Source organism: Watersipora subatra, chromosome 6, assembly GCF_963576615.1.
Source record: "Watersipora subatra chromosome 6, tzWatSuba1.1, whole genome shotgun sequence".
NCBI lineage: Eukaryota > Metazoa > Bryozoa > Gymnolaemata > Cheilostomatida > Watersiporidae > Watersipora > Watersipora subatra.
In genome coordinates this window covers 10,607,535-10,751,713 of record NC_088713.1, presented here as the reverse complement: position 1 = coordinate 10,751,713, position 144,179 = coordinate 10,607,535, and the positions used below count along the sequence as shown (strand labels likewise).

The 144,179-nt window shown below is 33.2% G+C and overlaps 2 protein-coding genes across 2 annotated transcripts; both read right to left on the bottom strand.

The window, feature by feature from the left end:
• Nucleotides 1–2,017: 2,017 nt before the first annotated feature.
• LOC137398024 (uncharacterized) lies at nucleotides 2,018–4,810 on the bottom strand. Its single transcript, XM_068084124.1, has one exon. The coding sequence runs from the start codon at nucleotides 4,808–4,810 to the stop codon at nucleotides 2,018–2,020; it is 2,793 nt and encodes a 930-aa protein (XP_067940225.1).
• A 27,581-nt stretch (nucleotides 4,811–32,391) lies between these two features.
• Nucleotides 32,392–142,689, bottom strand: LOC137398023 (uncharacterized). The gene is made up of 25 exons (XM_068084123.1): nucleotides 142,632–142,689; nucleotides 141,291–141,377; nucleotides 139,392–139,475; nucleotides 136,603–136,701; nucleotides 135,827–135,923; nucleotides 133,927–134,676; nucleotides 132,214–132,437; nucleotides 129,041–129,116; nucleotides 126,196–126,330; nucleotides 123,328–123,423; nucleotides 122,090–122,227; nucleotides 111,911–112,051; nucleotides 106,903–107,043; nucleotides 104,006–104,146; nucleotides 97,737–97,877; nucleotides 95,392–95,532; nucleotides 69,217–69,357; nucleotides 62,931–63,071; nucleotides 54,481–54,623; nucleotides 47,803–47,886; nucleotides 46,854–47,060; nucleotides 45,010–45,096; nucleotides 43,234–43,313; nucleotides 41,670–41,738; nucleotides 32,392–32,730 (listed from the first exon to the last, which is right to left on the bottom strand). The coding sequence occupies exons 1-25, from the start codon at nucleotides 142,687–142,689 to the stop codon at nucleotides 32,392–32,394; spliced, it is 3,840 nt and encodes a 1,279-aa protein (XP_067940224.1).
• Between the last annotated feature and the right edge of the window lie 1,490 nt (nucleotides 142,690–144,179).

The following is a 144,179-nucleotide window of genomic DNA, read 5'->3' as shown; positions in this document are numbered from 1 at the left end:
GCATCAGTACTAACCTTTAAAGTGTTTTGATGAACTTTAAATGAGCCTGGTAATTTGGAAAGGAGCTGCTCGTACGTGTAATACCCCGGCTGAATAGTAGTCGTTCTACCGTTGTACGTGTAACTGGTCACCTCGGTCAAATTGTAAAAAGATAAATATAACGTAATTGTCTTAAGGCTAATACCAGTTGCCTTCACCGATCGATCGAGCTCAATGCGACCGGTTTTGTTTATTGTCAAAGAGGTCATTTATTAATAAATGACTGGACAACTATCTAGCGGTTATCCCATAGATTTTTACAACTTAACTGTCGTCGTAGCGATAGACGAACATAACAAAATATCGTATAGCTTTGTCAAAAAGTTTGTCAATATCTCACCAGCACCGGTAGTGATAAAAAGCTTTGATGATGTCAATCGATGGTATGAGGACCCCATGTTATATTATTTTCAGCAATATAAGTTTGCCTTATACTGCGCGACTGCTTTGTGCGGTGTGAGTAAAGATCAGCTGACGCGAGGTCTACCTCTTACAAAAGCTATTTTAAACTTTTACGTTATGTACCAAACTAAAAAGATGTTGGCGCCAATGGAGATTAGAAATCCCGGCGATCGAGATTTTGATCCGTACAATGATCCTTACAACAAAACCGAGTACTGCAAATTGCTCGATGAGTTCAGAGTAACCGCTAAAGATATTCCTGAGATTGATCAACCAGCCAGAGGTCTCGGATTTATCATACAAGACGGTGGTAGTAAAGTAGGTTCTTTAGAAAAACAGATGGCTGATCTAGGCAGGCATTACAAACCGTATCCAAAATATCCATCAAGCAGTAAAGATAAGACGGATATGGATGTGCATCGGAGTGGTGCCAATGGTTGGGGTACTTATTACCAGTTTCCGGAGTGGAATTCGAGTGTGGGTACTAAAATGGTTTCGGTAACTCAAGACCCATTTGACTACAAAAGGGTAGTGCCCGATCATAGTAAGTCATTAACATCCCCCGGAATAGTTAGACTTAATAATAGTATTAGAGCTTACGTCTACTGTTTACTGGGAGCTCAGGTGCAAGCTAGACAAGCGGGTTCTTCCCTCGAGTCTCAACAAGAATTGTTAGTTCTGGTCAATGACTTGATCATGAAAAAGCAATCTCTCCAAGATTCTATATCAAACTTTGAACACGCCCTCACTAAAACTCGCGGGCAAACAAATTATGTGATAGCCAAAGGTCTGTACATGATACCGTCAGACTTGAACTTGAACGCTTTAGGACAAAGCGTTAAAGGATTTAACGATAAAATTAAAATAGCCCAAGCGTTTGACAGCGTAGGAATAAAACCTCCACCACCGAAACCAAAACCCACACCGCTAAAGCCTTCACCAAAACCCACACCGCTAAAGCCTTCACCAAAACCCGCTCAACCTGCACCCACACTGAAACAACCAAAACCTGCGCCACTACAACACCCACCGAAACCCAAACCTGCACCACTAAAGCAGCCTCCAGCACCGACACTAAAATCAACTCCTTCTGTAAAGCCATTTATATTTCCTACAGAATTATTTTCACCAAAACCTGCCCCTTCTGTAAAGCCATCAACAGAATTTTCACCGCCCGAGGGCAACGTTCACGAAGGAAATAAATTGTTAATCGGCCGCTCTATAGTCATCGCGGGTATAGCTTATTCCATGATGTAATTTTTTACGACCGTATAAAATTATGACAATGCGGCTTGTAGAGCCGCCTTTTTCATCGTTTTGTACCCGGGTATACCTTGTGCCTTGGCCAGCTTTTTGAGTTCGGGTACCTTGACACGCCTATTCTCACACTTAGGTATGGGTCTACCTCAAAGTGTATATCTCTCAGTACACTCCTTATATTCGTCATACACAGGGGGTCTGACGAGATCAAACAACTCCATCGCATTGATCCAGCTCTGAGTCAACTCATCTAAACTTTCTTTTGCTTTCCTATTTAAGTGCGGCATTGTTAATGTAATTTATTCTGCAATGCCATTTATTCTGTAATGTCAATTATTCTGTAATGTCCGTGTGCCAAGCTATTTATTGAATCTAGATAATAGCGTTTGTCGTCAAAGGCCGACAGAGTCTTTTTGCTGAATGTCCAATTTTTTATCTCGTGTAGCTTGGACTGGAGTGTCGTCATGGTGGCATTCGGAGCCGGATCTCCACTATCCAGGCATTGTTTGTAGTTATCAAACTTTAGATTTTTGGTTATACACTTTTTCACTCCTTTGCATTTTGTCAGTCCCCAACCCTCACCCTCTACGCAGTATGACTTGGCTCGCAAAGCCACAAACTCCGATATCACCTTACCACCACCCTTATCTTTCATGAGGCCTGGCACCTTTTTGTATTTGTCACTATAGCACGAGTGATCTTTTGGATAATTGCTCGTGTCGTACAGGTGTAGTGGCATCTCTTTATAAAAATCTTCAGTCTCGATCATGAGCACAAGACTGTCCGTGTCAGTGTACATCATTCGGGCATTGGGATACAGTTTTCTGATGACATCATAAAATAAATCGTACATGTGCATCTTTGATAGATCCAAGATGGCTTGACCAACGTAGATTGGCTTGTTTAATGTTACTGTCGTTTTGTTCATTGACACGGCTGACAGTTCATCATTAAACTCTTTCTTACACTTAAACCGTGGTCTGTTGATGAGCTTCTGTTGGCGTTTCGTGTTAGTAGTCAGTTCAACCTCGATCCGTTTGCGAACTTCCTCCATCGTCTTGCCAAATAGCGCATTCATCATAAGCTTGAAAAAGTCTTTACTAAAATCTGTCTTAGCCTCCTTTCGAAGCTCGGCATTTAGTCGAATGTACGGCTCCATCCAAGCTCTCTCTTTAAACTTGAGAGCGCGGTGCACTTTGGTCACACACAGACCTTTATTGATATAATACTCTAGAGTTTTGTGATGTACAACGTAATTGCACTTATCTTTAAGATTGGGCACTAGCTTGGGCACTTTTGCGTAGCAAGGCTCTCCGAGCTTCACGTCACCAACGGATCGCATATATTCCGACCAATGATCGGGTTTTTTTGACTCGGGTGCGAATGGATAGTCGTTGTGCTCATCATGCAACTCGGTTGGATTCTCAAAATCCACATCCGCGACATACCCTTCATCCTCGCTAACATCGGGCAGTTTGCCATCTTCTATCCACTCAAAACCACCAGTCGGTAGTTTTTTCAACATTGTCAAAGGGTACAGACTGTTGGCATCCAAGTACATAATGTAGGTAGTTGGCTTACTCGGATCGTAGTCCTTTACATACGGATTGTTTGCCTTGGCATACCGCAAACCACCGCAGGTAGACATGCCACTTCTCATGCCTCTCTCAAAGAAATTGTACATATCTACATCGGTGATGAGCTCCAGTTCTTGCTTCGTTATTTTTAAGCAAGCATCCAATGTCAATGAGGGTGCAGAGATGTAATGGCATGGATCGAGGCCATAATTCACCATGGCTAATTCTCTATAACTCTCAAAGAAAACCGTCAAGAGTAGCACATCGCTCTTTAGATATAGGTCATGGTAGTCACCCAAATTTCTACATCCGAGCTCTCTCCACACTTTTTGAGAATGCCGATAGTCCTTATCACTTATACCGGCATAATTGTCAAGTGATGAGCTAAAGTACTTTTTATCCGGGAGTCGTCGTTCTTTAAACCACTCGTGAGAATCCATATACTCGTACGGATACACGCCCTTTCTCGCCAACAAGCCGTAGTGTTCCGGAAACTCCTGTTTCAAGTGCAGGAGATCGTCTAGTCCTTTCACTAGTTTGGCCAGTGAACTGTTGAGGTGTTGCATGCTGTCGATAAACTTAAAGCGATCTATTCTCATTGACATGTACTTTTCATCCGTGTTCACTATAACATCGATGCCCTTGTACCCCTCGTAAGCCTTGACAATTAAATGAGAGTCGTACCCCTTGAGGTTGTGAAATATCACGTTAATCTTTTTTGTCTGTCTGTGCTTGAGATTGCAGCTATTGTGCGCGGGGCCTCTGTACGACCCAGAGACATGATCATGATCTCTAACTAGCCAATCTTCTTCTTCCGTAGCCTCGCGCCCACGCATGTAGCACTCTGTCGCAGTTTTAAATGCTTGCTCTTGCTCCGGAGTGATTATTATTTTCGCGATTGGAATGCTATCTATCAACTCTTTTATTCTATCAAGCTCTGCAAAGAATCTCTCCATGCAATCCTCACCCCTGTAAGTCTCAAACCTCAATGGCTTTTCTAAGCTGTTCACCAGGTTTACGCCGTAGCCACACACTGTATGGACTTTGGTATCTTTGTCTATAATAGACTCAAAGTCCGCGTAGACGGTGTAAGGCACCTTTTCCATATTTTTAATGTTCTTAAACTTCATGACCGAGCCAGGTTTGGGCATCTTGATGATGCAAGTACCATCGTGAGCGGCTAGGCACCCTTTGATGTGGTCCTTAAATGTTCTCTCACACGTTAAGTGGTGGAGACATCGTAGGCAGTTATAGTTGCTATGTCCTCTGTGATCAGTTTGCTTCCTCATTAACGCTGACATACTCTTGATCCACATGTAATGATCCTTGTAGAGAAGCAGGTTAACCTCGGGGAGACCTTCCGCCTCCTCAGTATACAACCGGTTATCCGTGTGGACAATCTCCAACCCGCTCCTGCTCTCGCCGCCTTCTCCCTTAGATTCGATCCACTCAAACACATTCACGACCATATTGTTTTTGTAGGCAAACCTTTGTATTTGATCTTCCGCAACCGTCACCGGATAGTTTAACATTTTAGTTTTTAAGGCATTTTTATACGGGATGTACTTTGATAGCCTGTCAGCATTGTCATTCGGTGGATGTAAGCATGATAGCACCGCCCACAAAAAGCACTTGTTGTCATCTACCGCTTCCGGATTTATCTCTTTTACTTTTTAACTAACGCTGATTTCTTGGTTTTGGTAGTAAAAGCAATGTCCAGAGATTTTGCAATCCGTTTTATCTCTGCCATTGTTTTGCCACCTACATTGTTGACGTTTATGATGGCATTTTTTTTCGCTAAAGCTTTAGGGGTTGGTTTGTACGTTCCACCTCTTAGAGGTTTCCATCGATAAATTTACAAATAAAATCTAGATACTCGCTCCAAAATTCACCCCGAACCGTTGTTCGTAAATTCATCAATTTTTCTGATTCTATTCGCTAGCTGTCTGTTTAATTCTTCATCCAGATTGGTTGATGATAGGATTGGTATGGCGCCTTCTTTAGGGGTACCCCAGAATCAAGTGATTATAGTACCACGCTCCAGATGGGAGAATGCAACTTCAGCGCTTACGCGAAGTTTTTTAGTTCGGTTAAACGCATCATTAATCCTACCTATAATGACGGGTTTGGCGTGATTCCATACAAAGTCTATGTCGGCTGACTGATAACTGGATACATCTATAGTAGATTTGTTGGTGACCTCGTCTACAAAAGTGGTTCTTATCTCCACCCGCGGCGCTCTGTCAACACCTCTCAATGCGTCCACCAAGTCCGCTTTTTTTACATGCGGCCCAACTGTTATATCTCTGTCTCGAGCTAAAGATTTTAGATCTTTCATACTCAAGCCGTCCACTGTAAGACGTTTCTTGCCATCGACAATATCCTTTAACTCGGCTCTTCTCAGCTTCGCTGTATTCCCAAACCCCATACGCTTCGCCTCCTCCCTCATCTGACTGGAGGTAGAGTCTCCATACAGGTTTCTCACATTGCGGAGGGCATCATCCGGGTGTGGCTTTTTGTAAGTACCGTCTACCACTATTGGTATACCCTTACTAGTTTTACCAATCACTTTGGATCGATCGCCTGCACGATACGCTAGCTCCGCTTTGCTCATTTTGCTGTATCCTTTAATACCGCTTTGCTTGGCATCCTGTCGAAGCCAGCTCGTATTCCCCTCTCTGTAGAGGTTTCTAATGTCAGACACTGCCTCAGGTGGTGCCCGCTTTCTAACTCTCTTTTCCATTTTATTTATTATTACAAAGCTTTAAACCTTAGTCAAATCGATTGATGTAGGCTTAAAGAATTTTGTATAATAAATAGGCGCAAAAAGCAAGCGTGACCAGCACCGAAAGGTCCTGCAGTCGCGTGTCACCTAGGTGACAGCCGTGCCTGTTTCTAACTCTCTTTTCCATTTTATTTTTGAATTTTTTGAAATTCCTCCATTTTTTTAAATCCCAAGGATTTTGAAAACTTTGTAAAATTCTAGATTTTTTAGACAAAAAATGCCAGGGCGAAAATTCTGAGCCAGAATCTCCATTATTGCATTCTACTTGGGCTTTATGGCATTGTTATGTATGGAAAAGCTCCCTACTCCCCCATGGCTGGTTGCTTTTCATAGTGCCGTTAACGCTGGACGGGTTGTTTATTGGCCGGGTCAGTTCCATCTCTTCTTGCTCCAGTGCAGCCAAGCTATTTACTTTGAACTTGTTGGTGCGGAGCCATCTCTTCTCTGGTTGATTAAGGCAGAAGCAAACCAATCTGCCAGGTGTTCAGCTTATGGAATAAGCCAGCTGCTATGCTCTTTACTTGAAAATATCATAAAAATTAAAGCAATAAAAAACATGAAAACGAAACTGATGCCCTTTAAATCTTCTTTGGGGGAGTGTTTTTGAAAACAGCCTTTTGCTTCTTGGCTCTTGCTTTTGGCCTGATTAGCACTGGTTTGCTTCCTTTTTATATTCAGAAAAAGATGTGGATTCCACTTGGTACGAGAGCTGTTATTTTTAGTACTCGAGATAAGAAAGAGTATGATGTGATGTTAGTATTGTTTCGAGGTGGGTTTGTTTTTAGCTGAACAAGAGTTTCACTCTGATGGAGTTGAAACTATTTGAAGTTTAACTGTTGCTACCTTCCGAAAATGTAATAGAGAAAGGTTCCTTATGAGTTCCTTACGCAGAAATGAACCTCAACTCAATCGTGATATCTGCGCTCTCTTACAAGAAGATGAAGGCAATAGAAAATTAAATAGATTCGTTAGAAGTCAGTATTGCCGTTCTGTAGATACAATGGTAATGATGGTAGTGTGAATAAGGTGTGAAAGTGGTGTGAAAGTGGTGTGAAAGTGGTGTGAAAGTGGTGTGAAAGTGGTGTGAAAGTTGATGTGAATAGTTTCTAATGCCAACACTGCCACTGCAACAGTTGTAACAATATTACAAGCTGTTTCGTATCTTGTTTGGTGTCCTAGATATTAATAGGTTAAAACCTGTAGTTGGTAGGTTCATTTTTAGTTCCCCTTCTGTGTGCACAACAATTTCAATGAAGCGGTAATTTTTTACTCTTGCTATTTTAGTCATGACTCAAAAACGGTCAGTTTTTAGTCTAGATTATCTGTTTGAACTTTATCAACAATACTTATAAATTATTCAGCTTGATATTCTATTAAACCTAGCCACATAATTTTTTGGGAATCCATTGGCTGCATACGATATTATGAAGACTTATGTAAATTGTATGCAGAAAACCAACTTTGACCAACTGGCTTTATAGAGAAATTTATTGCATTAAAAATTGAGTTCTTTTTTAAACTATATCGTGTGTGAGACTCACTTTACTTTACCTAGAAATACCCATAAGAATTTTATAAATCACAATTGGAACTACACACAATTAAGAAAAAGATAATGATATACTGTATAAATGGTAATATTTGTGTGTGTGCGTGCGCACGTGCGCTAGCCCCTGCGTGTGTTTGTGTGGGTGCGTGGAGGTGTTTGTATTTGTTCATTTTATAGAGCGCTCTTTTCTTTTTTTGATTCGGTCGTACAAAGCAAAAATATTTAATTACCTTAACTTTTTGGCAGGGGAAACGACCAAAAGGTCGTTTACCGGTTGCGTGGGGAAACAAAATTTTTGTCTATTTTGGATAACGTTTATAAAGCTGTCGCCTAGTAACGTTAAACAAAGAATATGAACACTAGTAAGTTTTAAATATCATCAACAAGATATCGGTTGATGATTTACAGTATGAAACAATAACCTGAAAGGCGTTTCTTTGTGCTAAAAGCTAAACAAATCCTGCCTCCTTGGAAAAGAATAAAAGTAAGAAAAACCAGTCAACATCGGCTCGACTTTCAAAATAGTAAAATAAAATATTATTTGATCATGCAATCATTAGTGATATTTTGTCTGATCAGACAAAATAATTCAAATGATAGAAGTGATGTAAACTGTTTGGACTTTTAATATACTTGGAATATACAAAGAAAACGATTGTTATGGTGGCTCGCACGGCTACGTTATAGCGTTGGAATCTACCGAAAAAAAAATGCTTCCAAGCATTTCATAGAGGGACAATTGCACATGGTTGTATTTTTTGAGTAGTACATATGTGAATGAATGTTTATGTACAAAAATTTTTGTTCATAGAAATAAATTTAAGATTTGAGCTATGCATGTTCGTAAAATATTGAATTTATTGAATTTTTGAAAATAAATTACTCGAGGTTCGGTTGTTTTTGGATGGCTTATACCTGGTCAAACGGCATAAGCCACCCAAAAAAGAAAATATCAAATGAAATTACTTTTGGACTAGCCGATACTCTTTTCCATGTTTTGAGCCTGTGGCTATTTTGTGTCTATTTCTTTCCCTGCCAGAGAGCATTAACCTCTAGCGGTGAAACAAAAAATGAAACGATGCCTAACTGTACCATTCCGTTAGGCACTGGGTTAAAAAGCATTGCTTCTGTAGTGAATTAAGTAAAGTTTGCTACTCAATAAATAAATTAATGAGTAGTACATTACATGTAATTAATGTATACTGCTCACATGTACCTTCGTCACGTAAACGGTTTTTTCTTGTCTCCACTGAAAATCAAATTATTCTTGCTTACTAAAATTCTACTTCAAAAAGGTAATTATCTACTAACTTTTATTAACTTTTTATTCAATGTGGTATTGTTTATGAATTGCGACACCTCTACCACATAAACCTTTCACTTCCGCTCATTAACAAATTTAAATATTGGCCTTTTGCCAGCCATTTTGCCGATAATGCTTTATGATGTGTATACAATATGCTTCAATTTCAAACTCCATCTAAAACGTTAGTTTGATTTATATTTTTTATTTTGCTAACATGTTAACAAACACTGCCATGCAAAAAATTTATGGTATCTATAATTTGTGCATTGATAAGGCGATGTAAAGCTATGATGCAAAAATGATCCTTATTGATGCTCCTTATATTTACAAAATCGTTACTTTCACCACCATCAGACTCAGTGCTGCTATTGCTATTTTAATTATCTGTGTAATCACAAAAATCTGAACAGACTATAGTGTCATCAAAATAAGTAGTTATTTTTTTTCTAACTCGGAGGCTTCTACCAAACATACACAAAATATGTTCACTTTTAAGTTGTAAGTTCCCTAACAAAGATTTGAAATTAAATTTAGGCTAGTTTTATAGAGAAGTCTTAGGACAACACTGTCACTACTATAAAAGTCCTAAAGGTCGTTGGTTATGTAGCCAACAAAAAAAAAATTTGGTTGCTAGCAATTGCTAGGAAAGTGGCAAAAATGCTTTGACTGCAGGCGACCATAGAAAATGCATAAATGAGTCTACTTCAGTAAAACAGTTGAAAACGTTGGATTTGCCACTGTTCGTGATATTTAACATGTTCTTTACTTTCCGCAGCGGAGTTAATTTTTTCCATCTACGAGCACAACAGCAATTACAGAACTTGCACTGGTACTGCTACCACATTTTAACTACTAAATTTCTACTTCAAAAAGGTAAGTACTTTTTATTCAATGGTGTATTGTATATTATTTGTTGCACTTTCACTACTTAAAATGTTGAATTTGTCAATGTTTGTGATAGTAAACATTTTCATTTCTTTCCGCAGCTGAGTTACTACTTTTTTAAGCTATGAGTACTTACTCTAACTTACTCCTACGACACATTTCTTCATATAAATTGTTATTGACTCATTTTAGATGACCTTCACTGCTCTGAAGCTGGAGTCGGGCAGTAAACATGGTATCTTGGATATTGACCGCATCGCTTTTTTTATATACTGTAGAGGTGGTATTTTCTCTACACTCTTGAAAAAAACTATACTATATCTATTTTTACCTGCGTGATTCTAGCTTGAGTAGGGCTAGAGTTTCTTTTGCATTTTAATGGTTTAGAGGTGATCAAAGAATAGAAAAATTATTACTTCATTAAAATATAGTTACACAAATTAATTCTGTGGTGGCACCCATTAGTTTTAACTTGGAGAGGCACACTTTACCAATTTTTTATTAAACTTGCTCATCAGGCAAGCATTAACTGCATCAAATATTATACATGTATATATATAATATATAAATTATACATATATTATATGTATATATATATAATTTTGGCTGCATTGGCACTAGAAACCAACGAGTGACTTTGCATCTATTTATCAAGCCATAATGACTCCTAAATAATAATCTAATTTGAATTTCTAATTTCAAGATTTCATGAAAAAAGCATCAAATCTTTTCAAGTTTTAACTCTGAGACCTGTGATTCAGGGATACTTCTAATTTTGAAAGCTAGAGCATGGCTCTCCCGCATCTACCTGTAGGTATATTTTTATAGCATGAAATTCTTTGGCATGTTCCTGTTGACAGCACATGTTCATCTTAAAACTAATTGATGTCTCTACCATAATTTATGTCATTTATTTAGATGCAGAAAACGACACATGTAATCCAATGATAACACCGTTTTCAAAGGTGGCTGAAGCAATTGGTAGCCATACAACAAAGGATGCATCTATTATCACTCATGTTCAGTCTACAACACTGTACCCTGCTATCTCAATGCTTCCAGTGAAGGGATCTACAGATAAAGCTAGGATAAATTAGATAATTTGGACGGATTTACTCTTGAATTACAATTGAAACGCTCACCTCTTCTAATGGTATTGAAGCAGTACAATGACGCCCAAAGAGCCTACTGCGTAAACACAAGAACAGATTGTTTCCCGTAGAGAAAGAAACATAATTCCAAAAGCAGCAGCTGGACACGCCAAGACTGCTGAGCAAACAAGGCTATGGCTAGAACAGAACAGGACCGCTACTGCAGCTGCTAGAAAAACAGAAACTGCAGAGCAAACACAGCTACACCTACAGCGAAACAGAAAAGCTACTGCAGTGGCTAGACGAGCAAAAACTGCTAAACAGACACAGCTATGCTGAGAGCGGGCCATAATAGATGCTGGAGCTGCTAGAAGTGCAGAGAATGTTGAGCCAACCCAGCAGCAACTCAAACAACTCAGAGCAGCTACTACAGCTGCCAGATGTGCAGAAAATGCTGAGCAGATGCAGTGTGACAAGAGCATGATTGAACAGAACAGAACAGCTACCGTGCACTAACTACAGTAGCTGCTTGGCGAGCTGAATTTCCAGAGCAGAAGCAACGGCGATAGCAGCAATATCCACTAACTACAGCAGCTTTTGCAACAAACCAGGCCCTGTGCATGAGCAAAAAATTCCGCACTTGTTCACAATCTTGCAACACAGTATAGGGTCGAGTTTTTCACAGAACGAATGTCTAAAAAATACTCAAAATCTAATGACTTACGTCGGTAGGCATATAAGTTGTTTATATAATAGATTTTTAATGATAATAATATTTACTAACACAACCACATTAATGAGCACTGTTTGTATAAACCGTGTCAAAACACAGGCTATAGCTGAAGAACTGGTGTGTCATGATTAGTGTTTTAAGCATGTAGAAGAATCCATTCAATAAATGCTGGCTACAGCTTAGCAGTTCAATAGCAAAATATTTTGTAGAGTTTTTTAAATATATCAATTTTTTGAATACTGCCAGTTTGAAGAATTTCAGTTTGTCTAGTAATGTCAATTTATTGTATGTGTATGTACAAAAACAGGACAACTCCGATTTGAGTGGTTGGAGACTGAAGCATTGTAGACTATGTGTCAAAGACGTTGCACATCTTCATACTTCTCCCCAACATTATTGACCCGTATGACTGCATTTGTGTATGCAGCCTGCTCAGCACAAATTATTCAGTAGATTGAATATTTGGATTTTTTACAGTATGAAAGAAAACCCCACATAAACATATTGCTTTAAGTGAATCTGTTCCCAAATACGGGTAATGCAGCTTGTTTAGTTATATAGCTTACTTTCCACATATGAAAAAGGCGGGATCAAGTTAACTGTATAGTTTTCAGTAATTGAGGGCAAGAAATTGGACAACATTTGTCGTAGAAAAAGATATTCTTGAAAATGTCAGTTTTTCTCTATACAGCTCATACAATATTTTAAGCTCAAATTACTGATTTCATTTGTTATAAAAACATTTTGTGTATACGCTATACATACGACAGTGTCCATTTTTGCATAAGTGGTAGCTGTCATTGATAGTTGACGAGCCGTTGATTATTTCATTTTATTCTCCATACTACTTATCCGTATTAGAACTGCTTGCATAGTTCATCAATTATTGTCACACATTTATAAGTGTGATGAGTATATGTTGTTTGACTATCTTTTCAACTACTAAGTGATTCTTTGTATTTTTAGGTTGGCTATCCATGAGAACTTTGTTGTTAGACTGGTCACCTCTAGTCAAACTCAGTACTGACACAATACTATCTTCTGCCAACCGTTGGGAGTTTCAGACATTTTTCCCTCTCAGATCTTCATCAGTATCCCTATCAGGTGAGTCACCATAATGATTCTCATTTAGTCCTCAAACTAGTAGTGAAAAATTTCTAAAACTCCCAACGGTTGGCAGAAGATAGTATTGTGTCAGTACTAAGTTTGAGTATAGGTGACCAGTCTAACAACAAAGTTATCACAGATAGCCAACCTGAAAATACAAAGAAGCACTTAGTAGTTAGATAGCTAGTCAAACAACATATACACAGCATACTTATAGGTGTATGGCAACAATTGATAAATTATGCAAGCAATTCTACTACAGATAAGAAGTATGAGGACCGAAATGTAATAATCAAAGGCTCGTTCACTATCAATGACCACAGAATGAAACTAAACGGAGTATCCAGAAGAGGTAGAAGCAAAAATGAGAAAATTGTTTTCTCAAAATAATTCATTAAAAACTGGTCTGCAAAATGGTTATTTTATAACTGAATTTAGCCTTGAGAATTACAAACAATTATTTACAGTGTTTATAACCTTTGCACCAAATGTGCTTGCAGGCCAAATCCTAAACCAGAAGGTAATAGCAGGAAACAATGCTAAATAGGTGTACAAATTTACTTGCAAAAATTTGGACATTATCGTACAACAGCAATAATATTGTGCTAAGTTTGACAAAATGGGATCATGTTTAGTTTATTTAAATACCAATGTTCAAAGGTAACTGGAATGTAGTCTAGTTTTGATAGAGATTTGGGGTACATCTGAATGCTTTGAAAATGTTTCGATCTTTATATTTTTCCTCTAACATTTGCATTTATTGGTACATTGACAAAAAAAGAAGAAAATCGTCACTCCCAACACTTTTTATATTTGCTGGCAAATGAGGGGATTTATGTTTTATATACATGTATAGTAACAGCAATTACTTTAGCTAATGGGTTTGAATAATGGGACACATTAACCCTTACAATGCTAGACACTAATCAAACTGTAAAAGTTAAATATTCTCAATGACCAAAAATGTCCTCAATTACTAACAAAGATCTTAAAGACTGTCAAATTAGAAAACAATTGGAATCTGTAGTTTTGAAAAAAATGTCAAGGAACCTCCCTTTTAAATGTAAAACCAAGTCAAATATTTGCTATCAGATAGATATATTGTTCAGGATAAAAGAGGTTAATTGAACAATTGTTAATTAAACAAGTGTTATTTTTGTGTCAATGATTGATTAAATTCCTTGCAAATATTTTAATAAATATGTATATTAATCTATGTTGCAAATAAATTTAAAAACTAATTTTATGTGTAGTAATTAGCCATATGTTGTCTTCAGTGTCTAAAATATTTGAGAACCGATAACAGCACATTAGTGCAGCAGATGATTGCCATATTCCACATGAGCCACAAGGCAAGAATACATGAAATTTTACTATGCTTTCTGAATAAGCCAACACTGATGGTTTCCAATACTAGCAACACATCAAACAACACCTATTTGAACATCAGCTAATTATGTGAGCCATGAAAACGTATTAGATAAAACATACAAATGTAAAATAGCACAGAAACTAACTAAATATTAATCAGTGTTGATCATCTGCACTACACAAACCTTGCGAAACCATCCTTTTAACTCATTCGCAATCATCGCAACTCATTAGTAATTTAAATCACCTCTGAATTTCACCTACTCTTTGCATCGCTATTTTTAAATTGTGGAAAAAACTTTTACTTAGTCATAAAGAATATTTTTGGCTAACGGGACCATTGTACAAATATGCCTCAATGATGTCTTCGGCAAAAATGGTTTCCAAAATACTATATTCATATTCACACCTACCTGAACCAAAAATCGTCACGGTGACTTTTAATTTTATTATTCGCGATCAATGTTTTTCAACTCCAGAAGTAAATATGCAGATTTAGAAGTGATAAGATAGTGAAATAATGCATAAATCAAATTAAAACATTATTTTTATCGTTTCAAAGTTTTTATTAACTTTTAACTTAGCCAATTTGAATTTTCATACTTGAACAAAAATGTGCTTTTCAGGCTGTCAACCGTAGTCAGACCAACTTATTCATTTGATTTCAATAAAATCATATTGATTCTCAAAGCTGTCAAGAAATCTGAAAAGTCAAAAAAAAATTATTGAGCATATTCATATTTTTAGAAAAATGTTTATGATATTTTATTTGAGTTTCAGTTGCATATGGATTTGCTACGGTTTGGTTTGAAGGATGATACTCGTGAAGAAAAGTTTGAAACTGGCGCTTCTAGACTTTCGTGTTTATGACTAACTGTATATGTACAAATATTATACATGAATGTGTATTTTTTGTGATGAACAAATAATTTTTGGTAAACTTTCTATATTTTGCAATTTTAATGGTGCAAGTCTAATCTTGTTTCACTAAGTAACAAGTCTTTAAATTTGGAACCTTTCTGAAACTACCTTCTTTGAGACACGGAAATACATAAAAGGATATGAGTTGTTTATATGAATGTAATATAATTCGGAAGAAGAAACTTGGCTGGTTCTTGTGAAACTTGAATGAGTAGGTGACAGTATATTATACTAAGCACCAAAATGATTTAAATTGTAGCACACGTAAGTTATGTCACGGAACACTAGTTTAATGATAAAATGAGATTAATCCTGATTACTCTCTGGATAGGTACACTGATGAAGATTTGAAATATAAATAGGTCTAAAACTTCAATTAGTTGGCTGTAAATAGCATTGTGTCAGTACTGAGCTTGAAGATGGGTGACAATTTTAACAACTGGATTATCACCGAAAGCCAACCTGAACCTACCAAGTATCAGTTATTAGGTAGACAGTTATTCAAACAATCTATACACAGTGTAAGTGGGTGGCAACCATTGATCGATTATGCAAATTATTCTACAACCAATAAGAAGTTTGCAGACATAAGTAGATAATCGATGGCCAGTTCGCTATAAAAATAAATAGTCTGCACTGAACGTTGAAACAAAAATAAAAAAATATTTGTCTACATCACTCATTAAATAACTGACATAAAAATGTTACTATATAACTGGGTTTAGCCGTGATAACTATGAACAAGTATATCAATACTGCCCATGTCTGACAAAACACTGTATCTGATAAATTGCAAACTTTCGGTAAATGAGCAAAACGTGTTTAGCATCAGCCACGGCCTACCGTAACGGTTGCTCGAGCCTAGTAAAGTTATATACTATTCTATCCAGAAGAGTGCACTCTACTCACTGAGAATTCTTAAAATTTTGTCCTAACTCTTTTCTTGCAAAAAAATAATGATAAAGTGTTTTGCCCGACAATCAATAATTGCTGTACTTTATCCCCATTGTTTGACATAACAACGCATCACTCTGATGCAGTGTTTCTCCAGACAAATAGCTATTTATTAGATGATGAACATAACAGACACAACATTTTATATTTACATTTAATGGTTTGATGCAGCTTACTACAGACCAAATTCATGTACAACTATTTATTTTCAATAATTGCGGTGTAACATGAAATAACTTGTAATAAAAATGATAATAAAACACAAAAATAACTTGCAATTCTAGTTCTGCAGTTTGTCGTACAATGTGGTACAAAATCTAGTTTGTCATGCCATGTTGTGCACTTTTTTAAACTATGTTTTCAACAATCATTTAATGCATGTAGATCACGGTGTGTCAGCACTTAGTCATCCCGTGAGATAAGATCGGGTACATCTGAAGCATTAAGGTTGGACCAAAATCTATGTCTATTCGTCGGCATCAGCAGGCAGAGTTTTGCAACAATATCAGTTTTCTTCTCAGCAGTAATGCCCTTGGCCTCTCTCTCATCATTAGTGGTTCGTCAGTTAGACTGTGCTTTTTTTCAAGAAATCCAACTCTTGAAACTGAGATTGATCGTGTGATTTCTTGAGCCAAACTGATGAGCTGTTCTTTCGAAACTGAATCATTCTGCATTCAGCTAGGCGGGGGCGATCTTTACTTGACTTTGTCCTCCGACAAAGCGACGAAAATCTTCATTGACAGGGACCAGCACTGATGTTTTCGAAACCCTGCTCACACCCTCTATGAAGTCATTAAAGTCGTATACATTTTTCACTGCCTTCATTTCTTTTTCTGCACCAGCATGCACTGTGTCTGCTGACATGAAGGTGTGTCCAGCCTCAAGGTACTTGAAGGTGACTGTGTCAGCTTGCATCTTTTCAGAATTCATAAGAATTACCATCGCAGTTATTAAATTCCACTTTTTGTTCTGCGCAGCACAATTGTCCATAAAATGAACAATAGAATCATAATCACCATGTGATTGACGGTAGAGCGATATGCAAGGATTGTATGACCGTATATGTGATTTTATGCGCTCAACATCGCTATCAGTCAAAGCATGGTGAGGAGTGGTCTTGCCTTGCTTGTCCGGTATTAGGGCCAACAGGTATGGATCTGATTTTAGGAGCTCTTGTATGACAGAGCTGGATGTAGGATAACCGAATGTAGCTAAAAAAAAAGCTTTGCAAACTTGGACTTTACTTCCATCGTCGGCTATTAGGTTGTACTTCACATACCAAGATCTGGAGGTACCTGAACCTTTTGTAGGTTGACGATCTAGCAAGCTCCACAACACTCCTTTTCAGTCATTGTGGCATTTTTTCCCAAAATTCCATCCACACTGCAATGCGTCGCCGCTGATTTAGTTTTTTACCACATTTGTCTTTACAAGCACAGGGAGGTCGGAGTGGGTATTTTCGGATGTTTCGATCATATTTGTCTCGCTCAGAACGGATTTTCTTAGTTGAATTTGCATCTTGAGATTTGGCTGCTGTAACACAAGCCAACATATAATCAGCTAAAGTAAAGAAGATTCAACTTAATTGTATGTATGGTAGACTTTATATAATAGAAAGAAAAATCCTCGCCGTGTAATTGGAGTAAACTTACCATCAGCGGAAGAGACACCACTTTGGGCTGTATCACTCAAAGATCGTTTGTGGTTTACAGATATATTTGAATATACCATGTTCATGAAGCTGTGTAATTGACTACTCGAGCCACATTTACCAGCTGACGTGGTAGAGGAAAACATAAAATATTAGTATTGCGTGTTTCTAACAAGCTTCAAATTGACACCTAAAAGTCTCGTCATCACCAGAATCGGTGTCTGGAATCTTGTATCGAACCAGTACAGGTAATCTTATTAGTCCCTAACATGATAGTTCTAACTGAAAGCAGTTAACACAATCATAGTGAGTGCGTTAAGATGCATTGTTTTGTCAGACAACGTCTTGACGCAACAGTGATGCATTGTTTCACCAGGGTTGAAACTACCCTAATGAATGATTTTTGAGCCAAAATTTTTTAGGACAAGATAGGGAACAGTATTTAGATGTGAAATATGTAAAAGAAGATTGAAAATTTTTGAGATACAGTGTTTTGCCAGACATGGGCAGAATAATTGTAACCATTGTCGCAAATGTGGTTACAAGCCTAATCACAAACCGGAATGCTACAGCATGAAACAATCTCGAATAGATATGCAAATTTACTGGCAAATAATGATCAAAATGATCCAACAACCTTCACATAGTGTAAAGTTTAACCAGTATTGATATCATGCTAATTTTAGTTTATTACGGATGATCAGCGGTACCTTTGCAAGTGGTCAGTAGTTTGGCCTTGGTTTTAAGTGGAGGCACATCTGAATATTTGGAAAATGTTTGGAACATTATATTTTGCCTCCATCATTTGCATCCCTTTGTTCTCTGATAAAAAAAAAATTAGTCACTCATAACTCCTCTCTATTTGCGACTGGATAATAGGTTCTATGTTTTTTCTATGGGAACCACAATGGTTTTAGTTTAGTAGTTTAAATAATGGAGATGTAGAAACACTAACACTTCCTGAAGCTAATCTAACTGTGAAAGTTTGAAACTTACAATGATAAACAAGTTATCAATTACTGACAAAGATCTTAACGACTGTCAAATTAGAAAACAATTACCAAACTGAAGACATGAAATAATTGTTAAAGAAACTGTCTACTCTTTGAATAAAATGCAGAGTCAATAATATTCTATCAGATAACTCAATTATTCAGGTTAAAATAGGCTAACAATATACTAAGTTTTATTGTTTTATCAATGATTTAGTAAATGCCTTGCATATATCTTCTTTACAATTTTATATTTATTCATGTTTCCAAGTGATTTAAACATGGATATTGTGTGTAGTTATTAATCAGACGTTGTTTTCAGACTAAAAAACATACGAGAACAGATAACAGCACATTAGTGGAACAGATGCCAGCCACATGCCACATGAGCAGCAAGGAAAAAATACATGACATTTTTGAACTAATGAACATAAAAAGCACTTATGCTTTCAATTATTTGCAACACATCAAACAGCGACTATACAAACATTGGCCAAACATGTGAGCTGCCATAAATATATTAGATAAAACATAAAAATGTAAAATAGCACGAAATGCTGATTGAATACTGATCACTATCAATCATCTGCAGTACACAAACTTTGCAAAATCAACATCTTAATAATGCAGCCGGTACAAAACCAAAACCGTTTCGATGACAATAACCAACATCGCAGAAACCAGCTAGATTTACAAGTTGCTAAAACCCTTGCAGCAGTAATTCAACTTGAAATCATCCATCAACCTCAACAAGATCTCAATACGATCAGCATTGCCGCGCACTACAAAATATTTTAGTTATATTCAGAACACCGTTTTTTTAAGTATAATATCACATTGCATAAACAATAGACCTGGTTGTAATCATCTTGTATCAATATACATTCTATTAACAAATATACATCTAGCTATTAAATACCTATTCATTCTATTATTTTGACAAATTACTCTATCAGTACTATGGTTGCTCATAAAAACTTTAAAACTTTTCCTAGTTTTTTAAAGTTCATTTTGCTATTATATAAATATATAATTTTACATTAAGACAAAGTATAAGTTTTATTGGGAGTATTTTGGATTATTGTAGTTCAAAACCTGATCTATTGGAAATGCTGAAATTGTAGAATTACATTCATCTTATATTGCTTTAAATGCAAAATTTTTTTACGTTTAACAATCAAATGAAGAAAGCTTGCTACATTTATTACTACTGATTGTTCAAAGAAAAACCTTTCCAATGTATTATAACTTTTTACCATTATCAGACAGATGAAAACTTATGTACTCGGTTGCCATAAATAAATGTTAAATAACTAGAAAAAGCCATTACTATTACAGAAAAAATACATGTAGGATGTACTTTTCTTACATCTACAGAAATAATAAGATTCGTTATTGTTTGCAGAAATAAATTATCAGCGGGTTCTGGTTTTAGTTATTTGCTATTTTCTATTTTCCTATTTGAGGAAAATTAGAAAAAAATATCGAGAAATTTTGGCAAAAAGCATATCGGCATCTTCGTTATTTCAACATATTTAACACACCAACTGCCGAGCTATAATTTTAAGGTTAGTTTTCGTTGAAATTGTATGGCAAAAAAAATGGAATTCAACATCATGAGGCAAATAAATTGTATAACAGGGTAATCATAACCTGGAGTGCACTGTACCGCTACAGAAAACTTACCACATCAAATGAAAAGAAGACGAACAACTTTGTGCAACAATCAACTAAGGCAATGCAAAGTTGCATGGTAAAGCACATGTAGGGTAAAAATAAAAATCAGCGAGATGAAACTTCCCAGCAGCGAGACAGAAAACCAGAGTAGCAGATGATGGTCAGCTCCAATAGGGTTTTTTGTAACTATGGAAATTATGATTAGTGAAACAATCCAAATCTCCTGGCCTTCATAATGCCAGGTTCAAAAGTACGTTGTGCAGGAGCACCTAAAAGAGAAGCCAGCTATAATGTTGGGCAAGGTAAACAAATAATGATGCTAGTGCTGCTATTCAAACAGGCAAATGGTGCTGAAGCCTTGAATAAAGCAAAGCATTAAGCAGAGCACCATGACTGATCTTAAAGACTAAGTCATGATACTAATAGTAATGAAGACCTACAAGCTAAACATCATGAGCAAACACCATTGAATTCAGAGTAGTTTAACAACACAAGTTTTGGACAGTTATTCTACACAAGCTGAAAAAGACTACAGGACTACGACAGAGAAACACTTTTTTAAATCAATAAACGAGCAGGTAATTATAATTAATGAATAAAGTTTTGATGGAGAGAGCTACATATGGAAAATGATAAGGCACAGAAATGTTAAACACACTGGAAAATTTTGCCTTTAAGTTGTTGATACAAAGAAAAAATTCTCAAGGGTGCCTTCTCATATCGCAAAATGAGTGGCTATAAATCAAACTAGCATTACAGATAGAAGAGAGGCGGTAAAAATTAAGAGTACTATATTTGACAAAAACGGGTAGCTCTATCGGAAACTAAAATAACACAACACGAAAAGGAAATAGATTACCAACTAGAATATGCAAGGCCTACTGATCTGAAACTAACAAAAGAAGGCGATATACAAACAAAAATAAGGATAGGCAACTTGAAAGTGCAACATGACATCGACCAAAGAAAATCTAATTAAAAACCGAAACGGCAAAATGCACAAAAATATTAGGATGACTATAAAAAACCACTATCTCACCACCAAAATACAACTACAAAAATGGTTATAAAGAAACTCATAAAGAGAGAAAAAGAAAGCAAATCAAACAAATTGCTTATTCATGGAACAGACTACAATTTAAATTACTAAGTCGATCTTAGTATTATTTACCAAGTTCGTAGATTGTTTAGGCCTAATTTCAAAGTACACAATCGTGAAAGAAACTGCCTGGAAAATGAAATCAAAATTGGCAAAATGGCAAAAAAATTGAACAAGATGACAGTGTCGGAGATGGTTTAAACTTTTTTACAAAGCAAAGAAAGGTAAACAAAATTGCAGAAAAACAAGGATCAAAGATTTTTAGCATGACGAGGCAAGAATTAATTTGACAAATTAACTAGTCTTGTTATAAATATAACAACAATGCCAACCGAAATATAAAACTGCTCCGACTGTTCTTCATGAGAAACCGCTTTTAGCAACTGGATAGAAAACTCACTGAGAATTAAATCGCCAAGCTTTAAACACTTGTCATATGTATTTAAAGAATATTATTATATGCATTTTAGGACACACCCGTCACAACTTGTAATATTATAGTAAGGAAGCCAAGTAGTAAAGAAATAAGTATATTTTACTTGCTGCTGAATCATTCAATGCTTCTTCACATGCTTCTAAATCATACCAGTACTTAATACCGGGCTTACCTGGTGAGATAATTTTATCAACACCCAACTAAAATACACAAAATGTAACACCTTTGTGCCTGCAAATATGCAATACATCTACATTGATACCAAACAATATGCGTATTTGTGTACAAAAAGAATAACAAATATAAAGAGAAACATTCAAATAGGTCTTCAATGATGGAAAAGACAACCTTGGATCTACAACTTTATGCTGCGACAGGATAGGAGCATACAAAATAGATGAACAAAACCTTAATGAAATGCACAGAGTACTATCAACACACTCAATGAAGCCCGAACATAAGAGGTGTTGAACTTGGTAACCAAAGCAATGGTTCGCTATGAAATCAGCTTAGGGACGGCTATTTTTTTACAAACCTGGTTGCAAACATGTATAATTTAAGTAAATGGTATTTTTTTTCTGTCTGTCTGTAAGTCTATTTGTCAAGTTATAGCGATATTGTTTTAAGAATGAGAAATCTGCTGTAAACTGAATATGAACTCACAACTTTCATTTCTGCTCGCAAGCTTTTGTCTCATACACTACCCCCTTAGGATGCAATTATCATGGAATGCAATTTTTTCACTTTTTTAGAAGAACATGATGACTTTTTAATTTCATCATCTGAATTTTTTCCAGCATTTAAATTTTTGCTTGAGTTCAATAATTGCAGTTGGTGTGCTTTTTAGGGACATCAAAAAACAAAGGTACCAACGTTTCGTTTGCTAAAAATATTTCACAACCCCTGAAAAAGACACGATGATGGATGGTTTTCAGTTATGCAATGTTTTGTGTAAACTAATAATATTTCCCTTTAAAAAAACTATTATCAAAGTTGGAATTGCTCTCGTTTTATACATAAGTACTGGTGGTCAAACAATTTCCCTTAACCTGCTAAGAATCCACTCATTAAGGAAAACAAACTGTTTGGGTCTCTTTGCTGAACTAGATTGAAAAAGCTTTAAATGGATTTTTTAAAACTCACAGTAAAAGCAAAAACCCAAACCGGTAAGTAATTACATTTCAGTGATAAATAGTTGAAATTTGGTAAAATAGTTAAAAATACATACTAAAACATAATTTTTTTGTGTGCGTGTGTGTTTAGTTGGGTAAACTTATCTGAAGTTAATTCTAAGTCTTTGGTATACGTACATCTGTCTTGCATGTAACAACTATCTATGGTACCTAGTACTGCTCGTGGACGTGTTAGCGCTATAATTTAATGCACATCAAAACGAATAAATTCACTAATGATAAAAAGTTACTGAAACCAACTGTATTTACTAAAGTTAACATACTATTTTGTAACCATTTTTCCATATGTACAGCGCTTTTATAAAACTTTCAGAGCTTTTACTAAGGATGCTTGCATTATACTATTACTATGAATTTTATACCAGTACATACAATCTTTTCACTATACGATGCCAACCTTGGAATGGATAAAAATAATATCTAGATATTGCACGATGCGCTACGTTGTTTAGTTTGCTGAACTATAGAATGAATTGAGCACGTACTTGTTGTACTTACCAATCTTACATGGCTCATGCTCAACACTAAAGCTAAAAATTGGGCGAATCCATATCAGAAGAAAGATGTGTTTCCGTATGTGAAGAAATGTTGTTAAAATCCGATGGCCAACTAGACTGTTGTAATCAATATGAAGCTGTTATAAACACAGCAGCAAGTGCAGTATGAATTACAATGACATAAAAACAGTACATAAAAGAAACTTAACATCTTCATTGAAAAGTTATATATAAAATGATAAACTATAATTATATATTAGTCAAAAAAAGATTTTTTTGGTGAAAACTTTTTCATTACCTATGCAATGATGGGCATTCAGTTGTACATTACAATTTTTAAGCCGACAATATCTCGAGGCATGTAGGCCTACACACTGCAATGCAATATGTTTAAATTGCTCTCTCTATTATTAGTCAAAGACTGGGTGCAGCGTAGATGAATGGAATCACCCAGGCAACGCCTACATGTTGACTGCAGAATGCTTGATCTACATTCCATCCCATGATTGTTGCTGCTGTGTCGGTATACCAAAGTTTAAACAACCTCATTGTATAAAAAATTGCAACGCCGCACACTATTTGCTGATGCAAATGCAGATAAGCTTATGATTGTGTCACGCATGTTTTCATAGCTCATCACTATTGTAGTGTATGATTATTTTCGATATACTTCAATGAAGGTAATTTTTTATAAATAAAAAGTAATTATAACAGACATCCACTTATTTCTAGTATGAGAAAAAAATTAAAAAATGATTGCATTGAGCAGCCTAAAGCACAAGAAAAAGCAGATGAATAATATTTTGTCCGTTTAAAATTTCAGAATGTGATCATTCTCAATGAAATGCAGCATCATTCAAAGGTGTGCAAAAAGCCAAGTGGCATCAGAAAATACAAGCATATGTGTAACATGGTGGAACACCTAAACACTACATGAGACAGCTCTAGAAGTCACATCAACCATCCCATATGCAACACTTGACAGGAAATAACCAGCATATATGTACATTCGACAACTACATACAAGGAGTAGCAACAAAAATAAAAAGATTATGCTGCAGCATCCCATAAAAGTTAAGAACAAAACATTCAACAAGGTTCTCAGAACATAAATTAATCAATAATTTGTCATAACACCATCTCCCTAACCAATACACCTGTATGAAACAAACTTTTCAAAAATCACGAAATACACAAGTCAAAATTTGCTATGTTTCCATAACACCTATTTTGGAAAGATAGCAAATATCTCGCTTTATCTTGGTTTTGATGCCAAAATACTTCTAATGCCATAATAATATTGATAAAAATGTTTACTTTCAAAAATATATTTGCAATTCTAGTAGCAAATACCCTAGAGCATAGTGTTCTCAATTTTTTTGCAAAGAAACTTTTTTAGAGATTATAGAAGTGTTTGTTACTGTATGACCCCAGGTGGTAGAATTAAAAGCACACGTTATTTTGTAATGACTTGTCTTTAACTGTTTTTTGAATAATGGAAACAATAATTTACATTTAATTAGGTTATATACATTAGGATATTTGTGATAAATATTTTAAAGAACTGTCATACAAGCTCTGTCTCAAAACTGAATGGATTGGGGTTGTATGTATGTGTATCATGGCGGTATGCAAGTCACCGATGAGATTTATCATAACCCAAAGTGAATGAAGATCTAAAGGGACCAAATAAGAAGCAAAATTGAATCTGCAGCCCTTTAAATGTTGACTTGCATCAAAATTCACATTACAGTTTTGTGGTGCCAATAGGTCCAACGTGTCCTACTGTGTTGGGTTGTAGGTGCAAAATATGTAGATCTCTAAAACCATCAGTTCCTTGCAGCCATCACAAAAACGCTGTATGTTGCAATCCCTTTGTTCTGGTTCTGTACTCAACTCAATGTAGTTATTGTTTTGACGTGTGATGTTATCATATAAAATGAAATGCCAATAAAAGGCTCGATGTAAATCGTCTCACAGCACGAGCTTACGACAAACACTTCGGGTTCTACCGGTAAGCCTGTATCGAATATAGGGGTTCGCTACTTTACAGTTTGATTCAAGTCTGGTCTAATCGTCTAGTTACATATGATCATGTGACCGATACTTCTTGCCCAATAGTGCACACAATTTCTGCAGTACTATTTTACTACCACAGGTGACCAACAGGCCCCTTCTGTTCAGCAAATAATGATATACACTACTTTGAATTAAGGTTAAAAAATTTAACAACTTTTCACGATAGGTTTTGAGATACCGGTGCTCAAAGTGACAGCATTATCATTATGAGGAAATAGATGCGTAAAGACAATAGACACGGTTTTATTGAATGCATTAAGTATGTTTGTGAAAAGAAGAGGTTGCATGAAAGAGTAAACAGAAGGCATCTTAGTCATTTATGTCCTATTTGAGCCGTTTTGAGAATTGATTAAAATCTAAAGCATTTTCATGGTGGCTGTGACAAGCTGTTCACTGCTTTTACCTTTCAACAGCTTGTAATCACATTTCCACGTATTTTTTGTTTACAAACCAACAGAATGAGACACAGAGATCTTTTTGATATCAAATAACTGTAATGTGAATTTGATTGCAAATCAACATTTAACTATTTTATTGAATTAACAATGAGAAGAGATAATTACATTGGTAAAGAGTTGTGCAACTATGATAAAATCACTCCAACAATATTACTATGGTAATGTTTGAACAGTCCACAGCAAGAATTAAATGCTTACTAAGAGACAATTACATAATAGCTAAAGCATTCACATCACACAATGGTGGTTTATGAATGTCACAAACTGAACCATGAGCAATATGCTATTATAATTTTAGAAGCGGATAACAAAAATATGGCCTATTGCTACATATCACAGTTTGTCATAGATTTTGGAAACAAATACAAATGTTTACAAACATTTTTTTTGTAAAATTTCTAACTTCTTAGTAATAGTCTGCACCAATTTTGGCAGATGAAACATTGACAATCCAATAAACTCTATTTAATGCAAAATCAAACACTACACATTTTTAACTCGAAAACAACACAAACTGAGACTGAACCAAACTAACAACTATACAATCGAAACCCTCTACACAACATAATAACATACACGGCCAACAAATATTTTCAGGAAAACTCTCAAAATAGTTGTAAAGATAAATTGAAGTAGACAAACAAGTTTGCATGTAGTCAGTATAACCAGGACCATCGGAAATTCAACACTATCCTGGTCGCCTACAGAAAAATATTGAGATTTGATCATAATTATTTTCTGATGTGTGAGCTTGTCCGTCAATTATCTGAAACTAAAATAAGTTTTTTCCTATACAAAACAACTAAATCCGAAGTAATACAGTTTCACGGTCAAAAAAACTCCCTTGCAATAAAATGTTAAAATAAAAAAAACATTGTTTTTATTGGTCTAATTTAAAAAAATTGTGCTTACAAAGTAAAAAATATCCATATGAAGGTAACAATATGCAATAAAATGTAACTACATTATGAAAATTCTAGTTTTTATAATGCTCACTTTTTAAACAGAAAGGAGTCGTTAGCAGCTATGAGTCATAAAGAAGGGTGAGCTCACAATACAGACATTTAAAAATAAATTTTAATGTTACGTAACGGTGAACTAACTTTAAACTTGCATTCAGTTTCATTTTATACTTTTTTTTCTTCAGCCCTATACGTTTTTGCATCAATGACACACTTTTGTTTTTACATACGGCCAGCTTTTTTCATTCATATATGACCCGACCAAAATGAAAAAAACATGTTGTTTTCTTGTCAACATGTTGTTGCATATTCAACCACCTATCCGCTACATCAGAAACTTTTTTGCAACTTTTTTTGTGTATTTCAGACCGAAAACTTAGTCAGGTTTTTCCTTAAGTATCAATTTTCTGATATGTTGGGGCACTCAAATAAATAGCTTATGTAATGTAGATTTGATTCAAATCAGATTCATGAGAGCTTGCTACATTATATGAATTTTGGCATTAACTATCATATTTATTAATATCTATGCTAGTAACAACATTTGTATGAAACCTTACAACAAGTGTAGAGTTAAATATTAAAATACTTGTCATACACCATGTGGTTCAAAGATTATGACGACTTAATGAGCCCCTGTCAGATGTTCGTTTTTACTAAACACGCCGGTTATGTATTTGCTAAAAGATTTAAAAGGATTAAAAACAATAAAGCTGTTTCCACTGGTATTAAACACAAATTTAAGTAATGTACCAAAATAAGTTAATTTATAAAAGCTGAAAAACAATACGAAAGCAAAATCAAAGAGTGAGATCAAAAGCACTTGAGCAATTTTTTATAATTCACATTTGTTTTTTTTAGACCAAATTGAAAAAATAAAAAACAAAATGGAATAGACAAAACAGTAAGAATAAAAGAATGAAAAGGAAATCAGATCTTATGCGGATGGCAAAGCTTTAAACACAGCTCAAAATGCACCTGATGACTTACGGTTGATCAATAATCACATTTTTGGGAGCGTAATGTTCTACTTCTGAGCTGCCGCATCTGAATTTTATGCATTGCAAAAGCATACTATAAATGAAACGACATGTACCATAATAAAAAAACTCACAATAACTTTTTAGAATTAATCCCAACCAATTTTTTTATTTTCCCTTTTTTGTGTATCTGCATATCACCAAAATTGTCAGAACACAATTACTTCTAAAGAGCTGTCAGTGCTATGTAGACTACCAAATTGTTGCACCTCTGAATGGCTTTCAGAATCATAGAAAAATATTATATGCTGTCCAAGAGAGTTTAAATCTTAGTTGACCGACAAAGAACTTTTTTACCAAGAAGCTAAGAAAACAGAAAACTCTAGTCATCCAGGGGATCAAGTAAAATTACTGAAAAGATGGCGGTGTACTAGTAATCAGTTACTAACGGCATTGCAAATGACTAGCAAAAAAGGATATAAATGTAATTAGATAGGATTGTAATTTATTTTGAAATTTGAATTAAGAAATTAGCACATAAATCAAAGATAGGAGTTGGCTGACCAACATAAAGTAAAAACCTTTTAATGCCAGCGATATAGATACTACTCAGAACAGTACGAGACAAACAAAAAAAAATATAAAAACACAGAAAGAAATGACAATGCTAATGCAAACTTTATTTTATGGGTCGCTTAGTGAAATCCAGGCATTCAAAAATCATAGGAGTTGTCCGACCAATACAAAAAAATGTTTGGAATGATAAGCAGCATGAAAGCTAACAAAATGAGGATTACTTAGAATAATCTATTTCAATCAAGTTTCATGCATGAATAAAACAGCATACCCCTTCAGTTATTAGAAAAAAATATCTCAACCACCGTAAATACAACAAATTAATAGATTTTGATCATGATCACCAACCTAGCAGGATGCAAAACAATTTTCGGCATACTGAACTTTTACACTAGTCCATTTACATGAAATCATTTATCAACCATGAGCAAGAAAAATTTGCATAACTTTGTATTCTATGAAGTTTTGGTATATTTAGAAAATATTCAAATCTTGTCCAATCAAATTTTCCACAAAACTTGGTGCATTTTCCAAATTTGGAATTTTTTTTTCAATTTTTGAATGTTTTAACAAAATATCTTTACTATTTATTTCTGCGCAACAAAAATAAATAGTAAATATTTAAACTTTTTAGGTACATAAGTGATGTCTGAATCATTGTGAATATGGCTTTTTGAGTAATCTTTTCTGTTGATTAAATGTGGACATGAAGGTTAGGCAACTCTATTACTATTCTTTCATACCGAATCATGGTTTATATACTCACTCGGTTGGTCACTAATGCTTTGTAGCCAAGCTCTCTTGTTTTAAAGATAACTTAAAGATGAAGATATTACATCTAGTCATCATGCGTACACAAGTACATGCATACATACTTACAGATGTACGTACCAACATATATTCATGCATTTGTATGTATATATCCATGAATGTATGCGAGTTCTTTTGTTCGTAAGTATTTTTGCTTGTATGTGTTTGTGTATGTACATATTTACACAGGTACATACACATATGTGTAGATACCTACATATTTTAGATAAATTTGCCAGCCTTGACTTAGGCCCAATCTAGAATACTGCATCAAGAAGAAAGATTAAGTATGTTTTTCGTTATCTTTTGTTTATGAAAGAAAATCCATTAGGCAAGGAGCTTGTGACTACTGCTCAGCTATCTTATTGACCGCGCTCCTTTTATATACATTAATTTTACCCGTTCCGAATAATTCAACTGTGTACAATAAAGACAAACAGAATCGTTTGTGCGTTAGCATGGTTATAATAATACAATAGCGATACGGTATGAACCAATAATGTATTAGCAATAGGATATGCTGTCCATTAAAAAGAGCAAAGACAACATGCAATATATATGGAAGTGTTTATAAGATTAACAAATTCTTGGCTCAGCATTCATTACACCCTCCCCTCAATTAGAGACTGTGTCTAATTTAAACCAAAGGGTGAAGTAACCAGCCGGGCCCACGTCTCAGCTGCTCAACATAATGCTCAATGTAGATTATTTCTTAACTAATCAGTTATCTATTGTCTAGATAACCAATGATCCAATGGTCTATTGACTAGGGTTTTGGGCTGTCTCGTCTGTGACTTATATTTTTTCTAAGTGAGTGCGTACGATTATTGCTAAACCTCTGTATCCTATTGCGTCTTTTGTTGTTTAATGTATCAAATCACCATATCATTCCAGTTTTCATCTAATATGGAATGAACGGTGGTTTGGCTTTTTTGTAGTAGTGATGGGATTATTTAAGGCCTGGACCGACATCGGTAGGTGTCCAGAGTTCTCGTCTGTATCTGATTTACTGGGGCTTTTTAGAGACAATAGTTTATTTTTTCTCTAGTTTTGCTTCAGGGGTGTGTTGCAGGAGGTTTGGAGTTTGAATCTTTACGCAAGTATTCTTTTTCGACCTTATCTTGCACAGTTGATTTCCAATCTTGTGGTGCTTACTAGCTGGACTCTTTCTAGAAGGAAACTCTATTATTCCCTCGTCAGTTTTTGTGTGTTTTCTTTCTTAGGGCTAAGCTCTCTTGGTTTCTTTTATATTTGGCCCTCCAGAAGCTTGAGCATTGCCAGAGCATGTGTAATCTTTCTCGGACATGCATGATAGGGTTTTCATCTGAACTTGTGTTGGGTAGAGGTTTGGACCTGTTTTTTCACCACATAGGGGTGGTTGGGCCAGTCGATTCTGACTTGACGGGGCCAACGAGCTTAGCTTGTACCTTTGCCGATGACTGTTCACTAACCACACCATATCACCAGGTGAGAACGATGATGGTTTGTCTGGATTTGCCAGTCTACTTCCCATCTGAGCCTTCCTGAGAGCCTCGTGCGCCTTTTCCAACCTTTGCGGTTTCGGCAGCACATATTCGCTGGTAGATTGCATCTTTGTGAGAAGAGGTTAGCTTATAAACTGATCACGCCGGCACAATTTCATTCTTATCATGAAGTTTGCCATCTTGCTTGTCACTGTGGTGTGGGGTTTGTGGTGCCTCGGTACATCCACCAGAGTTGGGCAGAAATTCATTCTATTTTTCCGTTCCTAGTGCCAACAACATGGCTCTCAGACTGTCTTCCAGACCTCGATGGTTTTTTCCACGATACCATTTGCTTGTTGATGGTATAGAGCAGTTTGTGTTATGCTCATCTTTCAGAGCTAGCAGAACTCCTCCATCAGTTCGCTCTGAAATTGAGCGCTTTAGTCTTTATAGATTTTCTCTGAAAGCCCCAAGTAGCAAAGCGCTCTTTCATCAAGGGCCTGGCCCTGGTTAGTTGCAGCACCTTTGAGTGTCAACCATAGGAAGAGTGGAGCGAGTTCCGCTTAATGCTGGTCTGACAAAAAGCTGTCAGGAAGCTTTCAAGACTAAATTTATGGGTCCTTCGGATCTAGACCATAACTTGGAGGTCCCTTGTTTCCCACAAAAAACGTTAGTGGGTTAAATATCCATATCTGTTCTTCACACATTGTACAAGTGAAATGTCCATCTAGATTTGTCAGACAAGATGTGTTGCAAAATGCATCCTTCGGATTAATCTGGCAGTTTCAGAAAAAAGCCCTTGACAAGTGTTTGGACCATTCAACGTAGCTTATAAAAAACTAATCCTGGTGGCGTGTTTCTCAACTAGAGCACCTAAAAACACTACCAAGCCTTGTCACTACAGGACAGAATTATGGCACTACTTTGTGGCTACCACTGGAGCCATAGCCTCTGGGATGGCAATATAATCGTGCCATCTGATAAAGATCTGATCTGCCCCAAGTATTCCTTATTGTCCTTTGAAGTGATGGAAAGGGGGGCACACCAAGTCGACGGCAACCTTCTGCTAGGTTCGGCCAGGGTATAACCGTTGCTGGCCTTCTGTAGGTTTAGTCATTCTGTGTTTGCCGGCATGGCAAACCTAACAGCTTGGTACAAAACAGTGAACACACAGCTGTCAGCCCAGGCCAGTACAATGCAAACTGGAGGCAGCATGCCATATTCCCCACCCCGGAGTAGGTCATGAAGTGTGTCTGCCTGGTAACTGACTTGCTCAGCTAGTGGGAATGCGCCACACCAATGGGCTAGGCAATGAAAAGCCACTCTGGCGTCTATTATGCTGTCCTGCCTGATTTTCAGAGATTTTTTCCTGCTATGCGGAATCTTGGGCATCTGGCTCCCCAACTTAGTTGTTGCTAAAGCACTTTGCTGTGCCTCCGAATTGCTTGGTACATTTTGGCCCCGTTGCTCTTGCACTCAATCTGCAGCAGAAGCAACTGATTGGTCAGCTGAGTCAATTTTTCAGGTCCCAGAGTGCCCTAAACCGACTTCGGACCAATCTGTATCCTGTGGGACGGGGCGTTGCCTGTATGACTGATCATCTGGCACACGGTTTTGGCAACCTTTTCCCAGCTCTTACATTGTTCCCTTTGGCGACCAGTAGGGCTTCGAATCATCGTCAGTCTGATGTCAGAAAATTTCAGGATGGCCTTGACCGGTTCCGGATAGACGTTAGCTGTCTCAGTTAAGATAGGGGGTCTCGCCCGTTGATTGGACACCTTCCGCGCCCGCCTGGTGATCCCTGACAGAGCATGGTTTTGCCCAACAGCTCTAGTCTCCTCCTGGTCTTCTTGGCTCTCCTGGCTCTCATCATGATGCTATAGTTATGCACACTGCCAGCAGTCTTTGCAGACCTGTCTACTTAAGCCATTTGCCTTTTCGTGCTTTAATCTCACACGGTGTCCCAGCATGCATTTAAACTCTGCAAGCGCCTCTAGTCGATGTACCACAGTGTGGAAAGGCTTATTCCCGCAGCAGAGTTATCATAAGGGGGTATGGTCTGTGCAAAGTCAATGCGCTTATATAAGCATGTTCATATAAGTAGGGTGAAAGTGCTTTTCAGATTTACCGCATCCAAGATCTCTCTTAAGCCATAAATTTAAAAGGGAATCGTTGGACAAAATTATTGAAATGCAGCCTCTTGACCAGTAGTGCATATTTTTAGGAAGCTGTGAGCATTCAGTGCTGAACACTACTCTGTGATAATTTCTGGTATTATTTCAGATGTAGGCTGTGCTAAATAGACTACTTTATTGAGCTATTGGAAACGGCCTGATTGATGAGCCAGTGAATTAATTTTAACTGTCAAATTATTTGGAACTTTTTCACTTTTAGTCTTACTTTTCATAGTTTTTCCTTTTAAATTTTTTGCTCAATTTTTACATCATCAACGATCGTTTATAGTGCCCTAGTAACAGTTTTTAAAATCATGTCTTACAAGTTTTTTCCAGAATGCAAACTACAAACCTATTTTAACTGCTTTCTGGTTTGCTTTGAGTAACTAAAAGTTAACATTAGGATAACATTGATAAGCCACATTAACATATCTAACTTAATTCGACTCTACCACTACCAATTTTTTACTGCGCAATTAATTACGCTAATATCAATATCAATATTGATAATAGTGATAATTTATCCACTAAATTATCAATATCAATATTGTTAACAGTGATAATTTTTCCACAAAATTATCAATATCAATATTGATAATTGAGTGGATAAAAATATCATAGAATTAAAAGATAATATAACAATAGCCTACCACATTATTGTTAATGCTAAAAGTAAATTAATAGATTTCAATAGTACGGTTGTTCACTAAAAAATTGCAGATTTTTTTATCTACAATTGTTAAAAAAAGGGTTGGTCATTTGGAACAGGAAAGTGCTATAATAATAACACCTTTGTAAAATAAAACCGAGCTCAGTGTGATCTGTTAACATATTTCTTATTGGCTCAACTCAAGCAGATAGTTTTTTCTTCTCTTATTAAGTACAGACCTAGTGAGCTCATTAATTTACTAACAACTAATTAGAAACGTTTTGTATACAGACTTTTTCATCATAAAGATATTGGTTGTATGCAAGCAGGATGCTGAGCAACTTGATTTGTAGTACACAAACAGTTACTAGGCCTGAATATTTATCATCTAGAAAGTTGGAATTTTGTAAAATTAACCTGGCACGGTTAGGACGGGCAACATAACTACATGTGGAAGCTTCTTTAAGCAATAAGTTGCAAAGAGGTGTTTAATTTTCCAAATTAAATTAGATGTTAATTAAGCCGTCAATATGCATTTAGATAGATTAAAGTTAAACAAAAACTTTGATAAAACATGGAAACCAAAGCCTATTAATTATTTCATACATACTGTAAGATATGAGCAGTGACCTTTACTGTTTTACTTAGAATCAGCTACTTTGTTGTAGTTCATAAAAATAAATTTAATGGATATATTTGACCCCTCAAAGTATGCTCATATACACAACTGTTCTCCTTGAGGCTTTCTCTTACTCTGCCTGCTTGAAATTAGTAGCATATTTTATATGGAGAAGCTCTGCTTCAGTCAAACCGCTGGCCAGTCCTTCAAGCATCATACGTAATAAGCATCATAGGCTACTAATGCTATTGCATTCATAAATGAAATATCACATCAAATTAATTTTAATGAATAAGCATAATGAATATAATGACTAAACTTCGAATTTCATAAAATATACTTAGCCCTATACCTACATACAGCATTTGGTATTGCCTGCAAATTTTTAGTATATAATTAACAGGAAACATATTAGACAAGATAAATTGCTAGAAAAAAAATCTTTTATTTGCATTAGTCCCTCTCACGCTCACAATTTTGCATCAAAATGTAACCATTAACAATGATCTCTTGTAACTGCATTATGTTTGGAGCAGCTCTAGTTTAGCTATAAGTTTCTAATTTTAATTCGAATGGTAGTTAATTAATTTGAGTGTTTTCACAACTTGTTGCTTCTATTTAGTTTCTTCCTTTGATGTACTTTGTTCTTATTTTCAACATTAATTTTATACGCCCAGTTAAATATTGCTGATCAGCTCTCTTGTAAAGATATAGTCAAATTCATGTTACTGTGGTTGTTGTGTTATTGTTACTATCACAATACTAATGCAAATGAAAACTTGCAGTCAAGTCTAATGCAACTATTCATCAGGTAAAAAAAAGTAAATATATGTTTTTACCAGTTTTTTAAATTTATAAAGGCACCATCAATCATTTTACCAATTTAATAATCATTTGTTCTGAATTTTACATTCTAGCAGTAGTTAAATTTTATATTACCATTGTGGTAAATATTTTTTTATATACTGCGATTTTAGGGTCTCATCTTCAAAGCACATTGTTTAAAAGGTTCATTTTGTAATTTGTTCAAATTTTGGCGTGTCTTATTCTGAATGTTTGTCAACTATAATTCCAAAATTTGGGCACTTAGTTGAGAAACATATCCAAGGTTAATAAAAGTAAATTATTGAAATAAATCTGCCACTGAATAAAATTGCTGGTTTCTAATGTAATGTTTTATCAGTGTTGTTTGACGAAACTTCAATTTTAATAATTTAACATTTTTGTTGACCTAGATAATATTTCTATTCCATTATGCGTCACACAAACAATTTTTACTTGTTTAATCTCTGAATATTGAACCAAGCAAGTACCATTTTAGTATATTGAAACATTGATGACTTGTTTAAATGAACTTCAAAAATGAATTAACTATTATTAAACTGTGAATCATCCAAATTATCAATGTATTAGTAACTTTTGAATAATATATTAGCATTGAAATGAGTTAATGGTTATAAATCACTGCAAAAAAGACAAAGTACTGAATCTGTAATCTTAAAAAAGAATTCAATTCAACTAGAGCATTAGTTGAAACACTCCATGGTGCAGTTTACTAACATTGAAATCTCTGCAATATTGTTTTATATTACTATAATATTAATTGTACAAAAATGGCCAATAAAATAATATATCAATGAAATCTTTTAACAATTTATTGATTATTGATATTATTGATTATTCATAATGAATAACTATTAAATTTGATGAAATAATCAGAGGTTTTTTAAGACAAGTTATCTAAGTTATAATGTAGTAAATCACACAAAAGGTTCCCACAGAATCAGGTAGGTCACAGGAAACTGCGCATTGGGCTAGAAATTGAACAGGTTAATAGGGAAACAGCAAACAATGATAAAGCCTTATGAAAGTCCAGTGTTTGCTTGAAATAAAGCAACAACTATATTAGAACAAACTAGTCTAAACATTCCCATGACCAATACCAAAAGTTACAATTACTTATCTCAATAAATAGACCCCCTACGGAATAAAAATATTTTAGTAATATAGTTGTACTTCTAAATGTGTGGCTTGTTCAATCATCACAGTAAAAATCACCTGAAAATATGGAGTATTAGCATGACAGATTTCAAATCTTTACACATGTAGCTCTAAAGCCTTTTATCATTTGATTCAGCCGTCTAATGCTAGGTATTGTTAGAGTTAGAAATAATTGTAGTTTAAAACATACTTTTTCTTAATCTCCAATAGTTTTACTTTCATGATTTATTTCAAAAACCATAAAGTACAGAGGAACCGAGTTTGTTTAATAGTATGCGGTAAGTGCTGCCCTTTGTGTCTGGCATTTAAACATTTCAAAAATGTGTATGACAAATAAGTATTCTTTGTCAAAGAAATCGTTATGGCAAAAGCTGACAAAAATTGTAGTTTGAGTTGTCTGTTTATACATGCTTTTCCAAAGAAACTATTTGCTGTAAAAAAACAATTTAATTCAGTTTTTTGACTGAAGCATACTATTTAAGTAAGTATTTTCACTACCCGCCGTTAAAAACACTTTCTTCAACTTTCTATACGGCTCACTGAATATATTTTATTCTATCTTCTACAACTCAATCAGCAAACACTTGTCTCCATTTTTAATATTACACCAGACACAATTACTGTGAAAGAAACTTCATAATGCAAGTAAGAACGACAGAGAGTCAAAAAAGCTGCAACGTGGCTCGCTAGCCTACTACCAGCTCCTGCTTACATTCGAAGTATAGGAAGCATTTTTTTTATTTAGGGCGGCAGTAAGAACAACATTGTTATATAATTTTTACAGAGACACTGCATAATTTTGCGGTGGAAAGTTTCTTAATAGATTTATTTTTATATTGCCAGAAAGGGCTAAAAGAGTATTCCACATTGGGGTCTCTTTTCAAAACTTTGCTGAGTCTCTTTTTAGAATCATTCAGCGATTAAACAGGTTTGCAAACTTTTATTTTTTGTGGTGTTTTCTTTTAGATTACAGAATTTTGAATAGAGTGCTTTTTCATTACTTTTGCAATGATGCAGGTTATACCTTTTTAGTTTAAATTTGGTACCGTTCTGCTTGGCTTACCAACAACAGTTTTGCAAGGGTCGTCTTGGAAAAATCCTGAATCTGTGACTGCAACTCACTTACAGGAGTACACTAAAGTAATTTTAAGGAATCACAACAGAAGATAAGACATTTATATTGACTTTGCAAGCATTATAGCTTAGGTTTCTTACTAAATTAACATTTTTAGAGTTTTTGCTCAAGCAAGATTCCAGTTTGACTCCAGTTGTTACCAGTAATTCTGATTTTATTTTTTTTGCATTACAACTTTTTTTCCATATTTTGTCTCAATCTCTTTATTTTGTTTTTTTTCTGTCATCCCGCAATAATGATTAAAAAATCATTGCCCATTCATTTTAGTTTTTTACGCTGTGCATTTTATAACATTCAAAAACTTTTACCTTCTTTTTTAAATTCGGACAGCCATTTTATAAAGTTTTTATTTGAGAGCATATGTTAGTTGTGCAAGTAGCACATTGTACCAGGCAACCTACATAAATTTTATGGTACTTTGATTCAAAACTGAACTGGAATAAGAATTTTTTAGTTAGTAATACATTGGATTTCCTAGAATCCCCCTCAATAAAAAATTAATTTAACCTGAAATTGCATCAAAGAACGTATTTTGCTGTCAAAAAGTTTTTTTAATGATATTGATGATATTTAAAATATTTTTTTTATGATCTCCACTGACTAAAAATTAGTAAATTTTTTTGTGACTAGTTGTATTATTGTTATTAATGTTTAAACCACTAATAATAAACAATTGATAGAATGTGAACCATGAATATTCACTAGTAGAATTTTTAAGTCTGAGCTGAAGAGGGGATGCTTGTAGGGTTATTTGTGTGATGTTGTATTGTTCAACGTCTATGAATCAAAAATAGTTGCTACCATTACTTCTTCTACATCATAATTACAAGTAACATGACGGTTAATATTTACGTAACAAATGTATGCAGTAAATTAGATTTTGAATAAACAGCAAATATGTCGGAGCACATAATAAAATTATACATGAAATGCTTTTTAGCTATCATACCTAAAGTACCATCCAATTTCATGTAAAAAACATGTGTGATTCAATACAAAAAGCAATATATTATTTAAATTGATGACTACTGTACTACGAATCAATTTAAGTAAGTATGCTAAAGTTTGCTTCGCTGTATTGTTATTCATCAAGAGAATAACAAATCACAAGAGCATCTCAAAGGCACATTCACTTACATATTAGGTGTACAAGTAAGGGAATCACTTAGCCAACAATGTATTATACAAAAAAATTTTGAACAAAAATTGACTTCCTGTCCTCGTTTTTGTTCTCATCCAAAAACACTCACAGAGTCGTACTTTAGTCGTAAGCTAAATAGTGTTGGCTGTAAAATGGACGATTTTGACACTCATTCTAATCAGTGTCATTATATTTTGAAAAATATGAAATCAGTGTACATTATTGAAACCAAGAAGAAGCAACTCGAAATGATCTATTTTGTCATTTTTTTAGTACATTTTATTTTGATAGTATATAAAAATCTTCCTGGTTGATGATGGAGACTGAGATAAATTGGTTATTTTTGGGTGATAAGCATAGTTAAATAAGGGATCATGTTTGCAGGTTACATTGTTTTGAAATGATAATGTCTCCAGACCACTGATTTGTTAAGAAATTCTACAAGTTTCAAATGTCTTTATTGTACCAATGTTAGTTTAGTTGAACTATGAAAATAATTATCACAATTTTTACAATTGAGACTATTGACATTGCAAGAAATTACAAAGATCAGCACGATTCTGCTTTATATAGATATGTTTTGTAGGTAAGTTATCTGTGTGCTGGTATTGTAGCAAACGCCAGTGCATATCAAGAAAACAAGGACTTTCTGGCAAGGAGTGTACTAACAGTTAGATGTGTTTACAATCTAAAGCTGAAAGTAGCAGCTTTTTAAGTTGGTCCACATTAAAATTTCAAAAAAAGAATCAAGATCTAAATTAAGACTAATCTATCAGGTGTCTCTTGGCCTGCATCGAGATTACTTATTGTTACGTTATAATGCACTAATTAATACTATTTTAGATTATTGTTTAGAAGCTTATGCTGGTAAAACCAGAACAAATCTAACCAAAATTTTCAAATCCAATTTTTTTTTTTTTAAAACCATTTACGTTTAAAAAGGAACATCTTTATCAGTTTCATAATTTTAAAATTTATAACTCTTCTTTAAACTGCTTTACAAATTTTGCATTTTTCTTAAGTCTTATGTTCTTCTAAAAAGCACTATCTCATCTACAACATATCACTCAGATCATCCTTGAGGTCTTTACCACTTTCATCAGCTTTCCAAGCATAAAAAAGTAGGCCTTATTGATTCAGTTGAACAATTGCCAGGTAGTTTATCTATGTAAGTGTTTCAACTAATTCATATGCAGGGCTCGCACCGTGACAAGCTATTCTACTGCGCATGTCCGACCTCATTGCACCTACTTTTTCTGATTTCCTACTGTATTGTTTGTTTTCCAAAGAAGTTTTGTAAAACAAACACCCATAAACAAATCACCCTAAAACTGACAGTGATGTAGATACTACCCAATGAGCCGAGTTTAGAATGCGAATATACTGCTTATGCCTAATGAGCCAAAGGCAGGTGCAAAATTTCAATTTACTCAAACGAAAATACTTTATGCCAGCCAAATTCTACAAATTACATTGTGAGGCATTTTAGTCATGTTAAGTAGCCTCTGATAATCAGTATTTGAATTCTTTTCTCCCGTCACAAGTTAGGGCTATTTTAAGTCAGAGGGGACGGCATTACTATTATCGCTTATAAAATAATTTTTACTGATGAAAATAAATAATTCTTTTTTTTGGTACCAATATTCAATAAACAATAGTCAGAATTTTATTCATCTACAATTAGTGAAAAATCACAAACTATGAAAAGGCTTGTCACGGCTAGTATTTGCTAATAAAAACTACAAAAGTAAACTGTAAAAGTAAACTGAACCGTAAGAGTGCTTTTCATTGACCCTCTGCAGAATAATTATTGTTTCCCTGATGTTTAATTACAGCTGTGATAGGTGAATTAGGAAATTACTCAGTAATCATAAACATATTGTGCAAACTCTACAGAAGCCGTACTAAGCAGATCTTAGCCATGCTCATACACTGAGTCAATATGCACTACACAGCCGGTGGTACACAATGAGCGATTTAATCATGCGAATTCTTGTCATGATAGGTGGTACAGACTGTTACAGCTTTTATGGCCAGCTAGTAAATAAATTTTTGTTTTGTCTTCATTTTTGTTCTGAAAAGCACGATCTCATCTACTATTGCCAATTTTTTGCTGTTTTTCTAAAGATGGCTTATATGCGAGAGAGGCTTATGTTCGAGAGTCTTCAGTCTTTCCATAGTTTAGTGAAGCAGTTGTCTGAAAAAAAACTAGTGTGTTAGCAATCAAATCTTAGTTGGTACTTGGTATTAAATACAGATGAATACAAGGATGTCTGTGAGTTGTTTTTATTTGTGATTTTTTCTTGGCATAAAATACCTAATTCAAATAGGATCTTTTATAATATAAATCTGGTTCATATCAAACTTTACGACAGGACTTTTTGCTTCCATTTGCTATTGCTTTGCTAAATTGTTGACTTCAAAAACATAAAAGCTTTCACATATTACACTATACGTGTTACTACAAGTCAAAAAGCTTTCAAAAATTGTTTTGTGGATACGCAATGGCATGATTCATGTATCTATCAACAAGTGTCATTGTCGTTTCATTCCTGCTCTTAGCGAAACTGCTACAACCTTTCAACAGAATTCTCGTACCAAGTTGACTAATTCAAACCTTCAATACCTTATCAGTAGATAGCTGCTTTAGCTAAACTAAAGGTAATATCATGTATATATTTTATGATGTTGAGGCCCCTTTTGATGTTTGTTAAAGTGTATTGCCTGTTTCACGCATAACCAAACAATGATATAGGTAAACACAGACTGTAAAGAAATACATGAACTTTGTTTATTGTGCACAATTTGTGAATTAGTCGAAAATATTCAACAGATAATAACACTCAAGATTATCACTTATAAGCAACACGTTTGAAGCGATCAAGGAAGGAATGTTTGCATAACAGTATTTTAAACAACAATAAAATATGTGTTATTGAATAACATAAGAAAGTTTGCGTAGTCAACCTATTTCATCCTGGAACAACCATTCTAAATATGTGACATGTCTGATGTTAGATTACTACATGCTTTATATATTTGGTTTTTGAGGTTATATAATATGAGGGGGCCGCGTGAATAACTTATGTGTCTTTACCGGAGGTGTTGCTTTACCCATTCGCTGCTTCAGAAGTTGGACTAGCAAGTACTTCTTCAAACATTTGTTCTAAAATAGCGAAAATTCCAGAAAATGGTTACAGTTTATGAAAATGTACTGTGGAAAAAAGCTACTTTGAAAAGAAAAAAAAATCGAAAATGACCAATCAACTAATTTTATATTAACCTTAAAGAGCGAAGTTCATTTGAAAAAACTTAAAAATAACATATATATATACCGTATAGGTCTATATACCGTTACACATTATTAAATTTTGATGAATTCTAAAGAGCCCATGATGAAATATGGAGCAGAAACACACGTCTCCGATGTCACAAAAGAAGCCAACTTATTAGGACTGAGCAGATACCATGTATGTATTAACAACTATCAGCTTATAGCAAAAATTATCACAGCAACTAAATGTAATAATTAGAACTTTCTGTGTATAAAGGTATGTAACCTTCATCAATAATAAAAAGTATAGACCTTTGTTAGTGTATAGACCTTCTGGAAGATTGAACAGCACCACTCTAGAAACCCGATTATTAACATTTTGGAATTGCTTTTAAAAAAAGGATATTTTCACTAGAATATTGTTGGCAAAATATACAAAAATGACATTGGCTTAGTTGAACTACTCGTTTTTGGTCAGGCATATCTTACAGCGTTTTTAAATTATTCCAGTTTTTCTAAATAACATGAGTCCTTGTATTTAAGCCTGTGAACTTAATTTTTTGTTTATTGTTTGGGGTCTGCCTATTAAACAGTCTCAAATTATATGTGCAATACTCACTGCCTTCAGTAAAGAATTACTGTTTGAATTTCCAAAATTCTAAAAGTATGTTTTAAACATAAGGCGCCAGGAAATATTAGGTACTTGTACTGTAACAACAAGGTATTTGGACATGGTCAATGTTGGGTAACCACTCCAGCACCTGATTTCATTTGTTTAGTTCATTTTCCTTGATACAAAAATTGAAGGAACATTTTGCTTGGTAATTTCCAAAGCTACATTCAAGACAACAAAGTTAAACAAAGCATCATAATTTGCCCCAGTTTGATGACATGCATTTCACAAATCACTTTTTGATCTGGTACTTGTTTACTATGCACCAAATTTCTTGAGGCATAATGCATCACCATCAAAGGCAAGAACAGCTAATCGATTGCAACCTCGGGAGTCAACGCGCACACACGCCAAGACAAAAGGAGATGGTCAACTTGGCAATTGAATCGCATGGCTAGTGTAAATTAGGTTTGTAAAACCAATAGAGAAATAGAGAGTGCGGCTTCTACACATGTTATACCTACAACTAAAAAGAGCATTCAAAACTTGTGGTAAGACCTAGACATGGTGGGAGCATATCAACAATGGTTTATGGTACGTAACTGAATTTGTGTAGTTTGACTATTGTGCAGTACATAGTATACACATAGAATAACTATTTTCTAATGCTTTACAAACATTATTAGTGCATCAGAAGAATTAACTGTTGTGTGCGACAATGGATTCAGTAAAAGCGTTTCTACCGCACATTTCCCATACACTCTACATACGCACACCTGTTTTATTTAAAAGTCGTCCTGGCAGAGCATATTCCAGATGGTTGTCTGTTGAAAACTCTTCGGAGTAGAAATAATCTAAAAATAAACAGTGTACAAAGTCAGAGGTTAAAGCTTTTGTGATTCAATTCAATTTTGTTAAATACAGTCAGCTACAATACTATGACCTCTGATTTTAATCAATTTCTCAAAGCAGTTTAAAAACTGATTTATTATAATTGAAATATTATTTTTCTAGCCCTGATAATATAAACAACTTTAATCTGTTTTACTTCTACAGAGGCACTAATCATAGTATTACTGTGCTAAAAAGTGTGGAAAAAAAAGTGTTTATAATTTAATAAAATATTTACATCTTGTCATAAATCAAAATAATATGCTTTGTAAAAATGTGTTGTATTTTTTAAATTTAACAGAAAAATTGAAGTAGCTAAAGCCAGCATAGGCTAAGTTTACAGCAGGGAATACGTGTATGTCACAATTTCCATTTCCATAACATTTCCATAATTCATTTTCATATTATTTCCAATTCCATAACATTTCCATAATTTATTTTTATATTATCTCCATTTCTATAGCATTTCCATAGCAATTTCATAATTTATTTCCATATTATTTCCATTTCCATATTGATTCCCATTCAAGTTTAATAACATTTCTATAATTCATTTCCATATTATTTTCATTTCAATAACATTGCCATAATTCATTTCCATATTATTTCCATTACCATAACATTTCCATAATTAATTTTCAAATTATTTCTAGTTCCATAAAATTTCAATTATTCATTTCCCTATTATTTCCATTTCCATAGCATTTTTCTAATTCATTTTCATACTATTTTCATTTCCATAACATAACCATAATTCATTTTTATAGTAATTCCATTTCAATAGCATTTCCATAACATTACATAATTAATTTCCATATTATTTGCATTTCCCTACCAATTCCATACTTCAAAAAAAACTTTTATAACAATTTCCATAACATTATGGAAATACTTATGTTTATGGAAAAGGATAAGGAAAAGTAAACATTTCCAAAATATGTTTAGCGATTTCTGGTTTACAGTCTGAAAAGACTAAAGAAGCAGTATTTCAATTATCCTTACAAAAGTCAGGTAGAATTAAATAGTGCTGCAGAGAATTTGTAAGGCTGTGATTTTTATTAGTTGTTACATAAAAAATAGTTACATCAGTTTATAATCAAAAACTGACTTCCACAAAAATTTATTCTTTGGTCGAAACCAAACTTGGCCTAAAACAGAACCATTTGCAAACTGAGGTCACTCGCTACTTGCTTTTGCTATATGCACACACACTCACACACACGTTTGCGCGCACACATACATATTTCTATAGGTATATAGATTTAAACAATCATAATTATATCTATAAATACACATATACATTTATATATAGATATCAATATATACATAAATTTATACCCCAATTTATAACCTAATTTTTAAATATATGATTATATATATAAATATATATATACATATATAGTAACTAAAAACAGGTGCAAAAGCATACAAAAAGAAAAATCTACATTAAAAACCTAAAAGATAATTAGTGGAGTATGAAATATTCAAAAAAAAATTAGGAAAAAAGTAAACTTTTAGTAATTGCGCTACAAATTTGTTTCGTGTGATGCACTCTTTGGACCCGGTTGTACTAAAAATTTTAGTACAACCGGGACTATTTTCTATATACCATACTTATAGAATATATTGTATACGTATCTTTGTATATTATCTAGTCACCTTGTGAAGAAGTAAGCTTCTTTCTCAGCGAATATTTCTGAATTGGGAATCTAGATGAAGCAAGCAAAGGTTTGCTAGAAGAATGCCCTAGAAATAGAAATGCATAGTCAGTGTTTTCTCTGCAAACTTTTAAAAATCATTTTTATTCCAAATATAGTTCAAAGCATATTTGAGAACATAATATAATCTGTTGGTATTTTTTGAAACTTGTAATAATTGGCCTTGACAAAAAGGAGTTCGGAAAAACAATCAGGCAACAAATGTTTCGAAATGATTTTTCTGTCAAAAAATGTATGACGCAATTTGTACATAATAATTGTACAGATGTTATATTTTAATTAAATCAACAATATTTTTTGATTGATTATTTTTACAACAGTGACGCGAGTTTAAATAATGAAATGGTATGCATATTAAGTAAGACAACAGTAATCAAAGCTAAATCCTTTAATACTACTTGGGTTTGCGTGTTTGTTAATAATTTAATTTGCATAATACCTAAACAGAAACCTTCAATATAAAGTTTGGTGAAAAAAGTATTATTTTTAAACAAATATATATATATTAATGCAGTGATACATCCAGATATATTTTTACTTGAGACAATTGAAAAATTCCATGCAAAAATTTACTTTGCGCTATGACAAAAATTTATCTTTGAGTGCCGGTTATTAATGCAACTCCAAGGTGGCCCATTCTGCAAAATTTTGTTTTAAAACTACATTTTTTTCATCTTTTTCATATAATCAAATGCCTCCAATTACAAAGGCTGACTATTAATTGGCAAAATTGAAGCGAGTCAAAAATGAGACATAAGATGCCAAGGCAGAAAAAAAAGGTACAAAGCTATATTCGTGTGTAGTATAGGATAAAAACGTTATAAACTATGTGCATAGTAAGAAAAATTTATAAGCCTACCAAAAAATTGTATGTTACATTGTGCATCACAAAAGTGAGCGTATCAGACATGAAGCCATCAACTTTTTTTACACCTCCACCAGCCGCTGCTGTCTGGTTTGAAAATAACCACTCTGTGCAATTCTGGACTAATTCTGTTACATTACTTCATTGTATTTTATTGTTAATTTATTAATTGCAAACCATAAGTAGGTATTGGTTAACTCATTCGCAGCCGGCTAATTCCCAAATGATTAACCTCAAATACTGCTAATTTTTTCAGAAAGTTGCCATAATTCAAATTACTACTACAAAAAACAAACATGAGATAATTCACTCATTCATGTTGCACAAAAACTAGCCCATTCTCCTCATTTAAAAGATATTACAATCATATAAACAACACATATGTATTCCGTGTAGATCTGTGTCTCAAAGGAGGTAGTTTCAGTTAATTTTCGATTTTGAAAGAATTGTAATTTGCTGAAACAAAGTTGGACTGGCACCATAAAAATTGCAAGATAAACAATGTTTGACTAAAATTACTTATCTATTTAATATAATACACATCTATGAATATTATTTTGTACATATACACTTATTCATGAACCTGAAAATCATGAAACTTTAATTTGAACCATTATTTGCCAATATAATTCTTCAAACCAAAACATAACTAATCTTCATGCAAATATAACTCCAACTGTCACAAACATGTTTTCGTTAATAAAAACATGTTCAATAACTCGGTTTTTGACTTTTTGAGACTTCATATACAGCTCTGAGAATCAATATGATGCTATCGAAAGTGAATGATATTTTTAGGCCGACTACGGCTGACAGCCTAAAAAGTCTACGTTTATTTGAGAAGAACGATTCCAATTGCCAAAATTTGAAGTTAATAAGAACTTTGAAATTTCGGTACATTATTGCTATGGCACTTTTGCCTTTGCCCTGTAGTTGAGCAAGTTGGTTAGTTTGCTGAGCCGATGCTTTGGGTCCAAGGGTGGCCTCCACCAACTTCGAGCCGGCCCGTGCCTCCGTGAAAACAGGGTGCCGACCCGTGTTGCCAGTCGTCTCACACGTAGTCTTGGCGACTTCTGTCCAGCTCTTACATGATTCTTGGTGGCGACTAGTAGTGCCTCGGTTCATCACTTCTCAAAGTCAGGGAATACCAGATTGATTTTGACTGGTATCGGGTTGAGTTTGACTGTTTCATTGGGAACAGGGGGTCACACTCATTGACCGGTCACCTCCAGCGCAGGCCTGATGATTCCTGACATAGCATGGCTTCTCCCGATCACCTTATCCTCCTTCCAACCAATTTTTTTGCACAACAATATCTTTTGTCACTAATTTTATGATGATGATTTTGATGATTTGTACCAGGAGGTGTTTGCATTAGATATTTGCTACGAGTTTGTTTACTTCTCTATACAATCTTCAATGCCAACGCTGTAACCCTTTAAAATTATACAGTTGTATACCAGTTATTTATAATTTTTTATTGTAATGATAGCAAAACAAACTATATTCAGCCAATACTTGCTAATGATTTTACATTCACATTTAAACACATCTACATTTATATCTTGCTCCTAATTTTGTTTCAACAAAATGTTTCGTTCATTATGTGAAATTTAAAACTTACAGTATTTTAAAGAATTTGATGACCGTTACAGTAGTTTTTTCTCCTAATATATTTTAACCACAAAACCCTTTTTTCATAATATTAAGTTTACAAGTTGGAATTTGAAACATTGTGAAAGCTGAAAAAAACTAAATTTTCTGTCAAACGGCCTTTTCACTACAAAAGCAACAAAGGCTAGTCATTTTGTATGTATATAAATATATATTTTTCAATCTATGTCTTATATTTTTACAGGATCCAGTCACCTTTTGTAGAGCCAAACTTCTTTGTCAGCGCTTTCTTCCAACTGCGAAGCCTAGATGTGCGAGATCCAGATTTGTTAGCTGGTTCTAAAATAGATAGTGCACAATTCCATTGTAGTGATTTGTAAAAATGTGTTTATATTAGAAGAAAATTTAAAGCATAATTGAGACCATACTAGAATATAGACCATTTTGTGGAAAATGTTTTTGATTACTGTGAAACCTGCATTTGAGAGTCATTTTTATTTGAAGGCCATTTTTATTTGAGCAACACTTTGACATTAATCACGCCTGTTGGTTATAAAAGAACCTAACTAGGCATATTGTACTTAACGGACAGTGCAATGTCAAGCTTGGTGGGCCAATATTAATTGCATTGAACTCACAGCAAACATGTGATCAAATGCACCTAGATCATGGTGTCTGAAGATTGAGCCTACAGTCATTGAAACCTAACTACATCAATGCCTTGGCATTCAGAGAAAACCCTCCAACCACTTGAGTTGATTTTTTAACTTCCTTAGAATGCTGCAAAACTGTCCGTAATAATTTTGATGGTCATGTCAAGCAGTCACAAATCTGAAAATGCTAATCGTCAAGTCATTCAAAAGATGTTGGCTGATCAACACTATAGGCAGATCTGAAGGAAAGAATATTCATTGTTTCATGCAAGACGGACTAATTAAGACTGGGCCAGAACTTTTTCAGCAAGAGCAAGCTAATGCAAGAATTATCAATAAAATGACAGTCAACTACTCAATGCCGATGAGCAAGTTTTAGAAAATGACAAAGACTGTTGTAACTGCAATGTATTATTTCATTTTCAACAGTAAACCTTTTATTACTCACCAACTACCATGATTATATTTCTATTATAGTTCTCACATCATATTTGTTGTATTAAAGTTGTATTTTGGTTACTATTTCATTGTTCGTTGTTCAATTAACAATTTTATATTATAACTTCATACAGGATGTTTTATTATCATTAATTGTTTGTTAAATAAATTATAACTTCTTAAAATCTTGAGCAGCTAGTTGAAAAATTTAACATCACACTTTTATTTAGCATCACCTTTAATTAAAGGCCATCATAAAATAAGGGTTAAAATAGAACCCAGACTCTGAAATAAAGGTTTCACAGTCCATACATTAAGTTGGTGACTGAGATTTAATTCTTATTAACAATGAGAATTGTTTTTTAGCTATCACCAAGCTGCACTGATGCCCGTAAATAGTGGGAAAAGCATGTGGCGTGTACGTAGCGTATATGATGGTGTATGCGTGTATGCGTACATGTATATGCATATATATATATTGTAATCATACACAGAAATATATGAATATTTACAAACATACATTACATGCATACAATTGTTTATATAACAGAACTGTTCATTTTCAAAAATAATTGCTGCCTTACATTTTGTGTTTTTCCTCTGGAAATTAAATTTTCAATTTTAAATCTTTAATCAGGTTTTTTAAATTGAAAGTAGGTTATGCAAATGTTTCAATGTATTTGAAAAAGTTAATCTTCTTGGTAGTATTTTATTTTCTTTTATGAAACAAAATCAAAATAAAATTATTTTGTTTCCTTTGTTTGAGCCAAAAAACGCACACCTATTTTTCTATCAAACATACAGTTATCCAAAAACATTTGAGCCTTGCTGTTGATAAGTTTTACTCCTGACATTTAAGTCGCCGATTACCACTTTTCTTTTAATTCATCCTGAATCACAATTTAAAAATTCTGAAGCCACGATACTATGGCGCAAACTATGTATAAAAGGCAATTTCGAAATTTTAGCGTTTTTAGCAAAATCATCACCTAATAGATTAAGTTTCTTGTAGCAAACTTTAGAGCCGATCAATTCTCTATATCTCTGGTCCGTGTTCCATGTTTCTGTGCAATTGCCAGTTTTAGCTTTTATAAAGACTATCTCGTAGAATGAACAAGAAGAGCGAGTGAAGGTAGTGAAAGAGTGTAACCATCTTCCAGTAGCTAGAATTTCTCAGACAGACCAGGAGGAAGCTATATCCTCAACATGAGAAATAACAAACACACACCTTTTATTTAGAAAAGACATTTGTGATTAGATTAATTGATGAAAATTATTGGATGGAGTCAAAGCTGAAGCTGTGTACGTAATTAATCTTTTTAATTTTAAAACAAAATCTATTGTTCTGAAAACTTGGAGCATTGTGCAGTAACAGTGAAATTACAGTAAAAACATAAGAAAAAACCAGCACTGTCAGTTAATCAACATTATCAACTTATTACCGAAGTGCATTTGTAGTACTCATGTAGAATCAATGGTTGAAAATTGCAAATTCAAAGTATGTATGTCTTGTCGAGATTGTAATTTAATGGAATATTTGAGGCAAATGTACAGCACATATCAGTAAACTACATGCATTAGGAGCAGTTGCCATAGAAGTGAATAGGTAATGAACAGCTAAATTATTTCATACTGAAAAGCTAATACCATAAACCTTTTATGGAAATTCCATTGTTCTCTAGTTTTTAAACCTTGCCTTAAAACTACAGTTTGTTAGAGGTTTTTGCATACACTCACATGAGCTTCAGATCATTTTAAATTTACCTAATGAATGGTAACAACCATGAAACTTTAAGTAGTAAACAGTTTTAAAAGTTTGTAGTTCTTAATATTTCATATATATATATATATATATATATTTCTTTTTATACCGACGGTATAAAAAGACTTGGTAATATATTTAAATAGGCTTATATGTGTTTTGTATCATTACTATACTTTAACGACTTTATATATTTTCCTAAATTGATCTATAGTATTTTCCAGAATGATATATATATATATATGTATATATATACTTGATATGTATATACTTGATATATATACACATACATATATATATTGATATATATATATATTTATATATATATATACATGTATATATATATATCTATATATATATACATGTATATATATATATATATGTACTATATGAACAGACTGATATATATATATATATATATATATATCATATATATAAGATATATATCATATATATAAGATATATATATATATATATATATCAGTCTGTTCATATAGTTTTTGTATGATCTAGCCACCTTCTGTAGAAGTATGCATCATTGTCAAGGAACCTCTCTGAATGGGAAGTTGGGTTGAAGTAGAAGATTCGCTGGAAGGATACTCTAGAAATAGAAATGCATAAAGTCGGTCTTTTCTATGGAAACTTTAATGGAAGATTTTTAATCAGAATTTGATTTATGTCATACTTTAAAGTGTAACTGAGTATCGATTATAATAAAATATTTCTGGTCTTGGTTACATGTGTAATTATTGGCCTATATAAAAGTGAAAAAAGTTAGAGGTTACCATTATTTACGAAAAAATTTGAGTATTGATATACATAATTTTTTTTCTTAACGTGAAATATATAAAAGTATTTGCATACACACCATTTTATATTAATATATATATGTATATATGTATACACGTACATATATACACTAGAAACTCCACTGTCATACTGCCCACGACCAAATAGATGAAAACCTTTCATGAAATGAAATGAAAGCTTTTGGACACAAGTGATATTGAAAGAAAGAAAGGGTACTGATGGTTGAAAAATGCAATATTAGCAGTAAAATGGTACTGCAGTGAAATAGGATAACCTCAATGGTAGCTGTAATGTACTGGGTGTGGGTGTTATTATATACAACAAACAGCAATAATGAGAGAAAAATATGAGATGTTATATCTCTCTCCCTGAAATAGGAAAAATGCAATATTGGCCTATATTAGAAGTAAAATGCACTGACATTACTAGAATAACCAATATTATTAATATAGTAATACATCAATAATAGAAAACCAATGCACAATTTTGTTTACATTTACAAATGTTTACTTTTAAAAACTTTCAACTAACTTTCATAAAATGAAATGAAATTATTTCAGCACTCCTACGTTAATTACAGAAACCTTCAGCAATTCGAAAATGCTATAGACTGGTGAAATGTGCACAGTATTTTTCTGTGAAATGCGCATGATTTAATCGTTCTATTTTCTGTCGCTCGGCGTTTCAATTTCCGGTCTTAACTTTTATTAAACCAAGATGGTCAAGTGTTTTGTGAAGAATTTCAGCCAAATTAATATGTGTATTTGTGTATAATCCGATCAGATGGGTAAGTTTTAAGGTAATACCGATGGTATAAAAAGACTTGGTAATATATTTAAATAGGCTTACAGGGGTTTCGTATCGTTATTATACTTGAACGACTCTACAAAACAATGGTTAAATTTGTTGATGAGATTTTGAGACAAGGCTTTGTCTCATTGTTGATGAATAATTTTGTTAAGTTGTGTGCACATGCATTTATCATAAAAACTCTCAAACATCGCATCCGCTTGTTGGGTCGTGGGACTACAAAAATAACTATATGGAAACAAATATATAATATAACGCTTATATCTATGTGTAGCACAAAACTTATATGGCTTTTTTGCACATAGTTTTATATGACCTATCAACCTTCTCGAGAAGTATGCATCATTGCCAGAGCACCTCTCGAAATGGGAAGTCTGGTCAAAGTAGAGGAAGATTTGCTGGATGGATATTTCAGAAATGAAGACGTATAAAGTAGGTGTTTGCCATAAAAAACTTTTGTGAAATATTTCGACTCAAAGTATATTTTAAGAAATACATGTATTGGAGAACATAAAATACTATTTTCGGTATTTTTGGTCAACTTTCAATAAATAGCCTCTAGATGTAGAGTTTGAGAAAAGTGATAAGTTAAAATTTTATACAACAGGTACTGTTTTGTCAGAATATGGTCAACTACATTTAATACAATGCATTAAATTGCATTGCAGTTCTTCACGACTACACAATTATTTAGTGTACATGCAGTGCGCTAAAAACCTTTTTCTTTTGCACAGTAAGCAGTATCGGGGCAAACAGAGTTTTGCTAGTGTATATTTCGCATTAATCTGTACATTTAAGCGCAGCAATTTTCATGAAAACCCCATGCAGAATCAAGTGTTGTGTTATCCTTCATTCAACCCTTACACAATTGCAAGAATTGAGTGCTGCTCAAACTTAAATATAAGGGGACAAACAACACAGAGTGTGGAGGTATTGGCTCTTGCAGTGGCAAATGAGTTTATTTGATGCTTTCATTTAAATTTATGCGCAGTGGAATTTATCAGGATTTCGATTTATTTTGAAATCTGTATTTAAAAGAGGTCTAGAATATTTATCCATATTTATATAAGATTCATATATTTTCAAATAAATTTCAATTGCAAAAAAAAGGTTTTACTTTTAACTGTCGCGGTAGGACTATTAAAAGCTGAATCAATAACTAACTGCCGATTATAAACGAACGACTTATATTGGAGTTTCAACTATATGTATGCTTATAATTAGCGCCATGTAGAACATAGCATACACAAAAATAATTTTTCATTTTTTTATAGACTCGGTTAGTGTTAAAAACATTTGCTGTAATCTCTTCAGTCATTTTGGTTCAAAAGCTTAAAGCTTTGGTTTTGAAGCAATAATACAGCTTTTTCAATTGACATATTATGCACAAAAATAAACAAAATCAAAAGACAACATCGATGTTTTGCTTTACATTGTTTTCTGTTTAGCGAAACCAGGTTAAAAAAAACCACAATTGTTTGTGTGGTTTAACTAAAACGCCTAACTCTATTATTTAAGATAACATATAGTAATTTTAAATAACATGTTGTAATCAATAATTTTCGAGCTTAAATGTTAATCACTTTCACTTGAGCAAGACGTTTTGACTCTTCTATTGTAAGCTAAAGTTCATGAATGTTGAAAACTATGCTATTACGCTTTGAATTGTGAGTGAAAACAAAACTTTCTGGTTCATAATTTTAGCAAAATGATGACACAATAATCAAAAACTATTCTTGAAAATTTTGGGGGTTTATCTGCTTAATCTGCAGTTTGTGATCTACGTCGTTGTACAAGTGCTAAGGCAAGACATTATCAAGGCTGTCTAGCAGCGTGAACGGAGGGGCAAGTGACAGTAGTGAATTTGTTCAACCTTTTCCAGCAGCTAATATGTCTCAAACAGACCAGGAAGGCAGCTGATTCTCTAAAGTTTATTTCTATGAATACAATCGTTCTATTAAGACAAGACATTTGTGATTACATTATTTAATAGTAAATATTGGTGCAGTCTAAGCTGATGGTGGGCACCTAATAACTTCTTTTTTTATAATTTTCAAACTACAGCTTTTGTAGTGAAAACCTAGAGCAATGTGTACTAACAGGTAAATAACAGCACATATAATTTGAAAACCATAAATTTCCGTTGATTCGCATTAATTACTCTTTACTAGTGTGCAGCAGCAGTAAACCTGTAGGTTCAATGGCTGATTATGGCAAATTCACAGTGTGCATAAGTAGTTTTGTTTTTTGATATAATAGAAATAAATGTGTGGTAGATGGTAAGAAAATCGTGTTTGGAGCACAGCTGAACAATAATTAAATGCCTAACATGCATAAAAGATATGTAGGGCACTAAAAATTACTGTGTACTGCACAGTAATGGTGTAGTACATTTATAACGTGTAACAACTTTGTTTAATAGAGCAGCAAGAAGTGGTTGATAAGTAAGCAGAGCCCTACCTCTTGTGATGCGCTTCGTTGAAAAGTCAAATTCGCTGATGTCAACTTTGGTTTCACTTGGCAAACTCCTGAGCACCGAGGGATATTCCTCAAAGTTGTTTCCGTTCAGACACAGATGTTCCAGTTTCTTCAACCTCTCAAAACTGCATATAAATGTTCGATACGCAGTTACTGCAGTCATTGCATAGATAACTTCACTAGTGTGTTCAGCTCATCCATTCTAGTAAACTTTATGAGCTGGTGATACTAGTGGAACTGGATACCAAGACACTTTCTCTTAGTCAAACTCTCTTGCTTATAGTCATTATACCATTTATTTGCTGTTTTGGTGTCATTTATGAGTCGGTTTAATTTCTTTGGGACAAGTTTTTGTTCTTTTAAATTGAGTTTTTACTTTTTTGGTTTACTGCCAACCACCAACAGCAATGCCTGAAAAACCATTTGCTTTTTTGGCGAAATATTACAAAATAAGAGTTTCAGGCAGCCTAACTTTTCCAAATTATTGTGAGAATGCATGTGGATTACTTTTATAAAATTAAACCGTATAAAAGCTAGTAAGATGTTTTTTATTAGCGTTCTCATAAACTTTTTTATCATTTACAAGTGCCCTTGGCCTATGAAGAGTTTAAGAAGTAAACTGCCAAAACTTTACAAAACGTAAAAACCTGTGATGAATTTTTTTTTTAAACTTGCAAAATTCATAAAACCCAAATACAGAGCAAAATTCAAAACAATGCAATCTACAGGGAAACGAGTAAAAAATCATAAAAAACAAAGTTGGTTGGATAATTTTTAATTAAAAGAAGACTAATCGAAATAAAAGTATTTTTTCTTGTGAATAATAAATTCAGCCCTGATAAAAAATGATTTCACTAGAGAAAGAGTTTGAACTACATGTCTATGAGTTAGATTTAGTCAAACTTGTTGTGTTCCGTTTGCTCATTAGTCAACAATGCTACTTTTTCTCAAAAAACGTATTTATATGTAGGTGTTGATAGAATTTTGGGCATTGGCAGAAAGAGTTTTTGAATTGTTGAACAACCAAGTATAGATAGTTTAATTTACGGGAGGAGAAAGAAGACTACACAGAAACGGAGTTACGTGCCTGGATGTTTTGATAAAAACAGTAACTGGAATGTGATTGTAGGAAAGTTTAATAAATCTTCAGATGTGATTTTTCATTTGAGAGAGATTATAGCTACAAACTACTTTTAATGAAAAAAAAATTTGGGGAAAAAATCTCCAAAAATTAGGTTTACTTCACCAAATGCTTTATTGTTAACTTATAAGTCTTGCAAAGCACCGAGACGAATCAACTGAAATAAGAGTCATCCAAGTTTTTTAATTAAAGATTATTACAGTTAACAAAATAATTGTACTCAAGCTGTGGAAATTATAAAATCTTATCTTAGAACATTAGCAAACTTTTATCTTTACTAAGAGCTTCACAGAAATTTATTAGCATTTGCCTTCAGCGGTGGACTGTGAACTACTAATGCTAACTGCGATAATCAAGTGTGCCAACAAAGTACTGAAAGAAAGAAAATTCTTCAGAAAAGCCACAAAGAGGTTGATTACCGCAGGTAAGACGGTAAGCTGAATTTCACGATTTAAAATCTGGCAGACATATATATTTTATTTAAACCTCTAGTTTTCCTTATAAACAGACCGACAGAGACAATCCTTATTATAGTAGCAAATGAAAGAAAAAATTAAGTGGTTCAAGTTGCAAATTATATTTTATAGTAAAATCAGCCAATGCAATTACACCAACCTTAATAAAAGCCCATGTTTTGGTGTATAGTAGATAATTTCTTGAAAAAAAGTCTTGGAACCTATTGACTAGTAACAGCAAACAAACACAGCTCTTTTTAAAGGTTAGTAAACTTTAGGATGTGGTTATCTGTAATTTGTACTAGCTATTATGAATCTTTATTGAGTCTCCAAGCAAAAGTGAGTCTCAAAACTTAGAGTTTTGGTTATTGAGTTATTAAAGTGTGACAACGGGTTATAGAAAACAAGTTTATGTGCCAGGTTCAACCTGATTAATTTGAGTAAACAAAATTATTGTTTTAGACAGATATAACTTTTTGCTGAGTTGCTATGATGTGGTGAACATGATATCAGAGAGGGTTACAAATATTTGCTGAAATAACATAAGACGAAACTCAGAATATTCTAACTCAAACATTTCAGTCAAAGTAATAGGCAGCAAACAATAAAATGTTTCCGTAACTCTTTGCTGACAAGTGGAAGAAAAATGTTCATTTTTACAACTTTTTAGATCAATAAAAATGCTCCACTTCCATTTTTATGCAAGTTACATAAAGTTAAGGCTGACCAAAAAAAATTGACAGTTAAACTTAATGACAAAAGATAGCTGTATTGGATGAAACTACTCAATTATTACTCGCACTTTGTCAATGTTTTGCTGATCACTCTGTACAATCGGTTCATAAAAAAACAAATGTAATGAATTTCAAAAAGGTTTATCAGAGGAGGTGTCAGACCAAATGATGCTTTTTTTAATTTTAATGCTGTCTGTCTACCATCAGTCTGTCTTTTTAGGCTTTTTGGTTTGGCCTCTTATACTTGACTTGCAAAATTTATTTTTTGTAAAATGATAGGTACATTTATTCATGTGTGTTGTAACAGTTAAAATAAGCAAAAACAACATGAAATTTTTCAATAAAAGTAATTGATTTCAAAACATTACATTTTCAGTTCCTTATTTATAATTATTTCCAGTTCACATATATGCCTGTGATATTTTGGGAAACTACATGTAGGATAAGAAAACTCAAATTGGGATTATTCTCACGACCAAACACAAGCGGAGCAAATGTTTGAGAGTTTTATGATAAATGCATGTGCAACCAACTCACGAAAATTATTCATCAACAATGTCGCAAACCCTGGTACAGGATTCTCATCAACAAATTAAACCACTTTTTAATAGAGTTGTTTAAGTATAATAATGATACAAAACACATATAAACCTATTTAGATATGTTACCAAATCTTTGTAAATTGTCGACAACATCTTAACACATCCCCATGTGATCGGATTATACACAAACAGACAGATTAATTTGGCCGAAAATCGTCATTAAAACTTGCCAAGCCTTATTTTTATCAAAATTAAGACCGGCAACTGAAACGCCGAGCGACAGCGAATAGAACCATTAAGTTCTGTGCATTTCACAAAAACAATGTGCACATTTCACTAGTCTATAGCATTGTCGAATCGCCGAAAGCTTCTGTAATTAACGTAGAAGTTCTGAAATATAATCATTTATTTTTTTGCCGATTTCATAGTAACTGACATTTTTGACACTTTTGAGTACTTTGGTATTCTAACTGATGTTCAAAGCAGTAAAAGTAAAAGAAATGACGATGATATTTTTTCTATCACTTTTTGTGCGATTATTACAATATTTATTTACAATTTTGAATTACTATTGAAGTGTTATAATCACACTAACAACATCGACGATGGGCAATATGTTACTGTTATTATTTTTTCTAAATAGTTTTTTGTTAAATAGATCTTCTAAAAATCTATATAAATATCCCAACTTATTAATATTGTTAGCTATGACGTTTTGAAATGTAAACACAATTTTGCATTGGCTTTCTATTATTACCGTACTGCTATATTAATAATATTGCTGATTATAATGATATCAGTGCATTTTACATCTAATATTGCAATTCTCCTATGGCAAGAGAGAGATATATATAAACATATAATCTTTACCTTTCACTACTGCTGTTTGTTGTGCATAATAACATCAACACCCAGTACATTACAGCTACCATTGCTGTTATCATATTGCACTGTAGTGCTCTTTGACTGCTAATATTGCATTTCTCAACCATCAGTATCCTTTTTTTCCCAATATCACTTTGATCATGGGCTGTATGACAGCGGTTTTTCTAGTATAGAATATTGTTTTTAGGTGTTAGCTTTGAATACTTAGGCTAATTACAGTGTGTACTCTGCAAAACATTTCTTTTAACCGGATTGCATTATATTTTCAGCCCTTCCCTTATTGAGGCATTTTGCTAGGATGCCAAATTAAAATATAGAAGCTGTTTCTTTTTTTAACTTGCTTCGTACATTTTTGAAAAGATAAAATTAACGCTTTTACATGTGAAGAGATGATAGTTGTACACATATTTTGACTATCCGTTCGATGAAGCAAGATGTATGCCATTGCCCTCATCAGTTGTGCCAAATTCTATTTCGTATGTGTAGTAATATTAGACTGAGATGAAAAAAGAACTACATGAATTAAAACATTAAACAAACACATTTATTAACTATTTCCACTGCTTTCAACTTTTCAAAGAAAACCATAGAGCTTTGCAAAGCTTAAAAGTGTCTTCAATATGCTGTAAAAATTATCGAAACTCGATCATGTGGTGTTTTCAAAGAAAATTTTTATCGTTCACCAAAAGGCTTCAATTTTTCAGATAAGCTGTTCAACCAATTCATGGAATAATCTAAAGACAATGAATATGATTCAAATTTTGTCGATTGAATCAGAGTGCACAGTAGCTCTGGCGATTGTGAAGATCAATCTATCTACGTACGTACACTGCAACAAACCCCAATGCAACACTACAGCGATGACAAAATAATGAACTGTCGTTGATACAACCAAGGTGTTATTAATGCTAGTTTGTGGACAATTTGCTGTGGTTCTCATTGTATTATTGGTTCAGAAAAACCAAACAATGAATTTCAACATGGTGGTCAATTAGTGGGGCTGTTTGATAGAAGGTTGGTGCTGTGTTTTTCAACCTTTCCCCATAGGCCCTTTTTATTAACTGTAGTGATAATTTAAAAGTAGCATTCAACTACGGGTTTAACAGTAAAACAACATTTCATAACTTGTAGCTTGTATGTTATGTATGTTCAAATGAGTTTAATAAGATGATATTAAAGTAGGCAACACAATTGAATACAATCTAACAATACAATTTACCTACTGTTACAGCATGCACTCTTTTGATAGACTTTGAATAAGCAGAAGTGGTCATTAAACCAAAACTATTATTGTATTATCTTATACTAACATTTTACTATTTCGATAAAACTAATTGTATTCAAAACCAAGCTTTCTTGAAAAAAATCACATAGTATTTCTTTTAAAAAAATCCTTGCCTGCTACTTGCCACAAGCAGAAAGCCATTGACCACAGTGGTTCCTCATCAAAAATGAATCATCTGAATGACAATAATTATTGCTGCAGACCAAAACTTGATAAATATTCTTTTTCGTAAATAGAACTGGATAACTTAGACACAACAAAGTTTTGAGCTTGTGATAACTTAAAAAATTATGTTTAATTTTTAGAAAGTAATTGCAGTTTATGCTGCTAACATGGACAAGCTGGTTGCAAAATTCAAAATAACACATCAACAAAGAACTGACTGCCTTAATTGTAAAGCTAAAACTAAAAGCGATTTGTATTCATACCAACACAAAACACTGTGGAAATACAACGTGAAAAAACGTTTGAAAAGCTATTTCTACATGTATCTACCAGCAGCCTGATGTCTACCAAAAGGTTTTTTCATTAATGACAAGTAGGTCGCGATCTCGGTAAGTGGGGTCAAGTCACACTGATTAAATTTGCGTAGTAGCGTTAGCAAGTTAGGGAACTCGATACCACGTGCATTTGTTGTGCTTTTAAAGCTATCTTTATTTAGGCTAATCAAGAATGCTGTTTCAAAATCTAGACTCTGCCTCAATAATAAATGCTCAAAATAACCCAAACTTGCTTCGCGGAATCGTTGCAATGCAAACGAGAGATAATAAAGCGTGACGTCGCCTAAATCAAACAAGCGTTTTTTTCATTGTCTCTATTGATAATAAAGATATACATGTATATGATACTTTCAAATAAAAGTTTGTCAGTTTTATTGATGCAGAATTATCTAATAAAAACAAAGTTTTGATATGGATGAATTTCCATGTTCAATCGATGCCAAAGATGATTATGAAAACATTATTTCAAAGTTCGAAGCCGTTAAAGTTTACACCGTTTTAATAAACTTCATTCACGAAAGTAAACATAATGCTAATAAGGAAAAATGCAACCTTCTTTAGCACATTCTATTTAAATGTTTCTGTAACTTAGTTCCAAAAGGCTCCAAGTGTATAACTCAATTCGAGAACAATAAAATTCATTTCTGCAGAAATGCTGGCTCTGAACAATCCATTTCTGAGTTGGACATTGCTATCATAGTAAAGATTAGCTGTTTCAACCTGGCATCGCCTAGGCAATAAAAAGGTCTTTGAACAGAAAATTTGTTTGTACTTAACATATAAAAACCTTTGCCATTCTAAATTTCAAACTACATCTCATGAAAAAAGCGCTTTGTTTAATTGAAATAAATATTGGAAAAAAATAAACAGAACTGTGAAAGTTTTCAAAGTTTGTCAAACCACTTTTGAATTTCATATCATGAGCAAAATGTTTTGTGGTCAAACAAACTATAAAAGTAAAAAGACTTGAAAAGGTTTAGATAAATATGTGAAAAATTTATCAAGTAATAGGTAAAATAAGTTAGCTTTGTTACAATTACAGCAAAATATAATTTGTTGATTACTTAAGTAATACGAACTGAGAAAATCACATAGAAAATCTTCAAAATGTAGAATTAATAATAACAATTCTTACATAGAAGTTTGTGCATGAATGAGTGCATGAGTGTGTGTCTAGAAAAGGTTAAATTTCCACCAGAACCAGCCATCGAAACTTTTATTATGACAATACTTGCACCTTTTGATACTGATAACAATGTAAACATGAGATATTGTCGTGTATTTGTCTGACCGAGTGGAAAGATAATGTCGAAACTCTACCTATGGAGACAATTCAATTGTTCGTGTGAGAAGAATTGGCCTTGATCTCAGATATAGTACATGTAATTGCACCTTACAAAAATAATTCTTAATAGGGACATTTTAATACATCGCCTCATTGGTAAAATTATCAGCGTGTGCTGTAGTTATAGCCAGACTGTCCTGTATGCATAAATTAAGAAAAAAAAATATATATATATGTATATATAAATATACATATATATGTATATATACATATATATGAGCTCTAAAAAGAGCTAATAATCCACTTAAAGATAGAGCTATAACTGAGTATAAACACCCAAACAAGCCAATATGAGTCAACACAGTGAACGAGATTGTAAATTACTTTGAGACAGTTCAGTCAAGTGCTCAATACTCTGGATAAGACAGTAAATCACCAAAAAGTAAGTCGGGTCAATTATTCCAAGGACACTTAATCATGAAAGCAAAAAAATTACATATGAACAGTTTGTATGCTTTCAAACCTTCTTGAAAAAAGTTTTCAACAGCACAGTTTAGTGCTACCTGGTAAATTGAATAGAACATTTTGAAAAGCAACAGAAGTGTCGCCTTCTTTCATGAATAAAAATATTTCTGCAGCTAATATTGTGAGGCATGTTCTAATGCTTAGTCATTGAAAGTCAGAACATTTTGCTTTGAATGACTGTAGAAGTTGCTGTCCTGGAAGTTGCTGTAAACCTATGTAAGATATGTTCTAGACCAAAGACTGAAGAAAAAGTAACAATGAAGTAGCCATAATCAGCAACATGTTTTATTCAGTGATTTTGACTTGGTATGTGTTAACATAAATATGGAGCATTACTCATGAAAAACCTTTTATTTTAACTCTTTGAATTTAGAATTAAGTTTCATTGTGTTGCATAAAAGGTGAAAGGTATTTTTTATATTAAATGTTACCATATCCGTGTGCAATGACCAATCAAGTCTTTTGTGGTCAAAATAATTTGGTCATCAACTGGTAGCAAAAATTCTCTATAGACATGAAATAGTTAAAACTTTTTAATTTAAATATTCAGATCCGGCATAAAAGTTGGTCCTAGATCCTGGGTATTTGTGGAACTATGGTTGAATTTGATAGTGGTTGCAAAGGTGATTCTAATTGTAAACAAAGAGTTGCGCCACTCAAAACTTTAAACACAACTATCTTGTATTACCATTTGAACAGTTTTAAAATAGATATATGTAGACTCTTGACTATAAAATCAGTTCTGAATAGCATGCAAACGAAAAAACACATGCAATGAAAATTGAAGCATTTTTTTGTTACGCTGAGCCCTTATCTCAGTTTTGATAATTTCCTATCTAACCTCACTTTCAGATATCATGACCAAAATATTTTTTCTCAAAAACTGCCAAACTAATTTGGATGGAGAACTAACAATGATTTAGTTTTCTATACACAATTTAATTTTTTTAAAGATAATATAAATTTTTAAATAGGATTTATAAAAATCAACATTTTCTAAATGTGGATTTTAATAAAAAGGCAACTGACAACTTGCTACTAAAAGTAGAGTGATTATCGATGATAAGGCTTTAGGCTAACCGGTTTGGTAGCTTAGTCAGCCAGCAGCAAGCCAAGTTGAGACGCTCAAGTGACTCAAGCTTTACTATTTCATCAAGTGTATCAGGATCTAACGGATTCCAGCGAAGGCTTAAATCTCTCAGCTTGGACAATGATGAAAGTCTGTAAAAGAGGGTAATTTTTTTATGAACACTAAATCAACTAATTGATAATATATGTTCACTTGCACATTCACGAATATTATGAGAGCATTATTCTCAAGATAGCCTATAAAATGTAAAAGGTTTTCATTTTCATAGCTAAACATACATACACAATGACGATCATTGCAGCTAAATAGTTCAACATTCCTTCTTTCTGATATTATATAAAATTGATCCACCAGAGGTGTAAAACTTCTGCTCAAAGTAACATAATTAACATTAGGCTATTGTTACTTTAAAATGCAGAAAAAAACAGTTACACTGCAATAAATCAATTAAGTTAATTTTTGCACAGAATATTAAATCAAAGAATTTCCGGTCTTTTTTTAAATTTTTGCCACTATTTTAACTCACTTGTTTTGCTATTGTAACAAAAATTAGTGGTACGATATCGGTAAACAATTGATGTGACTCATCCATTGGTAGGTCATGATGGATGATTGAGGTACAAATAAAGAATTTTATGATACTAAATATGAACTTCCTGTTTGTTCTGAGTCATTAGTTTTGATAAATGTGTGTTCAATAGTTAGGATGCTACTCTAAATATTTAAGTTAGTTGGTAAAACTGCACAATTTTTGACAATTTTGTCCTAACTGTAAAATTTCATTTTCAGTCCAATTAAATTTTCTGTGGGTACTCATTTTTGTTTGTGTTTACCTAAATATCATCATACTACGAGCACACTTAGATATAATTAATAAAATTTCACAGATTTCAGATCAATGGACCAGTTTGAAACCCAACACCAGAAAGCAGAAAAATTTAGAAAATTGAGAACAAAAACAATTGAATAAAATTCCCACAATTAATATGATCAGTTTTAATGTGAACAGACTACTTGGATAAAAAGGTTTTTTCTTGTGGATAATAAAATTTAATGTGAACTTGAAAAAAAAGTTCTTGAAAGAAACAGTTCAAAGTAAATTACTATGATTTGTTTTGGTTATTTTGCTGTGTTTATGGTGCCTATTGTTGCTTTTTTTCCTTAAAAAAGTCATTTATAGATAATAGATGTTGAGACAGTTTTTGGCATCAACCCAATTTTTGAGGTGTTTAAACATCAAACATAATTAGGTTTTTAAAAAAAATTATAAGAATAACCATGCGTAAATGGTATTGCGCGCATTAAAATGATAGCAAAAATAAACACTTGGGTGTTTAGGTAAAAAAATAAAAAAACCAATGATGCTGCTTTTAAATTTTAGGATGACAATATTATTTGAAGAAGGAATATGTTTTGGTGAAAATGTTCCACAAATTTATGTGTACCTCTAAAAAAATATTTTCTTATAAAGTTAAAGACATTGAATAGAACCAATGATATACAACCTCCCAAGGATAGCCGACGGCTACCATGTGGGTGGGGTTTAATGATGGAACTCTGTTAGGATTGTGCTAGCTTGGGTTTCGGAGCAAACACAACTCTCGCGGGGCGGTTGCGTTGCCTTGTTAGGTTCTGGAAAACACGACTCGTTGTTATCGTTTCATTAGCTCATTCAGTCAGTAGCCCCCACGGTTCCCAATAGCAAATCTTAAATTTCTACAATGTAGGGGTGATACCTAACCAAAATGATGGATCCATGCAAAATAAAACATTTCAAAGTACATACTTTTAGTAATTTTAAAATTGTAAAGGTCGTAGTATTTGCTTAAAGTTGAATATAATTTACCCGAACCATGGCCTTTTTTTTCCTAGTTTTCGATCAATATTTTACCACCCCTAATATATAATGACAAAGTATTTTATCGTTTTCACATTGTTTTACATGGCTAATAAGATGGGACAGTAGGCAAAAGCTGTGCTGTGTAGTTTTCATACTCAACATCTAAATACAAAACCGAATTTTGGCTATTTTACGATTGTGACTATTAATACCACAAATGCTTGCGAATGGCAACTGACTGATAATAATGACAATATTGGGATACTATATTTATTTGAAAACGAAATGAATTCAACAGATGAATAAACTAACCACTATAGTTCAAATATTTGAAAATTTACAAGGGGCTTTATTCAGCATATTTGTTTGCTCGAGTGCAGTGTTCGGATTCATCCCAACAGAGCTCCATCATTAAACCCCGCCCATATGAGACCCGTCGGCTATCCTTGGGGGGCTGTATATTATTGATAGAACTGAGGAAAATAGGGACAAAAATGAGCCACTATATTTCAATCCTTCTCTTGTAGTGACATTCTTTCCGATGTAATGCTCAAATAAAATTACTATTCAAATATAGGTTTTACTGTAATGAGTTTTTTAAAACTTAGGTTTTTGCTTCACTTCATTTCATATATTGAGATAACCAAGAATTAATACTATACACTACAATGAATTAACACAGTTTACCTACTATCACAGCTTTTATTGTTTTGACTGACCATGAATGAGCAGAATTTTTAATCAAAGCATGCAAACTGCTATTGTAATGACTCATGGGAAGATTTTATTATCAACATTCAATATTATTTCTAATATTGGCCAAAATTGCATTTATCCTATTGCAGGAGGAGAGATATAAACATATAATATTTTCCTTTCATTATTGCTATTTGTTGTATACATCAGTACCCTTTTCTTTTTTCCAATATCGCTTTGGTGATGGGCTGTATGACAGTGGAGTTTCTAGTATTATCCCGGTAAAACTATTTGTATTTTGAACAAAACTAAGCTCCGTAGAAATACAGTGCAAATCAATTGTTTGAACAAGTTTAAACCCGCTTCTGTTAACAAGCAGCAGCTTGTTTTTATACTGTGTCAAAGTACCAAACTGAAGTAAACAAGGAGCTGATTCGAGCAAAATATTCGATGGATACAGTCTTTAATTATTTCAATTGCACTGTTTTCAACGTTTAAAAAACACCGAAGTTTTGGCAAAAGCAATGTTTTGCAAAAACTTCAGTAAATTCGAGTTATATGCATCATCAAACTTGATGGAAGATAAAAAAACATAGGAAAATGTTTAATAAAAATTGAAAAGGATTGTTATTTAAATAGATAACTTCAATGTTTTACATTTATAAAATGTAAATAAACGCCACCTCTATTTGAACGCAACTTACAATTGCCCGCTAGCCCAAGAGAAGGGTTAAAAAACATACATGTAGCATCACTTTCTAAGTAACATCAACCTCCAGTTGACTAATACTTTGACATTATTTGATCTTTAAGAGCCCACAATAACAATCAACCAGTAGATAAGTGTTCCCAAAACGGTATTAGTAAAGAATTGTTTACATTAATAACAATTAATATTTTTGTTGTCCAATTTTAAAGGTCTTTGGTTTTTTCATTTACTTTTTGAAAATATCTCCATGGGAATAATTAGTAACCGCCTCAGGCTAGTAGTAGTTCTTTGTTTAACATAGTCTTGATACTTTGAAGGACTGACTGTGTATATAAAAAACGGTTTTAATTTATGCTGGTAGATGAATTGCTAGTTTTAGGGTCAAGGTTGCGTTTAATGAGCAAAACATTTACTCTTAGCATGTGTGCTAAATGCATTGCATAAAATATTAAAACATTCTCTGCTAAAAAGTATTTGCCCAATAATATCGATTTAGCTAGCAAAACAGACAAAAGTTGAGGTCACAAGACATTGTCAGCAACAATCAGAAAGCAACTACCCGAGCAAATGATGTAAATATTTGTTTTCGAATATTAATTTTTTGTTTGTGCATGCTATAAAATTATGGTTCGTTTGTGTCACTTGTTCATACATATATATATTGTATATATATTTATATATATAAGTGTATATATATAGATATACGTATTGTATATATATTGTATATGTATATGTATATATACATGTATATATGTATATATGTATTGCGGCTATCTTAACATGCGCTACCATGTATCTACGTTCCTAACTCTTGTTCTATTGCACATAAAATGCAAGTTTTGGCAGAAAACTGTAGCAATCGTACTACTGAGCCGAATGAGCTTTTATTCAACATTGGTAACAATAGATAAACAATAATATGCATTCTAATGTGTAGTTAAATAAAAGTCTGGACGTTCTAACAATTTGCAAAACTAGGCCCAGGCTATTATATTTTGCAGATGTTTTGCAAGCAATAGATAACAACTGATAGGATTAGATTTTTAATTAACGCCACTTCCAGCTAATTGTTACAAAATTGTTGATTTATTAAATACAGCACCAATGATAGTCATTTTTTAGAAGTTCTGCAAAAAGGCACGTTTACCTGAATACACGTTTCAGGTACACACAGCCATGTGCTGATACAGAGAGTAAAAACTTTTTTTAAATCGTTTAGTTCTGCATCAGTAGTTATTGGAAAAAGATAAATAGATTGGGAGTAGTACATGTTTGATGTAACAAAGATTATAAAAGCATCGGACATTTAGTAAACGCTTGTGTTGACTTTCAATACATTCATGATTATAATCAAATCATGTAAAAATAATCTGATTTTTTATCAAGTTCACTGTATTTTTGTATTATGATAAAAAGAAAACAAGTATTTGGACCGTGAAACCCACTTCAATGACTCTAACCAAATATATTTAAGTACATGAAGCATTATGCGTTAAATCTTTTTTGAAGCAAATAGTGGGAACTTGCTACAGAAGTATTTCCGTCAGGTCTAAAATTTCCTGGCTCTTCCACTTAACCATTCAAATGGCTATGTATTACTTGGAAAAACGTTTTGTGAATTTTCGAGCACTTAAAAAACCACTTCGAGCAGTCTTCAGTTTTCCTTTTGCTACATTGAGCAAATGTGGCTGAACAAAGCTTAGTATTTGTGTTGCTGCCTTTTGTGGCAATGGCCAATTTTTGATATCATGCTTTGTGAGCACTACAGAAAGCTGTGTTATACTCGGACAAAAGCTACAGAGGTGTAATTTTAATACACTCGCAAGTTCTTTTTTTAAATTTTAGGTTAAGATAAAACAAGTCGGGAGTTTTAGAGATCTGTTTCCATTTGAGAGTTAATATTAGGCATTGATTTATCAGTAAACGTATTTTATTGCTGGTTTTAGGATTAATGTTCCTATTGGCTAATCACCTATTTAGTTTGATGCACCCTGATGCAACAAAAAATAGTAATTTTAAAATTTACTATTTTAAAACCAACAATTAATAAACAAGCATCATCATACCAGAGCATAAAAAATACATATTAAAGTAAGAATGTAAAACTGAAAAGTTCACATGTAAATTCATTCATATTGTAAATGATTTACAATATGAATTGATTATCTGAGAGACGTTTCTTTGTGCTAAAAGCTAAACAAATCGCGCCTCCTTTGAAAATAATAAAAGTTGAAAAAGCCAGTCAACATCAGCTCAACTTTCAAAATGGTAAAATAAAAGATTATTTGATCCTGCGATCGTTAGTAATTTTTGTCTGATCAGAATAAATAATTCAATGCTAGAAGTGATGTAAACCTTTTAGACTTTTAATATATTTGGATAATACAGAGAGAAATATCGTTTTGGTAGCTCGCACGGCAATGTTACAGGGTTTGACTCTACAGAAATAAAGCTTGCAAGCATTTCATACAGGGTCAATGCACATGGTTGTATTTTCTTCAGTACTAGATATGTAAATGAATGATTTTGTAAAAAAGAATTGGCTCATTGAACTAAATTTAAGATTTGAGCTATGCATGTCAAAAAATATCGATTTTATTGAACTTTGAAAAGTAAATTATACGGCTTTCGAGTGTTTTTACCGGAATTTTACCAAGCCAAAGGGTTAAAAAATAGTTAAAACGGTTTTCCGAAAGTGGTTGCTAACATAAATCGGCTTGTATTTCAGTTGTTTTAAAAACCACAAATATTTGTTGAAGTGTTATATTTCTGTGAGAAAGCCTTCTTTTCAATGTCTTTGAGTTTACCTTTCTATATTTAACTCGTGAAATAGTTTTTGTGAACTGATCACTTAATGTTTGCAATAAACATATACCTTGATACCAGAAAATCAGAAATAATATTTAGAGGCAACAATATAATGACCTGTAGTTAAAATTTTATTTTTTGGATATTAAAAAATTAGCACAGAAATACTTTTTTTTTTCTGCCATGGTCTAATTATGTTGATTGAGTGTGTATAGATACTGACCTAAACGGAAGTTCTTTCAGGTCACAAGAACTCAAGTTAAGCTTCTCTAGTAACACCAGTTTTTCCATACCGACAAGTGACTCAGAATCGAGTTTATTCGAGTTGAGATAAAGTTCTTTCAGATTGGTCAGTGAATCAAATCTGGAACAAACAATCATAAACAACCACAAAATTGAGAGTATTATTCAATGAAAAAAAGTATTCTATGGTTGTTTGTAATATAAAGTGACACCAACTTTTTAGTGTGTATAGTGTAAAAAGGTGCAGTTTATTGCAACAGATTTTTAGCTCAGAAATTTTGGGCAGTCATTCAAATTTGTAACATTATGTGACATATTTACCAAGTATGGTTATACCTACAATTTACATTTTTGTTCACAGAAAATAGATGTGAATCTGCCTAATATACTATGTTTTTTAATTTTCTAAAGCTTTCAGTGTGTCATGCTTGTTTTGTTTAGAAGATGAAATATCAGGTGGTGACTATTTCATTCTAACATTAAATATCAGCAGTTGTGAGCTGTCTTGTGACTTTATATTCAATTTATATTTTTCAAAAATAATGTTATTCAAGTGTCTGATAAAATAATAAATACAAACTTCAAAATGTGTATTGTTATCATAATTAAAACTAATTATGTGCTGAGCTTAAGTGAAGCATAATATCATTGCCTGTTTTCACTAAGTAGAAGAAGTTCTTAACTAATTTTACTGAACAAGATATTAAGTTGCTTGATTCATAAAAACAAGTAGAAACTGCTGATGGTAGTTGAAATAATACAGTTTAGTATTTTCATAATGCATCAAAGTTTAGTAAATATGAAATATTATGGAAATTACATCTAGTGTTAGATTGTAAATTTGATTTTTATTAGTACTTATAATGCTGTTTACTTGAAAGAAAATTCAACGTAAGAACAGTCCCTTATGTTTTGGGCTAAATGTTAGGATTGTCTGCATCTGTTTAAGTTGGTCTCACACGAGCTAATCCATTCTTTGTTAATGCTAACATTTAATGCTTGTAATTTGATATGTCAAAGCGAAGGTTTTACTAAAAAGCAATAATTTTTTTCAAACAATTAAAAACTCATGATACGGTCTCAAAACATATTTTTAAAAATTAAGTTTTATAGATCAAAGAGCAGGCGAACCATCTGGTTAAAATTCATTTTACAGCCACAAGCTGTTTATTAATCTGACTGCCATAAAGATTGTTTCTTACCTCTCATCACCTAAGTATTACTGTTTGTCACATAATCTAGTATGACTCGACTCGAAACTTATAAAATATTATGACTTGAAAACAGAAACAGCCAATCATTCTTTGAATTATTGTCATATTTTCTTATTAGTAAGGACTTCAGTAGTGAGGACATATTTTCTTAAGAAATGTGTCCTCAGTACTGAAAACTAATGAAATACCATGCAGCAGGAAATCAGAGTTTATATGGGACAGTATGAAGCTATAAAAAATGGCAATGCTGACTTGTTAAAGTTTAACCAATTCATTAACCTTTTTAGTGTCTAAAGTTTAATAATGTCCAAATATAGCAAATCTTTAAAAATGATATTTTTATTCAAAATGAGTTGTATATCTCATCAAGCCCAAACAAATGGGTAAAACTTTAGTATTTGCTTAAATGTCTGACAAGTATGAAGCTAGAGAGCATTAATTAATAAGGGGTTTTTATCTACATGTAGCTATGATTGAGAGAAAAAGTTTCAATTTTATTATTTAACATACAGTGGTGTGAAAAATAAACGGACCACCTTATAAAACTTGATCATTGCTAGCGCTCAGCACTCAATGTGATTAAATCCCTCATTAAGCTCTTGTTATTGAGTTGAACCTATACATAGTATACATCAAAAGAAAGCTTAGAATGAGTAGAACGTGATAAAACTAATTTTAGCTTGAATCAACAATGTTAGATAAGTTTTAGAGAAAGTCAAAGCTAGCAATTATTTTTTGGCATTTTCACTCATTTTGAATAAAATTAAACCTCTATTGTATTTATGTTCAAACTTAAAGCAGTGATGCTACTCAGATCAAAGACGTTGTGTGAAACAATCCTCATGTCGTCACGTTTTGCACAACAGAATAATTCGTCTTTGAAGTTGCTAACTTGCTATAAAAGTGAACTTCTAGCGTTGGTAGATTCATTCAGTCAAACATCGACATCATGCCTCGTCATCTTACAGAAGCAAAGCGAGCAGTTATCGTACACCTTTACCAGGAAGGCAAATCACAGCGGGAGATTGCCAAAGAAGTAAAGGTTGCTAAAAGTACTGTTTGTAACAACATCAAACGGTTCCTGGTAAAGGTGTACGATGACTGCTCGCTTTGCTTCTGTAAGATGACAAGGCATGATGTCGATGTTTGACTGAATGAATCTACCAACGCTAGAAGTTCACTTTTATAGCAAGTTAGTCACTTCAACGATGAATTATTCTGTTGTGCAAAACATAACGACATGAGGATTGTTTCACACAACGTCTTTGATCTGAGTAACATCACTGCTTTAAGTTTGAACATCAATAAAATAGAGGTTTAATTTTATTCAAAATGAGTGAGAATGCCAAAAATAACTGCTAACTTTGACTTTCTCTAAACTTTATCTAACTTTGTTGTTTTAAGCTAAAATTAATTTCATCAAGTTCTACTCATTCTAAGCTTTCTTTTGATGTATACTATGTATAGGTTCTACTCAATAACAAGAGCTTAATGAAGGATTTAATCACATTGAGTGCTGAGCGCTAGCAATGATCAAGTTTTATAAGGTGGTCCGTTTATTTTTCACACCACTGTATGTAAAGCTATACTAGGGAATTGAAGTAACTAACAAGCAGTCATAAGTATCCACGATATTGCTATAGTATTACAACAAGACCAGAGGAATTTAGATTAAAACTACATGTATTTACTAAAGATGATGCACTTGGCTAGTTCTGTGCAACAGGTGGGCCTGGCATGAAGTGTGGCCCTCAGACATTTTTAATGTGGCTCAATTCCACTTTCTTAATTATTTTTGGATTATGTGAAACATGCACTGCTCAATCAATAAACATGATTGTCACAAGATATCAACGAAGTAAATGTACCATCTATATCACTATTGAGACCAATACTTTTTGCAAGCTATAACTGTATGAGCAATTAAAACGTTTCAATGATTACTAGTAGATGAAGTTTGGAGTCTGGAATTAGAAAATTATACAAGCCCAAAAAATGTAAAGGCTTTATTGATAATTAAAAATGAAAGATTAGTCTATTTGTTAAATTATATTTTAATTAAAAATTTTTTATTGTAACAAAATAAATTATGCGTAGAGAGACATATGTAACTTGTTGTGGCTTCTAGTACTAACAATTTCAACATCAATTAAAATTTAAATACAATATCTCTTCTGATGGTATACAATCCAAACAAAGGCAAGTACAATCGCAAAAAACCTAAAAATTGTTTGTACCAATTTCAATTAAAACATCAGAAGCATGCAACTATTACAGGGTTTTTTGTGCCTTAATATATATGGTATATCATGCAATTAAACGAAAACACTTGTCGGTAATTACCGCTGAATAACCGATCATAAAAAAGAAAAATCAATTTCTTTTAACTAATAATGAGCCGAAAGTTATAGAAAAATGTGCAATGTTTGGTTATGTTGTGGTACATTTCAACACACCGTACCGAGGTGTCACAGAAAAACAATTTTTAAGAAAATAAAATTGATTTCAAGTTCTAGCCATGCAAAGAAAAGTTACTGAGATGATAGATTTTTATGTATCAATATAGATGTAAACTATTCTACTGCTTGCCGATATATTATGCTATTGGACTTCAACATTTTAAGGAATAATGAAAAAATATGTTGCGATGTTGTCATACTAAGTTCAGCAGATGTAAAATTTCTCACAAGTTTACATACATCTAATACTTTTAGAAACAATACAAAGTTTTGTGTGAGGTGAAACGTAAAATTTATATTTTGCTTTATGCTTCCTTATTTTGGAGGCAAACCCCTTAGGAGCTTTACTTAAGGTAGCGAAAAAGGCAACCAAGTAGGTAAATGATATTATAAATACTGTACAAGTTCGTGTTTAAACTCCTTGCACAACACTGAATGCTCGAATTCTATACCTGTGAATAGGAAATTAGATTGCTGAATAAGTAATTAACTTGTACCGCACTGTAACTGACTATATTGCAGTGAAAGACTTGTAACAGCATAACAAACCTATGTGAAGGGGTTTGGTTTTCCTTTGTGATGCGCATTTTACAATCAGTTACACTGGTTAGTTTGGTAAACTTTGTTTCGGCAACTTTTTAATTGGCAACCGTAGCTGTGATATACTCTGTTCTACTGTTTCAGGGCTACAATCAGTGCTTAGCATGCATTTGCAAGCTATGAATGTGGCTGTTTGTCTTCATAGACAGTTAAAGCGTGCACTCTCAATGGCAACGCATGAAAGTTTTTTTTTACTTAAAAACCTGTTTTGAATGTTAATTTGAACTAGCCCAGCGATGCAAAAGAAATATGCGGTCAAAAAAATGTATGTGGTATTAAAACAAAAGCAACAGTCAGATTACAACTTGCCGATCAAATTATGGAATACTTTTGTCAAAAATTGTTAATTTTTCTTTTGTCATACATTACAAGTACTCTTGCTATGGCATTTGTTGTTAATATAAATTTTGATCACAGTTTGAGTTATTATTGTTACATAGCTTATCTATTGTTTTTAGAAATTAATTCATAAACAACTCATTTTTATTGCACAAAGAAGGCAAGTTTAGGCTCAAAACCTTGGAAACTTATCAATCAGTGCAATGATCTTTTACGCAATAGTATTAAACACATTTATCGAGGTAAAATACGCTTACAAAATGGAAATGTTTTTCAGTTTTAGTTTTAGTTTAGTTTAGCCAGCTTTTCAGTTTGGTCATTTTATATCGTAGTTAAAAGCCTCATGTAATATCCTTATTATCTACAGGTTTAACCTTTTATCTGCCAGCCGTGTCCAAATTTACATGTAGCATTCGGCCTTGGCCAGCCATTTTACTGCAAATTCTCGAATTTGTTTTATGAAATGAACACATTTTTTCTCAACTTCAAACTCTATAAAAACATGTTGAAATTATGAGTTTTTTTGCCACCATTTAAAAAAAACAGTATTGTGCAAAAAATTGAATGTATCTATGCTTTTTGCATTGCTATCTATATGTGAAGATACGATTGCTATGAAGCTAAAATTACCATCAACAATGTTTCTTATTAATCAACTACTTTACCCTCCATCAGAATTACGGCGGCTATTTTTATTACCTGTGCAATTTTCAAACTCCAATTATGAATCAGCTATAAGTTCGTCAATATAAATGTCAGTAATCTTTTGTCTTCTCACACGACAGCTCCTTCCGAAGCCATTACAACATTGAATAGTTCAAATATCGTTAACAAAAGGTGTTTGTTTTTGAGTTACAAGTTCCCAAGCAAAGATTTAAATTTGGTTCTCAAATTTATGCTAGTTTATAGAAAAAATTTTAGCATCACTGGCTTGACCATAAAAGTGCTAAAGAGTGTTGGTTACATTGTCAAAGAATAATTAAACAAATTTACTTCGCACTTGCTCGAACATTCACAAAATATGTCAACCAATAGTTTCGCATGAATATGCATTCGCCACCAAAAGGCATCATAATTTCATTTGCCATAGGATACTAATTACTATGTACAGTAACACAGCCTGATGTGACATTGTTTGGGTACTGATTATCATAAATTTATTTAACTGCTATGGTGTATTGCATACTTCACATCTCTAAGTTCCACTCCTCTCAGTCGTATTGTAATAACAAATACACATTACAGAATGCTAATTTGGTATTTTCTTCTGTCTCTTTAACTTTTACCCAACAGTCATAACTTAGGGATTGCAGTAACGTTTAAATTTTGAGTTACCTAATCACTTAGATAAAAACACTGCTTTTTTACGCACATTGACAATGCTTCAATATTTCAACAACTGCACAAGTCATATATTTACAATGAATCTTTTCATAGAATGTAGCAGCTAGACCCGAATAATGGATTTTTATGACTGCCTCAACTCTTCCTCTATAAAGTTCATTTTTTTAGTGAGACAATTAAATATTTGTTAAAATGTAATACAGTCAAACATGGATAACTCCAACTTCAAGGGACCGAGCAAAAGTGTTCGAATTATCAGAGCGTTCAAGTTATCAGAGTACGGTCACAAGTCCATATATTTACTTATTTATTAGTAGATACATGTACATAAACAAACTATAATATAAATCAAAAGCACAAATGGCTTGTTTCAAATTAAATGCTTCTAAGGTAAAGTTTAAAATGTTTTCATGAAAAAGTATAGAGATTTTTCTATCACTTGAGATTGGTTTGTTGTTTGAGGTGATGTTATTGCCAGGACGTTTTTCAGATTGACATTGGCAAAACTTGATCGTTGTTGAAATGCTCAAAAGAAAAGACATTTTTTTCTTTTGGGGTTTTACCCATGATCAATTTTGCCATTTTTTTTTGAATTTTATGCAGATTACCTTACTTTACTTGGGATTCGTTAAGAGCAACACTCCGAGGCAGTTCAATTAGAAGTTTTACGAGGTTTTACGGTACATTCTATATCACTAACACTTTTTTAATAGATACTTATTGAATGTACACACGTATTCTGTGTTTAGGTCAAACGATGAATAGTTTTTTTGTAGCTCAGACAACGTATATGTTTAATTACAACAACTTTTAAGACGTTTTAAACATTCAACATTCCGACGTTGATTCAACACGGAATCAACAGCGGAAAACTATTCATCACGGGCTAGCCGGGTCACGCACTTAAGGATTTTCGCCACGCACATACAAAACAAAAACAACATGCGATTTTTGTTTTGTATGTGCGTGGCGAAAATCCTTGCGCCCGTGACCCGGCTAGCCCGTGCTATTCATCGTATCGCAGTATAAATCAAATTTCACCAAACTTTTAGAAAAGTCGTTGACAAAAATATTTTGCCGATGGTGGTAATAACGACGCTTATGAATTACGAAAAAATTAAGTTTACCTCTATGACTTTGAATAAAGTGATTTTCTAAAGCGATAACAACCGTTTCGGTAGCCGTTGGGCAAAAAAACAGTTCGAATTAACATCGTTGAGTTCGATTTATCTATAGCAATTTATCATTACGTGAGAACGAACCAAAGGAAATGTTCAAATTAACCATGTGTTCGAGCTATCCGTGGACGAGTTATCCATGTTTGACTGTATTTGAAAATGAAGTACAAAATGTCAAATCATAACGCTGTTGCCATGAAAATGCGGCGGCTGTGTTACAGATTGAGCTCGGAAAGTTTTCCGTCATTTTTGCTATAACCATGAGCATGTCCAACGCAAATGATTTATCAAGATTATTACAACAAAAAACAAAATGACCACTCTTTTGTAGTCCTTTGAATCAATAAAGTTCAAAAGATTTGATATTCTAAACATTAGTGAAACGGCTGTAGTTGAAATACCTCTGACATAGCAAGTCCCTGCAGACAAGATAAAGTACTAAAACAATTTGCCCTGCAAAAACATGATAGACTATAGAACATTTTAGTAATTGCTCAACACACAGAGGTAAATACTTCATTTTGTCGTTTAAGTACAGAATATAATTTATTTGCTACATTATGATTAATCTATTTTACTAGTAGTTCAGAAATATTTCTCTATCAGAAATTGTTTGTCTATGAGTTCGTGAGAAACAACATAGTCAAGTGTCAGTGTCGTGGTAATCAATTATGGTAAGACAAAATTTGACACTTCTTCTATTGTAGTATTTATATTTAACCTGGCATTAAAATGAAGGCAGTGTTCAAACCGAGGTTGCAAGGTTATTAAAAGTACTTGTTAAATATTCTTCATTAGCCTGCAAGTGAGACAAGAAGTCAAATAGTCTGTTAAGGAAATTAATTAAATACATATTTCTGTGGTTGATCTAGACGAAGCATTGCTTCTATTGCATTATAAGTAACGATTTTTGAATTAATACAAATTGTTCACTCCATAAACTAGTACAAGCCATATAATTTTAGCTTTTAATGCAGAGAAAGCGCATAAAAAAGATTAAATAAATTCATTTGTGTTAAATAATCTCCAAGCTTCTATCATGGACTTTACCAAAAGAATTTTAATAAAGTTAATTGCTGCGTTCAACTGACATGAATTTATTCACAGTCACTACATCAGGATAACATCATAAAAGCAGTTTTGATGCAAAAGTTTTTTACTTTAGCAAACCATAAAAATAGTTAAAAATAATAATGAACTATTTTCTATGACTTCTGTTGACCTTCGCAGTAATTTACAACCAGCATAAAAATTACTGAGGTATCTTGTTATTCTTTCATCTATACACTGTTTGTGTTTAAAATGAAACTCTGCATATAAGATACAATCGTAACTTAGTTGATACGAAAACCAGAATAAAAATAAAATTATTCCCGACTAAAATAGTCAGAAATGTATTTTTGAAATCCAGAACTATCATCTAGAAAACTAATTTTATTTTGGTTCTATCTCTCCAAATGTAGGCTGATATAAACATATGTAAAACAACAACATTACATAATTCTATTGCCGATAAAAAGTTTTATACTTATTGATGTGGTTCACACTGATACAGATTTCTTTTCAAATTCAGTCTAAAAAGTGCAAGCAAATGTTTGCCGAGTCTATTATGAAAAAGCTTGCTAAACCGAGAGCTATGTTATAATAACCCGATCGTCAATCGACTTTCAACCTGGTGCAATAGCCGAGGAAATAGGCTCAGTCTTTGCTAATATGTTGACATGACTCTAACTAGTCTACTGCTGGGTTTGCATAAGCCAAGTGTATGTTCGAGTGAACCTTTTTAGAAAAAGACATTGGAACCAAAAAAAAACATTCACCAATTACAGTTTATAAAAAATGTTATACTTAATAACAAAGATAACCACAAATATTCAAAAGTATTACATAAAGATTTAAAGAACTCATTCAAATGTTTGCTAAGTTTTATAGGCACAAATTTTTTAATATTTTTTCATTCGGTCTAAAAAAGTCGCTCCTCTAATTGTGCCAATTTTGTTTAGTACCTTTATTGTTTTTGTCAAATTGGTATAAGCTGCTCACAATTATCGAATGATGCTGAATTGTGGCTTTCTAGCAATCTTGATTAAAATATGCAAATCATTTTTTTTAATTTTTGCCAATTTGGTATAAAACGCTTGAAATTATCTAATTATGCTGAAGTGAGGCAGTTAAGCAAGCTTAGTGCAATTTGGAAGGAGACTTTTTTGTTTTAGCTAATATGGCAAAAAGTCTTCGAAAGCATCCAATTACACCAATGTAAGGCTTTTTGGCTAGTTTGTTAGAACTCAGGCATGACTTTTTTTTCGTCAAGTGGGTATAAATAGAATGCTCAAAACTGTCATATTATGCACAACTCAAACTTTTTAAAAGTTTATTAGAAATTGGAAGGTCACCTTTTTGTTTGTGGCAATTGACTCAGAATAACTCAAAATCATATATTTTTGTGGAATTTATAATTTTTTGCAAGTTTGGTCAAAAGTGGAATGTAACTTTTCTAGTTTTTTTAAATTCTGCCGTCTTTCTGTGCAATCGAAAATATATTAGATATTCGGTCTTATATAAAGTAAGGTATATTATAGTTGCAATTTTTAAGATATATAGTTACATTGTATAGCACATAGAGAAAAAAAAATCAACAATCCTTGAACAAAAAAGTTAAATAATTGCTTGGATAGTTTGAATTTGATATTTTCTTATTTAAACTAAATCCATACCTTCTGATATTCGCATTTATTGCAATGATCAACTGAATGATATTTGGATACAAACCATTTTTTTCATAATTAAAATTTCATAAATTTCTCAACTTTTTCACCACTCTAAACCTTTCTTATATCATTATATATTATCTTATTTATTTAAAATGTGAAAAAATGTAAAATGGGATATATAGGCTCATGATATATTCAAAATATTGTCATACGTCATTAGAATGTAAACTTCTGCAACAAATTGACACCATCCTAGCCATAAGATACTCATGAACCCATACTGTAGCGCAGCATGACGTGACATCCTATGGTTGCAGATATACAAAATTATATTAAACTGAGTTGGCATTATGCATACTTTATATCTTCCAGTTTGTCTCTTCTCAGCTATGTTGTAATAATAAGTAATACACCAAAGACTTTTTTTTAGCTTATAATTTTTCCTCTTGAAGCCTCACCCAACTACCATAACATAAGATTTACGATAATCTTTACCTATTAAAGTTGGGAGCTTTTTTTTAAACAATTTGAAATGACATATGTTAACATCATTTGTTGCGTATGGTATCAGGTACGCTGCATATATATTGTAACACTTCATTCCTAAACCATTATAAATAAAAATATGGTTGTTCAGTTGATGTGTAAAAATTAAAACCTTCTTCATTTTACCATTTTAACTCTGACCCTCTTCGTCAACATCACTAATCTTGGTATTCATAATAATTTTCTCCAACAGTGAAAGATTTTTTAAGATTTTAATAAAAATGTTTCAAAAGACTCATAAGTCAATGAAATTTATTAAAACACTTGTGAAAAAGCAAAAAAAAAACATGGAGCAAAGGTCAAACAATATAAAAAAATAGTTGAACTTTAAAAATTCTTCTGATTTTAAAATTCTCTAAAAAGGATTTTGGTAACATTGTATTCTATGAGCAAGTGTTCATTTTACTTTGTTGACTAAAATGACATGAACAGTTATAGTAAGCATCATTTACTTTTTTATCGACATCACGATCATCTATCACGTACTAACAAACACGTTGAGATAGTTTTTGTCATGACAACATCCCAGTAAGTTGTTCTTTTATTGCAAAAAGTAGATAAAAATATTTGATGCAAACAACTCAAAGCGGGAGTAAAACTTCTGGTCTAATATCATGTGCAAGAATCAATTTGATTGGTCTACGCCATTACTTGGAAACTATTTTTGGAATTAGTGTCATGTGAAGGCAGGTAAATAGTCCGTCAAGGTTTCTGACACGCTTTATGCTATGCCAAGATACTGGCAACTAAGATTCTCAAGAAAAAGTAGATGGAAATTTAGTCCAAGTAAAACGGCACCAATTTACATTTGATGCATTCAAAAAACATATCAATGTTTATTCAATAACAATTAATTTCTATCTTTTACCAATTCAATAGTCAAAAATTGTAGCTTTTTATATGAATAGTTAAGCCCATCACAATTCAAACGTTAATATTAAATATTTGATAGGATCTGAGAAATAGGTTTTACTAGCAACAGCTGTTATCTTAATCTAATAAATGATATTTTAATGTAGCCGCATACAATTTTTTAAATAAAAACCTGCAAATCTCGGTAATATGATTATATTATATTTATAATCATTTCTATAAAAAGAGCGGTAATCTTTTATTCATCTGTTTAAAACCATGCTAAGAGCGTTTGGTAAAAAGAGTGCCACGCACAGAAGTGGAACCCAGAGCATCAGGATACAGAGCAACTGCACTACCACTACATCATTCAGTTACTTCTTGAATACTTTTTGCATTAACTGATTAGCCATGAAGACCTCTTTCAGTGCCCAGAGCTGAAAAATGTACTAGTTACAGAGTGTGGCCTGTGACAATAATCTGAGTTCCTAAACTATTTTTTTCAGTTTGCTATATTTAAACAAATACAAACACACATGCTAATTGAACCAATAGGGAGCAATTTATAAAGATGACTAAAACAAATATTTGTATGTTTTAATTTGCCAAAGAAGTATATCACTATTTGATTGTTGAAAATAACCAGCGGAATAATTCTAAATTAAAGTTACTAGTCCAATAGTCAAAATTGAATAAAAATACGATATTCACCCTTAAAAAATTATTTAGCAACATTGATGTTTCAGGACCAGTCGTTATAGTAGAACATTGCAAGAAATGTTGAGTTTCAAATATTAGTTATGCTGTTTGGATGGCGTAGTGAGGTAACCACAGCGCGTCTCGGGTTGCGATGACCTGCCATACCATTTTTTCCTTTACGTTATAGAACAAGGTGACTTTCTTTAACATGCGACGCGGTTTTTTGTACCAAACTGTATCAACACAGATTTGTTTCGCATTTCGATTTTGGTAGTTGATGCACTAATTTTTTCTGAATAATGAAGAAGTCAATTGTCAAATTGCCAACATCTTCTTTACCACATACAAAAGAGAAATGATGCCTGCTCTTTCTCAGTTTAACGTTAATTGTGATTAGTTGAAGCGAAAACCAACCAAAATGTAAAGGGTGATAAAATTTAGCATATGACAAGGTTGAAGTTTAGTAAACTACATACTAAAACATAGCTGTAAGTAAGTGATTGGTAAGCTAAAATTAGTTTAGATCAATTCTATTTTTATGTTATGCATCTGCCTAAAAAGAAACAAATCACTATGACACGTTCTGCACATAGTACATTGAGATGTTACATTTTATTACAGCTCATTATCGCTAAACAAACTGAATAAACAAGAGTTACTGTAGCTAACCACAGTTACTAAGGTCAACATTATATTTTGTTACTAACTTTTAATATGTATGGTACACAAAATTTTGATGGTTTTTTACTTGGTAGTGTTTGCATCAGATAATTACTATTGGTTTCTACATCCCTTAATACAACAGTTTTGCCTTATGATCACAACACTGTGATTAAAGTATATAGCTACAATCGACTGTATTAAAATTTTCACAAGTGAGTTTCTCACTACGGTGACAACTTTCAATGACCAGCATCAAACTGTATCAGTTATTAGTTATGATGAAACTGATATTTCTAGATTAAAATGCTAGTGAATCATATTTAAATTGTAACAAAAGTTGTTTACTGTACTCAAAAGTATTTTCGATTTCATATTTTATCTTTTTAAAAGAAAAATAATGATAAAAGTAAAATATACTTCCAAACACGTTACCATTGCAACCACAATAACCAAAATAAGATTTTAACTTTAACTTCATATTTAAGTTAATATTTACTATATTGTACATATTAGGATTAAAAAAAATGTGGTATCATAAAAATAAAAAATCTTTTTGCTGAATTACCGATAAAAGATAATGTCTCTTAGGTTTTCATAGCTTGCAAAATCTGGTGACTCTAATGATAAAAATCATACCCATATGTATGCATTGGGTGGTTGCATCAATATCTGTAGGCATAGCTGCTAATAAATCGCAACAAATTCTTTCATGACCAACTAACCAATCTTCACCTTTTATTACTGTTTTCCTAACAACTACATGATATAATAAGTAAAATTATATCTCTTTATAGGAAACACACTTGCCCAATTGATTACTTTTAGCAATTTCATTGTTATCTATGAATGTTTGTTACAGCTTTGATTCATTGACAAATCTGAAAGAACTGGATATCAGCTCGAATCAACTGGATTTGGATTCACTTGTCGGTTTTGAAAAGCTGAAGTCATTGGAAAAACTGGATTTGCACTCTTGTTATTTGACAAAATTTAATTTCAGGTCAGTTTTTATCTGAATGTTGTCGACTGACTTGCTAAAGTTTCACGCAGACGAATTTTTGCTTCCGCATTAGTGCGATCTTTTTTTATGAAGTTCATTGTAAAGTTTAAATAAATTATCTATACTTTTTCAAGGCTCCAAAAATTTGGGATGTCATATGTCATTATATATCATCCTATGTTTCTAAAACATTAAAAAAACTTTAAAATGAGATATTGATGGCTCATGATATATTACAACTTGGTGTTATTAATAAATGTATCATTTGGATGTAAACTTCTGCTACAAAATGACCACATTATAGGTATAAGATACTAATGAGCATATGCGGTAATACAACGTGGTGTGACATCTTATGGTTACTGAGTTGTAACCATATATTAAACTGTGTTAGTGTTTTGTATATTTCATATAGCTCAGTTTGTCTCTTTTTGGTCATGTAATAAAAAATACGAAGCCGTGGATTGTTAATTCAGCTAATTTTTCTTTTCATGAATTTTTGCCCAAATACATTAACTTATGATTTTCATTCTAGTTACATTTGGAATTTGCGTAGTATTTGTCTTGAAGGCCAATTTGAAATGGCATATGTTAGTAGCAGCAGTTGCGCATGAGACTAGGAAGCCTGCATATCTAGGTTAGTACTTCTCTCACAATCCACTCTAAATGAACAAATGATTATCTTTCAGTGGATGTGCAGGTATTAATACTAATTCTTTCTAGAAGGTAAAAACTTGCTAATTTACATTTTGCACATAGTATATTTTTTCTTAAATTATATTGCAGTTCATGAATATTAAAGAAACTGAATACACAAGAATTACTTTAGCTAACCATAATTTCTAAGGTCAAAATTATGATGAACAGTGATAATATTCTTCAGGAACAGTGTACAACAGTACAACAATGTACAACGTACAATGTACAACATAAAATTTTTTTCATGTAAAATTTCACTAAAATTTACATGGAGTCTCATACAAAAAATTTTTCCCAACAAGATAAGTAATTGAGCTTTCTGTCAGCAACTTCCTACTATTTTGCTCTACAGAGTTCATATAGAAACTAACCTGAATGGAAGTCTCGTCAGGCCACAAGAACTCAAGTTGAGCTTCTCTAATAACACCAGCTCTCCCATACGGGCAAGCGCAACGAAATCCAGTTTATTCCCGCTGATATCGAGCTCTTTCAGGTTGGTCAGTGAATAAAACCTGTAAAAAACACTCATAGGCAACCATAATATCTGCAACAGTGGTCAATCATGCCAGATTAATTCCTTTAAAGATATACTATTTTACTTATCGTATCAAGTAGTTGTTAGAAAAGCAGTTATAAAAAATTGAGTATGGGTTATTCATTCATAAAGGAATTTGGCACAATTTATTTGCTGCTATGCCTCAAAATATTGATGGAAATATGCAACGTATACATATAGGTAAAAAAATTTGTGTTAAAACTACCAGATTTGGAAATTATTAAAGTATGAATCACATTATTCTTACATCTGTAATTTAGCAAAGAGTTATTTTTAATTTTCATGGTCCCACATTTTATTTGATTCTAATTTAAGCGATATAATTAAAATTAACTTAAAAATGAAGTTTAAACAGAAACCTTCTTTTGCTCATTGCTGGTGCCATGGTAATCTGTTTTGAAATATATTTTGTTTTTATTGTTTGTGTTCTCTGTATGAAAATAAAACATATAATTCCAAACATGTTAAAGTAAATTGAACCACTTTTGTTACATTACAGTTTAAATATAATTAACAAGCATTTCAATTTATAAAATCAAGTTATGGCATAATTTACAGCTCTGATACAGTTTGATACTGTTCATTAAAATTTGCCACCGTAGTGATAGGATTACTTGTAAAAATCTCAAAGCAGTGGACCTTTGCCAAACTAATTTAATTCCAGTGTTGAGTTCTTGAGGCAAAAATTTTGTATCGACAAATATTGAATTCCATAGTGATTATCAAATGCAAGAGAACCCTGATGGAAATCATCAATGTTTAATATAAGTACTATACATATTAAAAATTAGTAACAAAATATTATGCTGACTTTAGTAGCTATGTTTAGCTACATTATCTGTAATGTATTTAGTTTATTTAGTGTTTATGATGTGCCATAAAATGTAACACTACAACGTACTCTGTGCAAAAAATGCAATAGTGAGTTCTTACCATTCAAACAGACAGATAACATAAATTTTGAATTTAACTAAAATGAAATTAGCTTACTAAACCCTTACTTGAAGCTAAGTTTAATTTCAATAGTATAAACTATCTTTGCACTTATTTAAATATAGTAATACTCATGATGGTAGGTACAAACTCAAATGAATGTCACAGACAGCACTCTGTAACTGGTGTGCTTGTCATTCCAAAATACTGTAAGAAAACGTCATGAGTAATCAGTACAAGTATAATTATCCCATAAGGTGACAAGCTGACTGAAAAATATAATGGTGGTGTGCTTTCTTTGGCACCTGATGCCCAAGGTCCCACTCATTTGTGTAGCAATCTTTTTTTTAACGGTCTCTGCATGGCTTTGAACAGACGAATGAATGATAATCACTCTTATAATAAAAAAAATAATAAGTATAGTGTAATCCTATTATTGAGAGTTGTGTTTTTAATTAAAAAAATTATATGAAACGACATCACAATATCACTTTTTGGATTTTGAAAAACAACTATCATCAGTCAAAAACTATTTATCACATTTCATTACATTCATACATGTCATTAACATTTCAGATGTGATGGATTTAACAAGTCATAAAAAAGTTACAAAACTTTGACTAGTGAAATGATAGAAATAAAATATAAATATCATTAAATAAATATCAATATACTAATTGACCACAGCAAAGGTATATTGATGCAATTTGTTTAAGATAAATTACTTTAACTTCCCCTTAGAATACTGATTGCCAGTATACTGGCCTTGTGTAGAGCGCGTCAGAAACCCTGACCGACAGTACGCCTGCACCAACATGGCACTGTTTTCAAAGGATGTTTTTAAGTAACAGCATTGACCAACAAAATTCATTCTTGCACACAATATGAGACCATTGATTTTACTCCCATTCAGAATTTCTTTCATCAAACATTTTTATCAATTTTCTTTGATAAAAGAAAAAGTTTACTGGAATGATGCCACAAAAAATTGATACTACTCGATTGTTGGTGTGTGATAGATGGTCGTGATGCATATAAAGATTTAAATGATAGTGACTAGAATCTTGCAAGCCATTTTTAATCATAAAAAATTATGAACATGTGCTCAATGGCTGCGATGCTATAAAAAAAACTCTGAGAGGATTGTAGAATCATTAAATTTTAAGGCTTTAGCAGAGAAACTGTGAAAACATACTTTTATATTTTGAGACTTTTCAGTTCCTTTTTAGCTTTTTACAAGGGTTTTATTAAATATTTTGGAATTATGAATAGTTTTTAAACAATTATATTAAAATTTTCAAAAACTTCTGTTGTTAGACAAAGTTCACCAAGGTGACTGATGTTTATAAGCATAGCCAGGGTTAAATCGGTAACCATGGATATGGTTTCAATATCTGCACATGAACTAGACAAATATACTTTAACTTTTGGTTGTTTAGGAATGAAGTATTACAATATATAAGTAGTCTACCGGATGTGATCCACTGATGGTGCTACTAATATACATGTATGCCATTTCAAATTGGTTTTTTAGATTACAACCCAGATTTAATAGTTAAAGGTTATTGTAAATCTTAATTTTATGCCTTTGGGTAAAATTTCAGGAGAGAAGGATAAAGCCAAAAAGACAGCCAGTTGTTTCGTATTTATTATTATGGCTTGACTGAGAAAAGACAAACTGAGTAGGGACAAACTGAGATAAATTAAGTATGCAACATACATGTATCAAAGCTTTTTAATATATTCTAGCGGATGAGTAACCCCAGGATGTCACATCATGCTGTGTTTCTGTAATTGTTCATGAGCATCTCAAGGCTGCAGTTACATTGCCGTAGAATTTTGCATCCCAACAATATGTAACAGAATTATAAATATATCATTGGCCAATATATTTTGTTTGAGGGTTTATATGCTCTAATTAGAACAAATGATATATAAGGGTGTACAATTTTGAGCACTGAAACAGTTTAGAAAAAAATGTTTATAGAATCTATGCTAGAATTTGTTTACTCAAAAGTAAGGCAATTTGCATCAGCATGAAAACCTACCATGTCGATCTAATAGTCTAGTGCCTGTGATACTGAATTGCAAAATAGCAGAAAACGGCCAGCAGAAGTTTTTTTGATTATTTCAAAATGATTAATCTACTAAATAAACAGCAATCATTGTCTGTCTATCTGTCTATCTGTCTATCTGTCTATCTGTCTATCTGTCTATCTGTCTATCTGTCTATCTGTCTATCTGTCTATCTGTCTATCTGTCTATCTGTCTATCTGTCTATCTGTCTATCTGTTTATCTGTCTATCTATCTGTCTGTCCGCTTTATAGAGTACAGTACTTTATGGACTATTAGTTGCTACTAGGTATCTAGGGCGCATTAACAAGAATCTCCGGTTAGTGCGCCTCTATACATACCTATTCATCGTTTGCCGTTTTCAAACAAAAATGACGTAATAATTGCAACTCTATGGCTTTCTTTTAGTTCATGACGCGCGATGTTTTTTTGTCCTCGACGTAATAAGGCTAAATTGTTTTCGGCAAAACGATATCGACAATAGACTCTCTCGATATTAGAATTTGGTGATTAAGTTTTATTAACTCTATGAAACCTCTATTTCTGGCTTTTCTTAAGGTTCATTTGCTAAATCACTGATAAGGTCACTACTGTTCTCGCGGACAATTGTATTATCTTGAGTAGCAATAGCATCTACAATGTAGATTCTCTCCCCTTCGATCAGACAAAGACACTACAATATTATATTTCTACATAACATCTCGTCGTACCAGTATCGTCATATTCAGAGTTTTAATGGATAGCTGTTGGTGGAACAGTAAATTTTTCTACACACACTTTTATGCAAGAATTGTTAATATTAATTCAACATTTTCAAAAATTTTATTTAGTTTTCTCAATTTGTATTAATTGTATCGTTACCGTATTATAATTTATTGTAATAGTTGCAAAACCGTCTTAATTTAGCTATTACTTGCTAATCATTTGAAATTTACATCTAATACGTTTTACAATTGTTTTATTTTTTTAATTTATTAGACTGGCTGAAAACCTTTTCCTCATGGTATGAAGTTAGAAAGTTACAGCTGTTTGACAATGTTTGATAAACTATATAATTGTTTTTATTTTCTCTCAAATTATTTCAACTACACAAAACACTTTTTTCATGATAGGTTACCTTCATGTTTTCTCATGTAACCTATGTAGTTTGAATGTTAGAATGGCAAATGGTGCTATATATGTTAAATACAAATAGATTTTCTGTGCAAAGACTTTATTATTACCTGGGTACCCGCACAGCTTATGGTGTAAAATGTGGAAAAAATACTTTACCCAAGTGGCTTTCTCGCCTTGGAACGGGTTAAAATTTAAATTATTAATTTTCATTTTAATGAGAAAAACTGTGTTGGATATCGAACCACTCGGTTTTCGAACTACATTTTGGAACTGTTTATGTTCAAGAACTGAGGTTCCACTATACGACATCAAAATATATAGGTCGCTGAAAGTTATGAAATATTAAATTTACATTTGCTTAAAAACCTTTACAGTTGTTTGATTTATTTTTAAATCAGTTGTCCTGCACAAAACCTTTTCCTTGTGATATAAAGTTTGAAAGTTGTAGTGGTTTTAAAAAGTTTTAAAACCTTTACAGTTGTTTCCTTTCCTCTCTTAATTTATTTCAACTACACACAACACTTATATCATGATATGTAGTTTGAAAGTTAGAATGGCAAATGATGTTATATGTTAAATACAAATCAATTTGCTGTGCAAAGACTTTTTGTAATATCCGGGCAACGCCGGGTAGCCTAGCTAGGCTTGGGGCCGTGGCATCACTCAGGGATGTGCAGGAGACCTTTTTTGCCCCAAGTACAGCAAGAGTCTCTAGGCACGGCTTTCCAGATGAATGAGTTGGCGAGTGTGTGGCGATTGAGTGCTAGGCAACTGATTGCGAGTGCGAGGCGATTGGTTGCGAGACGATAGGTTGCCAGTGCAAGGTGATTGATTGCAAGGCGAGTGCGAGGTGATTGATTGCAAAGCGAGAGTGAGGCAATTGATTGCGAGGCAAGTGCGAGGCGGCTGCGTGGCGATTGAGTGCGAGGCATTTGAGTGCGAGGAGAGAGCAAGGGGATTGATAACGAGGTGGGTTCAGGCCGATTGATTGCAAGGCGATTGATTGCGAGAGTGAAGCCATTGATCGCAAAGTGAGTGCAAAAACGCAATTGTCAATTGCTCGGCAGGTAAAGACTGGTCAGCCGAAGCAGAGGCTCAGCAGCAAAAGGGCGCGATCGTCAACAGCAAATATAGACGGGTATGAACGGATGCATGGGTCTAGACACATGAATCTAAAATATTTACTAGATTTTACACGCATCTAGCTGTGAGACACATTGCAGATTTTCATTGTTCTCCCCAACATTGACGTGTATCTGTGCATGCATACTCTGATCTGGACAACAATTTCAGTAGACTGCATATTTGGGGTTGTTTTACAATATGAAAGACAACTCTCAATAAACCTTATGCTGCTTGTGAATCTGTTCCTGTAGGCAGGTAATGCAGCTAGTGTAGCATAAATTAACTAAACTAAAGCTCTTGGAAACTGAAAACTTGCCATTTCTAGTAAAAAATATTAAAAATACAGTTGTACTTTTTTGCAACGCGCAGTCATGATTTCGTAAATACTAAGCCTTGTTACACTATGAGTGCTCCGGTTTGCCGAGATTAAAGAAAGTAGTGCGTACATGCCCGTATTCCCTGGAGCAACTGGGCACTTGAGTCGCCCTCACGTTTTAGCAATTTTTGATGGCTAAATACTAATAATTGCAGTTTAAGCTCATTCACTTGAAATTTCCAACTACTAATTCCGAGCACTAGTTGCAACTTGCTGCAACTATGTTAATTTATTTCAATTACACAGAACACTTTTCTCATGATATGTAGTTTAAAAGTTAGAGTGGCAGATGTTGTTATATTTTAAATACAAATAATTTTCTGTCCAAAGGATCTTTTAATGTAACCATTTAATGGTATTAATTTTTCATAGCTAAACAGATTATATTTAGCTATTACTTGCTTATGATTTCACATTTACATTTAAACACTTTTACAGTTTTGTTTTTCTTCCTAATTTATTTCAACATAACACGGATTTCATTATATGAAATTTAAAAAGTGTAGTTCTTTGAAAAATCTGGAAAATTTTTACAGTGGTTTTTTTTCCTCTTCATTTCTATGGACTGCGTACAGTTTTTTCTCATGATATGAAGTTTAAAAGTTAGAATGGTAAATGTTGTATACGGTATGTTAAATAAAAATAAATTTTCTGTCAAAAGACTTTTTTATTACCTAGGAAACGACGGTAGTACAGCTTGATAAATAAATCCTATAACCAAGTTATCAATATTTATGCATTTTTATTTATCAATTCTCAATAAAAACCACCTTTATTTGTTGAAGTTGTCTCCCTTGCGTTTGTAGGAAATAAATTTAATAGCGTAATGCATCTATTCGAATGTGTCATAGTTCAGTGACTAGGTATGAAGTACATTGATATAATCAACTTGTATATAAAACAAAGGTAAATAATTGTTTAAAAGCCTTTAGGTCACCTTAGACTGCCACGCACACAATACAGGTGTAAATGGCAAATGCCGCCGCAAATAAATTTGACGCTTATTGTGTATTGGCAAGGTTAGCCATCCCTACAAAATGAATTTCAAAGACATACAATACAGCTATCTTTTTGAACAGTTTAACCCTGTTCTGCATTTGGTTTTCTAGACTGAAAAAATTCAACAATTCAGCATCACAGGCACTGGACTATACAGATTTTCTACACATTCTGACCTGAATGGAAGTTTATTAAGGTCACAAGAATGCAAGTTTAGCTTTTCTAATGACATCAGCTTATTCATTCCAGCCAGTGAATGCATATCCAGTTTATTCGAACTGGCATCCAATTCTTTCAGATTGGTCAGGGAACTAAAGCTGTAACAAACAGGCATAGATAACCATAATATACATGTATGTAACAATTAAAGTCGAATATATTCCTGTAAAGACCACTACAAAGATTCCTAGGAAGATATATTATTCTACTGCTCATATCATGTAGTTTAGTTTTTAGTAAAGCAGCTATAAAAAGGTAAAAGAAGGGTTCGTCGGTCATAAATAGATCCAGTACAAGGTACTAGCAGCCACACCTCAAAACAATGTAACCATTCAATTTGTAGCAGTGCAATGTAACAGTGGCTAGGTGTCTGAATGATATAGTGACTGGTGAATCAATAAAAGTAAAATTTAAATATCACTCAATAAATTTTGATGAATTTATTGAATGCAACAAAGTATGTCAATGCAACTACTTTGGATTAAAACTTCTGCATCTACATGGCAATGTTACTAAAGGCAGTTTCCAAGTAAAAACATAGAAAAATGAAATTAATTCCTACACACAGTATTAGAAAAAATATTTCAGTCTCATTTAGATTTTTTTCATCCAACATCATTATCAAGTTCCTTTGATAAAAAAAAAACATTTTACAGGGGTGTTGTAAGGACAAAAAAATTGACTCGGCAAAAAATGATATGTACCTTGAAACCTCTGATTGAATGTCATAGGACTTTATTTTTAAACCCTTTTGCTATGGTCGCAGTCAATTGGAGGGAGGGTTCAAATAGAGGCTGGTGGTCTATTTTTCAAATAACGTGTCAGAGTTTTTGGAAGATAAATTGAGCCATATTACGGGGAAAGCGTATGTTGCCAATCCTTTGCCTTATTTTTTCGGCGGACCGATATTAAACATTTTGGATGCAATAAATATGCCTTCTTACATTTAACTTGTCAAAGATCTTTTAACAAATATGCATCAAGAAACCAATGTATAGATCTACCAGTTGACATCTATTGCTTGCAATTGACGTACGACGATATTATAGCCTGTGTCCTTCTCTGCAATTTGTTTTGTATTTTCATTTTTTATTTAGTTCAAAATTGAAGGAACATTTTTTATGTCAAAACATAACAATCTTGCATAAAAACTCAATGCACTCATTGATATATTTGCTGCATTTCACAGATAAAACTAGCTTTTTATGTGCAATAGAAGTGGAGTTGTGAGCATCAATCAATTTTAAGCCATGCTAAGATAGCCGCAAAATGCTATTAAATAACATGCAATAAATTTGCATATTTAGCAGTTATACAACAATAATCAATCGAAAGAAACAGATATATGTTCATGAGGGAGTGACATAAATGAAAAACACTTATATTACATGCAGAAACAAAAATCCACGTTTTAAAACAAAATGAATATTTCTATTGTTTACTCAGGTAGCTGCATTCTGATTGTTGTTTTCAATGGAGTAAACATTTTTAGATGTTCAATACCTTCAACAATAACTTCTGGCTTCAATTCTTTTTTTGCACTGCTGAAGCAGTCGGGATTAGCATCCAAATACTTTTCCGGCAAAGCAAAAATTTCAGATGCGGCAATTAGCACTGAGGCATTAGTGAAAGTTTGGTCACTAAACGTATAACCTTAGGTCCAAAACTTTTGAACCATTTTTATATGCATGTCCTTCGAAGTATTAGGACTGCGTTAAAGAGGGAACTACTATTAGTCTGAAATAGTTATTAGTTATATGATGTTGCTATCCATGTCCCATTTAACTTTGTAGATTTAAATGGTTTTTTAAACATGGGGATAGCATCAGGACCACGTTAAACAAAAACCACTATTAGCCTGAAAAAGTAATTATTTCTATAGCGCTGCTTTGAAAGTTAATCTACTATCGTAAAATTAAGTCGTTTTTTAATATGTATAGGCTACTTTGAAGCAGAGACAGCACTGAGCAGAGAGCTACTACTAGTGCGAGACTGTTATTGGTCATTGCTGCGATATTGCTTTCAAAGTATTAACAAAAACTGTTAAATTTGGACAACGAGGAAATTAACTGATATTGATATAAACAATACGTTATTAATACAATAATGCGTACAAGTTTGTACTGATCAGTTGAAAATATGGGCTCGGGAAGATCAAATAATGTCAAAATGGTGGTTAAATGGAAGTGGCGTTCAACTGAAGAGTGGCGGCCTATTCTTCAAACCTTTTCTGAGAATGGCGGTCAATTGGAGGTAGCATTGAAATATAGGTGGTGTTCAATTAAATGTTTTACGCTATATATGTATGTCTACATATACATGTATATATATATAAATATATATATATACATATATATATATATATATATATACAGTCAAACATGGATAACTCGAACTTCACGGGACCGAGCAAAAGTGTTCGAATTATCAGAGCGTTCAAGTTATCAGAGCACTGTCACAAGTCCATGTATTTACTTATTTATTAGTAGATACATGTACATATACAAACTATAATATAAATCAAAAGCACAAATGGCTTGTTTCAAATTAAATGCTTCTAATGTAAAGTTTAAAACGTTTTTATCAAAAAGTATAGATATTTTTCTATCACTTGAGATTGGTTCATTGTTTGAGGTGATGTTATTGCCAGGACGTTTTTTTAGATTGACATTGGCAAAACTTGATCGTTGTTGAAATGTTCAAAAGAAAAGACTTTTTTTTTGGGGGTTTACCCACGATCAATTTTGCCATTTTTTCTTGAAGTTTATGCAAAGATTACCTTACTTTACCTGGGATTCGTTAAGAGCAACACTCCGAGGCAGTTCAATTAGAAGTTTTACGAGGTTTTACGTACATTCTATATCACTCACGCTTTTTTAATAGATACTTATTGAATGTACACACGTATTCTGTGTTTAGGTCAAACGATGAATAGTGTTTTGTAGCTAAGACAACGTATACGTTTAATTACAACAATTTTTAGGACGTTTTAAACATTCAATATTCCAACGTTGATTCAACATGGAATCAACGTCGGAAAACTATTCATCACGGGCTAGCTGGGTTACGCCACGCACTCAAGGATTTTTGCCACGCACATACAAAACAAAAACATCATGCGATTTTTGTTTTGTATGTGCGTGGCGAAAATCCTTGCAAGCTTGACCCGGCTAGCCTGTGCTATTCCTCGTATAGCAGTATAAATCAAATTTGACCAAACCTTTAGAAAAGTCATTGACAAAAATATTTTGCCGTTGGTGGTAATAACGACGATTATGAATTACGAAAAGATGAGGTTTAGCTCTATGGCTTTGAATTAAGTCATTTTCTAAAGCGATAACAACCGTTTCGGTAGCCGTTGGGCAAAAAAACAGTTCAAATTAACAGTGTTGAGTTTGAGTTATATATAGCAATTTATCATTACGTGGGAACGGACCAAAGAAACCGTTCGAATTAACCATGTGTTCGAGCTATCCGTGGGAGAGTTATCCATGTTTGTCTGTATATATATATATATATATATATATATATATATATATATGTATACATATACATATATATATTTCTCAAAGTCCGTCTGTATGTCGTCATATATCTGTATATCTGTTGGTTTTCCGGCTATACCTATTATTAGAACAATGGAGCTGGACAACAATGCAGACAACAATGCAGAATGGTAAGTCATGGCTTACCGTCATTGGAAGCCTAACCTTATTAATTAGCTTAGTGGAGTTATCCATTGGCAATATGCAAGGCTACTTGCTTGAAAGGTACAGTTGTTTGACAAAGTTTTAAAACCTTTACAGTTGTTTTTATTTTTCTCTTAATTTATTTAACTACACGACACACTTCTCTCATGATATGTAGTTTGAAAGTTTGAATGGCAAATGTCGTTATATGTTAAATACAAACGAATTTTCTTTCCAAAGACTCTTCTATTACACAGGCAATGCTGGCTGGCGCAGTTAGTATATATATATATATATATATACATATATATATATATATATATTCTTTTTATATGATACATATATTCTTTTTTTACATGATAGGCTTTTCAGATGTAGCTGTAAGATTTTCATTGGTTAATTGCACCCCATAAATTTTGATTGTCTATTTTGCTTTAAAAAAACTAATGTCATCAAAGAAGCTTTACTTGTGGTATCGTGAATTAAGAAAAGTTTTGTTCAAGTTAACCTGAATGGAATAAAGTAGTATAATGTAAATGAATTATAGAGTAGCAAATATTTTTATAACTTACAGTGTAGTCAGGCCTGATTAAGGCTAGTAATAATATATATGCATTTGAAGTTTAAATTATCAAATATATATACACATTAAATATTTCAATCAGATAGAACGATGTGCATGAAATACACCAAAACAAAAGCAGGTTTCATCACCATAAAATAGTGGCAAAAAGTTGCCTTGAGCTTATTTATAGACTGACCTGAATGGAAGTTTCGTCAGGTCACAATTGTATAAGCCAAGCTTTTCTAATGATACCAAAGCGTCTATGCCGACCAGAAACACGGAATCCAGTTGTCTGCCACCAATGTCTAATTGTTTCAGAGTGGTCATTGAAGCAAATCTAAAAGAAAAGGCAACATTGTGAGTTTTGCTGGTTATTGATGCCAAGACCCAATAAATACGAAATAAGATTATTTGATTGCTTTTATTGCAGTTTTTTCAAACATTATAGTCATGGTTTATTTCAATAAAATTTCTTTGTGTTCACTTTCAATATTTGTATGGTTAATAAAATTATTCTTATTGTGAAACCAATAAATATTGGGCATTTGTGATATAGAATTATAATCTGAGGGTGCATCGACTGTTGTTTAATAAACAGTGGCTGTTATCTGAACTGAACTTGCTATTAATAGACCTTGCTAACAAAGTTGATATTGTAAATAAAAAGCCAATTTAGGTGCATATTGTATCCGACATATCAATGAGTGCAATGAGTCTTTATCCACTATTGTTAAACTTACTCAAAAGGTTTTATCATTTCGTAAGTCAAAAAGTATGGCTCTAACCAACTGCAAAACCGATTATAGAATCTCATATGTTAACTGCAAGGAAAATATTTCAGCTTGAACAAAGTCTTTTTAGCTACCCAACACATATTTATTAATTGTGCCAGTAAAATTGGAAAAAAAGTATAGCTACTTGCTCACATCATTGTCATTAGTTGAAGTTGTCCTGCTAAGCAGGTTTGCAATTAGGGGAAGTCACAGCTATGTGTGGCCAGTCAAAAAAGGCTAAGACAATTTATGATCTTGTTTGCTACCTAAAATCGTTAGCAAAAAGTAGATTATTTTATAACATATTTTTTGTGTAGGAGATACTACAATTTCTTATAATCACTACAGGAGATATATTCATAAAACTAATATTATATGAAATCAACCATATGGTTTATTGAAACTGCACAAGTAAAACAAATGTTTTAGATGAACCATATCATAATCAGTTTGCCCCTCCACTGCAAAACACTGTCATGAGCATGTCGATATTTTAGTAACAATCTAATAATGTGAAAAGTCTGAATCATTGGTAACTACATATCAAAACCTCCTCTGTAGATGGAAAAAATAATTGTGTGGAAATTGATAACGTGTATTTATTTTTGTTTTTAGTCGTTGAAAATAATAAATGTGAATAAAACTTATAATTAAGCATTTTTGACTTCCTATTGGGAGCTCTTTTCATTTTCTGCGGTGAACCAAAAACAACAGAGCAAACTTTTCGACCCAGCTTCAAGAAAGATGGTATGGTGCAATCTTTGGAATCAACCACAGGCCAAAGAATATCCGGGATTCATCTGGGATGATCGAGCTAGAAAACTGCTGCCTGGTGTAAAGAGGAAGAATATTTTTAATTTAGCGATAACAACTGCAAAACTAGACCATTGACTAGCTTGTTCAGTCCTGGTGTCTCAGCTAAAGAAACAGGTTCAGCAGTTCCAGAAAGGGTGACATAGCCACATCAAACCATTTCAGCCAAATCGTTCAGGTATGGGGAATGCAGAGGCAAGGAGCATGTCTGGGAGAATTATGATAACAGTGACGACCAAACCAGATTTTTTTTTAATTTTAGATTTGAAAGCAAGTATTCATTTAATAACTATTTTTAAACATAATATATCATTGCAAGCATTAAAATGTTTCCTAAATGTTGCAGCTAAAACAGGCTTTTTGTGCAATATATTTGAGTTCTAAATTTCAATAATTGGAAAACCAAGTTCAAATAACAGTAGCTGTCTTACTTAATTTATACCTGTAAGCCTGATGAATTTTTTTGCATGGCTGAACTTATTAATAGTAGTATCAAAACAATTTTTTTAGTCTAGCAAAACTTTCATGCATAACCGAGTAGAATTCATTATTTTGGCAATATCAAGAGTAACTCTGAACCACATTTACAGCTTTCGCGTCTGCTTTAAGTGGAGCTCTTACTCCTAAAACAAGCGTATAAAGTCTGTTGTAATTATTGAAGTCAATAATTGGTTGTTGTAACACAAACTAAAAAAAGCTAGAAACTAATTTAAAAAAGAAGTCTATCACAGAGTGAAATGGGTTTGTTGTGCTGGGACAAGTCTTTTCCTAAGATATAGTTGATAACGAAGCAGTACCAGCTCATTGTTGTTAAAGCAACCTGATTTCCTATTTACAGGTCTTGAGTTTAAACATTCAGGGCAATACATAGAGGGTAAAAGAGGAACCTCAGGCAGTCATATTCATCAAAATTACAGTCTTGCAAAAGTTTTATGTGATACTATATCAGACCTACCTGATTGGCAATTCAGAAAATTGGCAAAGACGCATGTTCAGTTTCTCTAGTGAATCCAAATTTTCAATGACAACAGGACTAGCCGTATCAATTTTACTGTAAGATAGGTTGAGTTCTTTCAAGCTTGGCAACGAAGAAAGTCTATAACAAAAGGTTCAAAATAATCCAATGACTTGAACTTCTGCATTCAAAGTTATTTGGTGCATGTTGAAGCAAACATTTCTATGAGAATATGACATGATTTTATTTGATTATACAATTCAATCAGGTGTGTATTGAGCAAAAATCAAAGTTTAATTTAATGTAAATAAATAATCATGTCATATTGAGCATTTTAAATATAGAAAGACTAAAATGAATAAAAGACATGCTAAAAGTATCGAAGAAAATGAGTTTTATTGCTAAACTACAGAAGAGATGAAACAGCGTAAATACCGCATTTACAAAAGGCAGAATCAGTGACAAGAACTTGCGAATGGATTTAATTTTACAAAAACTGCATATAATTAGAGTTTAATAAAAATGATTTGCTGATTTTTACACTTCATTATTACAGCTTCTTTCACGTACAATGACAAAGATTTACAATTTATTAAAAACTGCACATGTCGCATATTAACTCTTTCTCTAATGCACAAAACTTGCTCTTCTGATCAAATTAATTTGAAGAATTAATTCAAATTAATTAATTCAAATTTATTCAACCCGATTTTTAAAAAAATCAGTGTTTTTCTAGTTGTTATGCGATATCTAGAGAAGCAGTGCAAATATTGTTTAACTGTTAAACGCATATTATTTAAAAAAAAATTCTATAGATATTTGCAAAGTGTGGGATGCCTCCGAATCTTCGCAAAATAATAATAACGATCTGTTTTTTCTGTTTGAAGACTGATAATATTGGAATTGCTAAACAAAAAAGCTTTCAATTACTTGCCTTGATTGGCAACAAAGTTATTTGGTTGGAGACAAAATTTGATTAGTTTAGCTAATTCGTAAGTTCTTTAATAAAACAATAAAAACCCACTAATTAGCCAATTCGTCGGCTCAGAGTCTGTACTTATATTACCGCGATTGCCAATACACGATATTGGCTCACTGTAGACAAGAGTTAACAATGAGTTTTAGCCTGGCATGAAACAAGCTGGACCAGACTAGAAGTTTCTAATGATTGCATTAACTGTTTATTTACTAAATTATTTTTAATGGGATTTAATTACATAATAATTATATTTTAGAATCTGATATTTATAAAGGGTGCGTTTAAGCTGTCTTTTCATAAAGCCGATGCCAAAAAACATAATGAGTTTGTTGCATATTGAACTCATACTGCGTTTTATATCATCTTCGTTCTAGCCAAGAGCATGTTTGAGAAAAAAAAAATTTATCAAAGTGGTTAAAGCTACCAATAAATATATCACATCATAGATATAGACATTAAATTTAGAATATGTGAATTTCGTTATTTAGGGTGAGTTTTTTATGTTTTTGTCACCCCCCTGGCAAAGCCCTGCTTGTCGAATTCAACAAATACATTGTCACATTATAAAACATGTGATACATGAAACTAATAAAATGATTTCAATTAACTGTTAGCAGGCTAATTCTGACGAGCGTCAACATAATAGCATGGTCTCAGCATTTTGATGCCATAAATTTCTGACAGAATTTAGTTTTCGATAAACCTTTTTAATTTGATTTATTTGAAAAATAGCATTAACATTAATATTTAAAAACTTGAGCGATTTTGGTAGGCTTTGTAGTACTATTTTAAAACTATAAAAACTCCTATTACACATGTTTGAAAAATGTGCCAAACATTTGATCTTTCTTTGTGAAAAGCTATTCATAATGATTACAGAAGATTTTTTAGCTCTGCTAAAAAGAATTTTTAGATAAAGACATCAACAGGTTTAGAAGTGAAAAAAAGATCTCCGGTCAGAAAAAGTTGGGAAGATGATGGTACTGAAAAATAAGACAAAAAAGTGAATCAGATTGAGAAAGTGAAAATGAAACGACTGGCGTTGAAACAGGAAGTAATGACAGATTTTCAAGAGGAGCTGATTTAAAACAAAAATAGTTGCATTTTGATGACAGCTTGGAAGAGGAAAAAATTCTAATTCCTGGACATAAATGTTTTTTTTATTATTTAAAGCTTTTTTAACATTGGCAACATAAATGTTATAGCTAATGAAACAAATATTTATGGCATTCAAAAAGATGGTGATACCTGGTATGCCTGTCAATGGCAAAGATATTTGGCGGGTTTTTGGTTTAGTTTTGCTTATGGGTATTGTCAAGAAGCCTACTTGGTTGTCTTACTAGTCTACCAAACATTTACTAATTACGACATTATATACTAAAATGATTTCAAGAAACAGGTTTTAATGTTTTAGAACAGTTTGTATTTTACAGACTATTCTAAAAACCCTGCTGGCAAGGACTTGTTAAAGTTAAAGAATGTTTTTCTAGTATATGTGGCTAGTTATCTTCTGTTTTGCTGCCTGTTAACTTTACATCTATGGATAAAAGCTTGCAGGCTTGGAAATGACTGCTCAGCATCAGGCAGTATTTTCCATCTGAAAGTTCTAGATTCTGAATAAAGTTATTTGCTCTCTGCAATGGTGTATTTGGCTATTTGTACAAGTTGTCTGTGAACATTGGTGATGAGCAACAGTATGCTGAAAGCACTGGAAAAAGAGTCACCCACAACATAATCATGAAAGTAAGGATGGTTTCTTAAATTTAGGCCATTTTTTATTTATGGAAGAATTTTGTAATTCGCTAGAGCTAGCAGTGAACCTTTAAAAAATAACAGTCATGTTTGCAGAACTGCAAGTTCAAACAGAATAGGTCCCTAAAAACTTTTCAAGCGTGTCACGGAAACGCTAGGGAAAACAAGAAACTAGCTTTTCTACTGGTGAAAGTAACTTTGGCGAATGGAAAGATAAAAAGTATGTCTGTAATTTCAACTATGCATAAAAACTTGGAAGTCCTAAAGACAGGCAAAGTAAAATAAAAAGGGTATACAATATTCAAACCAACTGCCATTTTGGAAAAAAAAATGTTAGGAGTTGTCCAATCTTATCAAAGTTTACAATATCATAACGCTGGGCGTAAAACCATGAAATAGTACAAAAGTTTTTTTTTTATTTACTAGAGATCTGTGTATGCAATGCAACCACAGATTATATAATCCATAGCAGTTGTAAAATAACTAACCTAGAGTTTCGACATAATTTAATCGATCAGATATGGGAGTACACTGGATTAGCCATAAGAACACTATAACCAATGCTTCAACTTTTTCTATTTATTACAATTGCCAAATAGTCCAAGGAAAGGTGGGTCAGGGCAATATAGAATTTTTAAGTACTGACAACAGAGAGATGATGGCAATACCAATGAGCAAATCAAGATTAACATTAATTATCTAGTATGTTTAGTTTCTTCGTGCAAGTCATGTTCTGATCTTTACCATTCTAAATAAAAAAAGTTTCAAATTGCATTTCATTTAGTTTCTGCAAATGCTTCATTGCTTCAATGTCATTATCTAATCTATTGTTTTCAGTGCACATTGGTATGAGGTATCTGTTATGTACAGTCAAACATGGATAACTCGAACTTCACGGGACCGAGCGAGAGTGTTCGAGTTATCATAGCGCTCAAGTTATCAGAGCAATGTCACACGTCCATGAATTTATTTATTTATTAGTAGATACATGTACATATACAAACTATAATATAATTCAAAAGCATAAATGGCTTGTTTCAAATTAATTGTATTTAATGTAAAGTTTAAAACTTTTTTATCAAAAATAATAGAAATCTTTCTATCACTTGGGATCAGTTTGTTGTTTGAGGTGATGTTATTGCCAGGACGTTTTTATATTAAAATTGGCAAAACCTGATCGTCGTTGAAATTCTTAGAAGAAAATGCATCCTTTTCTTTTGAGCATTTTAACCAAGATCAATTTTGCTGATTTTTCTTGAAGTTTATGCGAAAGTTACCTCACTTTTCCTTGCTTCCGATGGGCCATCGCTAAGTGAATGTTTGGTCAAATCAAATTCCACCAAACCTTTAGAAAAGTTGTTGACAAAAATATTTTGCCGATGGTAGTAATAACGACGCTTATGAATTACGAAAAGTTGAGGTTTACCTCTATGGGTTGGGATAAAGTGATTTTTTAAAGCGATAGCAACCATCTCGGTAGGTGTTGGGCAAAAAACTGTTTGAGTTAACAGAGTTGAGGTCGAGATATCTAAAGCAATTTATCATTACGTGGGAATGGATCGAAGAAACCGTTCGAGTTAACCATGTGTTCGAGCTATCCGAGGGCGAGTTATCCATGTTTGACTGCATTTGTTATCTGTATATTTGTTTGTTGCCCCCCATTATTTTCAGGGCACATATCTAGTCAAAAGGTTCGGTTCTCATATTGTTCTGCAATCTAGCAGTCCATAATTTGCTGTTTCTGATCATAATAAATGTTCCTTCCTGTTTTTGGTCGCTTCACCAAATATGTGAATACAGGCTCACAACTCAATTATTTGGATACAAAACCGATTATTTTTTGCTGAAGCACACATTCATTTGTGCAATGAGTTGATATGCAAAATTGTTACATCAATATTTTGTTTCAAAAAACGAATAAGAATCTGATGGCGCAAATTCATAACCCCGAAAAAATAGATCTCAGGTGGTAAAGTCTTAACAAGCTGTCTGACGGAAATAATCCAAGTATTTAGGATAATATTTTTGCGTTCAGATGCATTTTCATTTTCAGCTTCATGCCATTTTGCCCAAAAGTTATGGCAGAGTTTCAGCAGCTATGTCGAGTAATTGTCTTGCCCTGTTTATCGACACGGCATCAAGAAAATTTCTAAGCTTGTTTTATGCAGGCGGTAAACCTTTTTCTTGACATAACCTTGCAAACATATGAAACTGTGCATTTATTTTGCATAAGCCATTTGCACAAAGTTATTGGTTCTAAAAATGTGTTTAGTTTTCATATTTTGTGGTTGAAAGGTATTACCTTCGACATATCAGAATTTTGACTGAAACGTTCACAGATGATTTACGAAGTAGAAATTGCTGCCTGTAGAACCATTTTCAAGCTCTCTAATGGGTAATTATTTATAGCTGCATGCCAATATGCATGTGAGTTATAGTGAAGTTTAAGTGACTATGTACACGTGTACATAAACTCATAACTCCACTTTCAATGATCGTCGACAACGAACTTATTTTCATAATTTTTGTGAACCTATAAATTTATGCTGGTACTATTTAAGCAATGTTGAAAATTACATTTATCCATTAAAGAAATTTAATGAAAAAAGGCCTACAAAACAAAAATAAATCATAGCTACAACAAATTGAGATTTGTGATGTAAAGTATTTGCAAACTGTCTACATAGAAAAAATATCAGCTTGTAAAAAAATCTGTTAGCTTTCTCATGCATATTATTTTATGTAATCACTACATTTAGATGAAAGTTACTGCAGCTTTGATGCAGTCATGTCAAAGGCTCCAATCAACCTATCAGAAATATTCTATCAATTGCTTGGCTAGTCGATTTTTGATTGATGCTTTTATTTGAGTGCAATCCATTTTTTCTGACTTCAACTTGTTTTCACACTTCTGAACTAGTTTTTACATGTATATGTATATTATAAACCTATATATATATACATACATACACATATATACATACATGTATTATGAGCCAATTAATTTTTTTCTTGATCAGATTTTCTACGCGTAGCCTTGGGTAATAAAAATGTTTTGCGGGGACCAATAGACACTTTCAGCCAAATGCACAATTTGCAAATGTGTGCTAACTACATATTTCAATTATTACGTAAATAAAAAAACTTTTAGTGACATCTAAGGCTGGAATGTGGTGCTAAGATGTATTTTACCGTAAAACATTAGTATAGAGTCTATCTTAATTAATTAAGTCAACAATCAGTTGCTCTAACACATATTTAAAAACCGATAAACTGATTTTAAGAACTTCCATCACAAGTGAAATTGTATGAGCTGACATGAGTTAGGAAATATGGAACAAGTCTCTTACTACAGAATAGTGGATTTCGGTGTGGTACAGATAAATTATTTCTCCAGCATTCCAACTTTCTGTTTACGGGTGGCAACTTTAAAACCTGAGACTGTGCAAGGAGGTTCAAAGCAGAAACTTAGATGATAGATTTCAAGAACGCGGCCGAAATCTGCAAAAGTTTTTTTGTGAAACTGTTTCACACCTACCTAAGTGGTGATTTAGAGAAATTGCAATTGCGCATGTCAAGTTTCTCTAGTGAGTCCAGATTTTCGATGACAACAGGACTAGCAGAGTCCATTTTACTGTCAGAGAGGTTCAGCTCTTTTAAACTTGGCAGTGAAGAAATTCTGTAAAAAAAGGATCAAAAGGTGTCAAATAACTTCAACTTCTGCACTCAAAGCTATTTATTCTGTATTTAAGCTAACATTTCTACATAAAATGCTAAATATTTTGTAATTTAGTTCAACAGGTCTACCATTGAACAGGCGTATATGGAGTAATCACTCAATGGAAACCAATAATCACATCATTTTAAGCATTGTATATCTGGAATAGAAAAGCTTAATAATTGAATGCTGCAAAATAAATAAAAATGACTTTTCTTGAAAAATTACAATAGAGTCATAGTACCGTAAATGCAAAATTAGCAGGGGGCAGAAATTGTGACAAAAATATGAGATGAAGTTTAAATTTACAAAGGATACATATAATCGGAACTTCATAACTATGCTTGCTTTGTTGATTTTCTCTTTTCTGATACATGTAAAAAATCTACACAGAAGTGTTTGACTTTCAAACGAATATTTTTTTACAGCTTCTTAGCCGTGATAAAGCTTTGATTGCTATAAATATATCTTGAAAAACTTAAGTAATTTTTTTGTATTTTGTAGCTCATCTAACAAATTTTCAAAGTTTTGCTAAACTGCCCAATTCGCTTATTAACACTCATTTTCAGCATGGAGTCAAGTATGTCCTATAGTTTTATTTCATACGCCGTTCAATGTTTTGCCAAGTTGGTCAAAATTGAAGGTTTTGTTATCGAGTCCCCTAATTTCTGCGCTATCAAACTAATTATATTAGCCAGACTAAATTACATATTTTTAATATCTAATGTTTGAAAGAGTCGCGTATAATTTGTTTTATTACAAAGCTGATGCCAACAAGACGCCAAAACTATGACACAGATTGAGCTTACACAGGTTTTTGGTCAATTTCACTACAACCGTGATTGTGGCCAAGATGAACGATTCATTAAAATTACTACATCTAAAAACAAAATAAACATTTCTAAATGGTCTCAATAATTAATAGAAAACAACCAAAGTTTACATATCTAACAGTAATGAAAAACTTGCAACTGTTAATATTGTGGTAAAATCCCTTGAAGAAATAAAGTTATATAAATCAAGTAGGACTGTAAACATAATTTATACCGCCTAAATGTATGCAGATAATTGTAACTGTATGAAGCCTACTAGGGTCGCACTATCCTGCTGTGGGTGAACAAATACTTTGCTGAGCTCTATTATATGGTTTGTGGTAGCGAACAAGCTAACATACTTGTTTGCTAAACAAAACATTTAAATTACCATTATTATACTCATAAATTGTGGCATAAGTTTGTTGCTGGGTTTGTTTTCTTTCTTTCTAGTGAAACTCTGCTTGTCAAATTGGACAAGTTCACTGTCAAAATTATAAAATATGTGATACATAAAACTTGTGAAACGTCTATTATCTGATTTAAATTTAATATTTACTATTGTGCTAGTTGTACCGTTTAGAACTTCTCTTATATATATATTTTTTTTTAATTATTATCAGTAGTACAACTCTCATATGCTATCTTTTATTTTAATCCTTCTAAAGATCGTATTGCTAAAAGTTAATACCCTTTTTTATCATAATCTATTATATTTTATAGGTGTCCCTCTCTTTTTATTTTTCACCAACAAAATCGGTGGGTTAGCTAAAGCAGGTCATTTCTTAGACATTCCTTTTTGAAAAAATACAAATTTATATAGCGCAAACAACACACAAACTAAGCTATCTAATGGTACTAAGGACATTCAAATTAGACCGGTAGATGCCAAGTTACGGCGTTCGAAGATCGCCATTATAAATATATATATACATTAGTAACTCATGGGTAGCCACGTTGTGTACTCGTTATTAACCAAATGTCCACCTATATTTCCGGTTCAAGTACTAACTGTATACTGTTATGAGTATTATCCTGATTGGCTGTTTTGGAAATACTGAATTCTAATTAGTCAATACTGCATCTGTTTTCTTGTTTTCTAATTGGCTATCGTTTGAGGATGCAGCTGAGCCAATCAAAGTAAAATATGATGCATATATGCAGCTGCTCTAGTAAAATCGAAGCTGATTATGTGTGAACCTCATAAAATTCCTGACTCTCTCTGTACATAGTAGGTTAGATTGAATTGGCTTTGCACTGCTTTATGTACATGATCTAGAGTTGGACCAAACGTAGACACTAAAGTATTTTATGATTAGGTTAGTAAAAGTACTGGCTGGGATCTAGGCTGTACTCCTGCAGTAGAAATAACCAGACGAGCAGTAAACGGGTTGTCCTCTTCATCCCCAACACTAGTTTTATTGAGCCGTGGGCAGGCTCTCCCCACTCAATAATTGGCAAACCATGGCTGGAGAGGCACGATTTTGCACTTGGTGCTAGACTGTGGCTGCAGTAGCCCCTCTGGTAACAAGTATAGTAAGCAGGATCTAGCCTCTTGCTTGTAGACAAAACTCTTGGAAGACTGGATTAGGTCTACCAAGAGATTGCGGTTAAGTAAACGAGACTTAAAGTTACATAGACTATAAATTATACATACATTATAATTCTTACTAAAATGTTTCATTGGTAATGTCCTAGACTAACAGCAAGTGGCGTGCAGCTCTCATTACTTTTTATTGTTTATAAGCTGATTTTAAATAAAGCAACCTAATTTCCTATTTACACATATTAAATGTAAACATTCAGAACCGTACAAAGACGTTAAAAAAGAATTTCATGTAGTGTTGTTTATCATCAAGGCATAATCTTGCATAAGTTTTCTGTGAGATATTATTTCAGTCTTACATGAGTTGGGATTTATCGAACTTGCAAGACATCATGTTAAGTTTCTCTAGTGAATCCATATGTTCGATGACAACTGGACTAGCAGAATCCATTTTACTGTAAGAGAGGTTCAGCTCTTTCAAACTGGGCAGTGAGGCCACTCTGTAACATAAGGTCAAAATATTGTCCAATACCTTCAATCCCTGCATCCAAACTTACTTTTCCCCGTGAAAGCGATTAGTTCTTCAAGCATCTAACCTATTCTGTTATTTGGTTCTAAATGTCAACAGTCTAACCACACATACAATGAGTAATCGCTAATCAACAATGATGTAGTATTGAACATTTTTAACCTAGAATGACTAAATTGAATAAAGGAGGTGGTAAACATAAAAAAATAGTTTTATTACTAAAGTACAATATAGGCAAGGCAGCATAAATGCAGAGTTGGCAGTTTGCAGAAACTGTGAGAAAAAATGTATTAAAATCTAATTCACAAAGACAATACACGTAGAACATAATAAAAATGATTTGCTAAATTTCTAGTGTTAATCTTTGCTGCTTCTTTCATGTACATTGGCAAAGCTTCAACTATTGAGCTAGGTTTGCATGTGCTTATGCTCTCCTTCACTACTTTGCTGAGGCTATGCTTGTGTGTGCAAAAGTTGTCATATTGTAAACTGATGCCATGGAAAATTTCATAGATGTATTGCAGAGGGAACTCCGACAGTTTTTTCGGCTCTTTCCGCTACAACAGTGAGTGTGTTCAAATCAGCGAATGTATCTAAACTATTACAGCTAAAATAAAACAATCAATTCTAGTAATTCTAATGTTTACTAAAAATTACCCAAAGTTTATAGATGTAATGGCAGTAAAAACTATGAATCTGCCATATAATAGCAGCCATAAGAATGTCAACCAGAGGGTTCTTGAGGAGTATTTTCATCTATCAACAGACGATGCAAAGATTTTGTCAGGTTGTAATCCACAATATGAAGCCAACTTAGGAAAATGGATCAAGTTCAGACGTTAGTGACTTCAAACCAAGGTCTACTTTTGACTTGTGTGTTAATGAATAATTATTCTCATTTAAGTGGTCTTGAAAATTATAGCAGCTCTACAAGAAACACAAAATCATTACGTGTTTTTGATAGACATTAATAGTGTTATTATATTTATCGAAAATAGCAAGGTAATCACTGTAACACTATTTGTCACTATTTGTCACTAGTACCATTTTGTGAACTATTTTCCATTGTCCACTTCCTACTGAGGGGTTCATATAAATCAGATAAGTCAATTATTAGTGTCTCTCAATTTAAGGATGATGCTGCATTTTTATACTCTTCTCTGTGATTCTCTTTTAAGTATATGTTAAAAGCAGTGTTCGGATAAAGATGGCATTCTATTAGAGGCCCTACAGTCATCAGTCTTTTTGCAGGCATATTTTCAGGACTATATCATACCCCCCTCCCCCCATGGGTAAATTAATTTTTCAAAAAATCAATTTCTTTTAAAAAGTTTATACACTCTTGATTATGTTCCTGTGTGCATATATATATATATGTGTGTAAACATGGATTTTATACATGTATATGTCCAGATATATATATATATATATATATATATATATATATATATATATATATATATATATATATATATATATGTATACATATATATATATATATATATATATATATATTCATGTATATACATTAATATATGTATGTATATATCACAATATGTATATATATAAATATATATATAATATATGTATATATTTGTTTATATACATATATATATTAATAATGAATAACAATGTAAACATAAACATTTGTATATATGCAGATCTACGTTGATAAATATATATATTGTATATCATTGTATGATACAAGTGTACACTTTAATAAACACTATTTCTGTATAATACATCCAAAAGCATTCTCCTTTACAAAGGCCTGCATCACAGTCTTTGCACCATTTGCTCATTCTTGTCTTTTTGTATCCATCACATAGTATCTGCTAGCGTAAATACTGGACCTGTCCCTACTACAAACTGATGTATTGTAAGAGATTTATCTCTCTTCAAATTGGTAATATTCTTCCAGGCACTGGCATCACCCCACCCACCTCATCATCATCACTGCTACCAGCCTCTTCACCAATATCACTTTCAGATGTAAAATTATTCCAATCACAATTTGAACCTGATTCCACATTGTTTTGATTGTATTATATATATTGCCATAGATTTTTAAAACAATTTCTTTGGTAAACTCAATATATTATTAAAATTCATATAATTTCTGTTTTCCGATGCTGGAAATGCTTATAAAAACAGGTTATTGGATTTATTGCTAATATATACTGCTAAAATTTGTTCTACAATCAATTCCAAAATTTAAAATGAATTAATTTCCTAAGTTTATCCGACTTCTATTTGGGCACAGTCGTATAGTAAGGATAAAACTGTAAAGTATGTTTTGATCCTAAAGTGTTTTGAACTTTCCTTCACAATCAATTTCATAAATAAAATTAGCAGTAATCATTTTTCTGTGACCTCTGTTGAGATTTGCAATAATATATAAGAAACCTCAAAGTTCACTGATGAAGCCTATTCTGTTATATACACAATTTATTTTTCTAGGAAGCTGATTGAAAACACTTTATACCGAAATGTAACATTAAAGTCCTGAACAAGCTAAGTCATCAACTAGTTTTATTCAACTTCTCTCCACTACATATCTAAGCTAATACAAACACAGATGAAATAAGTTTACTACATAAGTCTATTAAACAGAGTGTAAAATTAACTTAATACCAGAGTGAGATAATTGAAAAAGTATTTTATGTTTAGCTGAAACCAAACGAAACTGATTAAAGTTTTGATTTTATAAACAAAATGGCAGTATCCTATATTCTATATTTGATTCAACAGTTTAGTTTTATATCTGCATATTTGCAATTTGGGCCCTATAGCTGAACAAGAGAGTTTAAAGAAAATACTCATGCATATAATGTTGCAAACACAACTAAATCTCACAACTTGGGATTTTGGCAAAGGTTTTACATCTGCCTGAGATTCATCAGAGATTATACATTATTTATCATCAAAGATTGTACATCTACTTTATTTAAATGATCTACGATCATTTAAATAAGTCGTAACTATGTGTGTCAAAGTTTTAATTGAAATAATTTTTTTAATGGGAACATGACTAGCAAAATGTATTTCATCGCAAAGACAAACGGTGAAGTGGACAGTGAGGTAATGCTGTAACAGATGGTTATAAACAATTATATTCTGATAAAAGGTTTATCGAAGCTTGCTGATCTAAACATTTCTGAAAGAAACGATGTATTAGGCAAGTTAGTTTTATATGCCAAAAGTCTGATCATTCCAAAATTTAGGTAGTCTGGTCAAACCAATTGGAAGCCCATTGCTACGTGCTTTACAGTAACATAAAAACAAAATGACTAATAATTAATCAATGAAGAAACGACAAACAATTTAAAACACATCAGTGCCAATTTATCAACATGGCATTGAAAAGCAAACATAGGTTATGCAAGAGGAAAAACTGTGAAAAATAAATCTTGTGAAACTTAATCTATTTTTTCAAACTAAACTTAGCGGTAACTCGGCTCTTTTTTTATGTTTTTTTTTAATTAGTCATGTTAGTATTTTTTAATAAATAGGGTAGGCTATACTTAAACTTTCTTCAAGTATGCTTTTAGTTAGCTAAATTCATATAAGTTATTTCGCGTTAATGTTGCACGTCTGTCTTGAAGGCAAGAACGCTGCACATAGTACATTGAAATTTTGCGTGTTTTTCCAGATCGCAACCACAAACTGCACTGAAGTTGTTGTTGGTAACTATAGTTATTAAGACCAACATATAATATTGTTACTATTTTTCATGATGCTGGATTTGATGATTTTCCAAGGCAGTGATTACATCAGACAATCACTATGAGTTTCAATTTCACTCTATACATATCTGCAATATTTTTCCCTATGTTCAACAAAATAATTATTTCATGAAAAGAAATATAAAAATTACAGTTCTTGTTTGTGAAAAAAGTGAGAAAATTGAAAACCTTAATGAATGTTTTTTTATCTAAGTTTGTTTAAACCACAAAAAAACTTTATTCTCATTGTATGAACTTTAAAAGTTAGAATGCTAAATGTTGTATATATTACGCACAAACAAACTTTTTTTTCAGTTTTGTATTACTCAGGTAACGCCAGGCATTTACCAAGTTACATAGAAAAACAATACTTATAACATAGAAAAAACCAAATTGAAAAATTATTGAACACAAATATTCTCCCCGATTCATTGGTTAGTTGATTCCTGATTGTTGCTTTTGTTTGAATGCCATCCATATCCTCGGAATTCTTTTTTTGCACCGTTGAACTAGTTGATATTAGGTTCCAAACATTTTTTTTACCTGAGCAAAATTTTTTACACATGTCCATTGGAAATACATACTTTTTGCATAGAGAAAGAAAAACTTTTAGCTAAATGCATAGGTTTTACATGTATGCTAAGTGCATAGTTCAATTTTTACGTAAATAAATATGTTTAGCCCCATTTAAAGTCCGAACATGCATGATAAAAATCTAAATTTAGTAAAACATGTTTTTAGCATGTGCATGCAAAAATAGTTTTATCTTAAAACAGTAGAATGGAGTTTATTGTAATTAATTAAGTTAACAATTCATAGCTGTAACACCTCCTTAAAAGCCGATAAACTGATTTTGATTGTGTCTATCACAAAATGAAATAGCATGAGCTGACATAAGTTTAGAAATTTCGAACAAGTATCTTACTACAATATAGTGGACTATGGTGTGATTCAGGTAAATTATTTATCCAGCAATTCAGTTTCCTATTAACAGGTCATGAATTGAAACACTGAAAACTCTGCAAGAAGGTTCAAAGCAGAAACACAAACGATATTGTTCAAGAAAATGACAAAGACTTGCAAAAGCTTTTTGTAATACAACTTCAAACCTACCTTAGTGAAGATTGGGAGAGGTTGCAATAGCGCATGTCAAGTTTCTCTAGGGAATCTAGATATTCGATGACAACAGGACTAGCAAAATCCATTTTACTGTCAGAGAGGTTCAGCTCTTTCAAGCTTGGCAGTGAAGTTATTCTGTTAAAAAAGGATCAAAATTATCCAATAACTTTAACTTCTGCATTAAAAGCTATTAATTCCGTGTTGAAGGTAACATTTTTACCAAAAATACAACATATGCATTTTTGATTCCATAGCCCTACCATTGCTATATATTCATAATGTAACATGTTTAAAGATGAAGAACCACAGGCTAAACGAATACGGTTTAGACAACTAAGAGACACGTGACAACCTTGGAAATACAGTGACTGGAGACGAAGCTGACGGCCTCTTGTGAGCTTGAGTTTACGGTGAGTGACAGGTTGCTTTCTTCAGCAATATAACATGGCGCCATAGGCAGCCTTGTTTGGGTAGAGCTGTGATCAATGTTACAATAGATGGTGTTGAAAAAAATGTTGATGTATTTAGAAGTAAAGTAAAACTAGAGTCTTTGTTGAATGGAGTGGGTAAGGCAGGTAGAGCAGCTTTGACATATTTAGGTATTGATAAAAAAAGTGCAATTTCTATTTATGATTCAGTTATGGAACTTTTGAAAACTGTTTAAGAATCTGAAGAATATTTTTATGTTCAAACAATAAAATTTATAACTGCTAGTTAGGCTGTAGGATCAGTTAAAAATGATTATTTATTACGAATAGAAGATTTAAGTAGAAAAATAAATTTTAGGCCTAAACATTATGCTTTGAGACAAGAATTGGCATTAGCACTGGCGGTAAATGGGTTGAGAAAACATTCTCTTTGATCTCAATGGATGCGACAAATCGATTTGAAATGGACTAAGTTTTTAAGTATTGTGAGAGTGAAAAAGGATAGCTAAAGATTCAGAAAGAACTATAAAAAACACTTGAGGCAGGCAAATTTAATGTGAAAAAAAGGTTAGATGCAGTGGAAAACAAATCAGAGAGCAACTATAATCCACTTAAAATTGACCCTGATTTGGATAATAAAATGAAACTGAATAGAGTGTATTAAATATATAAACATAAATTTATAGGTTATGGTAATTATAGGAAGACCGGTGAATCTAGTAAAGATTAAAGCAAAGATAGAAAAAGCTCTAAAGATTATAGTGGTTCACCCAAGTATTTTAGTAAGGAAAGACCACTTGAATGGCTTAGGAGAAGGAGAGATAAGTATTGGCCAAAGGAATATGATGGGTCTAGCAAAAGTTTTAGACGGTATCCATATCTAAGGGGAAATAAATGCTATGTTTGTGCAGCGAGAGTCCATGAAATCAGATTTTGTCCAGAAGTACGATGCTACTTTTGTGCTACCAAAGGGCACACAGTTAAGGACTTCAAATTCTGTAGACGTCGAAGAAGATAGGTATGAAAGTAGGGGAAGTAGTGAAGGTAGAAGAAGTTATACTTCTAGAGTAATGTTTCCTGAGTTCACATAGTGCTAGCAGCTGACTAGGCAAGAAAATTATCAAAAATTTATCTGTAAATGATAAAAATATTGAATTTACTATTGACACATGAGCTGATGTAGTGTATCAACTTTGACTGAATAAGCTAGTAGAAAGCTTGGTTTGAATTTATAAGAACCTTCTGCATATTTTGAATGGAGCTGATGGAAATAGACTGTAAGTTTTAGGAGTAGCTGGTGTTACTATTAAAAGTACTTACAGAGTTATTGATAGTTCTGTTTACATACTTGAAGGTTTCAGGAGAAATATTATAGGTATGCCCAAAATTGAGATAAGTAATTTTTTAGCAGTTAATAATGCTTTGTGGGTTAGTAAATTTGACCCTTGAAGGAATTTCCTAAAACTTTTAAGGGACTAGGAACAATGCCTGGTATTTTCAGTATTTACTCGAATCAGAATGCTGAACCTGTTGGATTGTATGCACCTAAGCCTATTGCAGCAGGTTAGCATGAAAAAGCTAAAAATAAATTGACAAAGCGTTGGAAAGTAAAGCCATAGAGTCTATAAAAAAGCAAATGGTTGGTGTTCTGGTCTTACCATTGCTCCAAAACAAGGTGGTAAGATTATGTGTTTAGACTTGACCAATTTCGATAAATGTGTTAGAAGGGAAGTATATCATTTACTCAGGAATTCAGATATGTTGTGCAAATTGTCAGAAGGAGTTATGTTTTCGAAACTTGATGCTAACTCTGGATTTTGGCAAGTTAGACTTGATAAGATATGCAAGGAATTGACGACTTTAGTAGCCCCATGAGGTAGATTTTGCTTTAAAAGAATGACTTTTGGGATGCCTTCAGCCCCTAATTTTTTTTTAGAGAAATGGAAAAGATATTGAAAGGTTCAGATGAAAATGTTTGTTTAATAAACAAGATTTTATTTTACGGAAAAACTGTAACCAAACATTGGCAACAGTTGCATCAAGTTTAAAAAATACAGTGAAACATGGATAACTTAAACTTCACGGGACCAAGTGAAAGTGTTTGAGTTATCAGAGCGTTCAAGCTATTAGAGCTCAGTCACAAGTGAATGTATTTATCAGTAGATACATATACAAACTACATGTATATATAAAACTAAAGTATAGGTTGTTTGTTGTAAGTAAAAGAGCATCTGATGTAGAGTTTTAAAGTATTTATTAGAAAGTATAGATATTTTTATACACATGAGATTTTGTGTTGTTTTAGGTGATGTGACTGCCAGAACATTTTCAGATTAAAATTGGCAAAAACCTTATTACGGTTAAAACGCTCAGAAGACTTTTTTTCCTGAGTGTTTTACTCGAGATCAATTTTGCCAATTTTTATCTTAAAACTTCTTGTCAGTCACATCACCTAAAACTGCAAACAAATCTCAGCCCAATAGAAAAATATCTATTCTTTCTGATGATTTTTAAAACTGGACATAAGTAAACATTTATGACCAATGCAAAAAAACATGCTTTACATCTTATCCGTGGTTTCATTTAAAAAACCTATCGAGTGTAGTCTGTGACAAGGTATTTTTTGACAAAGATCAACAGTGTGACTTATTGTAGAAATAAATTTTAAACAGTTATTATAGTCTTTAAAAAATTGTTCCCCTTTTCTAACAAAATTGGCCCATCGATAGGTACGCCTTCACTACGCACTTGTCTAAATTATGTCAATAATACACCATCCAAATCATCGTGCGACGTTGAATGATCTCTTAGCCTTGATGAATTTTGGTCACATAACGATTTTATTCTTTCTTTTTGTTTAATCCATGTTGACACTGTACTTTTTGGAAGATTTTCTCTTTTTGATAACGCTTATAGCTTTTGTCCTGCTTCGACTTCCTAGAGTACTTTAAGTTTGTCAGAAGGTTTCCACGCTTTTCTTTGCTTGCGTGATGCCATCGTAAAGCGGATGTCTGTTGTAGCGGACGCCAAGCCACGAGCGTATTTGTGACGTTTTATTTTTATGTATCCGCATATAATCACTGTTACAATATGTATTGTGCATGCAGTGTCTATCTTTATTAAATTTTTATTGCTAATACCTTCTAACGTTTATAGCTTGGCCGTGTAATTAAGTGAACGTCTTAGCCATCCTATTAATAATTTTTATACAATTTGTTTTTTCCATTATACGGCACGGGGAAAATTATATGTACACTATACGCATATAAAAAGCACTTTTGTTAAGAAAGCAGAGTAGTTTCAGCTCCGCGACTAGTAGAAACTCCTTTGAAATAAATTGAACGGAAACCACGTTTGTGAATTCGGCAAAAAACTGTTCGAGTTAACGGTGCCGAGGTCGAGTTATATAAAGCCATTTATCTTTGCATGGGAACGGACCAAGCAAATCAATTTGAGTTAACCATGTGTTCGATATATCCGAGGGCGAGTTATCCATGTTTCACTGTAATTGAAAAGTCTGGAATGACTTTGAAAAAAGAAAAATATGAGTTCGGATGTACTGAAATGAAATTTTTAGAACATTTGGTTAGCAATTCTGGTATTAAACCAGAGCCAAGTAAAATAAAAGCTATAGTTGAAATGAAGCCTCTGAGAAGGAAAAGGAAAGCCAAGGAATTTAGCACCATGGTAAAGTATTTGATGAAGTAAAATAAAAAGTTGGCTGGTTGATGTACTCAGATTTATGAAGCAACTTGTAGTAAATCGGGATGGTTTTGAGGTCTTGAGCAACAACAAGCTTTTGAAACTGTGAAGAAAGAAATTTCCAATAGTCCAGTATGATGTACTTTCGAGATAAATACTAAACATAGAGTCTCTGCTGATGCTAGTAAGAATGCAATAGGCACAGTTTTGCTACAGCATAACGAGATAGGTGCGTGGCGACCTGTAAAATATGCTGCTAGAAAAATGACTGAAACTGAAGGTAGATATGACATGGGTGCAAAAGAAGCTTTAGCAACAACATGGGCATGTGAGATATTTGACCATTTTTCAGTTGGTAGAAAATTTGAAATAGAAACCGACCATAGGCATTTAATTGCAGTTTTAGGTGAAACATATTGGTCTAAGATACCTGTACGGGTAAGAAGTTTAAGTTAAGACTAATGAAATATGATTATGATGTTACCATACCTCTGGGAAAGATATTTTCTCTGCTGATTTGCTTAGCCGTCTGAACAGTGGTGCAGTGGGTGATAAGGTACGTAAAGCTAATTACAATAAGGTAGATGTATATGTTAACTCGATAGTTTCCTTGTCTGCATATGACGATGTAAAGGAAGAGAAACATAAGAAAGAGGTCAGTAAAGATTCAGACGCTCTGATGTGTATAGAGTATTTGTATTAAGGTTGATTGTCTGAATTAGATGGTTTCAGTAAAGAATTTATAGTTTTATATGGATCTACAGAGAGATTAAGTATTTTTAATAATATGCTTATTTATGACTCTAGGCTGTACATCCTTAAGTCACTGAGACCAAAAGATTTGGAAATTTGTCACGAAGGTCATCAGGGCATAACAAAATGTTGCAGACAAATTCAACGTCTTTTTAGTGGCTTGGTTATAATAAGGATATTGCAGAATATATAAATATACGTAATGTTTGCATTATGCATAGTCAAGTCAAACATCAACCCATGTATGAAACAGAAATGCCTTCTAAACCATTGGAAGTGATAGGTTCTGACATATTTGTATTTGATATTGAATATTATCTATTTGTTATAGATAATCATTTAAAATTGATAGAATGTTTGCATTTAAAATCCCAAATTTGTAAATAAATAATTGAAATACTTAAGTATCTGCTTTTTCGATTTGGTATACCTAATGTTGTTAGGTCTGATAATGGTACTTGTTATGCTGGTGAAGAACTTAGAAACTTTGGAGAGAAAATGGGACTCATTGTAACTACTAGTAGCCCATGGTAACTTTGTTCTAATGGTTTAGCAAAAAGTGCTGTAAAAATTGTTAAAGGATTATGGAAGAAATGTGAACATAAAGATGTGGCTTTGTCGGCGTATAGGACTACACTTTTGCTTTTAGGATATATGCGAAGTGATTTGATATTTGACTGAGCTATCAGGTCAAATTTAGGTTTTTCATATGAAAGTGACGTGGACTATGAACTGTTTGAGGAAAATGCAGTTGGATGCAAAAAGAAAATTAAAAGGTTTTGGGATAAAAAGTATAGAGTTTCAAAGTTAGACTAGTTTAAACCTGGTCAAATGATTTATGTAAAAGCCCCTACATATATAGGTTTAAAAGGTATAGTTTTGATAAAAGATAAGTCACCTGAAAATTACTGGGTTAATGTAGACATGAGAAAAATACGTAGAAATTGAAAACGCTTGTTTTTGTTGAGTTCTGTTGATGATAATGCATTGTCTGAGAATTCTGATGATACTTGTCTTCTCTTGTATAGTTAATCCTCAAAAGAGGGCAACTCTAAAATAGTATGTATTGCTAATGATGTATCTGAAAGTCAGGAGAACATGATTCCTGGTTTAGAGATTCATGAATAGAGGGAGGAAACACCTGGTATTTCTGCCTATGTAGAAGAGACTCTTGGTGTCGGTGAACATGAGTGGAAATTCCTGTTGTTGAGGATAGAGAGTTGCCAAGAAATAGTAAAGGTCTGCCTAGAAGAAATTCTATAAGTGAATTTGTGCCTGTTAGTAGAGAACCAGTTGTCATTAGCGCAGGTCGAGTTAGTAAGCCACCTATGATTTTTGGTATGAAGTATTACAAATGAGTTTGTTACTGCTACTCCTTATAGAGATACTAGAAATGATAGTAAGGTTGAGGAATCCAAAGAGGAGATTCAACTTGAAGCCTCCGTTGATACAGGAGTTCCTAGCAGAGATAATAGTAATGTAGACAGTGAGGTTGAGAGACCCAAAGGAGAGGTCCAATGTGAAAGCTCCATTGAGAGTGTGGAGGAAGAGTTAGAGATAGCAGATAGAAGTTCTGGTTCTGAGCAAAAGTTACAGATAACCCACTGGCAATGGATGGGGAACTTAAAAACTTGATTGGTACAGGGAGAGTGTTAGTGTGGAGGAAAATGAGTTGTTAAATGATTGAATAGAGATGTGTAAGTAAACCAAAAAATGGGTAAGTAGAAAATTCATATCTGGTGTGAAAACTTGGTAACTATGATTATCATTAACTATAATTTTATGTTCGTGTGATTATCTTACCTGCTTGGCTTGATAAACCTCTTTGATTAGATTTAATGCTTGCTTAATGAGAGAGTATTTGTTCTGCTAATAGTTAGTGCACTTGGGTGAACCTTGAGTGTATTGACATAAGAATTTGTATTAGGATTAGGCGCTGTGGTTATGAAAAACAGGCGTGTTATATATTCATAACGTAGCAGGTTTAAAGATAAAGAACCTTGAGGCTAAATGAATACGGCTTAGACTACTAGGAGACACGTGACCCCCTCGGTTATATAGTGACTGGAGACGAAAATGACGAGCTCATGTGAGCTTGAGTTTACGGTGAGTGACGGATTGCTTTTTTGAGTCATATAACAACCATTGAATCAGGCGAATATGGAGTGACCACTCGATGAAAACCAATGATGAAATCATATTGAGCATTTTATATCCAGAATAAAAAAACAAATAATTGAAAACTACAAAATGAAAAAAATTTGGTTTTGCTGCCAACCTACAATAGAGACACAGCCCTGTAAATGCAAATTTGGCAGAGGGCAGAAACTGCCACAAAAATTTGAAATGAAAATTAAATTTACAAGTACTACATATAATCAGAACTTAAAAACTATGTTTTCTTGATTTTCTGTTTGGTGATAGAAAATCTACACTGAAGTAGTTGGCTTTCCAACCAATACTCTCTTGCAGCATCACATCTGTGATCAAGCTTTGATAGCTATAAAATATATGGAAAAGGTTTAGAAAAGTTTCTGTTATTTCTGGCTCATTTAACAAAGCTTCAAAATTTTTGTAAACCGCACAAGTCGCCAATAACCAACTACTTTCAGCATGAATTCTGATATGTCCTATAACTTTACTTTATATGTTGCTCTTTTTTATGTCAAGCTGGTCACGGATAAAGGTTTTTAATGACTGCCCTAACTTATTCCCTATCTACATAATTCTATTAGCCGAACAAAATTACATATTTTCAAACCTTACTTTTTGAAATATGTATGCATGTGTCACATCACAAAGCTAATATCATGTAGTCACCAGAACTTTGACACAGCCTGAGCTTAGACAGTTTTCTGTTCATTTTCGCTACAGCAGTGAGCATGTCCGAGATGAAGAGTTCATTAATATTATTACAGCAAAAAACAAAGTTAATATTTTTAGTGGTGGTAATAATCAATAGAAAATACCGAAAGTTCACAGATCTAACAATAACCAAACATTTGCATATGTTAATGCATCTGACATGACTCTTCATTGCTAATAAGATATAGTGATACAATCACTTGAACAAATTAAATTAAAAAATATCAGGTTAAACTGTAAACACAACTTATATCAGCTAAACTTACACAGATGATGGTAACTGTTCGAAACCTACTAAAGCCGCACTATGCCGCTTTTCGGAGCGCAAATGCTTCGCTGAGCAGTATTATATGGCTTGTAGGAGCGGAAGAGCTAACGCCCTTGTTTTCTATAGAGAACATAATAATTATAATTGTTATAATAATAATTTGTTTGTGCCATATGTTTGAGAGAGCTGAATTTAGGTTCTCTATCCCCTGCCTTGTAAAACTTTTTGTCAAATTAAAAAAGTAACTTTTCAAACTATGATATATGTGATACATAAAACTAATGAAGCATCAAACATTTGAGTTAAATTAAACGTTTGCTATTGGGCTAGTTTCAGCTGTTTCCATACTCTGTATCACTTTCTTAGGTAAATATTGCTTGTGGGATTGATCGCATGTATTACTTCTTCAAATTACCGTAAAACCATAATTTGAAAACTCACGTTCTGTACTGTTCAACCTTTCTCTAGAGTAAAGTTATATTATAGGTGACATTCAAATAGCGGGTGGCATTGCATATATCGACTACCTCATCACATTTCTGGGAAATTAAGTTTAGCATTTTTTGGCAAAGCAATGTTTTAATTGTTACCTACATCTTGTACTTCGTCTATGCAGAGACAAAAAACTATTATGAATAAACCTGGTAAAATACAGTTATTAAATGCATTGATAGTGCCACTTTCAAAGTTTTAAGGACAACACAAAATTTTCAAGTTAGAAAATAGCTTTTGTTACACTTTCCCAACAGCTGCTAAGACGTTTCATCAGTTTTTCTTGAAGAGTATTCTCATTGTTCATAGGATGACGTAAAGTTTTTTGTCCGACAGTGGTTTGAGTTAAGGACCAAACTTAACCAGGGTCTATCTGTGAACCTTCAATTCAGGGTCTAGTTGAGACTATTGTAATCATTATTATTCTCAGATACATGGTCACAAAATATGTGGCAGTCCCACAGAAAGCACCAAACAACTAATTGTTTTTGATAAACGTTATTAGCATTATCATAGCTATTGAAAAAAAAAATTTAACTACTACAACACTATTTGCCAATTTTAGTACCAACTGGTGAAGAATTTCAGTTGACCACTTTTTATTGTAGGTTCATAAAGATCATAAAAGTCTATTAGTAGTGTCATTTGGTTTAAGGAAGACACTGTATTTTTTACCTTTTTCTGTGGCCTCCTATTATAGGCGGCTTTCAGATAAAGATAGAATTTAAAGAAAGATGGCATTCAAAGAAAGACTTTTTGGGTAGAAAATCTAGAATTAAATTATTTTCATCAACTGGCAAATAACTCCATTTCATTATACAAACAAAAAATGAGGTTTGTTAGCATTATACCTATATTTATACAGGTAGAGCATAATTTAGATTCCGTTCGATATTAACATGTATTTTCTTTTAATTAATTTTGTTATTCACATGTACTTAGCACAGACAATCTAATTTCAGTTTGTCTTGTGCTGAAAAAGCTTGTAAAAAAAGGTTAATGCGTTCATTGCTTCTATATAACTCCCAAACTATTGACACCAGTTTAACCAAAATTCAATAACAAAGCTATTTTTATATTTTTGATTTATATTTGTGCACAGCCGGTAAATGCTGATAAAATCATAAAGTCCACTTTAATACATATGTGTATTAGATTTCTTCTCGGCATCCAAATCAAATTAAAATTAGCAGTGAGCTTTTATCTATCAGCTGAGTTCTGAAGAAGTTGAAAAGTTTCATTAAAATCACCAAGAAAGCTTATTCTCCTATATACATCACATATTTTCCAAGAAAGCTGACTGAAAATAAAATAGCCAGAAATGTATTCCTCTAGGTCCAGAACTATCATCTAGTAAACTAGTTCCATTCCAGTTCCATTCACTACAAATATAGGCTGGTTTTTAAACAAAGGTAACTACAATGATATTACGCGTGTCTATTCAATACTGCCTAAAATTTTATAAAAACAGTGACATATTTTTCGGAGACCATTAGACTGAAACTTAACAAGCTTGATGCAAGTGTTGACTGTTTAAGCACAATAACAGTAGCAGGAAGTCTATTGTAATTGCTGAAATGAGACAGTAATTAAACTCAGACAGTAGTGTTCATAAACATGACAAACTTTTCCAAACGTTATTTTGGAACACTATTTCCCACTCACCTAAGTAGCGATTTGGAGAGGTTGCAATAGCACATGTCAAGTTTTTGAAGAGACTCCAAACTTTCAATGACAGGACTAGTGGAATCCATTTTACTGCAGGAGAGGTTCAGCCTTTTCAAGTTAGGCAGGGAAGCAATTCTGCAACATATGGTCTAAAATCATCCAACGAACATTAATTCAGCATTCAAAGTTAATTGCTGCATGTCGAAACAAATCTACATGTATATATACATATCTATATTTTTCTCTAAGTTGGTTTGTCAAACACACGCGCACACAGTTGTGTGTGCGTGCAATCGTCCAGCTTTTGCTATTAAATTCATGGAATAAAAATTTTGCATGGTGATGGATTTGAACTTTTGACCTCAAAACCGCGAGTATAAAATTCTTGTGCTCTACAACTGAGCTATACAAGGCATATTCAACCAATCTGTTATCATATACTATATAGCAAATGCGCACGCTAATTACTGTACGATTTAAAACTCTATGGGTTCTAGTAACTCCGCAACACAATGTTTTTGTTATTTTTTTTGAGTTTCAATTTTTGGTTGTTTGTAGGTTCTAATTGCTAAATTGTGGTTAACGCCCATTCCTTTCTCATAGAAAGTTGTATTATCTCTGTAAGTAGAACCTCTCTCTCCGTTCGTTAAAGGAATAGCTTTTGGTGAAACAGTCATCTGTTTCATACACATGCATGCACACCTACACACCCACACACATTTCCACCCACCGACACACGCTTATGTGCAAGAGTTGTTAGAATTAATTCAACTTATTCAAGATTATTATTTACATGTTGTTTTCCCAGTTTGTATTAATTGTATCATTACCAAATCAGTTTTTATCGTAATTGTAGGAAAACAAACATAATTTAGATATTAATTACTTATTATCTTTCATTCACATTCAAACTCTTTTATAGCTGTCTTATTTTTTCTTAATTATCTGACCTGCATGAAACATTTCCCTCATGATAAGAAGTTTAAAAGCTATAGTTGTTCAACAAAGTTTGAAAACCCTTACAGTTGTCTTTATTCTCTTTCGTGATTCATTTCACCTACACAAAACCAATTTATCACAATATGTATTTTAAAAATTACAACAGCAAATGTTGTGGTTATATATTAAATACAAATCAATTTTCTGTCCAAAGACTGTTTTATTACTCGAGCGATGCGGGGTAGTTCACCTAGTACTTATATAAGAGCACAGCTAAAATAATATTTGTGTCTTACCTGAGTGACGATTTGGAGAGGTTGCAATAATGCATTTTAAGTTTCTCTAGGGAACTTAGACTTTCAAAGACAACACCACCAGCAGAATCTATTTTACTGTAACAGAAGTTCAGCTCTTTTAACATTGGCAGTGAAGAAATTATGTAACAGAAAATATAAAATTATTCAACGACTTCAAGTCCAGCATTCAAAGGTACTTGTTCGATGTTAAAGCAATTACTTCTATAAGAATACAACATAATATGTTATTTGGTTCTACAGCTCACCAGTCTAATCATGCATATATTGAATAATCACTCATTGGAAACAAGTGATCACATCATTATGAGCAAATCTAGAATTACAAAGACTGAACAAAGGAAGTAACAACAATCAATGAATAATGAGGTTTATTACCAAATTAAAATAGATACATGGTAGCGTAAACATAGGTTTTTCACAAGGCTGAAACCAAAAAAACAGGTGGTGAATTTTGACTTCACAGATCCTATGTATAACCAGAAATTAATGATTATTTTTGCTGGTTCTCTACTGTTTATTTTCATAACTTTTTCAATCTTGACAGAAAAAAGTTCTAACAAACATAGTTAACAAACATATTTTAATAATCTACTCTAATTGCATATTACCAATGACTTTATCTAAGGAGTCAAAAATTTCATGTGCCTTACTTCAAATGTTGTTCACTATTTATATCAAGCTTGTCAGAAGTTAAGGTTTCTACCAATTGCCTTAAAGAATTTGCTACAAAAATTATTCTTCTATTTAGACATAATGACATTTTTGATGAAATCTAGTACTTGAAAAATATGGGTATGAGTTGCATATCATAAAGCTGATGCAATGATGGTGTAAAAACTGTTTTGCTTAATGAGCTCAGGCTTTTTTGGCTGTCTTTGCTGCAACTGTGATCATGTCCAAGTAAGAAATTTTATCAAAATTATGGCAGCTAGAAAAAGCTAAATACTCTTTTGTAATCATAATGCTCAATAAAATTACCAAAAACTCATGAATCTATTTTTAGTGAAATCTTTGTAGATGTACGGAATCTGACACATTGATCATTGAAAATATAATATCTCAGTAAAATGATCTAACCAAAAAGTTCAGAACAGGTTTTAGACATAATTTCTATTGGCTCAACGTGCACACGAATAATTTTTTCTACCTGTTTGAGTACATATACATGTACCATAGGTTCATTAAATGGCTGCTTACAAATTACAGATGTTTTGTGTGAAACCCACTAAAACCCTACTAAGTCGCTTTTGGCCATGGTATGTGCTTTGCCATGCATTGTTATGTTACCTGCAGTAGCGAAAGAGTTAACCTACTTTTTATTTATATATGACGTCAAACTTACAAATCGTCATTGTCATGATTTTGGGTGAGTTGTAATTATGCGTTCTATCACCGGCCACTTTGTCAAATTGAACAAGTAAATTGGCGGATCATGAAATATGTGATACATTAAACTAATGAAACATCGATGAGCTGAGGTAAGTTTAATGTTTACTATTGGACAGGGTTTAGCTGTGTACATACACTTTCTTACTACCTTACTGAAATATTGCTGGTGGATTGAATGCATATATTACTGCTTCAAATTACCGTAAAACTTTTAAGTAATATTCTAAGTTTCAAACTTTGCCCTAAAGTGATGAAGGTTCTAAGTTAGATGGTTCTATGGTTAGATGAAGGTAGCATTCAAATAGAGTTTTACAAGAATAAAAATCTGGGTTGAGACATTTTTTATTCAACCTGCTATTAACTCCATTTCATTACAGCAATAAAAGTAGGATTTTTTGGGTGATGGATAGAGACAGAGTATTGTTTTGACTTTGTTTAATATTATAACATAGTTTTTAATCAATAAACTTGGTTGAACTCGGTATATAAAGCTTATCTTATTTTACACACCATATTTTTTTCCAAAAAAGCTCACCGAAAATGTATTACAGAATATAATAATTATATTCTTTTGAGTCCTGAACAATCTAAAAAGAAGCCTAGTTTTATTCCAGCTCTACTCACTACAAATATAGTCTAATAGAAAGAATGATAGAGCAAGTGTACTACACGACTTTAAACGCAGGCTAAAATTAAGTTACATAGCAGTGTACATATGATTTAATGATAAAAAAAGTTTTGATTTGGGTAGTAAAGCCTTTCGAAGTAGCGATTTTTGACTGAAAGAAAAGAAAAAGTTACAAATATGGATTAACTAAAAGCTACAACAACTTAGATAAATTAAGGTTGATTATTAATGCTCTGATAACAATATAAACTTAGAATTCCCCCCTCCCATATATATACGGTTTGATGGAAATGACAACCTGTGAAACATAGTGAGTATAAACTGTTTGCCATATTGCAGTGGCCGATCAGCAGGCCCAGGCAAAAATAGGAAAAGCAACAAAAATAGTGACCTATGCCAGTGCTGACCTGACCCCCACTTGGCCGACAAAACGGTCCTTAATAGAACTTTTGGCTAGTCAACGGTTGGTTACTGAGTTAAAATTAAAATAGGGAAAACTACAATAGGACCCCAAAGAAACCAACGAAAGCAGGCCAAATAGAAGTTTCATGTCGTGCAGTTTATTGTATTCCATCTTGAAATGTACCCATATATGCGAGATATATATTATAATATATATGTTATCTATATGAACATATATGAATATATATATCTGTAAGAAATGGTCTACCCCAGTTTTGATGAGTTAAATGGTGGTCAAATTTGTGGTTGTTATAGTTTGCATTTCCTGTTACGTTATGTGAGCTAGCTAGTTACATGGAAGTTGCTTAAACATTAAAGGTGTGCTTAAACAAATGAACTGCTGAAAGGTGTCATTTGCACAAACCGACCTGGTTCTTTGCAATTCACATTTGTGCAGCTCGAGCTTTTTGAGGAATGTTAGTCTTTCTAAAGCTTCAACATCACAGCTATCCAATTTGGTGTCTTTGACTTTCAACTCCTTTAATTTGTTCAGTAAAGCAAACCTGTAACATACAGTCATAATTGACAATTGAAGTTTTATCAAACAAACAACGTTCTAAATTGATGCAAAGGAAATTGCTGTTGTCAGTTTACTGCTACAACAGAATCATAATACCAGATTGCAAGGCCATAAAAGATTGGGCGTCTTTTTGATACCACTTTGCCGTAGCTATTTGATGATATCATTAAGTATACAAGCAATTCAACATGTGCACATAAAATAAACAGTAAGCAATAGATTTCCAGAAAGTTTTGTCTCATTGCTGCTTTGGTTGCACCTTTTTTCTCCGGCTTCACTTCACCTGTAGTGTGTCAGACTGGCCATCAGACCTTTGACCCACCAAAAACTTAACTGGCAATTGCAGATCCTGTTAAACCAGGACTTGGCTTATTCGTAACATCGGTAACCCTGATGCCAGCTAGCTGGTCAGCTTGACCAATTTTTGCCATGTTCCAGCTCAGTTAAGGCACCAGGGGCTGTCTACTCATCGTCCGAAAAACATATCAACTGAGACCAGAGTTGATACAGTTGCCAGACTTAATGTTTGTGCCAGACTTCTGTTTCTGTGAAAGTCTAGTCTTCTTTCATTAGCCTTTGGTCCAATATCAGGCAGTTAATAATAAGAACCATTTATCGGTCATAGGTGGCTACCATCTAGCAGTTGGAAAGCTTTTTTTTCTGGTGATACACTGGCTTGGCGGTTGTGGTGCCTTCTAGTAGTTGGCCTAGTGGTTCAGCACAGGTCCACGTCCAGGTCTCCTTGGCTAATCAGCTGGTCAGTTCCTTAAATCACCTGTTTTTGTTTTCTTTAGGCTGTTGTTTTATGGATTGGTTGTTAGGGTTAGCTCATCCATGATACAAGCAACCTGTGATCCCCATTTGGATTTTGAGTCCCGTGACTCCCCTAAGAGCATCGGCTGGCCGGATCAGTGTGTAAGTATAGAGTATTATTAAGAGGTCGGGAAGCAATCCTCTCATTTTCAAAAACACAAGGCACTTGGCTTCATTTACCAAGTAGATTGGCCAACCGCACCCATAACCCCTGTGTGCCCTTTAGTGTGACATCATTTGGTCTCGAGAGACAAGTTGTCGCAGGCGGGCACATACGTCAAGGGGAAGTGCTGGAAGATGCGCTACTGATTCTTTGAGGTGCTAACAGTAACACCACATAGCCCACAAGTGTCAGAATGTTGCTTTGCTTCAGTCACCTGTGACTCTGAAGCTCCACTGACAAACTGCTCTGTTTAGAAAATCATCGTCTTGGTTTGCTTGGCAGCGGCTTATTCAGTTCTACTTGCATCCTTCTGGAACAGGTTCGTGTTTGCGTCGGAGTCATTTCTATCGTCGATCCAATGCAGTCAACTAAGAAATTTGGCATGGCTCAGAGAACACAGTTTGATAGACTTCTTTTCCCCAAGCAAACTGTTTGTGGACATTTAGAGTTCTTCGTTTGGTTGGTTGCTCAGCATCTTCTTCAAAGGTACAATCGAAGCTGGTATTGGTTGATTACTGAAAGTCGACGCACAAACCAGGTGTGACTCGACAATAGTTTTCTGTCTGAAACAGAGAGCAGTCATGAATCCAGCTTAGTCTAGACATTTACCCTGACTTCTCCTTGAAGGCTTATGGCCTCCCTCGAGATTGAGGTGTCCACGTTCTCACACACATAAACTGGCTCTTTGTCCAAATCTAACAGACCCACCAAGCATTTCTCCCCATGTCTTTAATGGCTCTAACAGGCTCAACCTGGCTGTATCAGCATTTGGTCTCACTTTTTTAACCATGTTGACAAGTTTGTTAGAATATAGAACAGTTTTGGGTGCGTAGATAGCAGCATGTCTGCAGGAAGTTACTTGTTCGTTGTAGGGCGTGAAAGTAAAGTGCCCTGTTGTACTAAGATCTGGAGTTAGTGACCTTTCCTCAGCAATTTTTTGGCAAGATAGTTCTACCTCTATTCATGCTCTGGGCACATATGGCGGTTTTACTATTGACAATCTTTACAATAGAAACTCAGAGATCCTTGGAGGCAGCCTGCTCCTTAGACAGTTATGGCTCTCCACGATCTGAAGGTGACCTTGTCTGCAAAAATTTTTCTCTCTGGCGCTCTCTCGTTATCATCACTAAGATTGCCTTTGTAAGAGCTTTGATGTTCTGCTTCTTGTGAATTCACGCACTGTGATCCTATTTTTTCTACCCATGTAAATGAAACTGTCATGTTCCTTTTATTGCTCCACAAAAAAATTGGAATGACAGATTACCAGGCAACGAGAAACATATATTTAGTTATATACAAAGGAAGAGAAACGACTCAAAGTCAGCAATACATGTACAACGAACTGCATTTTGGAGACTACAATCAAAATTTTCTTATCATTGATTTAGGGGCTCAATTTTTATCCTTCTCCTTGGCTTAGCTCTGCCCCATCGGTAGCAAGTCTGGCTCAGCAGCCAGCATTCGACTGACCTGAAGCCTCACCGGCGGTCATGTCTTCTATCGAGCCAAATATCTGCGATTTTCCGTCACACCAACTTATTTGAATCCTCAACAGAAGAACGATCAATGCTACAATGTCAATGACCCTTAACATTCAAACACTTGCCCCTTTAAAAAAGCTTTGTGAAAATTAACTAAAAAACTAGTATTTTCTATTTAGTCCTACAAGTATAGCTACTTAAAACACCCTTAGCAAACATTTTAAACATTTTTTTACCTTTCCTTGTTGTGCTTGAGCTCAGCTTTACTTGATATGCAAAGATACTCTTCAGAATTCAGCTCAGGTCCATCAACTGTACACAAGTAATTTTATAGGTTAAACGTATTGAATTCCAGCTGGATGCTTGGCGTTGTATGGGTAATAAAAATGTTTCAGCTCGGATCGTTTATTTTATTTTTACATTCACCTCATTTACTATTCTGAAAATTAAATTTCATAATATGTGAGAAATTCTTTTTGTCGTTTAAATAAATTTATGGAAAAATTATAACAACTGTGAAGGTGTTCAAAAAAGAAATTTTCAGCAAGGAATCGCTAGATAATTAGTTCTATCATAATAACTATAATGACGAACGTTTTAGTGCCAATGAAAATAATACAAACTAAAAAGGCAATATGAAAATCGTGAATGTCGGTGTGTGTATAAAAAAGGTAACTGTTCCACCACAAGCTATTCGTCAATCGTTTGAATACAAATATACTGTTACCTCTCTATGCTGGCACAAATGTAAAAATGGGATACGGCTCTGTTTTTGTCTGACTGAACAAAAAGAAAGTTGAAGTTTTCCTACGAAGATAATGCAATTGTCTGTTTGAAAAAAGTGGGCCCTGGTCGCAATATAGCAATTGAACCTTGCTAAAAATCGAAAAAAGATTTTAAGACAACACGTAAAGCCATCATTCTTTCATAGAATTATCAGAATTCATAGTTTCAAATAGTACGACGTATTTCATTTGCCTAAGCTATATGGTATATAGCTCTCATCAATATACCTTGTATAGTTCAGCGGTAGAGCGCGTGAATTTCAAACTTGCAAAAATCTCAATGAGTCCAAATTCATCAAAATGCAAAACTTCATTTTCAAGATTTTAATTGCTCTAGCTGGACAGACACACAAATTTTGATAAATATGTACAGTTGTATATATATTTCAATCCTGGTTTAGAATATGTTTTTACTTATGCTATGTTGCCAACATGTTAAAAACAGAGTTAGAAAAGAAATTCAGTGTATGTAAATCAAAGATCGCTACAGAGCTGTAACAATCCATTACAATTTCCTCCTACAAAAGTTATAAACTTATAAAACTATTTATTTCAACACCTGTTGAATAACCACTGTTTCTTTCTTTATCTGATTAAATAATTGCTTCTGAATTCAAATCCGCTATAGTGTCAGCAAGTATATATATATATATATACATATATATATAGATATATATATATATCAATATATATATATATATATATATATATATATATATATATATATATATATATATATATATATATATATATATATATATATATATATATATATATAAATATATATAGTAAGTTTATACCTTTTGTAAGAGGAAGTTGTAATGGATTATTACATGTTGGCAACATAACATTAGTAAAAATATATTCTAGATCAAGATTGAAATTACCAAATTGTATACATATCATGCAGTGAAGTAAATATTTTTCAATAAAATGGTGGTAGATAGGCTGAATGCTAACTTTGTACATGGATGGTAGTGAAAGGATTAAGTATGGTTTTTAGGTCTAATGATGTATGGAGTTCTTCCCTTTGATATAAGTGATGCCCTCTGTAAAAGCTGTTAGCCTGACTAACAGCATTCTAAGAGAAATTTAAAAGACAGATGTTTGGTGGGCTAAACTTTCATGACACTTTGCGCTACAAACTTCAAATTTAACTTTTTTTCAGTTTAGCACGGTATAAATACATACACTTAAAATTAGTCCCAGTCTTATTTTACACGAACTTAACTCTAATTTCATGTTCATTTTGCTCCTTTTTCTTTTGATTTGACTATTTAACCCATTTCCACTTTGCTTTTAGCCTTTCAAACTGATAGATTACGAAGACCACGTGACGCTGTTCTTGTAAATGGCCTCCTGTGTACTTAGCCATTTTCCAGCACATTTATAACTGTCCGGTATGATCATGACCCAAATTTTTCTGAAACAAATTTTTATTTTCAGAGGTCTCTTGTATTTCAATATGTTCCTATGTCTGGACACTCACAACTCAAGGTATTACAGTATTTGTAAATAAAGGATGAGAACACCCGTGACTCATCGGAGAAAATACACTTTTAATCTTGCAAATTAGGTCAGGGTTAATGTGATAAATTAGTCTATAGATGTTTTCCTGTTCAGTTAAAGTTTTTTGTGATGATTATCTAGGCTTAATAATTATTTCAACTGCTTATTAACTCTTTGTCTAAGTTAAAGTCACACAGAAACGCCCGAAAGGAAGGTAACTTATTTTTTGAAAATTCAATGAGTTTGGTATTCTATGAACATGCATACCTAAAACTGAAATGTCTTTCTATTAACAAAATCATTTGTACATAGACATTTGTTATCATATGTATCACTACAAAAAGCTACAACTATGTACAATTGTCCCTGTATAAAATGCTTAGAAGCTATGCTTTCGGTAGAGCCCAACGCTACAGCATAGCCGTTTGTGCTAACATAACAATCACTTTTCTCAATATACTCAAAAGTCCTAAAGGTTGACATCACATCTATTATCTGAATAATTTTTATTCTGATCAGACAAAAAATCACTAATGATTGTAAAAGCAAATAAAATCTTATTTTATCATTTTGAATGTCGTGCCGATATTGCCTGATTTTTCCAACTCATTTTGTTCCAAAGAGTTGCGATTTCTTTAGCTTTTAGCACAAGGCAACGTCTCTCAGATAGTTGTTTCATATTGTAATTTATTGAGTCATATCTTGTTGATGATATTTAAATTTTACTAAGGATCATATTCTTTGTTTAATGTTACTAGGCGACCGCTTTATAAACATATACCAAACGCAACATAAATTCATTTCCCCACGCAACCGAAAAACGACATTTTTGTTGTTTCCCCAGTCAAAGCGTTAATTTTCAAGTTCATAATGATTTTATCAAGCAGCTGATTTTTGACTTGTAGAGCAGTTGACACAGATCATAATCGACAAGAAATGTTATTGCTACAGTACATATTCGGCCACTGAGGAAATGAATCATCCTGCAAAGCAGGCTGTTACTTTCAATGGATCACTTGACAGACAGCAGTCATTATTACACAGTGCAGCAAATTAACATTTTGAGCAGCCGTTGACATGAGAAGCATTATAAAAAATGTTAATTCTATTCATACCAAAATGGAGAGAGGCGGTTGGATGAAGCTGGATGTTAGAGATCATTTCTCCAAAATCTTTCTCTATCTCATTCAGGGCTTCATTCAGAATGATAGCAATGTAAATGCTTGACCCATACTCTGGTATTTCTACTGTATATTTGCCCACCAACATAGCGACTGGTATCCAATGACCCTGTTTGTCTTGGATGTGTAAAATCTTTCCACAGTCACCCTCTTCAAAGCTTCAAATAAAAGTGAAATATGCTAAACTAATCAGCACTTATATGTGCATGAAACAATGTAATAAAATATTCAGCTAGAAGCGAACGCATGAGCATGCTTTAAGACTACTGACACAGTTCGAGCATGAGTGTGAGTAGACACAAGGCGGCATCACAGATGTATGCGCATGCATCAAACAAAATTATTCAATATGACCCATTATCTTTAACTTTTATGATTTTTTTATATGACCTACATGATGTTTGTTGCTGTCTAAACCAGTCCATCGTGTTTTAACTATTAAAGAATATTATTTTTCATGTTTTAAAAATGCCTAATAAAATTTTGCCTAAACATTTTTGCCTATTACTTCATAAAGCAAAGCATCAATGACTGCCGGTACTTATTCGTACGTGGAGTCTAATTTATCTTCCAATAATATGGTCACAAACTTTATTGATGCAGTAATTTAAATTAGCAATTACTAGAAACTACCTTACAAACTAGTAGGTAAAAATGAATGAGTTTAGTGCTATGGTATTTTATTTGTTTTTTTTTTCACAAATTGCAAAGCTGTTGTCTGAATGTCGGATTGAGACATATTAACATACATACAGTTTGCTAATTGTCTTTTCCAAATCATTTCTGTTAAGGCCATCTAGTTTTGTACATGTTTTAATGTAATATATATTTGGTCTGTGTGAATGATCTAACATTATTAAAGTAATTACCAGGGTAAACAAAAAGACCCTGAGTACTAGTTGAGTGATTACGCTGGCGTGATTTCTGTTGTTGTCTTGCTAATAAATATATTCAGTTGCAAAAAAACTGAGCTAGCAGATAACTGGCATACCAAATTCATATTGTAATAAAAAGAGAAAACTTTTTGTCTTCTTAAAACCAAAATTGAAAAATTGTTCATAGAAAATTTCCAAAATACAGAAATGTAAAAGCAAAGAGAAAGCGTACAGAACTGGCACACAGCAATGCCAACCCTTCTCATCTGTTATTGTTAAAGCAATCACAATTTTTATTTTTATGTATGTTAATAAAAGAACATTCTAATCAATAGGTGTAATCTAAATATTATCAATAGTTTTATCCCTTGTTGGGTGACAGATAAGCATTCACTTTTCATGGTGAAAAGCTTATTTCTTTGGTCTGGAAAATGCATCTTACCAGTTTTAGGTAAAGTTCATTGCATCCAATGAAAGCGGGTAGTAATGACAAATACCTAATGAGCAATTTAGGCCTTGCAGTTTTGTACACAAAAATTGTAGTTAATTAGCTACAATGTTAGTCTATAAATCCCCACTATCGAAACAAAAAAAAGTGAATTTATACAGTTAGTTAATTTAAAAACATCAAATGCGATTGCACTAGCTTTTTTAATTTTTTGCTGTTTTATTTTCTTTTTCAAGGAATAATGCCTGATAAAATAAATCTGACATTTACATAAATAAACTGATTTCTTTTTAATCAAGTTGTATATCATTTCCATTGACCTACCTCTGTGATTGGTTTGATCCTGAAGAAGGGATGACAAAGGCAAGGTGAAGACCCAAAGACCAGCTATCATTTCCTATAACATTAGGCAAAGGAATGATTCGTCCTGCATGACCTCCAACCATCACGACCGATTGCCTTCGAGACAGAAAGTCGATGTATGACTTTTTTGGAATAGGCAGTGGCTTTACTGCGGAGTTGAGGGCTTGTCTCGGTTTTTGCCAAAACTTCATCAGTGCAATGTCATTCATATACGAATGAATCTGTTCATCTTTTTGGATTTTTCTTGTGATTCTGTACTTGAAAATTGGAGTAGCCAGGAGCTTGCAAGCTTGAGTCTCTTCTTTAACAAAGGCAAAGCTGAATTGCTGAGAGGCAGGTTCAACAAGGTTTATTGAACCTGGTGGTTGCTTGTTTTTATCCGCGCTGTGCAGCAGGTGTGCTGGGACAATAGCATACATTACTTCAAGCTGGCTTCCATCAAACTGTTTCTCTATAGCTGTTACAATTAGCTCACTTTCAACTTCTTTTTGAACAACATCTCCAAAGATCTTTCTGAGACGAGCTAGCCATGAAATATGCGGAATACTGCCAGAAGATGGTAGGTTTTGAACTCTGACCTCAATTTCAAAATCTAAAAAAACATCTTCTATCTCTTGACGGATTCGTTCGATATCTTCCCCGCAGACACAGACTTTTGGTCCAGGCGCAGAAAAAACCAACAATTGTTGGATCCCATACATGCGTTTTATTCTAAAATAAACCATTTAGATTTGATATACTTTGAGTGTACAGTAATACCTTGGCAGATTGGCTTCATGCATTCTGGGACTGAGCTCCCAAGTCAGATAGTGTCCTATCACGACACTATTTTTTGTAAAAAACCACAAATTATAAATCAATTTGTTGCCATACTAGAAAGACACCACCTAAACAAGATATAACAGTAGAAAAAAGTGTTGTAGATTGTTGTAGTTCAGTATCAACCATAACTATTTAGTTGTTATTAATTGTATAATCACTATCTACAATATGTACTATTAGGAGTTTTTCTCTTTGAGAAAGACATTGTGAATAACAGCTGTCTGAGGGAGACTTGAGAGCAACGTGTTTGGCACACTAAACTTTTGTGACCCTTCGTAATAGAAATTTGGAATTTAGCTTTGATAAATTTAGTTTAATAAGCACTTATTTGAAGTAAACCTTTAATATTGTGTTTAACCTACTTAAAATTTATTGTTTTAGTTTTAATTTTATTTTTCCGGTTAGTCGGTTTCTACTTCGCATTCACTAGAACTTTTACGGAAACATTTTAAAACACTTTTTAAACTGATTTGGAGAGAAATGCTGTTCTCAAAAACAGCCTTTTGCATACTTGGCCATATATTCTAGTAACTATTGATAACCGGCTCGTATTCTTCTAAATAAAATATTACTCATGTATCAAGGAAGAAACTGTACCTCGAGATTCTCGTATGTTGAGGCAGTCTTATGTAAAAGTATCATGTACATATCAGAAATAGACTGTATCCTGAAAATCAATTTAATACTTATTTTTAATCCTAAATAATGTAATGAATTGCACTCAGAGTAAATAACATCTTTAGCATACACCGAGCTTCAATTGCTCATTATGCTATTTTGTATAGTTTGTTGTTCATTCTATTTTCTTTAAAGATTTGTAATTCAATATGCATTTTGCATAGAACCTAATTTTAAAAAAATGGCCATATTTTGTTGTTTATTGAACGGGTAAGATTCATGATAAATTATTCAAACAATTCTCATGACATTTATCTCGGGACCTAATCTCATTGAATAGCCTTTTAAAAACCATATTTTTAAAGACCCAGTTGATAACATTCTAGAAAATTTTAGAACAACATTGATCAGCAAAACATACCGCTCCAAATCTGTGATGCACTGCGTAAGTACCTCTTGGATTTGAAAGCAAGGTGGATCATCAAAGAGGTTTTCATAGGTAGCTCGTATGTTGTTATCTGCCAACAGCAAAACAAAGTTTCATCGTAGAAAAATATATCTCTTTTTCTTCCAATATTATCATATTTTACTCTTTTTGTTTGGATTCAATCTCACAATTCATGCAGCTTTTAAAATGAGGTCAGTGTTGGCAGTCCGAATGGCATTTAACCTTAAAAAATTGCTTTAGACAATGAGGCATGCCTGAACTCAATGATGATTTCCCACCAATCAACTCAGACTGGTCCAGGCAAGATTGTTGAGCCAATGTTTAAGCATAATTTTTATGAAAAAAAAAAACACAAGCAGCCTCGGCTTTCAATAAACTAAGCAGACATCATACTTGAAGGACTGCTCACTAACACTTTATTTTAATCTTTCTTTTTTAAACATTTTCCGTAAACACAACCTTTTTTATTTGGATTGACTTTTAGATTTTTGGATCTGTGTTTTGTCTACCTCATTTGTTGAGTTAGTAGCATCAATAATTTTTTTTTTAAACTCGTTAGGTTTCCAACAATATCAGAGCATTTATTAAGATGCTACTTCCAATTGCGTTTCATATCACATCGATTAGACATCGAACAACGAATTAATGAAAATGACAAAATTTTCAAAGGCAGATAAAGGCATATGGAATATTGCTACAGAATATTCTTGCAAAGTTTATGTTGGCACATGTAACTGTCTATTTCTCACCTTCAGCCAAAGGAAGATCTTCAAACTCGTTGTTAATGCAAGGTGTAGAAACGTGTTCATCCTCTTGGACATTGCTCACAAAAGTAGGTGAATCATATCCTGCAAATTGAATAATGTCAATTAATAACCACAATCAACACTTTAAATTATTTTTATCATATATTTGTACAGTTAAGCGTTTGTATAAAGTTAGACAAAAACATTGTGACATCCAAAACAAACACCAAGCTTGGCAAGCCAAAGTTTAAACCCCATCTCACAGCCTAATAATGTGTGTAAATAGCAAAAATATTTGATCGCAGTATTTTCCGGACCACATTTGCAATTAAATGGTTATTTTCACCATCATAGCATGCCCACAAGCGTATATAAATCAACTTTGCCTCATGTCCGGTAATGGGCTCACATTTATTTGATAAAAGCTCTCCCAAAAAGCAGACAGGTTATTCAGGATTCCAATATTAATTAGAATGTAAACAATAAACCAGTAAAAGCAAAATTAAGAGCTGCCACAAAAAATAAACGGTTTGCTTGTGTGACACCCAAAGCATAAAAACATGAATTCATAACAGGTAAGTTAAGCAAATGTATTAAGATGAAATTTCAACAGGGGTGCTATACAAAGATAAGACATTTTCAAAACAATCATGCCACTTCGAATAGCAGGGCTGTAAATTAAAATGAAAACATCATTTCATTTGTCATACTTTGTGTACTCTGCTAACTTTGAAGGTAAACAATGATGGTTGTCCATTGAAGTTGTCTTTTTTCAGTATCCCTGAATCAAGACAGAAGGGCTTTAGTTGGCACCAACATCCATGATTTTTCAATCAATCCAATGACTTTTAAAACAGTTCCACAATGGTATTGTGAAGCTTTTAGTTTCATTCGGTATCCGCTGCCCTCCAATGCTATAAAAAAACTGTTTCATTCCTTTTACTGCAATCTACGTGTATGTACAAAATTGATCTTTGATTACTGCCGGCCAATGTACCGAAAATTGACAATTTTGCACCATTGCATGGATCCAATTTTTAAAAATTTTAAACACTATCCAGAAGTTTTTAATACATTTTTTTTGTTTCTAATTTGTTGAAAACGATAGAATTATGCAAAATAATTCAATGTAGCTTCCAGCTGTGCATTGTTAAAGCTATGATTGCTAAAAACTTTTTTTAATGTTTTTCATTCATGCAACACTATTACTTTCACCACCCTCACAGTTTATTCAGTCACTTTCATTATGTGAGTTTTTACTAAAATATGAACTTGAATTGGCTATGTCATTAACAGAAGCTTTTCCTTTCATTTTAACAAGGGATGTGATTATAAACTCTGTGTTAAAACTAGAACGTTCCAGCGTAGAGAAATAATGTAAGTTTTTCACTTGAAAATTCCTAATCAAAGATCATTCTTTCCTTTGTGAACATAAGCTAAGTTTTGAGAAAACATTTGAAAAACCCATGTCAATTCTATAGAAGCCCCAAAATGGTTGGTTATGCCGTAGCAAATCAATACAATTTTGTTACTGCTCAGCAAATTTAAATTTCGCAAAGTTCGTACAAGGCAGTTGATGATAAACATAGCATAAATTCGCATATCGCAGTAAAAGGGTTAAAACTTGTATTAAAAGAGGTACTACGTGCAAAAACTTGGTTCAAACTCCAATAATGGTCGCAGAAATAGATTTGAACTTTTTGAGGTTCTGTTTGAAATGTGGCTTGACGTGCTCTCTGTTGCCATCCATTATGGGAGGCCTGTGAATTTTTTGAAGGAGCCATCCACATGTCTAATGTAGCACTTTGTAGCGCTTGGGCTTTCTAGTTTTTGTTCTATCTATTCTGTCTCAATCACCGAGACTGGAAGCAATTGGAGTTTATTTTTTATTAGAGATAAACTCAAAAATGACCATTAGAAGCGATTTTCAGCTTTCTCCACAACATACCGAAACCACCGTAAAATGTGATTTGTTATTATTATTAATAACAATTATTGCAATATTCATGCTCTTTTGCTCTTCCTCTTCCCTCTTCCAGTACCTGAAAATTCTAAATGTAAGTATTTGACCATGATAATATAAACAACTTTTGAAACCCCAATTTTCCTTGCTCTAATACAAAGGAAATTGTGTTGTGTAAGTTATTACCCCAAGGAAGGTTTTTGCCAAGTCATATACATTTATTTTGCGAAGTACATGTACTTGTATTTGACAACACAACTACACTATTACCAACCTTTTTCCTGCAGCACACTGTACAAGTACCTATGTACAAACTCGTTTGTTTAGCTGCGACCACTCAGTGTTGAGTGTACGTATAACTTATTTCAGTAACTGTAACCTCTGTCTTTTTTTGCGCCTTATACATTTGTTACTAACCCCAAAGACATTTTCTGTTGTTGGAGTCCAACTTTTTACTACTTTCAGATCATGATCCGCAAAATATGACTTTATTTTCAGCACCCTTTTCGTAATTTAATTTTTAAAATTTTTCGACAATAATTAAATTATCAGCATTGGCGTCAGATGCCCGCTTGGAATATAGTTTTAAAATAACAGATAAAACAATAAAACAATAATTTAGTTAGTTTGAGTAAGCAAAATGTGACAACTAACAATCTAAACATAAAAAAGGGATGAAATTATTTTGCCACATACTGCTAAAGCCGTAGTTGAAACACTTGGAAAAAGAAAAAACATTTCAAGGGTGAAATGAGCAATTAGCTATGATCCAAATAGAAACCAAAATCTATCTTGTTAGTATTTTTCGTAAGTCATCGTGCTGTGTTACCTTGACTAATAGTGACTTCGAATCTTTTTGGCATGTTTATCAAACGAGTTTCTACTCCACTAGCAGCACTTTGCTGGGGAAAGCCTGAAATTGAAAGAATACAAAAGTAAGATATTAATAAAAATGAAATGGGAGCTGCTAACCATAGAGAGCAACCATTTTTTAAACCACTTGCTATGTTCAGCAATAGCAAAGGCAAAGATTGAAATTCAGGGGCTAGAAACATTAAATTCAGTTCATGTGGAAGAATTATAAAGATAAGATGATAAAAATTAACCATAAATACCGACTCTTTCTAGCAAACTCTAATTGTTTAACTTGATAAAAGGCATTTCATCACAACAGTAGCTGAATAAAGGAAACAAGTTCGTCTTTATTCGGATTAAAAAAAGTGATGCCGATGGTGGTCATTACATTAAATACATATACTAAATGTTAAATAATAAGAGCTATCATGAGTTTTAGTAGCGTGTCCTGTCTGAATTATACGAAATCGAGCAAAAAATCAATAAAGTAATCAAGTACACAAGTAAATGATGTTATATTGCTAACAAAATAGTCAATTACACCACTAGCTGTATAATGGCAATGATGATTGTTCGCCATAGTCCTCGGGAAAATCTTGAACAAAAAATCTGTCAAACCACACAATTTTTCAACTCAGTTTCAGAGTAACTTAGACTCATAAAAAACTAAGTGGCTTTTAATGCAATCATCAAAAAACGCCATTATCAATTTTGAAAATGAACTTTAACAGTACTGAAAATTGACCTGACCTATTGATGTCTCAAGGTCTCATAACTTGAATTTTTTTTCTTCATTTGCAACGGTTGTTGTTTATGAATTATCAACCATTATTTAACTGAATAGCTTGGTAATTTATGTAGGTGTTGCTTTTCGGAAAATCAATCTAACATACTGCAAACAATTGCATAATAAAACTTATCTAAGGAGATCTATATACAAAACATTGTGTATAACAACTCCTGGTTACAAACTTGACACAAGTAATTGTTTTTCGTACGTTTTAAGTACTTATTTTCTACTTCTACAAACTGATTATTGCTAACATCATTGAAGCAAAATAAAAACATTAGTCCTGTTCTGCTTTAGACTGAAGCCTTAGCTCTTTCACTACTGGATATACTTTGCTATTCTGATCAAGTTACTTCAAAGGAATTTTTTAAAAATATATATACTGCTAGTACTTGTGCAATGTCTCGAGAATGAACACAGATATTCTTTTACGGTAGAGCCCATATTTTTCCAAAACACAAATTGATACAAAATAAATATAAAACTGCTTAGTGAGTGCTACTCTTGCAACATTTCTGAAGCTTCCTCTGCATTGAAAAAGTGCAGTGAATTTTTTTTATTCCTCGAGCGATATCAATTTGGTTTTCCTTTTTTGCAAAAATAGTTAGAATAAAAAGAGCTGAGCAAAGATTTTGTTGAATAGTTGCACCTGATTAGCAACAAGGTTGCTTTGCTTGAGACAAAGCTTGATTGGTTTAGCTAGTGCGTAGGCTTTGTGATGAAAAGAAAAGTGAAACCCCATTAATAAACTGATGCATCTCCTTACGGGCTGTACTTCTTTTACTGTGATAGCCGATAAATCGGCTTACTGTAGCAAAAGAGTTAAATGAATGTACACTTTCTATGATGTATACCTTTTTCATGAAATATTTTACACGGGAAGTAGTCTTTTATGCTGTTAAAAAATTTTTTATTGTTTTTTAAAAAAAACCTTTTTGTTGTAGAGATGGCACAACAATATTTTAACACCCAAAATAACTGATACGAGCCTGTTCACTTATATATGTCAAACAGGAGGCTGTAAAGGACATTTTAGAGTCTTATTTTGAATCAAACTACACAAAATTGAACATTGCTACATACCTTCTTTTAGTCTGTCACACTGAACATCAGCTGGGGTGAATTCCACATTGTTGTTAGCTTCAGTTGAGATCGACCCAAAATGCTGAACTGTTCAATAAATAAAGATTGTCAATCGGCGCTCTTTGATTGACGCAACAATGTAAGCGTTAAATAAATCATAAACATTGTTTTAAACACATTTATAATTTCATAGTATTGACTTTTATGGTACAATTTTTCTACTAATACACATTGTGGTATTGTCAGCAAATGTCAGCAAATGTTACTTTTGACTGACACTTTGACTATCCTCAATCTTTATAAACCCATAAAATAAGTTGATCATTAGGAAAGTGTTCACAAAATTGTATCAATAATGGATTTTTTACCAAAATAACCAGCAATTATTCTGTTGTTCCACTCCAATGCAGTTCATTTTAAGTTATTAAAGCTATAAAAGCAACACCATAACCATAACTAATAACGGCTTCAGCCTAATAGTAGTTTCTGGTTTAAAACAGTCTTTCCACTTCAGAGTAGCCTACATGTATAAAAACGGATTAAATTTATTATGTCAAATTAACTTTCAAATCAACGACATAGAAATAATCGCTATCTCAGGCTAATAGTACTCCAGTGTTTAACACAATTTTAGTACTTTACAGAAAGTGCATAAAAAACTTGCAAGTTTTGGGCTAAAGGTTCTTTTAAGCGACCAAACTTTTACAAGTTGTATATGTGCTAAATGAGGTGTGTAAAAGTTTTGCTCTGCCAATATACTGTTTGATAGCTATTATCAACTAGTTTAGCATTGCAGAAGAAGAGCTGAGGCAAGAATATCCTTTGAATGTTATTGTAAAACTAAAATATGTTCTCCATCAAAAGCCACAATCAGAACGCAGCTATCCGAGCAAATGATGCAAACATTTTTTGTTTTAAAATTGTTAGTTTTTGTTTCTGTTTGTAAAATAAATTCTTTTCGTTTAGTTCACTTTTTTATTAATACACATTTGTATCATTTTATAGAGTTTTAATCCACAACTAATAAATAGGCAGATTTATAGCATGTAGTTTTGCAGCATCCTTTCGACTATCTTACCACTGCTTTCAATTTATCGATGCTCAAAACCCCACTTCTATTGCGCATGAAAATCTAGTTTTCGGTGCAAACTGTTGCAGGCATATCAGTGAAGGCAATGTAACTTTATGCAATATATAGTTATGTATATATACTCATGCCACAGACAGTACTGTTTTGGCTATTGAAGCCTCATGAGTGCGGCTCAGAGCTAAAGCAAGGGACGCAGATATCATTACCAATGAGAGTTGAATTCCTGCCACGAAACAACTAAGTCGCCTCACAGTAGTATGTAATATGGGGGTTCTGGACCAGAATTTTCGCCCTGGCATTTTTAGTCATCTTTAGACTAAAAATCCTAGAATTTTAGAAAGTTTTCAAAATCATTGCTGATTTTGAAAAAAATAAAATGGAGAGAGTTAGAAACAGGCACGGCTGTCACCTAGGTGACACGCGACTGCAGGACCTTTCGATGCTGGTCACGCTTGCTTTTTGCACCTATTTATTATACAAAATTCTTTAAACCTACATCAATCGATTTAGGTTTAAAGCTTTGTAATAATAAATAAAATGGAAAAGAGAGTTAGAAAGCGGGCACCACCTGAGGCAGTGTCTGACATTAGAAACCTCTATGGAGAGGGGAATTTGAGCTGGCTTCGAAAGGATGCCAAGCGAAGCGGTGTAAAGGGATACAGCAAAATGAGCAAAGCAGAGCTCGCGTATCGTGCTGGCGATCGATCCAAAGTGATTGGTAAAACTAGTAAGGGTATACCAATAGTGGTAGACGGTACTTACAAAAAGCCACACCCGGATGATGCCCTCCACAATGTGAGAAACCTGTACGGAGACTCTACCTCCAGTCAGATGAGGGAGGAGGCGAAGCGTATGGGGTTTGGGAATACAGCGAAGCTGAGAAAAGCCGAGTTAAAGGATATTGTCGATGGCAAGAAACGTCTTACAGTGGATGACTTGAGTATGAAAGATCTAAAATCTTTAGCTCGAGCCAGAGATATAACAGTTGGGCCGCGTGTGAAAAAAGCGGACTTGGTGGGCGCATTGAGAGGTGTTGACAGAGCGCCACGGGTGGAGATAAGAACAACTTTTATAGATGAGGTCACCAACAAATCTACTATAGATGTATCCAGTTATCAATCAGCCAACATAGACTTTGTATGGAATCACGCCAAACCCGTCATTATAGGTAGGATTAATGATGCGTTTAACCGAACTAAAAAACTTCGTGTAAGTGCTGAAGTTGCATTTTCCCATCTGGAGCGTGGTACTATAATCACTCGATTCTGGGGTACCCCTAGAGAAGGCGCCGTACCAATCCTAGCATCAACCAATCTGGATGAAGAATTAAACAGACAGCTAGCGAATATAATCAGAAAAATTGATGAATTTACGAACAACGGTTCGGGGTGGATTTTGGAGCGAGTATCTAGATTTTATTTGGAAATTTATCGGTGGAAACCTCTAAGAGGTGGAACGTACAAACCAACCCCTAAAGCTTTAGCGAACAAAAATGCCATCATAAACGTCAACAATGGAGGTGCCAAAACAATGGCAGTGATAAAACGGATTGCAAAATCTATGGACATTCCTTTTACTACCAAAACCGAGAAATCAGTGTTAGTTAAAAAAATAAAAGAAATAGATCCAGAGGCTTTGGATGATAACAAGTGCTTCTTGTGGGCAATACTCTCATGCCTATACCCATCATCAGATCACGTAGACAGGTTATCAAATTACGCGCCATATCAAAACAGCTTGAATACCAAAATGTTAAAGTACCCGGTCACCATAGACCAGATTCAAAAGTTTGCTAACAA

Bases quoted from the DNA above. Each gene is read 5' to 3' on its own strand.
- LOC137398024 (XM_068084124.1), bottom strand. From the start codon at position 4,810: ATGTTAAACTATCCGGTGACGGTTGCGGAAGATCAAATACAAAGGTTT.
- LOC137398023 (XM_068084123.1), bottom strand. From the start codon at position 142,689: ATGACTAAAAATGCCAGGGCGAAAATTCTGGTCCAGAACCCCCATATT. The intron at 63,072-69,216 runs GTCAGTATCTAT...CCTCTTTTACAG, and splicing joins CTGAAAGAACTTCCGTTTAG to ACTTTCATCATTGTCCAAGC. The intron at 41,739-43,233 runs GTGCGTATGTAG...TCGCTATTTTAG, and splicing joins GACTTTTAAATAAAACAGGT to AACAAATGTTTGAAGAAGTA.